The sequence below is a fragment of the Xiphophorus couchianus genome, chromosome 19 (genome assembly GCF_001444195.1).
Source record: "Xiphophorus couchianus chromosome 19, X_couchianus-1.0, whole genome shotgun sequence".
Lineage (NCBI taxonomy): Eukaryota > Metazoa > Chordata > Actinopteri > Cyprinodontiformes > Poeciliidae > Xiphophorus > Xiphophorus couchianus.
In genome coordinates this window covers 21127319-21255461 of record NC_040246.1, presented here as the reverse complement: position 1 = coordinate 21255461, position 128143 = coordinate 21127319, and the positions used below count along the sequence as shown (strand labels likewise).

The 128143-nt window shown below is 38.5% G+C and overlaps 9 protein-coding genes and 1 non-coding gene across 17 annotated transcripts; 7 read left to right on the top strand and 3 right to left on the bottom strand.

Moving 5' to 3' along the window:
- Positions 1–7317: 7317 nt before the first annotated feature.
- mtfr1l (mitochondrial fission regulator 1-like) lies at positions 7318–17255 on the bottom strand. 5 transcript variants are annotated; one of them, XM_028001455.1, is made up of 8 exons: positions 17117–17255; positions 16418–16541; positions 16218–16325; positions 15632–15741; positions 14339–14550; positions 12870–13263; positions 11923–12062; positions 7318–7665 (listed from the first exon to the last, which is right to left on the bottom strand). In XM_028001455.1, the coding sequence occupies exons 2-7, from the start codon at positions 16430–16432 to the stop codon at positions 11942–11944; spliced, it is 960 nt and encodes a 319-aa protein (XP_027857256.1). In that variant the 5' UTR covers positions 16433–16541; positions 17117–17255; the 3' UTR covers positions 7318–7665; positions 11923–11941. The 5 variants fall into 5 exon arrangements, with proteins under 5 accessions (XP_027857256.1, XP_027857257.1, XP_027857255.1 ...); XM_028001456.1 differs by lacking the exon at positions 7318–7665 and adding an exon at positions 10357–11854; XM_028001454.1 differs by lacking the exon at positions 7318–7665 and having other exon boundaries at positions 10357–12062.
- A 7008-nt stretch (positions 17256–24263) lies between these two features.
- Positions 24264–25283, top strand: LOC114134702 (actin cytoskeleton-regulatory complex protein sla1-like). The gene is made up of 2 exons (XM_028001462.1): positions 24264–24655; positions 25063–25283. Exons 1-2 carry the CDS (start codon positions 24313–24315, stop codon positions 25179–25181), a joined length of 462 nt encoding a protein of 153 aa, XP_027857263.1. The 5' UTR covers positions 24264–24312; the 3' UTR covers positions 25182–25283.
- Positions 25284–27085: 1802 nt separating this feature from the next.
- Positions 27086–47423, top strand: LOC114134688 (nuclear receptor coactivator 7). Of its 3 annotated transcripts, none has more exons than XM_028001434.1 (16): positions 27086–27176; positions 29531–29720; positions 32414–32613; positions 33355–33425; positions 34835–34951; positions 36296–36463; positions 39421–39552; positions 39628–39812; positions 40909–41240; positions 41460–41595; positions 42451–42619; positions 42695–42811; positions 43458–43610; positions 43694–43789; positions 44878–44951; positions 45760–47423. In XM_028001434.1, exons 2-16 carry the CDS (start codon positions 29620–29622, stop codon positions 45893–45895), a joined length of 2187 nt encoding a protein of 728 aa, XP_027857235.1. In that variant the 5' UTR covers positions 27086–27176; positions 29531–29619; the 3' UTR covers positions 45896–47423. The 3 variants fall into 3 exon arrangements, with proteins under 3 accessions (XP_027857235.1, XP_027857233.1, XP_027857236.1); XM_028001432.1 differs by having other exon boundaries at positions 36293–36463; XM_028001435.1 differs by lacking the exons at positions 27086–27176; positions 29531–29720; positions 32414–32613; positions 33355–33425 and adding an exon at positions 33593–33707 and having other exon boundaries at positions 36293–36463.
- Positions 47424–48538: 1115 nt separating this feature from the next.
- On the bottom strand, positions 48539–56981 carry selenon (selenoprotein N). Its single transcript, XM_028001437.1, has 12 exons — positions 56557–56981; positions 55064–55181; positions 54346–54476; positions 54064–54276; positions 53862–53986; positions 52459–52596; positions 51793–51874; positions 50609–50797; positions 50427–50532; positions 49600–49712; positions 49414–49515; positions 48539–48982 (listed from the first exon to the last, which is right to left on the bottom strand). The coding sequence occupies exons 1-12, from the start codon at positions 56740–56742 to the stop codon at positions 48815–48817; spliced, it is 1671 nt and encodes a 556-aa protein (XP_027857238.1). The 5' UTR covers positions 56743–56981; the 3' UTR covers positions 48539–48814.
- Positions 56982–58697: 1716 nt separating this feature from the next.
- znf593 (zinc finger protein 593) lies at positions 58698–60451 on the bottom strand. The gene is made up of 4 exons (XM_028001464.1): positions 60397–60451; positions 59950–60165; positions 59661–59723; positions 58698–59584 (listed from the first exon to the last, which is right to left on the bottom strand). Exons 2-4 carry the CDS (start codon positions 60147–60149, stop codon positions 59458–59460), a joined length of 390 nt encoding a protein of 129 aa, XP_027857265.1. The 5' UTR covers positions 60150–60165; positions 60397–60451; the 3' UTR covers positions 58698–59457.
- Positions 60452–62303: 1852 nt separating this feature from the next.
- Positions 62304–97749, top strand: rlf (RLF zinc finger). The gene is made up of 8 exons (XM_028001408.1): positions 62304–62521; positions 65990–66144; positions 68128–68209; positions 88202–88337; positions 89331–89533; positions 90828–90964; positions 91405–91546; positions 92737–97749. The coding sequence occupies exons 1-8, from the start codon at positions 62342–62344 to the stop codon at positions 97261–97263; spliced, it is 5562 nt and encodes a 1853-aa protein (XP_027857209.1). The 5' UTR covers positions 62304–62341; the 3' UTR covers positions 97264–97749.
- A 2109-nt stretch (positions 97750–99858) lies between these two features.
- Positions 99859–108054, top strand: zmpste24 (zinc metallopeptidase, STE24 homolog). 2 transcript variants are annotated; one of them, XM_028001406.1, is made up of 9 exons: positions 99859–99973; positions 101805–101951; positions 103484–103687; positions 103795–103947; positions 104767–104908; positions 104994–105184; positions 105271–105372; positions 106033–106176; positions 106895–108054. In XM_028001406.1, exons 1-9 carry the CDS (start codon positions 99896–99898, stop codon positions 107117–107119), a joined length of 1386 nt encoding a protein of 461 aa, XP_027857207.1. In that variant the 5' UTR covers positions 99859–99895; the 3' UTR covers positions 107120–108054. The 2 variants fall into 2 exon arrangements, with proteins under 2 accessions (XP_027857207.1, XP_027857206.1); XM_028001405.1 differs by lacking the exon at positions 99859–99973 and adding an exon at positions 100352–100760.
- A 996-nt stretch (positions 108055–109050) lies between these two features.
- atp5if1b (ATP synthase inhibitory factor subunit 1b) lies at positions 109051–112701 on the top strand. Its single transcript, XM_028001482.1, has 3 exons — positions 109051–109218; positions 111041–111153; positions 112243–112701. The coding sequence occupies exons 1-3, from the start codon at positions 109150–109152 to the stop codon at positions 112382–112384; spliced, it is 324 nt and encodes a 107-aa protein (XP_027857283.1). The 5' UTR covers positions 109051–109149; the 3' UTR covers positions 112385–112701.
- Positions 112702–113437: 736 nt separating this feature from the next.
- Positions 113438–116506, top strand: rpl13a (ribosomal protein L13a). Its single transcript, XM_028001404.1, has 7 exons — positions 113438–113561; positions 114588–114660; positions 114737–114802; positions 114993–115094; positions 115534–115619; positions 115804–115863; positions 116254–116506. The coding sequence occupies exons 1-7, from the start codon at positions 113541–113543 to the stop codon at positions 116461–116463; spliced, it is 618 nt and encodes a 205-aa protein (XP_027857205.1). The 5' UTR covers positions 113438–113540; the 3' UTR covers positions 116464–116506.
- Positions 114843–114924, top strand: LOC114134851 (small nucleolar RNA Z195/SNORD33/SNORD32 family). The gene has a single exon (XR_003593483.1). It is a non-coding gene; the product is annotated as a small nucleolar RNA Z195/SNORD33/SNORD32 family (small nucleolar RNA).
- Positions 116507–128143: the final 11637 nt, after the last annotated feature.

The following is a 128143-nucleotide window of genomic DNA, read 5'->3' as shown; positions in this document are numbered from 1 at the left end:
TTATGTTAGCATTTTTCCGAAGAAGGAAGTTGCGCTCAATGGCTTCTTCATTTCCTTTGGTGTTTTTTAATTCAGCGCCCCCACAGGTGAGGAGTGGAACAGGTTTTTCAGATAGTCTGGTTGGTTTGACTCAGTGCAGTATGAAAACGAACCGCAGCAGCTGAAAATGTAACAAATGTAGCTGTTTTGGTCCCAAACTGAGTCAAATCTACTGGACTATCAGGTGTGAAAACACCCTGAAAGTGAACGTCAGTGTAGTTTCTATATCCAGAGCTCAAAGCTGAAAGTGTTAGCAATAACCACAGCCACACACACACACACACACACACACCCCACACACACAAGTCTGTCCCAGTATGACTCACATTAATGGATGAATGGATTCCCCAAGAACCAGGGCTAATTAGCTAACTTATTATGAGCCTCCCCTGGAACGTCTATGCAGGATGCAACAAAGTAATGAGGAAGGAAGAAATATATAGAATATAAATACATATATGTACGTGGGGGTGTGTGTATCTAGGCTCATCTGAGCTGATGTGTCAGAGAAACGCTTCACTCTTGAGGAATTAACCTTATTAAATGACTTTCAAAGACAATACACTATAGTTAAACTGATTAACTATCACCCTGTGAAGCATTTTACTGGTGAAACATTTAGCTAATAATCAGAAATCCCTGATGTTCGCCCAAAACAAACCATCACCCTGTAAGAGGTGAACTAAAAATACTGAGTGGTATCCTGGCGAGTCGATGCCAGGAACATGAGCGGTGAATGTTCTTGTTTCTTGTGTTATTATGATTTTAGTGTCTTAATTTTTTTTACATTTTTCTTGTACAACTTTATTCTTGTATTTTGTTTCCTTAATGTGGCTCTATAGTACTTTGTAATGTTCTTTTAAATATTTTTGTTTAAAATAAAGTTGTGAAATTGTCCTTTAACTAGGTTCCAAATTGTACCTTATTCTGTAATATTACATAAATCATAATAGGCACCCAAACTCTCACACAACTTGCTCTTCTGAGTGGTTGAGCCTAAAAACCTAAAGTAACAATACTAACTAACTAAAATCACACATTTTAGTTTGTTTTGTTTTTAGGATTATTTTTCATTTTAATTTGTTTTAAGCGTATCTGGTGAAATAAATCTAGTCTTTTCTTGGATTGCGGCCGCAGATGATCTTTCCAAGAGCCTCTGATGGCCCCCGGGCCGCACTTTGGACACCGCAGGTTTAAACTAAACTGACAGTAGAAGCAGGAGGTCATAAATATTCATACCTCCTTGTCCTGTGAAAGGCAGAGATTTTAACGGCAGGTTGTTGAACTCTGCCTCGTCTTTCAGAGCTGATTCATGAATCCTCTGCACCTCTCACAGTTCTGAGGTGTTAATTTCATCCGACTGGGATGTTGAACATTCTGTCAGCTTCTCTCGTTTGATGCTAACGTGTTGGTGCTAATTTTGTATATTTGCTGTTAGGTGCTGGGTTTAATTTATTAACTCTTTGCTGGCGTCCAGATGCTCATTTTTAAAGATTAATGGAGTTTCAGTCAGGGTTAAAGGACAACAAAAGCTAAGAAATTATCAATTTTGACTTCTAATAAAACCTACTTGTGATTTTTTTGTGTTAAACCAAAATTACAAACCATTTTCTCTAGATCAAGAATCCCTCTCAACTTAAAGCCCATCTGTTCCCTCATTAATCATTCATTGATGACACACTAATAACAAAAAAGGCTCTGTTTAAGAGCATAATGTTACACTTAGTAATAAAAATTTAAATAAAATGCATTTCTAAAAGGTCACAGCACTGTTTTGGTTGGGTTGGAGAATCTTTTTTTAAAAATATTCAGAAGTATATTTTACAAAACAACACTAGCCTGAGGAAGAAACGATGATTTTAGATTGTCTTGCTGGAAATGTGTAAAAGTTTTCATGTTTTCTCATTTCACAGAAACAAACTTTAATGTATTTTATTGAGTTTTTGAGGGTAAGAGCTACAGCCATTCGTTCATGTTTTGTCATAAAAAAAAAAGTATTTCAATGTATTTTACAGACGTTAATTTTATCTGGCTGGGATGTTGAGCATTCTGTTAGCTTACCTGGTTTGATGCTAACGTGTTGCTGCTAATTTTTAATATTTATTAGGTGTTGAGTTTCTGTTATCAACTCTGCTGGCATCCAGCTGTTTATACAGTTAATCCTAAAGAATCAGTCAGTATTAAACAGTGGTGTGCACACTTAGTCAGTAGTGCTTTAGCATGTTTGCTAACTTTGAAAACATTTACCCCACTTAGCTTTGCCTAATTGGGGCGAATTAGGTGCTTTAACTTTTGTTAAATATCAAATTAGTGTAGCATTTCAGCATTAGTGGAGTTAATGTTTATGATACTTTAGGGTTAGCGCTGCTAGCTCTTTAGCTAGTGGTGCTCACCACTGGTATCAAGGGACAACCAAAGCTGAGAGTAACCAATCATTGAGTGAAATTCCAGAAAAACAATATTTACATTGACCGTTCCCAGAATAAAACTTTTCTGTTGTAATGAACTTAACAGTAAAATTTGGAAGTATTATAGGAGCTGTGCTAAATTACAAACTGTTTTCTGTAGAGCATCCACTGCTTTGTGTTCTTCATATGCATGCTTGAGTTAGGCCAAAACAATAAGTGTTAAAAATAAACGAGTCACGTTACAATATTACCTCAATAAATATAAAATGATGTGGATTGCTCAATAAAAAGAGAAGCAAATGATTGCAATCTTTATGAAACATGCAATATGTACATTCACAGAATTCCCCTGGAGTGAAATATTTTACTAATGTTTCGGGAAAACATTACCCACACGATCTCATTTATTAAAGATGGATTCCTTCAGCTGCCCGTCTGGAGTTTATTACTGTAGCTTCTTCTGAGAGTAAAGAAAGTCATACAGTGTCTTTAAATGTGGTCAACCTTTGAGTCACACATTTATTACTGTTTATTTATTCTGGCTGTGTGTTGGATGTTTATAGATTAACCTTATAAAGAGGAGATGTCTTTAAAATGAACTGTTCAAACAATGTGGATCCTCCATTGTTTTATTCTAATAATATATTCGTAATATGTTTTTTTTAGTGGTGGGATTCTTTTTCTGCAAATAAATTATACATTGAGAGTAATCTCAAAATTTTTCTATAAAATACTTGGAAATTTCTGTGCTTGAAAAATAAAAAATATTCGACATTTGAAACTCAGAAAATTCCAAAAAGTATTTATTTTAATTTTGAAACTCCCAAGTTACATCTTTTTTTCTAGAAATTCTTCTAGATTAATCTCAATATTTTTGAGTTTTGTGGCAGAAATTTACTCCATTTTATTCTACATGGTCCTAATATCCATGGTTAGCATTGAGATGCTATTTTGGGCTTTAAGAGCTTCGCTGATATGCTAACTCCTGGTAGCACTACTTCAACACGCGCAATAGTGTTTTTCAGATCGTGTTTTGAAACAAAAATTAACTCCAGCGGCCCAAGAGAAGCGACTTTTACGTCTATCGCTACGATGCGGATTGTGCGTCAGATTTACGGGCGTACCAGAAACAGGAGTATAAAGGTTCCATGTTGTGACTTTTGTAGATTTAAAAAAGCGATTCAGCGGTAAAATTTTAACACGTTCTATGTAATTAATAAAAATTAATGCGTTCAAGTTCCGACCGTAAGTTTTAGTCATTAGCTCAGATTATGTGCTGCATAACAGTGTAGTTGGTATTATATGGAGCTAAATTACGACCATAAAGTTTGTTCAAAAGAAAAAAAAAAAAGTAAACTCATAAAAAGTTTAAAACTGAAAAAACAATTCTACAATCCAAAAATAAAACGTTGAAACCTAATAGTAATTTCTTGGGGGTTTTTTCAGTTTCAAAACATATTTTTTAAATTTTAGATCTTAATCTTCAGTTCAAATATTTGTTTTCAGTTCTTTTTCTGTTTCAAATCTTTTCAGTTTCTTTTTCAGTTCCTTTGTTTTTCTTTTGAACAGAATTTATGGTCTAATCTAATCTTTTTTGATTAACAGGTTTTTCTTATATTGATTTTATATATTTATTTTCAGTCTTTTTCTGTTTAAAATCTTTTCTTAAATGTAACTTTTTTTTTTTCTTTTGAGCAAACTTTATGGCCCCAATTTAGCTCCATAATATTATGGCTTCTCCCCACTCTCCATTCAATGAGTTTTCAAAACTAAAATTGAAGCTAAACAAAATATCTGTGTCTCTGCTAAAATGTTTGGCCATGATTACATTTTTATGTATCGATCAGACAGAAACATCAGCATGGCGCCACTGCTTGTTCTAAAATTATATTTGGGTAAATTGGTTAAAATGGTCGACGTTTATTTCAGGAAAGCTCCTGGAGCTTTTTATTGAATTTAGTTTATTTTCATTCGACCTTTTCAGGACACTCCTGTTTACCCGCATCTTAAGAAATTACAAAAATCTAATTTATTGGGTTTTCTTAAGTGGACATTTATTAGATGTCCAGCTCACATGGCATCCAGCGCCCAAATAACAGTTTGAGAAATTGCAACATGTTGTTCAATGCATCTGAATAGAGTTTAGCTTCAAAAACACATTATATTACTTTCAATTAGGTTTGAAAAGAGCAGAAACCAACTGCAACAAGGTTCAATTAGGATGTATAAAGGGAATAATAAAAAAAAACATGTAATCAACAACCAATTGGTGTAATGATAACAAATGCAGGTTTTTAGGACTTTTTCAGATTATTTTGATAGAATAATTGCACCAAACATCCTCAAAAAATGACTCTAGAACAACCAGTAATATTTTTAGGTTGTTTTTGTCATTATGTTGGAAATTATGTGTTTTTTCAAAATCAGAATCAACTTTATAGGCCAAGATTGTGCACCCAAACAAGAAGTTTGACTTGAATTACAGGCATTAGGTAGCCTTCTATAAAAATCATCATAAATGTTGAATCTTCTCGGTTTAAAACCTAAAAAATAGAAATAAAATTATGTTTTTTAAACACGAAAACGTATTTTCTACAGTAGATATTTGTCAAAAACTATACGGTCTTTTTATTTAGATAGACCGGGATTGAAAATGTCTGTTTTAGTCAAACTAAATCCAATTGTGGGCAGCAAGACTTAAAACTTGATTTTACAGGCGTTCAAAATACAACCTGACTGAGGTTGAGTTCGATCTTACGAAGTGCCAAGTTGGGTCAAACAAACTTGATATAGAATCAAATCAATACAGATGTATGACACATTTTAAAATTTTTAATTTGCAAAAAAAAAAAAAATCTAAATTACACAGCTTTTTTCCCCCACTGAATGTGTAACTAATTGCACTGTGAAAGGATAGCCACGCCCCCTAAAAATGTTGAAAAATTCCACCAAAAATGGGCGGAGCCAATAGACTCTGAGGGGCGTGGCCTATGAGGTTGTGGATTTTGTCGCTATATTTAATGGCTTTTTTTCTTATCTTTATTTTCATCTTCTTGTGACAAATTTAGTGACTTTTTCTGTTATTGTACATTTTTGGTGCAAAAATAAGTTAAGCAAGTTTTGCATTAAAGCAAAGATATAATGTATGAAACTCATAAGATAATTAAAAGATGAATTTAAACAAGATAAATAAGAAGAGGAAATACAAGAATACCAAAGAAATTAATCAAGGTGGAATAAATGACTAAAAAAATCAGAGGATTGGGAAATTATTTTTGTAATTAGAAAGAATGTTGCTCTTTTTTTATTACTAATCACTTTCAGGGACTCAGAAATGTTAGTTCTGAAAAAATTGAGTAATATTAGGTATGGATTTTGTAAACTTTAGTTTGTCAAAGACAAATTCTGCATTTATGATAATACAAATTTAACGTAAAATTACATTTTGCGGTTACTTTGATAGCATATAATGTCTTGAGTCCTTTTTTAGTCACATGAAAAAAGTGGGATTCAAGATCAGTGCAAAAATGTTTGGATATGTCACAACTAAAAAATAAATGTGAATTGCTTCTTTTTTTAAATTTAAAAAGTACAAGAGTATGTTTTTCTTTTTCTTCCTACTACGTATATGAGGCACTATAAAAATGTAAAAATTTGCTATTTTAAATCAGAGATCTTTAGCAATTAAAACACAGATGTCACATCTTTTGAATTTCACAATCAACTCTAAATACAAGTTGTCATCCATTAAAAGCACATCTCTGATGTTAATTAGCGCTGCTAATTAACATCAGAGAATATTTACACTTCCACTCATGGACACGATTTACTCAGCACTCATCTTTAAATGGTAACTTAATGAGACGCAGATGACCAAAAATAGAAACAGCGGAGTGATTTGGATTGATCTGATGCAGTCCTTGTGGAGCTGCCGCCATTGTGAGTCAGAGGAGTTTTGTGTCTTGATGACGTGGGGGTGGGTCGCGGGCCGCGTGGGTAACACTCGGGGAAGAGTGGGCGGCCGAGAGGCTCTTGTTTTTCCCCCCAGACCTTTTTCATCCACCGTGTTTTCAACTTGTTGTTGCTACGATACGCTGAAGAAGATGGCCCTCAGGCTGAACAAAGAAGCTGTTTGAGCAGGTAACACAATGATGCTAGCGCTAGCAAAAAATACACTAATGTAACCATGGTTACTTTGGTGGAGTAAAGGGTCTTTAATGGACTATTAGGGACATTGTAGATATAAAAAGAGAGTAAATGTCCACCCATAGAAACTTACAAATTTTGAGATTAATCTCAGAAATCTTCTATTAAAAGAAGCGTGGATATTTTATATATATATATAAAATATCCTATATATATATATATATATATATATATATATATATACATATACTGTATATACATCTATTTTCTAACAGCCTTGTCCCTAGTGGTGTCGGGAGGTGCTGGTTCCTATCTCAACCATGCACACATTCATACCTAGGGAGAATTTGGAGAGACCACCAAACAGTCATGTTTTTGGACTGTGGGAGGAAGCCGGAGTGCCCAGAGAGAACCCACGCATGCACAGGGAGAACATGCAAACTCCGTGCAGAATCGGAAAGTGGAGTCAGCGACACAGTATTAAAGATGGCGGAACCATACCAGAAGGGAAAAGAGAAACAGTCGACCGGAGTCCGATGTGGGATGAAAAATTCACATTTTGCGATTATGTTTAGAAATATAAACTCTCGACAAACTCCTTAAGTTTCACATTAGTAGCGCTTCATTCAGCCGAGCTGCGTATGAACATCTCGGTCTCACACATTTCATTCTTTTCGTCTTTTTTGCAACATAAGTAGCAACCATACACTGCTTTGCATCAACATTTTTCTTCCTAAACTTTATTTTGAGTAAAGTCAAAGAACGTTTGTTACAGTTCGCTTTAATAATGTTTTAATCTGTTTTCTTAAGTTCTCCACTGAGTGTTGCTCAGCCGGTAATTATCCGTTCACCAGGGCCTCATTTTGACACAACGTCCCATTAACGGAGCCCTCCAAAGATATCTGCCTGCATCTAAAATTGGCAGAAGGATCCATTCTTCCTCACCTCCACGGCGGAGGTGACGAGGGACAAAGTAGGCCAAGGACTCAGAAAGTAGGCTGAGAACCACAGAGGAGCTGGATCATCCGGGGAAAGAACAGGAAATGGGAAAGAATGTGGGCCAGCGCTGATCCTGGAAATTTAGACAGAGAGAAATCAAATTACACAGGAAAACTATGGAGTGAAAATAGTGTCAAAAAGATTTGTGTGTGCGTAAAATGATTTGTGCGTGTGTAAAAAGATTTGTGCGTGTGTAAAAAGATTTGTGCGTGCGTAACAGGATTTGTGCGTGCGTAAAAAGATTTGTGCGTGCGTAACAGGATTTGTAAACCTTAAAAATAAAATACATGTTGAAAAAGTACACACAAATCACCTGGTACGCACACACAAAACTGCAGTTACACACAAATCCGGTTACGAGTGCACAACTATTTTTGAGACTCATTTCACGCCTCGGTGGAAGCTCCAAGATTTGTGTGTAGATGGTGCGTTTACATGCTAGTAAAAGCTGGGACATCTGAGTTTTCTTCGGAACTGTTTCTTTTTTCCACAGTTCAATACATATTTCTCTCTTTACTTGTCTCGTGGCTTAGACATATTTTTGTGAGAGAAAAATACATATGTCATTACACCCACGTCTACTTTTTAATACTATAAGATTGTTTATATATGAATCCGCATTTGGGACCTATTCAACTGTAATTACTTGGGTAAAAAATTCAACCACTAGGTGGCGGAAGTTTATTCCGCTCTGACTGGGTGATAAACGTAGACATGGCTGTAATGGGCCAGGAAGATACTGTTTTAAACTGGACCGATGCTAATCGAGGACTAATAGTAGCTTAGCTAACGTAGACATGAGCTATTGCTATAGAAGGGCGAGAACTTTGGGTCGAACTACTTGAAACGTAAAACGTAATCTGAAATAATCTAACAAATACGCATTACAACGGTCAGGAAAACGTGCAAATTTTAACATCCACTAACTTCGGACGGTAAACCACGAACATGATCACTCGGCTGACCCGCCATTCTCTTGTTTCTTCTCTCAGTTTGAATGAAGGCTTTTCCCAGTCAGAGCGGAATAAACTTCCGCCACCTAGTGGTTGAATTTTTTACCCAAGTAATTACAGTTGAATAGGTCCCAAATGCGGATTCATATATAAACAATCTTATAGTATTAAAAAGTAGACGTGGGTGTAATGACATATGTATTTTTCTCTCACAAAAATATGTCTAAGCCACGAGACAAGTAAAGAGAGAAATATGTATTGAACTGTGGAAAAAAGAAACAGTTCCGAAGAAAACTCAGATGTCCCAGCTTTTACTAGCATGTAAACGCACCATCTACACACAAATCTTGGAGCTTCCACCGAGGCGTGAAATGAGTCTCAAAAATAGTTGTGCACTCGTAACCGGATTTGTGTGTAACTGCAGTTTTGTGTGTGCGTACCAGGTGATTTGTGTGTACTTTTTCAACATGTATTTTATTTTTAAGGTTTACAAATCCTGTTACGCACGCACAAATCTTTTTACGCACGCACAAATCTTTTTACGCACGCACAAATCCTGTTACGCACGCACAAATCTTTTTACGCACGCACAAATCCTGTTACGCACGCACAAATCTTTTTACGCACGCACAAATCCTGTTACGCACGCACAAATCTTTTTACGCACGCACAAATCCTGTTACGCACGCACAAATCTTTTTACACACGCACAAATCGTTTTACACACGCACAAATCCTGTTACGCACGCACAAATCATTTTACGCACACACAAATCTTTTTGACACTATTTTCACTCCATAGAAAACCAGCAGGGAGAGACATCTTTAAGCTTTTTACCAATAATATGTTTATTTTCTTCCATTTAATGTTAGAGTTGGGCATTTTTACTACGCAGTACTTTTTACTTTTACTTGAGTAATTTTATTATGAAGTATTTCTTCTTTTGCTTGAGTAAAATTTATGGATTTTCTACCCACTGAATGAAAAACAAACATGTTTTAACCAAAACTTCACCAGACACAGACACACCTGCAGTTTATGTTAAAGTTTACTACGTTTTTTTTATTGAAAGAAACTGGTTTGGACAATTTTTCTTTTGCCTGATTGTCATTTTTTGTTTTGTATAAATTGTCATTTTGGTCCTTAAAATATCAAAATATCCACATAATATAACTCGATGATGTAATTTTAAATATTTTGATATTTCAGTACTTGAATTAACTTTTTACCAAATAATCTTTTTACTCTTATTTGATTAGTAGTGCTACTTTTACTTGAGTACATTTTCTGGGTACTCTACACACCTCTGATGTTAATTCAATTCAGCTCAGGTCAGTTTATATAAAACTGTCGGTATTATATACAAATTTAATTTAATCAACATCATTTTCATCATTTATTAAGCAACACATTTAAAAAAAAATTAATTTCAGGAATGTTTTGTACTCCAGAATATGTAAAAATGTGCAACTATTTGAGTTTTGGTACCCAATTTCTTTTTTATCTCAAGTAAGAATAGCACAACTTCAAGATATATTTTACTCAAGAAAAATTTTAAAGCAATCGCAATAAAAAATACTCAAAGAATAAAAAAGCTTTTTGGTAAAAAGGCGACTCAGGTACTCATCAAAACAGTCAATATTTAAAAAAATGTTTTTACAGTATTATTCTCAAATTTTGTCTATTTTCAAACCCATCATGAAAAAGAAAAATAAACACTTTAATTTTGAATATTTAAAATTATTTGTTTTGGTTGCACTGCCCCCATGTGGTTACACTCTGTTACTACACAATAATCAGAAAGACGCAATCATTTTGAAAACAGTCGCACAACCTTTATTTACAGTTACTTGCATGAAAAAACAAAACCATTAAAATCAACAAAAACAGAATAAACACATTTTGATGAGGTACAAGAGTTACACACTCATTCTATGGCAGGAAAACTCCAAACAAAACCAGGAGGTTCCCTTTAACCAAGAATGCTGTGGGATGTTTATGACACATTTCACCTCAGTTAGGATAAAAAACAAAAAATGAGCGCTGTAGTGCCAAGAAGAGAAAAAAACAAACAGATTTCCATTCTTTAAAACATCCAAATGACCAATAAAGACAGAGAATCTTTATTTGGGGAAACAAAAAAATCCTGGACAGATTCAGGAGAATCTCAACCAACATGGGAATAGTCTGTTTGTTTTGTTTTGTTTTTTTTTTTTACAAAAACTGAACTCATTTTGTTCAAATAGGGCTCAGAATGATGTAAACACACATTTTATTAGGTAGATCAGCTTGTTTACTGTTGAATTAAAGCATTAACTACTAACTTTACTGCTAACAAAAAACACCCAGGTCAGGTTTCGCTTGGTTTTCTAACAGTCAAAACAACAAATTCAACTCCATAAATTAGAATACAATCGCACATTTATCAGTTTTAAAAAGTGGAACGGTTTAGTTTTAATTATTTCTTATATTTTATTTTAATAATTGTGTTGTACTTTCCTTTATTTTATATTTACTGTTCAGAAAATGTGTGCAGTTTGGTCATTTTAATGTTATTTTGTGTAACTATTGTTTGTTTTTAGCAGAACAGATGAAAAAATAGCCCTTTGGCCAATTCTAGTGCATTTACAGACATGTTAATGTGTACTGCCCCTGCCACATAAATAAAAAAATATATATATGATTCATCCTTCAAGATTTATTCCTGCTTGTTTATTACATCAGAGCAATAAAAGAAGATTTTAATCTTTTAGTCTGTTATCAGAAATCCATCAAACAAGCTACTAAAGCTAACTGCTAAAGAAAACAATTGCTGTATTAACACATCAGTGGAAAGTTGAGTGGAAGGAAAAAATCCAACTTATACGTATTCGTGAGGGGATGAAGTATTGGAGTTTTTTTTTTTATGAATTACTGCGTAAAAACAACAATAAATAGATTTGATGTAATATTTCAAGCTATAGTCACCAAACAATCTATACAAGTTCCACTTTTTAGAGCTGAAATAAATCAACGTTTCAATCATATTCTAATTTAAAGAGATGAAAATGTTTCTGGAATCAAAAAGAATTATTTTCTTCACTTTGACACAAGAGACATTTTATCCAACGATGCAAAAGGGAATGAAAATAAAAAAATTGCATCTTTTCTGGTGAAAATCAACAGCCAAGTTGCCTCATTTAGATCCAATAAACAATAAAAAAAGTTTGGAAAACAAGTTTAGAAAAAGCCAGAAAAGAATCTTGATTCTAATCTCTTCTCCGTCTTTTGTTCTGGGATCAGATCTGCTGCTGATCCGTGGGAATAAACTGAAAAGCCTAAAATTAAAAATAAAAATTGAAAAGTCTAAACAAAATTCAGCTCTCCACTGACTTACGTGGCGCAGCAGGAAGTGGCTACTTCCGTTTCACAGCAGCAGCAGAATCCTCTTCCTTCAGGACAAACTTTTTCCTCAGAGCTTCAGAAATCAGCGTGGCGGAGTCTTCCTCTCTGAGCGACGTGCAACCGCGGCTGTACCTGGGAGACAACGCATCGGAGACAACGCATCGTCAGCGCTGGCGGCGGCGGCGGCGGCGGCGCGGGAAAACCCCCCAGATTTTATTCATCCAAGACTCATTTTGATCCACTTGTGTACCAGATCTTATTGTAATTTTTTTTCATACCACGTCCAATTTTTATCTTTTTTTTCATACTAGATACAATTGCAATCAATTTCTTTTGATCCCAGATTTAAATCGGATTTTGTACAAAAAAAATTGATAGAATAAAATTTTTTGTACCAGATTTGATTTAATCATTTTCATCCCAATTACGGTTTTAATCAATTTTTTTTGATACCTAATCAGATTTTAGATCCGTTTCTCATAAAAATCCGATTGATTTTTTTCGTACCAGATTAGATTTTAATCGATTTTTTTCCATCTAGGTTTGATTTTAATTAATTTTTTTCTGTTTTCTTTTTAAGAAATAAATTAGAAATGACAGAAAATATTTTCTAAAACTTTTTTTAGTCTCTCCTTCTGTTTGCCGTATGACGGAGTATCAGAGCCCTGCAATGAGAATTTTGGTTTAATTATGAGAAACAGTCATAATATCAGAATAAAGACAATTTTACCAGAATAACATCTTAAAATTATAAGGGAAAATGTGTTTTAATGAGAAGAAAAGGTTTGATAATGAATTCAGTAAATTTTCATGTTGGACTTCCTGCTCATTATTTTCTAATATTAAAGTTTTATTCTTGCGTTATCTCGCCTGTATCGGATCTGGTTTTATTCTGGAGAACAAACAGGAAGCTGCAGGTGAGCTCTGCGCGTTCCTCACCTGTCTTTGCTCATCTTCATCTTGTTCATGTCCTTCAGGATGTCCATGACGTCGGCGAAACTCGTCGACTTGGACAGCGACACCGTGTCTTCCTCCGCCTCCCTGAACTCCATGCTGGGCCGGTCCAGGTCGAAGGTCGCCGACGCCGTCATGGAAACAGGAGGCAGCGGGTCGGGCAGCAGCTCTGACACGACGGAGACCACGTCCTTCTCATCTTCCTCCACTGGCTCTTCGTCGTCCTCCTCCTCTTCCTCCTCAGTGACGTCGCTGATGACGAAGGAAGCGGGAGCGGCGGCGGCGGCCGGCTGGAAGGAGGCGGCCTCGAACGGCGCCATGGAGAACGCCATGCTGGTGTCGTCGGGGGAGAGAAGTTCAGGGGTCAGCGGGTTGGAGTCTGGAGGGAGAATCACAATTTTCAATTAAGTTAATTGCAGGGTCTGTAATTAAGCAATCAAAGACTTTGCTGAAAAGTTGCTTTTTAATTTAGTTTCGTCTTATTTCAAGTAAACTAATATTTGTACTAGAAATTAGACAAAAATACTTGGCAAGATTTTGTGTTTTTGCAGTGTACTTAAAACTGCATTTAATTATATTTTTAATCACATTTTTGAATTTATTGACATTTATTGGTGCTCTCATGGAACAAACTGAAGACTTCAGATCCGATTTCAAACTTTTTTTTGATCCGATCCAATTTGAATCTATCTTTTTGTACTAGATCCATAAATAAAAATAACATTTTAGATATCAGCTTATTTTTTATTTAAAGTCATTAATTGAAATTTATTGAGTAAACAAAATCTAAATTCTTATCCTGATATGACGTTTTTGATGATAAATGATAAAAGCCCAGCAATAATTGTCATTTAGTGCAATTAGAGGAATTTTAATGAGTACAGGCTTTAAGAAATAATAGACAGAAACTGGAAGAAAGCAGGTAAACAAGCCGACAAATGAATGGAGACACGAATCTTTTTAGGACAAAACTGGAAATATGATACGGAAGTACAAACATTTTTCCTAAAACTTTTTTGTCTGGAACTGAAAACTAAGTCAAATTCTTCCAGGAACCTTTTATACAAATCAACCAGAAAACTTTGAAGAGAAAATGTTTTAAATTATCTGTCATGTGATGTGCAGCTACCGCAGAAAGGCGAGGATAATCTTCCATCGCAGACCTACAAACTGTTATGAGCCTCTAAAAACCGGCGCCGAGTCACCAAACCACCAAACGGCTTACAGGGAATCAGGGCGGCTGACTGGGCAGCAGCACAGAGAGTCACACGAAGGCTCAGCTACAGGCAAGAAAAACTAACAAGAAGAAATGAGTTGTGAGCCTCTAAAAACTGAGTTATCAGTCTCTGAACACTGAGATTATTTCATTTAACAAAAATGTTTTCTCAGATTCAGTTTTTGTTATTTTTGCTAGTATTATTTAACTATAATAACTCTGTTCTGGAGTTACTGACCCGAGTCGCTGGCAACGATCTTGGCGATCTGCGCTCTGAGGCGGCTCAGCTCCTCCTGCAGCGCCGTGGTTCGGTTCAGCGCCGTCACGCCCGGCTTCCTCAGACCCTCCATCCGCTTCCCCTCCCGCCGGAAGTTCGGCACGGACGAGTTCCTGTGCAGAACGAGGAGCGGCGTGGGCCGCCACTCGTGTTTCAGGGGCCGCGAGTCGCTTCTGCACAGAGAACGGAGGTCACTTTTAAAAAGCAGCCGAAGACATGTTTGTTTTAATTTGTTTTACGTTCCACATACGCTGTTTTATCTTTCCTTCTGTTTTATTTGATGTTTTATTTTTTGTAAAGCACTTCATGGTTTAGCACCAATCAAATCAAAAAGGAAGCAAAGTTTATCACATAAAACCTCCGATTTAACGTATTTCAGTTGAACAAAGAAGTTCCAAAAAATGAACATTTGGTTGGCAAAAAGTTTGAGAGGTAGAGTTTAATTAAATATAACTTTACTGTCACAATATCAAGGTTTATAAACTTTCTCCACAGTAAAATTAAAATACTTTTCAACCATTTTCAAGATAAGTCTTCAAACTTTTCCATCACTGCACTTTGGAGATAAGAACAATACAAAATAATCTAAAAAAGATAAAACAGCTTAACTTCACTGTTATATATAATTTATTGCTGCTGTTAATGATGCTCATGATGGTATTCTACAGCAGGAATGAGGTAAACTAAAGTTTTACATTTTAAAATGTAAAACACTCACACTCTGCACACCTGACTGGTCTGAGAACAAAAACACAAATTTTACAACTTTAACATATAAAAAATAATCCAACTTGTATTTCAATTGCACAAATCAATAACTCATTTATCCATTAGGATTATTAAATATTCAAAATTAAATTTAAAAAAAAGTTCTTGTTAAGTTTTCTCTCATCTAGCAAATATGAATAATTTTGGTACCTGAAGAAACATTTAGTCTGATTTCAGTTCAAAAATGGAGAAGAAAAATGTGTATGTCTTTTTCTTAAGTGTGTAAAAATATCTGGCTTCAACTGTAACATTATTAATTTGGGCTTTTAATCAAACATTAGATTGTACTATATTGCAAAACTGTGCAGTTTGAATATTAATATATACTCTAAACTCTGAGTATAGAGTTTCAAGGACTCTATACAGAAATCAATCACTTTCTAAATCTTGAAAACTTCTAATTTTCAAGGATTTTGTACTTTTATGTACAAATCCTTGTACATAAACCAGGATTTGTTTAATCAGAAACAGATTTGGATTTCGGACCTGACTCTGGCGTACGTCTCCTCCTCGTCTGCGACGATCCAGGCGATGTCAGCCAAGGTCGGAACCGACGGGCCGTCGAGCGGACGGAGCGAGGGCAGACCGGGCAGTTCCTGGTGGAGCAAGACGCGCCATTTTTACTCATCCAGAAGTGGTTTTATTGGTTAAAAACAGCAAAACACAGATTCAATAAGCATCCCAATAATAAAGGACAATATTTTAGTTCTATTATAATAAAAAAAGAACCCAACTAAAAGAGGTTTTTAATTAATAAAAGAGGCTCTCACCTGATATTAAGCAGAATATTTGGCATATATAACAGATGTGGGAATTGGAGTTAAATATCCTGATAGAGGATCCAGTATGGGGAAGAATTTGACTGGAAATTGAAAGTTAGGTATTTTTACACCCCCTCTTATCATTTCTAATTTGTAAAGGAACCGTCGACTGCATGTAACTGGACAAAATGTGTAGAGATCAAAGACAATACGCACATATTCTGGAAATGCCCAGTTATCAAAACATATTGGAGAAATATTAAGGTGGAGTAGATAAAAACACACAGTGCAACTCAGGATGTGAAGCGTACCTGAAAACATGCCCTCTGTGGAGGCTTTAGAGGAAGAGTGGAGCCTATCCTTCTGACGACGCTGCGGGCGGCTCCGTGGGGCTTATTCTGCCAGATGGGAATCATTTCCTGTAGAATTAAAAATAAATAAAAACACTCCTGATCTCTCCTCATCGTGTATACCTGCTTTTTGCACAACTTTCCCACAGGCATAATCTTACTGTCTCCGTTTCCATGGTGACGGTGTGTCGGCCTCATTCGTCGCAAACCAAATCTTGGTGCAAGTACTGTCTGAAGAAGGAGCAGCTCAGTAAACTGATGTCATGTTGCTGCGAATGCTAATTCCTGGGATTAAACACAAAACTCGCTGAGGTCAAATTCAAACAAATAATTAAAAAAAAAAACTGTTACAAGTTTTTTTCAGTTAAAATGATCTTTCCAATGTTTCATTAATCCATTGAAACTTTTCCCAAATGAGGCAATTTTAAGTAATTACAGTATTTTTACAAAACAAAAAAAACTGCTTAAATGTGAAGTTTTATTTCAATAACGTAGGCATTAAAAAAATTAATAAAAACTATGCAAAATCTTTGTAGCTAAACTAAAAATATTTATATATAGACGGTTAATGTTTTAATGACCTGCAGACTGAACATAGTAAAGATATATTCTAACGTGAGTCGCTTTCGGTGATGCCAGAAAAAGATATTCACCAGAGAAAAGTGTTCGTTGCGATAAATATTTCAACCGTTGGTAGAAAGTACCAACAGCCCCGGCCGGGTGGCTAGGCTAGCATTAGGAACCCACAGTTAGCATTCACCGCACCGACACCGAGAACCCGGTTGACCTAAAGGGTTTCTTTACTCGGTAAACTAAACACTTCTGTCTAAAATTCATTCTAAATCAAGAGAACAACTTACGGGATATAAAAGCTGAATCGTGAGAGGCTAACGCACAACTGCCTCTGAGAGTAACCGCTTCTCCTCTGTTGACGTTTGTTAGGCCGGAAACCTGCGTCTCCCTGTCCTGTAATCTGATTGGCTGCACCAGAGAGGTCTGTGAGAGTCTGTCCCCCTTGTGTCGGGAGCGCGCATTGCAGCCAGAGAGGCGGATCTGGCCATTTTCACGGCTCTTCTGATCGATTTATCGGTAAAACAACTCAGTTAATCATGTCAAGGTTGCAACATTCGGTTTAATCGGCAGCTGTTGTTTTAAAAAGAAGCAATAATAAAACTGTAAAATACATAAATAAACGAGGTCTTTTTACCCTGTTTTGTGTTGTTATTTTAAAGAGAATCGGTCTTTTTCCAACTTTTGTCACTTAAGTCTGACAAATAAAAGTAAGTCACCAAAACACAGTTTTCCAACAAGTAGTGTGTATTTATAATTTTTCATTGCTGCTGATAGCAGGGCACAAAAATTAAGACTTCCTGAAAAGATGAGAGTGTACACTTTCTGGTAAATACCTTTCTAATGTAAAATATGACAGATTACTGGAGTAAAGAAATTTATAGTATACTACGTGCTATCACACATAGCATTTTTTGAGAATTTGGAAACAGTTGCTCTTTATTTCCCAAAGTTATGGGGAAAGGAGAGGAGAGAATGGATATTTCAGCTGCCTGAAATAATCCTTTCCCTCTCCATAACATGGGAACAAATTAATTTTCCAGAAAATCTTTAACTGTGCTTATTCCTCTCTTCATCAACAATGAATCCTGTGGATTTGATACCATTTGCTTCTTAATTGCCAAAGTTATGAGGGGAGAACCATATATTATAGCTGTCTGAAATAATTCGTTCCCCCTCCATAACATGGGAACAAATTAAGTTACCAAAAGTCTTTAACTGTGTCTGTTCCTCTCATCATCATCAACAGATTCTGTGGATTTGGTGACATTTAATCATTATTTGCCAAAGTTATGAGGGGGGAACCACATATTTTAGCCATCTGAAATAATCCGTTCCTTCTCCATAACATGGGAACAAATTAATTCACCTGCAAGTATTTAGCTCTGTTTATTCCTCTATTCATCAACAATAAAACATGTAGGTTTGAAAACATTTGCTCATTATTTGCCAAAGTTATGAGGGGGAACCACACATTTTAGCTGCCTGAAATACCATGTTCCCCATACATAACATGGGAAATAATTATTTTTCTCACAATCTCTTTAACTGTTCTTAGTTTCCTCTTCATCAGCAACAAATCCTGTGGATTTGGTGACATTTGATTATTATTTGCCAAAGTTAAAGGGAGGGAACCAAATATTTGAGCCACCTGATATAATCCGTTCCCACTCTATAACATGGGAACAAATGAATTTACCAGCAAGTCTTTAACTGTGCTTTGGAAACATTTGCTCTTCATTTCACAAAGGCAAGGGGCCTTGGGATTTAAACTATTTTCCATAGCTACCTTATATTAAAGTCCTGTAAGGATAAATATCAAACATATTTTTCAAAATGTAATTTATTAACCATTATACAACATACATAAAACAACACACCACAGCAAACTCAGAAGCCTAAGGCAAACACGCAAAGCACTGATAAGTTCTTTCAATTGGTTTTATTTTTTGCCTAATAGATGATATTGTTGTTATTTTTGCCCCTGTTTTATTTATTTATTGCAGGCTGAGGTTGATGCTGCTGTCCAGCTGCTACTGCAGCTGAAAATGGACTACAAACAGATGACTGGTCAGGACTACAAAGCAGGATGTCCACCATCAGTGAACGATGCTGCGCCGAACAACGGCCCGGCAGCAGATGGAGCCGGTGAGGACGATACAGTGGATCCATGGACCGTTTCAACCACCAACGCCACGGGAGTCGATTATGACAAATTAATAGGTGAGAGTCCAGTTAGCTCTAAGTCTGAGGGGAGGGATAATCCATTATGGCGGATTGATAAACATTCTTTCTCTTATTTTATTTTTTTTTAGTGAGGTTTGGCAGCAGTAAAATCGACCAGGAGCTGGTGGACAGAATAGAGAAGGTTTGTGGACAGAAGCCCCATCGCTTCCTACGAAGAGGAATTTTCTTCTCACACAGGTGTTTGTTCTTCCAACTAATAACTGACATATTAATCATATTAAACTTTTCACATTGTAATTATGAACTTCAGTATGCTCTATTTTATTGCATAATTTAGCATAATTTTTCAAATCTTTTGGAAATAAAAATGATTTCCTATTGTTTCCAGCTCCCTCACTGCAAAAACACAAAATCTCACCAAGTAGTTTTGGTTTAGTTTATTGTGCAAACATCTTAGTGCACTTAAGATAAGACACAACTAACTTATGAGTAACTTTTCAGAAAGATAAAGGAGCTTGTTTTAAATCAGTGATTCCTTAATATTGATGAAAAAATATTAGTTCCACTGGCAGATTATTTCACTTATGACTGGGGAAAATGTTTTGTTTTAAATATCATATTCTGTCAATGGAACTAATAATTCTTCAGCAATTTTAAGGAATATCTTTCTTAAAAGTTGCTCATTAGTCAGTTTTGTCTTATTTTAAGTGTACTAAGATATTTTCACTAGAAACTGGCCAAAGAAAATACTTGGTAAAATTTTGCCGTCAAAATTCAACTTTACTGAGCCCAAAGGGAAATGAAATGTTGTTGTAACTCATGTATATTTGGTTAATGATAACATTACCCAAACCACAAATTTCAGTAATTACATTCAAACTAATCAAACTCAATTTCTCAGAAAATAATCCTAAATAATAACTAATTAAAATTAATTTTAAATACTGAAATAGTCTAATTATGGTAAGGCTGAACAATATTACAATATCATGAAATTAGTGTCTTACATCTGTATCAATAATTTTTTGTTAGTTTTTCTGTTTTAAATATTTGGAATACTTTCTTGTTTTATCCATAGTTTTCACACCACAATGTCTTTTAACTTCTTTTTTTATTTCTAAGCAATTATGAGGAATGCAGGCAAAACCAGAAACTGCTGCTGCGCAAGTGACTCAACAGGCTGTTGCTAGGTAACCAAAGAATGAGTGAGTTGCTAAGTAACCAAAGAGTGAGAACATTATTTGATTCCACCAACCTTTCTTAGCTAGAGAGAGGTTGAGCCATAGACACAATAAAAGAATAGGCGCCTCATGGACCGCTCTTGCCTACTGTCGCCGACGTGACGTAGGGCCGCCATCTTGGAGTGGTCGCCCGCTCCACTCAGCGTTGTACGTTTGAGGTACAATTAAGTGTTAGCGCATTTAATTAATTATAACTAGCTAAATCCTAAACAGATTTTCATGCTTTTTTCTAGAAACCTTATTCAAACAACTACCATAGCTACATTTACGAGGAAAATATATTTTTTAAAGTATTAAAAGTAAGTGCCGATTTCAGCCTTGGTGATATATTACAAGCTGAATTTTCTCCAATAGCCGTCAGCTAAGCCGAGCTGCATTCAGCCGCAAAGTTTGTTTTTATTCAAACTTCAGCAGTTTTCTAGCTGTTCTGCTGAGGTAGTGACATCAATTTGTGACATCACGTAAATTGATGTCACAAAGACACTCCACTTTGTGGAGCTAGAATGCATCACAAAGCTGCATTCTTGAATTCTGGTCATAACCATTGAGGAAGACAGCGAGAGAGCAACTAGAAGGATTTTTTCCCAATAAGAGATTGAAATCAAAAGCTTTTCAAGATAAAAAGACAAATCCTAACAAACAAATAAAAGAAAACATTGAGCAGTTTTTGGATTTGTTCATACAAAAGGGATAAACAATGAGTCAGAGCAGTAAGGCATCAACTTCTGTTTCTGAGAATGAAAATATTCAACAAACCTTAGCTAGAGAGACACAGAAGCTCCACGGTGTCTTGAAAGAAATTTGCATGATGTCTATTGAGAGACAGACTCTAATTAAAGGAAATGAGGAGCTGAAAATTCAAGTTATAAGCTTAGAAAAAGCTGCCCTTGAAAAAGACAAGCTGCTCCAGGACAAAGACGAGGAATTACAAAAACTATTCGACGTAACCAGAACTATAAAGGAGGATAACACTACCCTGGAGCAGATAAACACCGCCCTCAAGCAGGAAAACACCAACTTGGGTCAGAAAAACACTTCATTGGAACAGGAAAAAAGCGCCTTGGAGCAAAAAAATAGCACCTTGGAAAAGGAAAAAAATACTGTGAAGCAGGAAAATACTGCCTTGAAGCAAATAAACACCCCTTTGGAGAATAAAAGCACCACCCAGGAGCAAGTAAACACTGCCCTGAAGAAGGAAAAAGCTATCCTGGAGAAGGAAAAGACTGCTCTGGTGGAGAATAGCACCACCCTGGAGCAAATAAACACTGCCCTGAAGAAGGAAAAGACTGCTCTGGTGGAGAAAAGCACCACCCTGGAGCAAGTAAACACTGCCCTGAAGAAGGAAAAAGCTATCCTGGAGAAGGAAAATACTGCTCTGGTGGAGAAAAGCACCACCCTGGAGCAAGTAAACACTGCCCTGAAGAAGGAAAAAGCTATCCTGGAGAAGGAAAATACTGCTCTGGTGGAGAAAAGCACCACCCAGGAGCAAGTAAACACTGCCCTGAAGAAGGAAAAAGCTATCCTGGAGAAGGAAAATACTGCTCTGGTGGAGAAAAGCACCACCCTGGAGCAAGTAAACACTGCCCTGAAGAAAGAAAAAGCTATCCTGGAGAAGGAAAATACTGCTCTGGTGGAGAATAGCACCACCCTGGAGCAAATAAACACCACCCTGGAGAAGGAAAAAGCTATCCTGGAGAAGGAAAATACTGCTCTGGTGGAGAATAGCACCACCCTGGAGCAAGTAAACACTGCCCTGAAGAAGGAAAAGACTGCTCTGGTGGAGAAAAGCACCACCCTGGAGCAAGTAAACACTGCCCTGAAGAAGGAAAAAGCTATCCTGGAGAAGGAAAATACTGCTCTGGTGGAGAAAAGCACCACCCTGGAGCAAGTAAACACTGCCCTGAAGAAGGAAAAAGCTATCCTGGAGAAGGAAAATACTGCTCTGGTGGAGAAAAGCACCACCCTGGAGCAAGTAAACACTGCCCTGAAGAAGGAAAAGACTGCTCTGGTGGAGAATAGCATCACCCTGGAGCAAGTAAACACTGCCCTGAAGAAAGAAAAAGCTATCCTGGAGAAGGAAAAGATTGCTCTGGTGGAGAAAAGCACCACCCTGGAGCAAGTAAACACCTCCCTGGAGAAGGAAAAAGCAATCCTGGAGAAGGAAAAGACTGCTCTGGTGGAGAAAAGCACCACCCTGGAGCAAGTAAACACCGCTCTGAAGAGGGAAAAAGCTATCCTGGAGAGGGAAAAGACTGCTCTGGTGGAGAAAAGCACCATCCTGGAGCAAGTAAACACCTCCCTGGAAAAGGAAAAAGCTATCCTGGAGAAGGAAAAGACTGCTCTAGTGGAGAATAGCATCACCCTGGAGCAAGTAAACACTGCCCTGAAGAAGGAAAAGACTGCTCTGGTGGAGAAAAGCACCACCCTGGAGCAAGTAAACACTGCCCTGAAGAAAGAAAAAGCTATCCTGGAGAAGGAAAAGATTGCTCTGGTGGAGAAAAGCACCACCCTGGAGCAAGTAAACACCTCCCTGGAGAAGGAAAAAGCAATCCTGGAGAAGGAAAAGACTGCTCTGGTGGAGAAAAGCACCACCCTGGAGCAAGTAAACACCGCTCTGAAGAGGGAAAAAGCTATCCTGGAGAGGGAAAAGACTGCTCTGGTGGAGAAAAGCACCATCCTGGAGCAAGTAAACACCTCCCTGGAAAAGGAAAAAGCTATGCTGGAGAAGGAAAATACTGCTCTGGTGGAGAAAAGCACCACCCTGGAGCAAGTAAACACCGCCCTGGAGAAGGAAAAAGCTATCCTGGAGAAGGAAGAGTCTGCTCTGGTGGAGAAAAGCACCATCCTGGAGCAAGTAAACACCGCCCTGGAGAAGAAAAATATCGCCCTGAAGCAGGAAAAAAATACCCTGGAGCAAATAAACACTGCCCTGGAGCAGGAAAGCACCGCCCTGGGTCAGACAAACATAGCCCAGGAGAAGGAACAAAATATCCTGGAGCAGAAAAACCCTGCTCTGGAGCAAAAAAGTACCACCTTCGAGCAGAAAATCACCACCCTGCAGTGCATGAACACCAACTTTGAGCAGGAAAACACCGACCTGGAGCTTGAAGTGGACCAGCAGAACCAGCAGCCATTTGAAGAAGAAACCCACGAAGCCAGCCAGTGGGTTTCAGACCAGCCACGGAATCAGTCGCCTGTATGCAGTCGTGGGACCAGAGGCTTCTCCAATACACTTCTGAAAATGTACCAGACAGACACTCTTAGGTACTGGGTTGAAAGATGGTACTTCTAAATTAAGAAGTACCATGAGGGCTCCAAGCTTCATGCTTGATCATCAGTAGCAGAAAAGATTGAGGACAACAGGACTGCGGAGCTTGACACCTGGGGCCTGATGGCGGAAGAGCTTAACCCTTGAAAGTTGTTGGCAGGAGAGGGAGAGCTTGAGGCCCGCAGGACTGCGGTGCCATGGGAACTTGAGACCATCGTACTCAGGTCTCCTTCATCACCAGACGATTCCTTTGTCGCCAGGTCATCAGACACTTATTTATATTATGAACTCTAGTTTTGTTTTTATTTTAGTTAGGCTTCGGATGAGGAGCTTGGGGCCAGCAGTGCCTCCCTACAAAGCCTCTAGGGCTTTGTAGCGAGTCCTGTTGGTCTCCCAGCTGACCTCTAGGGCTTCATAGCGAGTCCCGTTGGTCTCCGGGCTGACCTCTAGGGCTTCATAGTGAGTCCCGTTGGTCTCCGGGCTGACCTCCAAGGCTTGGTGGCGAGTCCTTTGGTCTCTGGGCTGACCTCTAGGGCTTCATAGCGAGTCCCGTTGGTCTCCGGGCTGACCTCTAGGGCTTCATAGCGAGTCCCGTTGGTCTCCGGGCTGACCTCTAGGGCTTCATAGTGAGTCCCGTTGGTCTCCGGGCTGACCTCCAAGGCTTGGTGGCGAGTCCTTTGGTCTTTGGGCTGACCTCCAGGGCTTCATAGTGAGTCTTGTTGGTCTCCTGCTCAACCTCCAGGGCTTCATAGCAAGTCTTGTTGGTCTCCGGACTGACCTCCAGGGCTTCATGGCGAGTCCCACTGGTCTCCTGCCCGACCTCCAGGGCTTCATAGCGAGTCCCATTGGTCTCCTGCCCGACCTCCAGGGCTTCATAGTGAGTCCCGTTGGTCTCCAGACTGACCTCCAAGGCTTCATAGCGAGTCTTGTTGGTCTCCGGGCTGACCTCCAGGGCTTGGTGGCGAGTCCCGTTGGTTTCCTGCCCGACTTCCAGGGCTTCATAGTGAGTCCCGTTGGTCTCCAGACTGACCTCCAAGGCTTCATAGCGAGTCTTGTTGGTCTCCGGGCTGACCTCCAGGGCTTGGTGGCGAGTCCCGTTGGTCTCCCGGCCTGCCTCCAGGGCTTCATAGCGAGTCCCATTGGTTTCCTGCCCGACTTCCAGGGCTTCATAGCGAGTCTTGTTGGTCTCCAGACTGACCTCCAAGGCTTCATAGCGAGTCTTGTTGGTCTCCAGACTGACCTCCAAGGCTTCATAGCGAGTCTTGTTGGTCTCCAGACTGACCTCCAAGGCTTCATAGCGAGTCTTGTTGGTCTCCAGACTGACCTCCAAGGCTTCATAGCGAGTCTTGTTGGTCTCCGGACTGACCTCCAAGGCTTCATTGAGGGTCCCATCATCCACCGGAGCTTCGTCGTGGGTCCCATTGGCCTCCAGGTTCCTCCTCTTCTGACGGCAGGTACTTGCTCCGCTGCCAGTGTTGCCGGTCCCATCGACCTCCCAGCCAGGTCAGGAGGTCGGCTGGGAGGTCAACAGGACCTGCAACAAGGCTCAGGAGGTCAGCCAGGATGGGACACATCCCCAAGGTTCCCGCTCTGCCGCCAGCGTCCCCCAAGGTTTCTACTCTGCTGCCGGCGTTCTCCTCAGATTCCTCTGTTCCTTAGTTGTTTCCATTTAACTCTGCGTTGTTTTCCACATCTGTTCTTCATTGGTGATTCAAATTATGTTTATTTCTTGTTTCTAGTTATTTTCATGTGTTTTAATTAGGTTTCTTTAGTCTACTTACTCCTTTGTGTTTGTATTTTGGTTATTTCCCCTTGTGATCCTCCAGCAGTTGGAAAATAAGGGAATCTAAAATGATTGATTGTATATTGTAATTGTAAAGACATATTTTTCTAAAAAGAAAGCCTTATATTTTTGGTTTCTTTCCTAGATCCAGTGTGACATGTGCCTGAGGTGGTTCCATCAGGCATGTGTGGGAAGCCCACCAATTGAAAAAACTTATCAGTGTCAGGAACAGACACAGTTAAAGACTTGCTGATAAATTAATTTATTCCCATGTTATAGAGTGGGAACGGATTATATCAGGCGGCTAAAATATTTGGTTCCCTTTTTTAACTTTGGCAAATAATTTCAGGCATTATATGGATATTCAGCTGAAATATCCATTCTCTCCTCTCCTCCCCCCATAACTTTGGGAAATAAAGAGCAACTGTTTCCAAATTCTCAAAAAATGTTATGTGTGATAGCATGTAGTATACTATAAATTTCCTTAATCCAGTAATCTGTCATATTTTACATTAGAACAGGATTTACCAAAAAGTCTACACTCTCATCTTTTCAGGAAGTCTTAATTTTTGTGTCCTGCTATCACCAGCTTCCATCCTCTTATATCAGCAATGAAAAATTATAAATACACACAACGTGTTGGAAAACTGTGTTTGGTGACTTACTTTTATTTGTCAGACTTAAGTGACAAAAGTTGGAAAAAGACCGATTCTCTTAGCGTTTAAAATAACAACACAAAACAGCGTAAAAAGACCTCGTTTATTTATTTATTTTACAGTTTTATTATTGCTTCTTTTTAAAACAACATCTGCCGATTAAACTGAATGTTACAACCTTGACATGATTATATTAGTTGTTTTAATGAAAAATCGATCATATCTTATGATTCTTTAATTTTCTAATGTATTTTTTCCATTTGCTTTTTATGTTGTGTGTTCTTTATACATGTTACCAAACATAAAAAAAACATCTTTAGATGTACATTTGTGCGGCTTAGTTCAACTTATTTAGTTATATAACACAAAATTACAATAACAACAACAAAAAACCTGACCTTGTTTTAAGGCCATATTTTATTAACTAATTTTATGGAGCCAAATATTTTAATTACTTGTATTATAATTGATTGTAATTTCTGTTTGTTTTTAGCAAAATAATCAAACAAAACAAACAAGATCTCTAGTAAATGAGATCTTGAATCTTAAAATTCAAAAAACAAAATCCTACAGAATAGACAAAAACGAATGTAAACATATGGGTTTCATTCAGGTAATTAGAAAAATAAATCCAAAATTGTGTCTGAAAGTATTTTTTGTAAACAAGGGAAATGTGAGCGAGTGAATAAAATTAATTTGTCTTATCATATAGCATATGTAAATATTAGGGGTTTTTTTGCTGTATAAATAGGAAACAGAATGGACTGAAACACTGAGCCTTGCAGTATTCCATACATATCTGGTAAGACGAACAAACGGGACAAAAATAAACTTATTTTCAACAATAATTTGTGAAATAATTTCAGTCACTGCTAAATTGTGATTTATCTCGACTATTTATTTCAGTCGTATAATATTCCACATGATTAGAAATTAGTGCTGAAACATTTAGTCTAAAAATAACCATAATATTAATTGTTTTCTTTCTTACTTTTTCTTTCAAAGGTATTTGAATCTACAAGATGCATCACTCCCATCTGCTTTAGTGCGCATGTCTAGAAGGGGAGGGGAACTATCTTGACAAATGGCGGAGTCGGCGCTCCTGACAGGGAGGAGCCTGAACTTGTTTCTGTTGTCTGCAGTGACATCATAACCCTGCAACATGAAGGTGAGCTCATGTGACAGCCGCTCATCCCGTCCTCAGGCTGGACTCAGGTCAGTAGATCACGTTCCCTCTCTGTTCCCGTTTGTTTTGCTCGCTGCTGGGTGTCGCTTGTTTCTGCAGCAGCTGCTCTCTAGATCATTCTGCGTGATGTCGTCTGAATTGCTCACTTCCTCCACAGCGGTCATGTTAACACCAGCTTTTACAGGAAACAAGTTCTTGCGTGATCTCAACAGTATGACTGAAGAATGGAGGGAAATTACTAAGCGTGTTTTGGTTCCTCTCTGTTGCCAATAAACCACCTCACAGAGGGATGTGACCCCGGAATACCAAATGAGGGCTGCAGTCTAATGTTTATTATATTGTTATTATTGGCTCTTATTTAACTGAACCATATTATTCGAAACAAATTCGACGATTAGGCTTATGGTCGAGTAATGCTGTTGTGCAAAACAACAATGACTCTTCCATTAGCTCCACTTGACCCCTGAGGGTGTGCTGATGTTTAGGTTATGAGGTAGGGCCTCCCTTCACCGGACTGGTTTAGGCAGCAAATCCCTCACATTCTCGACTGGATTTATATCTGAGGAATTTCAGGGCCATGTTAACAGTTAAGCTAGTTGTTGTGCTAAAATTGACAGTGTCTTTGCGCAGGAGTTCAGCTACGTACTTTCTGAAGTGTGCTCTAGTAGCGCCCGCTCTAGTAGCGCCCCTAAGCGTCATATAGGGTATATATATTTTTTGCGCCACTGTCTCTGCAGGATGACTTTTCTTACATGTTCCGCAATGAAGTGACTTGGTCATATAACAATTAATCAAATTAATCGTGACGAAAATAATCCTCAGCTAATTACTAGTCAATTAATCGTTAACTGGAGTATAGAGACTCAAAAAATGGAATTTTTATGAAAGAACAACACAAATATAAACATTTTGCATTTAAGATGAAAACCCAGAACTCCTTACCTGGCAGTTTTGGCTTCACTTGGTTCAGATTATGTAAAAAATAATCTCCTATCAGGCACCTTTTGCTATCCAATTGTCAATGCATCAGCTCAACAGTAGTGATGCTAAGTCAAGAAGAAAGGGCTGTCTGTGCTACAAATGATCAAGCATTAGCTCAAAGAATGCTACGCTATTGCATTTTAGGCAAGAAAATTTTTATTTTCTAATTTAAAAAGGAATTGAATGCCTTTATTATTTGCATTTTAATGTATTTCTAATGTTATATAAAATAATCTAAAGTGGTTAGCAAAAAAATGATTAATCGTCAGAATAAAATAATTGTTTTCTGTAACCCCATAGACATGCATGATATCTTTGTCAAAATATGATGGATACATTTAGGTACCAAACTAAAATAGTTCTGTAATTTTGCAGAATTGTTTTAATTCAGCCACTTTCTAGCATTTAAGGTCCTGTCACATGATTTCAATCAGATTAATTATAAGCCTCCAGGCTCTTACAAAACCTTCATTTTAGTGTTTAAGCCGTTCAGACGTGGATTTTCTGGTGCTTTGGATCATTTTCCTGCTGAAAAACTCCCAACTTGATGGTCAGACGTTTTCTCTCTTGATTTTCTGATAGAGATTGTAACAAATCATCCAGATTCTGGGTTCAGAAGAAGAAGAAAGTGAGAATAAGTGTTCAGTTTGACCTCCAGTAGCCTCAGCTTATGGCAGCGTAATTACAGATATAGATCAGAATAACTGAACTGTCAACTTTATCAAAAAGGAAAGAATCAAAGAGGAAGTATTATGTAAAATTATTTTTTTGAGCTTTACATCGTGTTATACTGTTTCTGCCTCATTTAAAACAGTGTTGCTTTGATTTTTTCATGCATGTTTGAGGAATCCTTTAATCTCCATGGCAACCATTCAACTGTGCAAAACGCCTGGGTGGACCTAGCCCCGCCTTCAAGGATGAAACTCCTCCCCCACACAGCTCCTTCAGACTAGCCAGCAGTAATTAGGAAACGCCTGGTGGAGCAACTGAGCTCATTATAGGAGCTACTTCTCAGTGAAATGCTGATAAAAACATTGATGAAGGGTTAATAAAGGAGCAGTGTTGTTATTTAGATCAGGACATCATTGTGTTGCTTTTTTGCCTGCTTCATGTTGTCACACAGGTTCTATTGAACTCGTTTCTTTATTCTTGCAGCAGTCAGACCCATAAAATAGTTGAATCATGGTTCAAAGAAGGGAGCAGGTTGGTTTTTGCAGTGGCCTTGGGCTACAAGATCATATTGATTGCCAGGCTTACGAACTAATGACATGGGATGATTGGCAGTTTTGCTGAATTGAACGGCTGCATCGGTTATTCTGACGAGCGTCTGGCTCACGTCCTCCTGCCTGGTGAATGCAGGTAAAGATCAGCTCACATTGTCTGACTCTCCCATCTCCTGCAGGTGCAGTAACAGGGGCTAAACAGTTAGCATGGGGAACAAAAGGAGGAAGGACGCCAGCTGAGCTCCTGCACCAAACCAGAAAAACAAAAATGGCTCAATCAGTGAGACGGCCGGAGACGTTAGGAGCCGTCAAACTCAAACCTCAGGCGGATAAAACCAGGAGCGGCTACTTCTGCAACGTGAAGAGCAGGTATCTAAGACAACTGACTGGCTGGTTGAAACCCTAATAAATGTTTCCAGAGGTCATTAAAGGTCAACTAAGCCTGCCCACGTTCCCAAAATCTAACAAAATTGATGCCAATCAACTCAATTATGTTTGTGCAGGAAACATTTTCGTTTGTGCTGCTTTTTCTTTGAAGATATTAATGAAAGTTTAAAGGTCAAAAGGTCAGCCAGCCCCACCCACATAAACCAAATCTAACAAAATTGGTGTCAAGTGTTTGGACTGTAAAAACGGTTTTGTTTGTGCTGCTTTTGCTTTGAAGATATTTGATCATATCTTATGGAAACCTTTTTATTAATATTTTTTAAATAACAGCAGCACAAATAAAAAAATTCCTGCACAAACATTTGACACCAGTTTTGTTAGATTTGAGGAGGGCGGGGGGCCGACTGCTCTGGGCCTCCATGGCAGCATCATGTGGGTGAGAGGAGCCCCATCTTGGCAGGAAGTGTTCGGCGGCTCCCACTCCACTATAAATAACTCACTGCAGACTGCGGATGCTACACTGCTCACACTTTGGTTCTCCAAGTCCGAAATCCTTGAAACTGCGCCTCAAAATAAAATCTGTGAAAGAAAAGAGTCTAAAAAATGAAAAGATACATGAAATCAAGCAAATATTGTCCAATCTTTGTTCTTTTTTCATGCTATTTATTGTAGATCCAAAACTTAGAAATGATTTTCCACCGTTGCTGCATAAAAAATCGGCGTCTCGTTTTCAAATTCTTTTGGCTTCAAATTTATTTTCAGTCATAAGAACAGGATTTGGGTTTTCCTGGGACAATATGTTGTCCAGGAAAATTTGTTATCTTGACATTTATCAAAATCCTTTCCTTTTTTTGCGTTCTCCACCTTTCCATGCTTAAGTGTACAAAATAAATTGTCCAGTTTTTCATAAATTCCCTTAATAATTTCCTTCATGAAACAGAAAACTCCATTTTCATCCTAATCAGCTCAGAAAATTAAGTTTGAAACTTGGACTACACCCTAAAAGTAGTCCAATGTGGATCAGAGGAAAGTATTCGTAGTGTAAATTTCCACAATGGAGATTTATGAATGCAAACTAATTGTGTGGCACATTGCCCAGGTCTTGAACTGTTACACTGGTAACAGATCAATTTATATTGGTAATAAATCAGTTTATATTGGTAATAAATCAGTTCATATTGGTAATAGATCAGTTTTTATTTATTATAGACCAGTTTATATTGATAATAGATCAGTTTATATTGGTAATAGATCAGTTTATATTGGTAATAGATCAGTTTATATTGGTAATAGACCAGTTTATATTGATAATAGATCAGTTCATATTGGTAATAGATCAGTTTTTATTTATTATAGACCAGTTTATATTGGTAATAGATCAGTTTATATTGGTAATAGACCAGTTTATATTGATAATAGATCAGTTTATATTGGTAATAAATCAGTTTATATTGGTAATAGATCAGTTTATATTGGTAATAGATCAGTTTATATTGATAATAGATCAGTTTATATTGGTAATAAATCAGTTTATGTTGGTAATAAATCAGTTTATATTGATAATAGATCAGTTTATATTGGTAATAAATCAGTTTATGTTGGTAATAAATCAGTTTATATTGATAATAGATCAGTTTATATTGGTAATAGATCAGTTTATATTGATAATAAATCAGTTCATATTGGTAATAGATCAGTTTTTATTTATTATAGACCAGTTTATATTGATAATAGATCAGTTTATATTGGTAATAGATCAGTTTATATTGATAATAAATCAGTTCATATTGGTAATAGACCAGTTTATATTGATAATAGATCAGTTCATATTGGTAATAGATCAGTTTTTATTTATTATAGACCAGTTTATATTGGTAATAGATCAGTTTATATTGGTAATAGACCAGTTTATATTGATAATAGATCAGTTTATATTGGTAATAAATCAGTTTATATTGGTAATAGATCAGTTTATATTGGTAATAGATCAGTTTATATTGATAATAGATCAGTTTATATTGGTAATAAATCAGTTTATGTTGGTAATAAATCAGTTTATATTGATAATAGATCAGTTTATATTGGTAATAAATCAGTTTATATTGGTAATAGATCAGTTTATATTGGTAATAGATCAGTTTATATTGATAATAGATCAGTTTATATTGGTAATAAATCAGTTTATATTGGTAATAAATCAGTTTATGTTGGTAATAAATCAGTTCATATTGGTAATAGATCAGTTTTTATTTATTATAGACCAGTTTATATTGGTAATAGATCAGTTTATATTGGTAATAGACCAGTTTATATTGATAATAGATCAGTTTATATTGGTAATAAATCAGTTTATATTGGTAATAGATCAGTTTATATTGGTAATAGATCAGTTTATATTGATAATAGATCAGTTTATATTGGTAATAAATCAGTTTATGTTGGTAATAAATCAGTTTATATTGATAATAGATCAGTTTATATTGGTAATAAATCAGTTTATGTTGGTAATAAATCAGTTTATATTGATAATAGACAAGTTTTTATTTATTATAGACCAGTTTATATTGATAATAAATCAGTTTATATTGATAATAAATCAGTTTATATTGGTAATAGATCAGTTTATATTGGTAATAGATCAGTTTATATTGGTAATAGATCAGTTTGTGTCTCAGGTTAGGATCCAAGCTGCCTGCCGGTGTTTCTCAGCCTCCACGGTTCGCTAAGCCTCCCTGGGAGAATCAACCTCAATCCCACATCATGCAGAACGCCGCGGCCGGCGCTGCGCATAGCAATGACCCCGTCACCATGGGCCGACCTCTCGACCACGTCCCCCACATCAGGAACCCAAAGCTGAGGCAGTACTACCTGCAAGGTGCTGCTGGGCCGCATGATTTCAAATTTACTTCAATTTTTTTAAAACTACTTTGAATAATTAACTGTATGGGTGGATAACTGAGATTAGTTGGAATGTGTGTTGGACTGAACTGAGATTATTATTATTATTTTCCTGAAAGCGCTTTGAGACGATATTAAACAAACTGAATTCAAATGAAATGAAATTTTAATATTATTTAAATCCTGGTTTCAGCTTCGCGGAGACGAAAAAAGCCATTGAAAAAAAGAAATTTGGACTTTTTACTCATGATTCTGATTTTAGATTAGATTTTAATTTGTCACTGTACACAGCAATAATCTCAGAATGTTTTTTCTTTTGTTTTATTTTAGAATTTTGATTTTATTTTCAGACTTTTGACCCTTTTTTTGGAATGTAGATTTTTTTTTCAGAAATATGACTTTTTATCATATTTTAGACTTTTTTCAGAATTTTGACTTTTTTATGGAATTTAGATATTTTTTCTGAAAAAAGTCAGAATTTTGACATTTTTCTGAGAATTTTTTCTTTCAGAATTTTGACTTTGTCAGTATAGTGATTTTCTTTTCTCAAATTCTGATTTTAATCTCAGTTATCTGACTTTTTTCTTTCTCCAGAATAATGTTAGAATTTATTTTTTTAGTGGACCTTATCCTCTTCCATACAGCTTTGTGGCCTAAGCACAGTTTTTACCCAGAGTATCTTTAAAAATTGAAACAAGCTTAATGTTTTCCCTCACAGGAACTGCGTGGGAGCTGAGCAGCACCGTAGCGACTGCGGAGCGCGTTGGTTTACCAGCAGATGGCAGCACAGTGAGTCACCATCCTCATCACATCCAGTGGTTGTTACAGCAGCTCCTGATGAGCGAACTGATAACTGGGACATTTATGTAACATCTCTGCATAAATGGACTTTTGGTTTTGAAATGCATCTTGAGTTTTATGGGCCAGTAAGTGTTACATAGGACGTGTCCAAGGTTCAGAGTTACGATTCAGGTTCAGCAGTTCTGCGACACCATGGGGAGAACAAGTCTGTTTAAGAACTTCTACAGTAAATACAGTCGAAGGAACGCACTTTCAGGCTTTTACTCCAAGGTACCTATCAGTTTAACTTTTATAATTTACTTATATTGTATTTATGAGTTAAAATGGGAAGCTTGGATTGATTTTTTATGTCTGGTGTGATAAATCTCATATTCTCACACATTTAGAAATTGAATTAATAGTTATTAGAGCTGTAAAACATTATATTTTGCTTCTTTGAATCTCTACTGACCTAGCAGTAAAATCTGATAACATCTGAAAATCTGAGCTATATCTTGCTCTTATAAAGCAAGATATAGGAGTTTGCTTTAATTAAATAACTAATTAAAATTGCTGAAAAAGTTATAAATGAAATCTGCCAATAGAACAGGACATTTTTCCCATCTAATAGAAATACAAATTACTTTGACATACGCTAAAAAAGGCAATAAAATTAATATATTTAAAAACTACAAAACGGCTTAAATCACACTGAGTTTAAAAGTCTGTTATTATAAGTAAAATTTTCCACTGGCAGATTATTTCACTTATAACTAGAACTTTTTCATCAGTATTAAGGAAAACAAGGTTTTAAGGTAACAATAGTTGAAAAGTTGTTCAAAAGTTACTTCTAAGTTAGTTTAGTCTTATTTCAAAAGAACTAAAATATTTGCACTAGAAACTAGACCAAAAATACTTGTTAAGTTTTTGTGTTTTTGCAGTGCGTTGTATCGTTTATAGTTGAATGCTTTTGGAGAATAATTTGCAGGCACTTTGCGGCGCTCATGAATGTTCTTATTATTAATTATTTACCACTGCAGTGTATGTTGAACGGAGATATGTCATAAGAGTGTTGCAGGGCGGTAACTTTCCGTTTTAACTTGTCAGGGAATAGAAAACTGATTCACTGCATCAGTTAGTCACTGAGCGACACTCACTGACCGCCGTATTTAAACCACCTGCAGATGTTTTACATTTTCTTTTTATTTGCCTCCCAGCACCAATGAATTGCATAACACTTCAGATAATGAATTGTGATGATTGACGACATTCACAATAAAAGATAATACATGACTTTTATTGTCTTTCAGCTGAAAACAAACTGTTATTTATTGCATTAGCAAAGAGGAACATGCGAAGTGTTTAAACATTAGGTGATAAAAACCGACCGGAAACCATTTTGCTGCTGCTCATTGCAGGGTCTCCCCGGGGACACAGTGTTCAGCGTTTCGTCTACGTTCAGCAGCGATGGATCCTCAGGAGACAAGAGCAAAGATTCAACGCAACTCAGCTCTGATACCAACATAATAAAAGAGGTATGAGCCAGCTGTTAGCATCTGATGTCCACAGAAATGTGGCTTGTGTCGATTTGTAATGCAAACTAGCACTTCCCCCGCTCTTATGACTAAAATATTCAGCAGGAAGTTACTCCCTTAGTTTCCAGGCCTCACTCAGAACATTCAACTTATAAATAAAAGCTAGTACTATTTTAAAGGGAACATGTAATGCAAAATTCACATTTTGCACATTTTTGTGGTTCCATTCGGGATTCTACTGCTTCTAAAAACAAACCAAGCGATTAAAAAGCCCACCCAGCTGTTTTTTGGCAATAAATTGTTGCTTTTTGGTGATTTGAAAACAAACCGTTTTAAAAACTTCTCAAATGTAACATCACAAATCAGCAGGCAGTGAGCTATAACCTGGTAACCCCAGGGAAGCCCAGCCCGTTGCCTGGCAACCCCAGCAGAGTTCTGCCCGTTACCTAGCAAACCCAGCAGAGTTCTGCCCGTTACCTAGCAACCCTAGGAGAATTCAAGGACATTTGGTCAGCAGGTTTTACAAAAAGACAAGGTCTTTGTTGTTGACTTTCCATCCAGAAACTATTTGCTGCATTCTTGTTGGTTGTGTAAGAGTATGGAACTAAATTGGGGCCATAAAGAAAAGAAAAAAAAAATTAAACTCATAAAAGAAAAATTTTACTGAAAATTATATTGAAACTGAAAAAACATCTAAAATAAAAAAAAAAACACTTTTGAATCTAAAAAGTAGATTTTAACTTTTTTTATTTTCTGTTTCAAAACGGTTTTCAGTTTCAGTTTCAATTTCATTTATTTATTTATTTTTTTTACAAATTTATCGCTCCAATTTCGCTCCATACTGGAGGCTCCACCTCTGCTTTTCAAAGCAGAGATAGACGTTTGTGTAATTGCACATCTGTTTGCAGCCATTTCCAGGTGGGAGAGTAAAGTTGAGTAGGGGGCGTGGCCAACAGAAGCTTATTTGGAATTAAAGTGACAAGACGCCCTAAAACTTTAGGCAGAATTGTGCAAACTAAAATTTCATTATCCAAGAATAATTTTGTAAAAAATAATGTAATAAATATTTTATTTAATTTCAGCTTAGGATAGGTTTTTATTGATCTATCCCTAACCTGTTCAAGACAGCAATAGTTCACCTTTAATGTGATATTTTGGAGCATCGCAGATAAAACAGCCGCTTCATTTACAGCCTCATCTCCCTCCTGTAGCTCAGATGTGACTAGAAACACGGAAAGGAGGGGAAATGCAGAAAGAGGAAGTGATCCCTCCTGTCTTCGTGGTGCACCGTGTGTCCATGTCAAAGTCAGAGTTAATCTTATCATGGCTTCCTTTCTGAAGCAGCTGGTCTCGAAGAGAAAGGACGCCTCTGTCAGTGGAAAATCCTCTCAGCGAGAACTGGACTGCGGGTCGAAGGAGAAACCGGAGGCAGATGCAGATCAGGACTGTTTGGATTCACTCCTGGCTCAGACTCCGTCTCCCTCACCGGAGGCTGAATATGACAGACTTCTTGTAAGTGAAAGAATTGCTGCATATTCTGCATTTTGCTGATAAGTGTCTACAAGTTGTAACCTTTTAGAAAGAGGTAGTTTGCACCCAGAGATTGTTTATTAGCAACCAATGCACCTGTTTTCTTACTTCAGAGATTTATTATTTACTTCTGATTAGGGTCTGAAACGATTAGTTGGGATAATCGTGATACACTAAAGAAACCTGCAGGCGTTTATGTTTCATATCTAAAATGATTTACAGAAAACAAACTTATTTACTTCATTAAAATATTGTGTTTTATAGAGCTGGAATGATTAATCGGATTAATTGTAATTAATCGATTATTTAAATAACCATCAACTAATTTAGTAATCGATTAATCATGAACATTTGTTGATTAAACGACACAGCAGTACTAAAGCCTAGACTACAAAAATATACACATTTTGCATTTAAAATAAAAAAGAACTTTTTTGTCTGTAAATATGTTCTACCCAGAAGGTTTAACTTCATCTGGTTTCACATTCTGTTAAATAATTATCCTATTAAGCACCTTTTGCTCTCGAATTATTAATTGGTTAATCCAAAAATCAATCACCAGATCAAACTTACTCTGTAATGGATTTAAATCAAGCAGAAACGACTGAGCTTGCCACATTTTTAGTTGTAGATGCATCTTTTGTATCTGCAACTAAGGATGAAAAGGGTCATTTTAGGTTAAAGGAGAAAAAAAGAAAAAAGTATTTCTATTTTAATAAAGTAATTGAATTGTTTAATTTCATCTTTTAATGTATTTTTAATCTGCAGAATATGCCAATTTTTATCTGATTAATTGATTAATAGTCAGAATAATTGATTACTAATATGTTAATAATTAATGTTACTTATATTACTAATAATCAATAACTAATATAATATTATATTATATTAAAAGTCTTAAATGGAATATCTTCAAAAGGTGCCAATTTTTATTCGATTAATCAGTTAATTGTCAGAATAATCAACAGAATAATTGATTAGTAATATTATTAATACTATTATTATTACTAATAATCAATTACTAGTAGAATATTGTATAAAGAGGCTGGAGTACCAGGGTTTCGACCTCTCCCCTGAAGTCCCAAAAGAGTCCCGAAAGACCCTGAGTCCAAACTGACGACTCTGATGGCTCAAATTAGGATCCCTTCTTCAATTGTAAATGTGGCCGTTGACCGTCAGGCCAGAAGGTAGGAGTGTGAATAGTCCATGTTGGGGGTGGGTATCTATGATACCTGCAGGAGATCAGATCTCCTGTAGGTAATGCTCTTCAGTTTAGTTTTGAAGCATACATGAAGTGTTTTTGGAGAGATGTGACCTTTTGCAGCTGATCCATGATGTTGTGCTGCATTATCCAGGTCATTTTGCCAAATGTACATAGAGTTTGCAAAACATACAATCTGTTTCAAAAAATATGCAAAGGTTTTTCTAAAAGAAATTAGTAATGTTTCTCTTTGAAATAAAGCTAAGAGGGTATAACATGACAGTTTAGAAATAAACTAACCAAATTAATTGTGTTGATCCACCTCAAAAAAATCATGCAATAAGTGTAAGCAAAAGAAATCTGGGAGACTTTGCACATGCAAATTTGCATGCAGCCTTTTGTGCTGTGGAGGATAAATAGGTGACTGCTTCACCTATTTAGTTCACAAGAACTAATGGCATTTATTTCAGTCATAATCTTGCGGGGGGTGACCAAGGTTCCATCACTATGTGACAGCTGGTCAGCAAACCTGGCAAACATGATTGACATGGCAGCACTGAATGCACATGTGCTTTATCGGGCATGCATTGGGGTGCAGGAGAGACGGGTGGACTTCCTGGTTGAGCTTGCAAAAGAGTTCGGTAACTCTCATGTGAGTGAGAAGAAGGCACACAAGGAGAAACTGCTTCGGCAACAACCTTCCACACCCAGCTCAGGCAAAAGGGCGAAGTGTCAGGTCAACCATCGATGCAGGATGCGTGTCCTGAGGCCGAAACATCATCAGTGACCCCTCACACCCCCACCATGGACTGTTCTCCCTGCTGCCCTCTGGAAAGAGGTTCTGCAGCATCCGGTGCAGGTCCACCTGGTTCCGAAACAGCTTTTTCCCACTTGCCATCAGACTGCTGAACTCTTAACTGGACTGCACTCAAAAACTGGTCTCCACTTTATACCTTGCACATGTACAGAGCTAAATAACTTATATTTTACTGTCAGTCCTGCACTTTATATTTTATATTTAGATTTATATTCATATTTTATACTGTATTTTATTTTACTCACAACGTTGGAACCTCAAAACATTGTCCTGAGCCGTATGCAACGAAATTTCGTTCTGTATACACCCTGTGCATTGAAAATGACAACAAAGTCAGTCTAAGTCTAAGGAACAATTGGGCAACTGTGAGATGCGTTGAGGCCATTACCAGGGTACTTCTAAGGTAATGGCCTTATTTACAGAACAAAAGCGCCTGCTAGATAAAATCCTTCAGGTCAGTCGGCCCGTCTCTGGGCTCCAAAGGTAGAAATACAAAATGGCCTTTCTCTGGTACTCCCAGTGAAAAATCTGCAGAATTAGTTTTTTTAATTGAATTGGTAAATTGCCAGAATAATTAACTACTAAAATAACAGTTAGTTGCAGCCCCACTTGTGACGGTGCATCATGTCTGCCTTGTTATTTGAAAACTAACATAATTAATCCCAATGATATGATACGCTAATATGATACACTAATGATATGATATGTTACCACAAAGAGTAGGCTTAGGTATGTTGGTATGTGGGGCCCCAAACGAAAACCCGCTTAGGCCCCCAAAAAGGCTTGGTTCGGCCCTACACATAAGCTGTAAATCAATTAAAAAAAAACAGATTCTTGTATCTTAAGATTTAAAAAATCATCTTGTTTTTGTTTAATCCATGCTTTAAAATAAACCTGTTCATGTGACTGTGCTGCTGGCAGGATGTGGAGGCGGTGCCGCTGCCAGATGGGCACCTCTGCCTTCTGGCTCTCCCTCCGGAGTGCTGCCAGGGCGAGCGCCCGGCCGCCATGTTGTATCTCAAACTGTTCTGCCGTTACATCACCGACGGAAAGGTGAGGAACGACTAAACATAAACTCTGATTTCAGCTCCGTGGACGTCTGAAATCCCATCTCCTTGTCTCTGCCAGGGTGTGGTTTCTGGTATCCTGGTGGTGACGCCCACTAAAATCTTCTTCGACCCGTCCAAAACCCATCCGCTGGTGACGGAGCACGGCTGCGAGGATTACCTTCTGTCTTGTGCTGTTGACAGTTTGGCGTCCGTCTCTTTCTTCTCTGATGTTTCACACGTTCACTTCAGCACCTCCCAGCAGAGGTCGGTGCTGTTTCACTGCTGCGCACAAATGAGACAAATGGGACTTACTATTTCATGTACAGTTGTGAAATTGAGCAAAGTCATGAAACAAAGTGCACCGCACCAAAAAGGATCAGTACCTGTTGAGTTCTCTTCTGATCAGCTATGCAATTCTTTCTCCATTTGTACTTAAGAATTGTTTAACTGTTGCAAACCCACAATATAAGCTTGTTTTACCGCTTGAAAATGATCTTTTCCTGTGTAAAAAAAAACATCCAAGAGAATATTTTGTTGTTGTTGTTTCAAAATGCCAAGCTACAGTACAAAAACGCTTCTGATTTTTAAAGAATAATAATAGAAACGTACATTTTATTGTAAACGACTTTAACATCTGGTATACAGATGGAAAAGATGAGTAATTTATTGTTGTTTCAAACAATTAATGGTTTATTAGTTTAAAATTAGTTCCAGTCGACTAACTAGTAACGTTTTTAGACGTACTTTAAGAGCTGTAGTTTGGCCGCAATCCAGCAGAGGGCGTAGCTGGTCACCCTTTTTAATTATGAAGACACAAAGATGGCGGCTATATAGCAGAAGAGAAGCAGTCCAGAGTCCGGTTTTGTATATAAAATGCACTTTATGCGGTTCTGTTTTGAACCGACAAGCTCCTTAAGTAACATTATGGAAAATGCAAATAAGCAAGGTTGATTTTGAGAGCTGTCGTGAGTTAATGCATCTCATTTAGCGAAGTTTTAACCGCAGGCTACATCTGTATGAGCATCTCTGTTCATGAGGAATTAAGTGTTTCTCACATTTTCTTTTCCTCTTTTATTATTCAACAACCTAACCTGTTTTATTGTGAGAAAACAACAACTTTCTGTTTATTTGGTCAGTATTTGTATGACAACGAGGTATTAGGGCTATTAGGGAGCAAATTTCAGTAAAATGTTTAAAAAGATTTTTTATTTATGTTATGAAAAGATGGTTGATCTTGTTACAAGAGAAAACTGGTGGATCGATGAGCTCAGCCAACTTTACATTCAGTTATTAATTGATAACTTGCCTCCTTAGTTCAAACAAAATTCTAAAATAGCTGATTTTGTTGTTTTCATTGCAGAAGGAGAGAAAAAGCAAAGAACATATTCCAGAAGCTCAAATCCACTAAGAGTCATGGAGGCAAAAAGCCGGAGGATTCCCCCCCGGCGCTGGTTTCTGCGGCTCCATCGGCGCTGCCCAGTCCCACCCTGAGCCTAACCAACCAGGTTTCCCAGCAGGATGAGGCGGACAGCAGAGACACGGACGATGTGGACGGGGGGCTGGACGGCGGCTCGCTCAGGGTGCTGACCGACGATCCTGTGGGCGGCCTGGCCGTCCTGAGCAGCGCCGCCACTTTCTGCTGCGGCGGACCAGAGGGCACGGAGAAATCCTCTGAGAAGAGTCAGACTGAAGGTAAGGCTGGATGACATGGCGTTTTAAAACTGAAACCATGAAGCTCAGCAATCAAAATTAAAGTAAACCTAGTTATTTTTAATTTGTCAGAATTTTGTCCTTGTTAAAAATAAAAACTTCCCATCTGGGCCTAACTGCTGGTGGGAATACGATCTGCTCTTTTACGTCTGCTGGTTTCATGTTGGCTTCTTCTTCTCTGGACGTCTGTTTGCTTTCCAGCTCCTCGAAGACCGTCGGCGGGAAGCCTCGGGAGTTTGATGTTCGTGCGACTGCGGGTTCAGTCGCCTGCAGGGAAGAAGAGGTCAGCTAAAACTTTACCCAGGAGGGACACCTGGCTCACTCTGACACAAGAAAGGTACAGAAAGGAAAAACAATATCTGCAGCAAAACCCACAGACAATACTAGAAAATATGTGAAGAAATATAGACTTTTAGAATGGTTTTTCCTCAGTTTTATTCAATATTTCTCACTTTTGGTTTATTATCTAGTTGTCATATTGTTGCAAAGCACTGTGTCCCTTTTCTTTTATATATCATGCATACATTTAAGAATTAACTCGTAATATTGATAACTTAACAGCTAAAACCAATGCTAGTCATCGTCAGCAAGCAGTTTTTTGCCCTCCAGCAGGAAATGGGACGGGATCCATGCGACGTCACGCTGCAACTGGTCTATAAACTGTATATATATATATATATATATATATATATATATATATATATATATATATATATATATATATATATATGTATGTATATATATATATATATATGTATGTATATATATATATATATATATATATATATATATATATGTATGTATATATATATATATATATATATATATATATATACTATATAACTGATGGTTAATGTTGAAAGAAGCAAGAAAAACTGAAACTATTTGGCTTTTGATTTTGTCAGATTTATAGTGACTTTGTTCTGCTTTTGGGGGTTTTTTGCAGGGTATTCCTGCTGTTTTTACTAAAGTAAATGAATGATTCCAACTCATTTAAAGTCACCACTTGTTAACAGGTGACTTTTTAACATGCAGATTTGCTATTTTTTCCTCGTTCGAATAGGAGAGGAGCTCAGGAAAAGCAGAGCTGATATTAATTCCTGTCTTCTCTGCATCAGCGTCTCCTTTCTGCTGCAGCTGTCGCTGTTGTTTGTCATCCCAGTAATCCTGACTCATCCTGCTCCCTCTGCAGCTCCGACGAGCTGCGCTCCTTCCTGAAGCTTCACCGGCCAGACCTGCATCTCCTGGACGAGGAAGAGGAGCCAGACCACGATGAAGAAGAGTTCGTTCTCATAGAGGACAAAGGCGAGGAGGATGCAGAGATGTTTCAGACGCTGCGCGGCTCCGCAGACGACTGGGAGGTGAGCGGGACCCTTTCCTACCTGTGGATTAAAAACAAGAGGAGCTAATGTGGCTCCTGTGTTTCTTCTTTGGAGATGGTGTTGATGGAGGAGAATAAAGACAAGCTGTGCGCAGTGATCGACAGGGAACCCGAAGGGGTCGGTAACATTGTGGAGAACAGCCACGTTCTGCAGGTTTCACATGTCAGAGAGGTGAGCGACACTCCGCCATGTGATCCCACTGTTGACACAAAGCACACATGCACTTTGAAAAGGCTCGACTTAGTTGAGCTCAAAGGTTTAATTACTGCTTTGTTGCTTTTCATTCACTTTAAAACTTAGTAAAGTTCAGATTACAAAGGGCTGCGACTAGTGATTAATCGATTAATCTATTTGTTATTCTGTACAATATTGGAAATACATTAATGAAATGCAAATAAACAAATGATTTAATTCCTCTATGATTAATCAATTACTAAATTAGTTGCTGATTATTTCAGTAATCGATTAATCATCCCTCCTTTATTGATTAATTATCTGCAGATCAACTCGTTTTAGGAACTCAACCAGATAAATATTTCGCACCTTTTGACTTTAAATGCCAACATTGTAAAGTTTATGTGGGCGATACAGTCAAGGTTTATAATAATTAAACTTTTTCAGTATATTCTGGCTTGTGTAAACAAATGTTGAGAATAATAATCCTATAAAACATTTACATTCTGCTTCTGGAAATAAAAAAAAACATTTATAAGTTAAAATGTTTCACAGGCTGCTGATCTGTTGCATAAAATCCCAGTAAAACCCATTGAGGTTTTTGGTTTGAGTGGTAAAAAGTGAAATGTTTGTTTTTTTCCAGCTGTGTAAGGAGCTTCCCGCCAGGACGGTGGGCCGCGCCTGGCAGCTGGTGTACAGCACGTCCCGGCATGGCGCCAGCCTCAAGTGTCTCTACAGGAAGCTCAGCAGCACCGACTCTCCTGTGCTGATTGTCATAAAAGATTCTCTGGATGAGGTAAAAACTGTAACAGAAACTATAAATGTGGTGCTGCCTGGTTTTATCGGCTATTCTTGATCGATTGTGAACTAATCCATCAGCTTTTTGGGGCCTTCCTGTCTGATCCTCTGAAACCCAGTGAGATGTTTTACGGTACTGGAGAAACCTTCCTGTTCATGTTGCATCCTCGTTTTAAGGTAAGCTAATAAAAGAGAGGCTAAATGGAACAAACTCCAGCTTTTAATGTTATCATTAAGGGAAAAACGTTTCCAAAATGACATCATTTGTGAGATTTCTTTATAACTTATAGTAGATTAGTATGGAGGTTACCAAAGAGCATTAAGCAACAGACAAAGCTACAAAAATATGTGAAGAAACATCAACTTTTAGAATGTTTTTACTCACTATTAAATAATTACTACATTAATTTTGCAAAATACTAACCTCATGAGTCCTGTGGCAGAAAACTTTATTATCATTTAACATATTATAACAATAATATGTTAAATGATATATAAAATTGTATTTTAACACAATTTTTTGTATTATAATTGTTTTTAGAATACAGTTTTTATTATTAAAAAATATATAATATTTCATATTAATCACATCCATCTTTTTTGTTAGAAACATTTTAGTTACATTTAAATAAGTTATTTTATTTAAATGTATTTTATTCTATTTTTTTTCTCCGTCTCTCCTCTCCACAGCGCCCCCTGGCGGCCCCACTTCCAAAACCACTGTATTAAGATACCCTGCAAAGCAAAAATATCCGTGCCTTTTATTTTTTTAATCTTATAACATCAAACCGTTTTTATAGTTTTTTAAAACTTGTTTTTAAATGTTTCAACAGTCATGTGTTGTTACTGTTGCAGGGAAAATGTACCAAATGTCCATTTAACTCCTAACATTCTTCCTTTTTCTACTTTTTTCAAATTTTGCTTGTCTTATTCTCATTTTATTTTCTCTAGTCCATCAAAGCAGCTGAAAATGAGCAAAGCTGCTACAACACCAAAAACAATGCATCTGCTGTCCAATTATGCGGATGCAATAAGCATTACATTAATTAATCGCATGATAAATTAAAACTAGCTCTATAATTCCCATTTGCATGATTTTTTTTCTCGTTCTGCCAAAAAGCTGGATGATAAAAATCTACAGTCTTTCTTTGGTCTCTGTTTTTAAGGACAATTTTGTTTACAGAGACTTAATAGTTTGTACTATTTGTTTCTTTTGTTTATTTATTTTGGATATTTAAGATGTCTTCTCTTTAAAATGTTTTCAGAGCTTCAGGTGGACAGGAGAAAACTCCTTCTTCATTAAAGGAGACCTGGACTGCTTCGCTGTTGGTGGTGGAAGGTAAAAATGTTTTTTAGGATGAGATAATCCTTTATTAGTCCCACATGTGGGACATTTAGGCCGCTTGGCAGAAAAGTTGGGACATTCTGCAGGTTTTTCATTTACCACTTATGACATTTTTTAAAATACAATATAAGAAATACATAAAAAATATGCAAATAAACCAATAATTCAGTTACTGTTTAAAATAAGAAAAACAACATTTTAGAATAATGTAAGAATAATATTTGGTAACTTGTATTGAAAATTGAAATCTACAATAAAGTATGCCTTATAATAAAAGAAATATATAGAAAATACGTTTGTTTACTTGAATGCTCAGTTTGCTGTTCTGTTGACCTTTAATTGAGTCTGAATCCAGATGTTAGCAATTAATCAATAACTATATTAGTCGACAATTATATCAAATCAATTAGTTTTGAATAATCAATTACTAAGTTAGTTGACAGTTATTTTGATATTCGATTAATCATGATTAATTGTGATTGTGAGTAATGACTTATTAAATGAGTTGATTACTTCAATAGATTAATCATAATTAATTGATTACTGAATTATTTTACAATTTCAATAATCATGTTGATAATTATTTTAATTGATTGATTGATCATGATTAATGGATTACTAATGATTAATGGATTACAAGACAAAATCAATTAATCAGATTTAATCATTACTAAATTAGTTAACAATTGTTTCAATGATCAATAAATTATGATTAATCAAATTATTTTTTTCATTAATCGTGATTAATTGGTTTGATCCTGCTGCTCACCCAGCCTCTGTGCGTCTCTCTCTCGCCCCCTAGCGGTCACTTCGGGCTGTGGGTCGATGAGAACCTGTATCTGGGCCGCAGCAGTCCGTGCTACACCTTCAACAACTGCTGCCTCTCTGAAACCGACGATTTCCGCATCATGGAGCTGGAGGTGTGGACATTCAGCTGAGGACACGGCTAATTGCTCGTCTATATCGATCACATCTATATAGATGTATATTACTAGACTGTCCTCGGCCAAACTGAGTGCTCTTAATGTAAATTAGCATCCTCCTATTGTTTTTTAATTGAACATTAACACGTGTAAATACAATCCTGCCTTCTTAATGCATGACTAATGTTAAAATACGTACGAGATCTGAGGAGTTCATCTGCTCTTCATCATCATATCTGCTCTTCATCATCATATCTGCGGTTTTTCGTCCAGCTGGAACGGAGACGATCCGTTTTTCCGTTCTACGATAAAACTCTGTAGAAACTGGAGGACGAGCGTCATCACTGCTGCTCAAGACTCTGACCGATCTACCTGACTTACATCATTCAGTGGATTAATTCATGGAAATCTGCACAATGTGAATTTGAATGGTTGTTCAATGGATCTACACGGCTGGTAAAACGTTTGCTTTGACTCGTCATCACCTGCATAGACGCCATTTTGTTCAAATTTCCTTTTTTAAGTTGGAGTGATTATATACGATGAAGTATTACGGCCATACTAATAAAATAAAAACTAAAAAATGTAATTTATGAGAATAAATTCATAGTACTATGGCTTTATTATCAATACTATGAATAAAGTATTAGTTTATTATTTCAATCGATTAATGATTCAGCTATTCATAATACTATGAATAAAGTCGTAATATGAGAATAAAGTCATATTTTGAAAATAGTCTTAGTATTACAAAAATGAACTGAAACATTCAAGACCAATCATGACTTTATTCTCATGACTGTTTTGTATTGCAACTTTATTCTTGTATTATTTTGACTTTATTTTCAGTTTACTTTTAATATTAAGAGGCCGTTGGAAACAAATGACGAGACTCGACCCTCATATTTTTATTTTCTTAGCGTGGCCCTAATGCTCCGTCGCAGTTATATAAAACAATTGGGTTTTTAAAGGCAAAATTTAATTCAATTTAATTTGAATTTATTGATAATTTTCTCTAATCTAAACTGCCTCCTATTATTTGGTTAAACATTTCTCATCCAGCTCCAGAGAAACCACACTTTTGCTGCCATCCATAAATCTGGATGGTTATTTGACTTCCCCTTTTTTAATGCTTATGACCAGAACTGTTTATTAGATTGTTAAGGAGAAAAAAAGACTAATTTGTACAGAAAACATTTTTATTTATTATGGAAAAATGGCACCAATAGTTCAGGGAATAACTTGTTTCTCCAAAACTTTGTACAGGAAACTGAAATGACCTGGTTAAAGTTCTGGAAAGTTTGTAGTAACCAACTTGGTTCTATACTCAAATGTAAATTAATGACGTAACTGAGGCATAAGATGAAAACAAAAAAGTTTCTTGTCTAATACAGTAAAACAGGCTCTATACCCAAAACATCTTTACAGTTAAAACATCAGTTTTGTCTCCTGTAAATATGAAGCAAGTGGAATAAAGGTGAAACAATGCTCTTTGGTCTGATCACATTAATATCTGCACACTACACATTTTTAATAAAATAAATTAAAAAAAAAAAATCTACATTTTATGTGCCAGAGTTTGAATGCTTTGCTCCTCCAGCCGCATCGGCAACAACATCAGGCGTCCCCCGGCTCGGAGAGCTTTCAGGCGACGGCGTCACAAAATGCACAAAACACGGCTGGAGCAGCTCTGGGCGCGTCGAGACACTTCAGTACCACTTCAGTACCACGCAGGCAAAGCCATGAAAAACACCCCACTGTCTGCAGAAAGTTACTTTAACTAGGGCTGAAACGACTGATCGTGATTAATCAATCTATGAAATAATCAAATAATTTGGTAACTGATTAATTGCCAACTAGAATACAGTGATTAATCGATCTGATTGATTAATCAATTGGATTGATTAATTGAATTAAATTAAGTGCGATTAATTTCTGACATAATCGTGAATTAAGTAATTAATCATTAACTGGTGTATACAGAATTACAAAAGAACGTGTGCACATCAGTAATTAAGCAAAAATTGTAAATAGAATATATAAATTTACATTCATTTCAATTTAGACAATAAAATGTTTAATTTCTAATTATTAATATTTTCATTTGATTAATGATCAAAAAATGATTGAAATTAAGATAAAAATGTTTATTTTCTTATTTTTTAAAAATACTGCATTTTTTATTTTATCTTTTAATGCACTTATAATGTTGTATAAAGGAAGTTTAAGCAGTTAAAACATCATAATAATAGGGCTTTATGCTTCATTTGATATTGATAATTGTTCATTAGTTTTTTTGTTTTAAATATCTGAAATACTACCAAACTTTTGGCACTTTTCTTGTTCTATCTATGTCTAAAAGGTTTTTATTTTTAAACAGTTATGAGTCACTGTGGCAGAACTTTAAACTGCTGCTGTGCAAGTTACTCAACACGCTGTTGCTAGGTAACCATAAGTTACTCAACACGCTGTTGCTAGGTAACCATAAGTTACTCAACACGCTGTTGCTAGGTAACCATAAGTTACTCAACACGCTGTTGCTAGGTAACCATAAGTTACTCAACACGCTGTTGCTAGGTAACCATAAGTTACTCAACACGCTGTTGCTAAGTAACCAATGAACGAGCAAGTTAGAAGATTCCACCAACTTTGCTTAGCTAGCCATGAGAGTTTGAGTGCAATTATTGAACATTTTATCAAATGTAATATCAGTTTATATTGATCTATCAAGAAATGTGTTGTTATTGATTATTGTCCAGCCCTATGTCAGAATAACTGATTACTGAATTTGCAGCCCTAATTTTACCACAAAAAGTGTTTAAGTAAATAAAAACGAAGCGGAAAAAGGAGAAAAAAATACTTCTTTTGCTGCAGACAGATGAGAAATCTTCTCTAAATGCTCGCTGGCATCAGTTGCTGTGAAATATACAGTTATTACTGGGTTATGTAGTCCTTTGCTTTCTCCAGTCCCTCCTTCAGGAAGCTGATGTACGTGGATGTGGAGGGGTCCTCAAACCCCCCAGAAAAGCTGAAAGTTGCCCCTTCGTCCTCTGGTTTCATTGCCGTTTGGTCGAGGAAGTAGTTAGCGTTGATGTGGTGGACCTGAGGAATACACAAGAAAGCCATTTCCGTTCTTATCTCATCAGGAAAGGAGGCTGCATATCTCTGAACAACAAACTGATACCAAGAGTCCAAAGCAAAAATAGTTCAGGGCTGTCTGGTTGCAGAACAATGAACAATTATCATTCTGAAAGTTATTTATAACACTGAACGCATGCAACCTGCTGCAGATTCTCCCCACATGTATTTACTCAATTTTGACATGAGTCGTATATAGAATACAATATACTGTATTGATCCCCAAAGGGAAATAGCTTATTAGTTCACAAACTACTCCATCCACAGTATTAAATATCAGTGAAAGTAAGTAAAAGCCATTGCAAGTCATTGCAATGAAAAATTACATTTACAATAAAATCTACTTTCTAATAAAATAAATGCATAGAAACCAAATCAGTTGACTCAATATTTACAATGGTTCCATTGGGCAACGCCACCAACATCTCCACTGGGAAGCTGTACTTCTCCAGATGTAACTGGGCCTTTTCGCTCAGCGCAGGGTTCTGCTTGTCAGCCTGAAACAGAAACAAACTGAGCAGTTGTGTGGCTGCACAGCGGGTAAGTGTTTTCACTGGTTCTCCACTGCACTGGGCGCTCACCTGCATGTTCTCCAGCTCTTTGACCAGAGACCAGCTGCTGATGAAGCTCTGGTTGAGCAGAGCGAGGACGGGCGAACTTTCCAGGACCGTCTCCCGGAGAGTTCGCCCCGAACCTGCAGACATTTAAAGACAAACTAAAGGTGAAAATAGTAGGAAAACCTGTAGAATCAAGAAATAACATCAACTTGTCTGACCAGTGTTGGGTATAATTTTGCTAAAGTGCTAATAGCGGAGCTAATTTTTGAGCTTACTGCTTTAGCTTTGTATGTTTTCTGACCAAAGTACTCAGGTAGGTAAAAATTAACAATAGTGCTCAACAGCTATAAAACTGAAACCACGAGCAAAAGATGCTAAGATTAGCATGGTTAAAAATACTGCTTAAGAATTAGCTTCAGCTAAGTAACGTATTGATGTAGCGCTTCACTGTTAGCAGAACTAGTGTTCATGATTAGAACTTTAAGGTTGTGTGCTAACTCTAACATGGTAAAAGTTAGCACTTTAGCATTAGCTTCCACCTAATACCATGTTGGTGTAACGCTTTAGCATTAGTAGAACAAATGTTTATGATTAGAGCCACTGGGTTGTATGCTAACATGTGAGCCAACGTTAACATGGTTAGCATGGTTAAAGTTAGCACTTGAACGTCAGCAGAGCAAATGTTTGTGATTAGAGCCTTCAGGTTGGGCGCTAACATGTGCGCTAACTTAGTGTTTTAGCATTAGCTGTCCTTACTGGAAAGTGTGGGTGAAAATTCCTCACTCATTGACAGTTATCATTAAAGCTGGATGGCTAATCCTGTAAAATTAGCTCCTCATTAGCGACATTACCTCAGCAGGACTGATCATCTAAAGCTCCCCAGAGCAGAATCGAATGGACCAGCTTCTTCTCCGACTCGGCTCGCTCAAAAGCCTCTGAAAAAGGCAAGTAGGGAACCTGCAAACACATGGGAGTCAACAACAACCCACTGCTGCCACTTTCTGACAGTTCAGCCTCTCTAATGGACGTTTACCTTCTTAAACGGGTAGAAAGTGACCTCCAGGCGGTGGGAAGCTTCCTCCTCATTGATCGCTGAGGTCCAGCGAATTTCCTCAAAGACGAACCGGATCGGTTCGCCGCGTCCGTCCCGGCTGTCGATGACGTTTCCATCCTCGTCCACAATGACAGAGGGAGTGGAGGGGCCTGCAGACCGCAATTCCAACTGCCAACAAGAAGGTTTTCTACTGACACACTGAACTACAGTGGATCTAAATAGGGCTGTTAAAATACCCTGACTTCAACCACTTTTCATATCTATACTCAGATCTGCAGGGGGGAAAGTGCAAGAATCAAACAGTTACAATAAGGTGGTTACTTTAGTACAGAACAAAATTAGGGCCACCGAAAAATTCAGACTTTAATCTCAGAATCCAACTTTTTTCCCCAAAATTTGACGTTAAACTCAGATTTCCAAATTTATTCTCAGAATTCTGACATTTTTCTCAAAATTTTGACGTTAAACTAAAAATTTTATGTCAGATTTTTAACATTTTCTCAGACTTCTGCCCTCTCCGAAACTCAACTTTTTCTCAAAATTTCAAATTTAATCTCAGAATTCTGACGTTTTTCTCAGAAATCCAACTTTTTCTCAAAATGTGGAGTGTGAAAAGTGCAGGTTTACAAATCCTTAGAAGAAACAATGTGAGGTCTAAAAACATCATACCCAAGAATATTTGGTCTCTTTTTTTATTTCGACACACTTGACAGAATTATAATTCTTAGTTTAAGGTCAAAATGCTGAGAAAAAAGTACATTCTCAGTGAATGAATTTCATAACAGAATCAATATTAAACAAATGTGTGTCAAATATATTTTTAAAAAATGCTTCATAAGAATACAAAAAGTTAATTTCTATCAATTTTGTTTGATTTTGTTAGAGGGCTGATCTTTGGTGACTGATGGAAACTTGATATACTTACTATAAATAGCTTAAATAGAATTTAAACTAAAGACAAAATGGCGATAAAACGTTGCTTGTTTGTGGTCTGAATTAAATAAGAAAAAGAAGTAGTCAGGTTAACTTAAACAATGAAAACTTTTATCTTCTCTGCTCAGCGGGAAAAACCAGTAGATAACTCTAAGAAATCAGACAGTAATTTCTATTGTTACAGAGCAGGAAGTGATGTAATGATTCCGGGAGTAAACGTTCATGCACACCTGTGGCAGGTAACCGATGTCCACCTCCATGTTGCTGCTCTCGCTGGCGCCATACAGCCACTCCATGTCCACGTTCAGAGACCTGCGCACAGCGGGACACCTCACACTAGCTGCTCACAAATGAGCGCAAAACTTGTGCTGATATTCCGCTAATGTCGAAAAAACATAATTGCGGCGTTTCCATTAACGTAAAAACGCAATTAAAATCACGCGTGAATAGGTTTGTTTGCGCCGCGCCATCTTCCTCCTACCGCTTCAGGTCGTCTTCTTCGTGGTTTGCGCCAGTGGCTACAGCCGGTTGTTGGTCACGTGACTCGTATGACGTGAAAACGTGTTTTGCGAAATACATTTATTTCAATGCGGCCAAAAACCATCGCGTCCTAGCGTCAAAAACTACAATTTATTTCGAAATTCACGTGTTTTATTTAAGCGAATTTATTTTCGAAATATTATTTTATCGATGGAAACGCAGCTACAGTAGCCGACACCGACGTCTCCTGGCATGGCTGACAGATGACGGTAATTGTTAATATAATGTCATGTAACTGTTTCTAATTACTTATCGCATGAACAAGCCAATTCAAATGTGACTTTAATTACATTTCTTATTTAATGAAACACCGCTAGCGTGGCCGAGCAGAGGGAAAACACTGCAGAAGCTTTTACCTGTTACTGGGGACATAAAGGCGGAAGTGACGGACGTGGGAGGCATCCTTAGAGATGACGATGTTTCCGGTGAACTGACCCGGGGTGAACCAGAAGGGAAAGTTTGGAACATCATTGAGCTGAAACTCTGCGTGAATCCTGCAGGTGTGAACACAATGAGAGTCTGAGCTTTTCATTACACTCAATTCAATGCAAGAGCCACGTATTAATATAGATTTGTGACGTCCAGAGTTTGACTGTAAACTTCAACAAGTCTAATTTCTTCCCTTTTATTAGTTTACAATTACGTGTTAAGGTTTCAGGTTCCTGAATTCTAAACAAAACCAAAAAATAATTTCTCTAAACTAAGAGATTAACACCTAGTCCACACAGCTGGATATCTGGCAAAATGAATACAATTTTATGCATTTTAGCCCTTCCTCCACACAAAAACTCAGCTTAACATCACTAAAAATAATTATTCATAAAAACCCTGAACAAAGTGGAGATGTGAGAAAACTGAATTTGTGTTTGCATGTTTAGATGGAAACATAGATGTACAACAATGTATTGTGGCCAGAGAGAGACAGAGAAAAAAAGAGTAAATTTCCACCAAAAAAAAAATTGAGATTACTCAGAAATTTGCTAGAAGAAAAAAAGAACATTTTGTGCTTGAAAAGTCAAGTTTTGCTTGAAAAAACTCAAATTTTATTGAAATAAAATGGGAAATTTCAGTCTTAGAGAAGTCAAAATGTGAAAAACTCAATTTTTCTAAAAAAAAAAAGAAAATGTGGAAATTTGTGAATTTTGAAACTCGAAACTGTTCTAAAGTAAAAACTTTGACTTTTTTCCAGAATTCTGACTTCAATCCAAATTCTGAAAATATAAAGTTGGATTTTTAAGATTAAAGTCAGAAGGTGGAAACTGTAGCTAACAAACTAATTAATTAGATTCCTACCATATATGCCTATGGTAGGAAACTAATTAATTACCTCATTAACTACCACTGCAGCTGTTAATTGGCTAATTTAAAAACCTGCTCTACTGATGATCTGTCAGAGTTGGTGTGCATGTCACCTTTTTATGTTAACTGAACCAAAACACACCACATCTACATGTTAAGATCGTCATAGTCAAGCTAGCATAACTGACATACTTCCCTTTCACTCACTACTTTTTAGTACTTAAAACTTTTTTTAATTACAAAAAGTAATTTTGTAATTAAACTAAATTAATCAGATAACAAGCTGCGACAGCTTGTTATCTAGCTGTCGCTGTGTGGACAATTACTAGCAAAGCACTGCATCCCTTTATCTTTTATATATCAGACATACATTTAAGATTCAGCACATTATGTTGACAACATGACGCCGTTATGCTCCTAACAGGAAGCATTGGAAAACAGACGCTGCTAGCTTCCTCACCTGAAGACGATATCATAGTAAAAGTCGCTGCTGGCTCGGATGCAGGCGACGGTTCCCTGCGGTGCAAACCTCGACTTGATGAAAGGCCGCGGGTGGAACATGCTCAGCAGGGAGTGGATCAGAACCTGCAGCAGAACCAGAATGTTGGATCAGAACAAACCCCAAACTAACTCAAACAGACCGAGCTGGAGCGCTGGATCACCTCTTTGCCCTTTGGGGTGGGAGGGTGGTACCGGTTGTTGGGCAGGTAGCCAGTGAAGATGTTGAGTTCGCTGGGAATGACCCACCATGCGTCTCCCGGCTCCGTTTTGCCCTTTGGGGGCAGAAACACTCGGAAGTGTCCGGCAGGGAACGAGGAGGAGGGAACGGCGGGGTGCGTCCAGGAGCGGAGGCCACTCAGCGAGCTGTGAGAAAGCTGCACAAAAACGATACCGGATCGTACATTTCAACACCTTTTGGATGTTTTTTATTTAATGGTTTTTACCCCGAGAAAGCGGTCGCGGCTTTTTGTCATGGAGTCCAGCAGCAGAGGCTTCATGCTGGCCTCCAGAACCAGAGTCTCCCCGTTTGGGTCGTCGATCACATCCTCTTCCAGATCCACTGGCGCTGTGATCCCTGCAAGGAATCATATTTTCATTTGGGTCTCTATTGCTTCTGAAAACAGCCAAAGCATTAAAAAAACAAAAAAACAGCCATTTTTGACAATAAGTTAATGTTTTATGTCGACATGATCAGTATTTCTTGAAATAAATTAAATTAACATCTTTTCACATTGATGTAATTTGGCAGTGTACAAATAAAAAACTGCTTTGATTTGACCATTATAAAAATAATATCTAAAGGGGACCTATTATGCAAAACTTATGTTTTTATACTTTCATCTGGGTTTCTACAGCTGATAAAAATCCAACCATCAATTTCTTGGCAATAATTTAATGGTTTTGGTGTTTAGAAAACAAGCCGTTTCAAAAACCTCCTGATTGTTAAGTCACATTCCACTGCGCCGTTGCCTAGCAGCGCCAGCCAAGTCCAGCCCTGTTACCTAGCAACCCAAGCGGAACTCCAGAAAGTCTTTGGTCAATTGGTTTTACATGAAAGCATAATAGGTCACCTTTAAGGTCACAAATCACAGGGAAAGGGTTGAATATTGTAGATAAACTGAATGACTGGTTAAGAAATGAAAACAGGTGAAAAGATTTGACCTGTGAGCTTCTCTGCGATGGGTCTGAACTCCTCAGGACTCAGGCAGAGGTCATGGTCCGTGTCCAGAGAGGAGAAGAGGAACAGGCCTTCGACACCCAGAGTCTGAACCGCCTCTTCCTGATGAGCAACACGGATATTTATTTACATAAAAACAATTTAAAGATCACTAATGCTGAACCAAAAACTGGGACATGATGAGTCGTGACATCAGCTGAACTGAAATACTCCAGGGCACAAATAGTCACATGCTTAGATCATGGGTGTAGGCACACAAAAAAATTTATTTACAAAAAATCATCAGTATTCTACTAAGAAAGAATAGAGCCACTGAAAAAAAAGAGAATTGTGATTTTTATGCAGATGGGCATCTGGGAGCAATCAGCTAATGGAGGACAGCAAACTTTCAGGAGGAATGTGTCAAATTTAAGGGATTTTCTCACATGTCTGAGAATGATAGAAAGCAGAGATTAACCTGATAATTCTGAGACAAATGTCAGATTTCAGAGAATGCAAGTCAGAAATCCAAGATCAAAGTCTGAATTTGGAGAAAATGTCACAATTCATAGATTGAAGTCAGAATTCTAATGTTAGTCTTAATCCTGATTTCCCCCCCCAAATTTCTAAAATTAAGATCAGAATTATGAGAAAGAGCCAGAATTCCAAGGTTTAAACTTTGAATTCAGATTATTTGTTTACCCTCAGAACTCTCAGATTACAATCAAAACTCAGAATTCCAAGATGAAAGTCAGAATTTGGAGAAAAAAAAGTCAGAAATCCAAGAAAAGTAAAGAAATGTATTTATTCCCCCCCCCGGAATTCTGAGAAAATCTGAACTCGGATATTTTTTCAGAAAATTCCAAGATTGACATCAAAATTCTGAGAAAAAAAAAGTCAGAAATCTGAAGAAAAAAGTCTGGATACTGAGAAAAAAGTTTCAGTTTGGGGAAAAGCTTTAGAATTTGGAGAAAATAGTCAGAATTCCAAAGTTAATTCTGATCTTTATTTTTTCCACTGAATTCTGAGATCCTTTTATTTTCTTCACAGAATTCCAATATTAACATCAGAAACTTTGGGGAAAAGTGATAATTCTCAGTTTAAAGTCAGAAATCTGCAGCGTTCATTGTGCCGGATGGAGCCTGAGGATCATGACCAGCCTCCTGGAGAAGATGCGTGTCTGCCAGCAGCTCTACAATGGAGGAAGGCTTGGGACGGGCTGCAACAACAACCTGGAGCCAAACTGCTGTGGACTTCAGGCTTAGTGATGTTTTAGCAGCTGGCAGACAGACAGACAGACCTACCCACCCAATAAAACCACAGCGGGGCCACATAACTTGTCGGGGCGACTGGTGTAAGAAAAACAGCGAGTAATTGGAGTAAAAATAACAAAAATCCCGTTTTTATGATTAATCCCAGGTCATTAAACGTAACTATGATTAATCAAATCATGTCTTTAAACGCAACTGAGATGTAAATCCCCGAAAGTGGATCTTACATGACGCCTGAGTAGCTGGGAGTTCTGGTAGTATTTTATCCCAAAACCAGCCAGAGGAACCGCGCAGACCGCCAGCAGGGTCCACATCCATCCGCGGAACCAGGCTCCACATCCCGGACTCCTCTGCCCACTGCCCCCGGTGCTGCGCTCTCTCTCCGGGGTGCTTTTATCCACGTCTGCGGCCATGCTCGACCCCTCTTCAGGAGCTCATTGCAGCCTGATTAGCTGCTAAACCTGCTGCAGGCAGGGCTTCAAATAATACAAAATAAAACAACCGAAGAAGAAGAAGAAGAAGAAGAAGAAGAAGAGTTCGCCGGGAGAAGCGACCCTTTTCCAGCTGTTATTTCTCCTCCTGCCTGCACAGATTCCTGTTTCCACATCCAGACTGGACCCATATGGATGCGGTTACACGAATAAAGTTAATATCGCTGATCAACACGATAAAAACCGGATATTGTGCAAACGGGGCTACAAAATAAAAGCACCGATGGTCGAAAGACCATTATGGGCACACTGAAAGAAAGAGAATGGAGCTCCAACTTCATTTGCTTTATGTAATCGAATTAATTTGTCAATCTTACTTTATTTATGTTTAACAAGACAATTTACTAAACTTTAAATATTTACATAGATAACTGTAATTTATTGACAACTTAATTTACAAGTTAATTGAGTTAACTTGTAGCAAATTATCAAAATTGCTACAAGTTAGATAATTTTGTAAGTTAGATTACATGTTTTCTTTTTCCAGTATAGAAAAAAATAATTGAGATTAATTTAAGAGATTTGTTAGGAAAAAACTTGGAAATTCTCTGAGCTACAAAACTGGTAAATTTGTCAGGAAAAAAATTAAAATTTTGACACTAATTTCAGAAATATTCATAGAAAGAACAAAATTTACTAAGCAAAAGTAGAAAATATTCAACTTCAGATTTTTTTAAACATTTTTTCTAGAAAATATGTAAAATTTATGACAGAATTTCTTTCTTTTTTTAATTATTTTTGCAGTCATTTGACTTTTGTAGCTCAGAAATTTTCAATCGTTTTGTAGAAGATTTCTGAGATTAATCTATATTTGGCAGGAAAGTACTCCTTTTTCTACCTACAAAAGCCCTAATGTGCCACCAGCGGGGACTTCTCAGGGTTTCTGACAGTTTAAATTATTTCATAACATCGCTTTTACATGAGCCATAAAATAAATAAATACAGTGAAATAATTAAACAAATTTTCAAATAAATGTTTTCTTTAAATACTTTTATTAAATTTGTTATCTAAATATTTATTTTTAATTATTTCATGGGACATTTAATTTTTTGGTGTATTTATTTATTAACTTATTTAATTTAATATGTTTAATTATGTATTGGTAAATTTAATAATGTCTTTGACAATTTTATACATTTAATTTGTTAATGGTGCATTTATTTATATAATTTTGCCAACTCTAGCACTCCATACATCTTAATCAACTATGACTCAATATGCCTTCTTGCTGCATTTTGTTCATTGCAAATAAGTGTCTTGCCATTATTTGCACATTCTTATTGTTTGCAAAGTTTTTTTTTACTTTCCATATTTAAATCCATGTATGTCTGATCCATATATTTTTCTCTAAATTAACCTAAATTAATATCAACTTTATAATTGCATTTAATTCTAGTATATTTTTGAAAAGGCAGCTGGGTATTAATTTTCTTATTTTGTACATTTGTCATTACTGTTTAGTTTCTTATTCTTTTTATTGCTTATTGAACACGAATTGTCCCACTGTGTTAAAATAGAAACGTTGAGTAAAATACAAAAGGCAAGCTGACCGCGTATTTATTTTGAAAATAAACCGGAAGCTTTCGCCGTATGACTCATAAATACATGCACCTTGACGTGCTGGCTCGGGACTCCCATTTAAAGGGGCAGGGTCCCCTTGACCATCCAAAGAATGTCTCCCTAACAAGAGTCAATTACACGTTTTTGTGCCAGAAAGAAAACTGCTGTTATTTTTCAATCCAAACCAACCGAGCTGGACATTTGCTTTTCCATCAGAACTGGAGAAATAAACTCTCCTGAAAATAACAAAACCAGAGTAAATAACTACATTTTGCTTACATGAAATCAAAGTAAAACACATTGAAGTTTACAGGTGTAATGTGAAAAATATCAAGATTATAAATTTATTAGGTACTGCAGTTCCACATTTGAACTTAATTTTTAAAATTAATTTTTAATATAAGTTAAATAAGGAATGAACTTGATTGTTTAAAATCCTGTAACTTTACCAATTAAGTTAGCATAGCCACCAATGACATTGGATAAACAGATATGGTTAGTCAAGAACAAAACACTTGCCTTTTCCAGCAGCCATTGTAAAGCGCATACAGCGGTAAAACCACCTGACCAAATGCTGGAACTCAGAGGTTGCCTAGTAACCTAGAGGTTACTAGGCAACCTCTAGCAATGTAACAAATCAGAGGCTATGCCTGCTGATTTGTTACATTGCATTTCTAGACACTAGAAAACATGAAATTATTGCCAGAAATCAGCCTGGTGTTTTTTAAGCACTTGGGATGTTTCGAGAAGCAGTAGAGAAAAATGGAAGAAATGTGCAAAATGTGAATTTCGCATTTTAAAAAAATCCCCTTTAAATATAATTTTATCAGTCTTACCAAATCAGTTTTTTATTTGTATACTGCAAAATTACATCAATTCAAAATTATAATAATTAATTACCTTTAGGAATTATTCTGTGATTTCAGAGACAGCTAGAATTTTAACATTTTAATATGTAGTTTTTTAGATGGATATAGATGGCAGACAGTTACAAGCTGTCATAAAAATAGCAGCTTTGTAATCATAATAAATAACAGAAGGATTCTGTTAATGAGAGTCCGTCCATTAAGCAGCGTTCAGTCCATGTTTTCCTCCACTGGTTGCGTTTTCACTTCTACGGTTTTCGGGGCGATGTAGGATCCCATCCCCGCGGCGCGCTCTGCCTCCGCCTGCGAGTACGGCTCCTCCCTCAGCTGCTTCAACCTGCAGACACACACAGGTGAGCCGCCACACTCCTGCAGGTACAAACGCCTCTCCCCAGGATGATGCTGCCACCTACCGCTTCTTATGCACTTTGGTTTTGAAATGCTCCTTCAAGGATCGCATGTCGACAAAGTATCGCCTGCAGGAGAAGAAGTCAGACACATAGCAGAAGAGCTAATTATCGGTGCCTTTATTTTGACTTTGCTTTGTGATGTTAATGAATAAATGTGTCAATAAAGGCAACAAAAGTTTCAGCAAATATTTCTAAAATCAAACTTGTTAGCCAACATTTACTAACTCCATACTGATTTTAAAATCTAAACAAACTTCTGACTCCTTTCTACCTGTCCAGAGGAAACACTCACGCGCAGTGTAAGCAGTAGTGTTGTGCGCATCCCGTTACGTCATAGTCCACGTCCTGACGCAGCAGCTTGGCCGCGGTTTCCGGCTTCATGTCCGAGTGGATCTGGTCCAAATCTTTAGTCCGGCGCTTCGTCTTCCACTTCTTAGCGATGTTCTTCTTCTTGTCGCCCTTATGGTTTCCGGTCTGTTTGGACTTCCCCATGTTGGACCGAGCAGGACTGGAAAACACGACATCATTACAACAGCTGGATCAAAGAGCATCTGACGTCACATTCAAACACAAATGCGTTTAAAGGACTACAAATGAGCTTAATGTCAGATTTAACCATTCAGAACTATCCGCTTCGCTCCAAGCATCAAAACAAACTAGAAGATAATCAATAAGTACAAATAGAACCCAATTATGTCTAAAAACCCCCGAAACAGACCGACTTTCAGAGTTTGCTTACCTTCTGCACGTGCAACCAAGGAAGATAGAATGTACTTCCGGGTTATCGCGGCAGTTAATTTACTCACCTAGAGGGGGCGCCAAACATCTATAATTAAAGCGATGAGAGAATAAAGTAGCCAAATTGGGGCCATAAAGTTTGAAAGAAAAAAAAAACGTTATAAAAAGAGGTTTGAAACGTTTTACTGTTACTTAAGTAATTTCTTGGACGGTTACTTCTATCTTTACTTGAGTAAAAATATGTTAAAGTTGTAATACCTTTTACTTTTATGTAATTTTTAGGTCCTCTGCCTATATCTGCTCATTAAATATATATCTATTGTCGAACTTCAAGTTTTAATTTCATGCAAATTTCAGACACAGAAATTAAGGCTTTAATTATCTGCAAGCCTTAATAATCAAGTAAGAAAGTAAGGCTTGAAACAGTTCACTCTCTGTGTAATTATATGAAGTTCCATCATGGCCAAAAATATATTTATGTCAGAGTAACTGGTCCTCCAACTACTTCCTGTTGTCTTCTTCTTCATGGTTTGTGCCAGTGGCAACATCTGGTTGTTGATCATGTGACTGGTGTGATGCATAAAAACATGTTTCCATTGCAGTTTTGCAAAAATAAACCAAAAAAACCCACCTCATTCGGTGGTAAAATTTTTATTGACAAATGAGAGGGTTTTTTTTCTCCAAATTGGCATGTTTCCATTAAACAAAGTTGTTTTTAAAATGTCAAATTGCACAAACATATGGTCAATGGAAATGCAGCTTATGTAAGGTAAGTATGTATGCTTACGTAATGTAAGACATCTAAGTGCATGTAAGCAGGCATGTAAGAATATTTTTGGCACTAATGGAATCCCAGATTTGGAATCTATATAAAACATTGTCACCGCCATAAAATTACAGCCACAACTATTTTATGCCAAAAGTTGATTTAAGTTAAAAAATTTTGTTTTACCAAAACTGATTTTGACATCATTTTAGGAAGGTGACAATATGTTTTTCACGTTCTGAAATGAGGGAATCTATGTCCAGTATGTGTAGAATGATTTTATTTTATTACAGTACATCTTTTGTTATACATGAAATGGCAGAAGGTTGTGCTCAAGGACAAATTTTCTGTGTCTTTGGGTGGTTTTCCTACAGGTGAAGTTCCTCTGATGTGTTTAAAAATTGAAACGAGATATTTTCTTTGCTTTTTGTCTTAATTGGCACGCTTCCTTTAAGCAAAGTTATTTTCAAAATGTCAATTCATACAAATACTGTATATGGTCAACAGAAAACACAGCTTATGTAAAGTATGCATGTAAACTTCTCGTCTTCATTGAAAATCTACACAACGCAGAGTCGAGGGGTTACTGGGGCCGGCCTGGTACAGTGTAGTGAAGCAGAACCCGGTTACATATGTATATGTAATGCAAGGCGTCTAAGTGCATTTGTAACTCAGACATGTAAACATATATTTGGCACTAATGGGATCTCATATTTGGATAGTATATTGTCACCTTCCTAAAGTAATGGCTTAAGTAAAGTGATTTTGGCAAAACATAAACAAACAAAAAAAAAACACAAAAAGAAAGAAAAAAGAAAATGAAAGACAAAAAAGACACAACCTCTTTTATGGCAAAAGATAATTTAGGTTTTACTAAAATTATTTTGGACAAAAAAAAAAAAAAAAAGATTTAAGCCATTGTTTTAGGAAGGGGAAGGTATGAGTTTCACTTTCTGAAATTAGGAAATTTCCGTCCAACCTATGTAATTTAATTACAGTACTTTTTTTAAAATTATAAATGAAACGGTGTTTGTACAGAAAGTTCTGCTCACATTTAAATTTCTAGTGTTTTTGGTTGGTTTTCCCATAGGTAAAATTCCTCTGACATGTTTAAAATTTCGGACGGCCCCTGAAGGCAGCACCAGGCTACACTGCATACGCGCCGTGGCGGAGAGCGAAGATGGCGGAGAATAATGTCGAAGCGGAGCACGATTGGAGCGACTGGGCCCTGGATGCGGCCGAGGACACTGTCATCGCGATGGAAACCCTGCTGGCCACGCTCAGAGCTTTCGAAGACGTTCTCAGACAGCAAGAAATCTCCGTGGCATCTTCCACGGAGTACTGCGACAACTTCTGTCAGGTAATGTGTATATCGTAGCTATCATTAGCTTCACGTTAGCTCCGCTAGGACTGTGTGGGTCTTTTTTCATAGAAAACACGAAGAGCTGCTGCTGCTCTTCTCCCCGTTATTTAGAAAACAGCGGTGTATTTGCTAATATTCCTTAATGCGTTCAGTTGAATATATCGCATCCCTACTGGAGGGGAAATTCACATTATTTGCAATATGTTTTATGTTTTGTTTGCTGGTTCCGCTTATTATGTTAAATTAGTTTTAGCTGTACCGTTACCTCAGTTGGCTTGTTTTTGTTTCGAAAATAAATATGAACATGCAGAATTAGCTCATGACATCGCTCCAGTTTGCACTTGATGCCTTGCTGCATGCATGTGGGGCGGGGCAGCATCGCGGTGTGTTTACCCCAAAATGTCAAAGGTTCTGCACCTTACTGATAACTTAATGTGTTTATGATTTCCAAACCGATCACCACCCAGTTTGAGTGGTGACCGGACTCTCTGCCATGTTGTTTCTGAATGATAATGACCTTAAATCACCATGCAAACACTGGGGTGCACAGTGTGAAAGTGTAACCGGGACCTTTTGTTTTATTTCTGAAAGGTTTTGAAAAGCGCTGCACCAATTGCAGTTTTCAGGCCGATCACCGATCTTTGAAAATCCTTCAAAAGTCGCTAAATGTAGCAACAAAGTTACTACGTTGGCAGCAGTGGGATGACCATTAACTGCAAATATACATTTCTCACAGGAGAGCAAAAGAGGACAGTAGCTATTTTTAAATAACAGATATAAGATCTACTTCCCAAAATTTAACCAAAATCTTCTTTTAACCATTTAAAAATATAAAATGAAAAGCAAAAGTCATGCTGAGAGAGTTTCCTTATATTCATAAGGAATATTCTTAATTCTTAGGCATGTGGGTCGTCTTCTGAAATCAACTCAAATGCCAAAAATTAGGGATGTTCAAAATATTGACATTAACATCTGTATCTGCTAATAATTTTTAACATATCGGGCTGAATATCGGCTATTGCAGCAATATTTATATTGAATATTGGTGCATTCCTACCAAAAATGACATCATGGCATCTTAAAAATATTGTAAAAATATTAATTTCAAGATGTGAAATACATTCTTGATATTCTTCCAGGATTTTTATGTTTAAGATAAATTAACAGTTAAAGTAAATAAAGTAATATATTTTTAATCAATTTTTCCTAAACAAAAAAAACTTATTAGAGGGCATTAATGAGAGTGTTTTATACCAAAGCATAGTTCTGCTTTAGTTGTTTAAAAGAATACAAATTAGAGGTACATTAAGTAAATAATTAATTTATTTTTTAAATACATCTTATAAATTTGTATCAGTGACGATCTTTGTTGAGAGATTATTTGAATTAATAATTTGTAAAAGTTTGGCTCAGATGAACCTCTTTCTGTCTTCAACCAACTTATGCATTTATTTAAAATAAAAATGACAAAAAAGTTCTAATTAGACAATCAAGCAATACTTTCAAATTAATCAAATATCCTTTGAGGAGGCAAAATATTATAATTTATATAAATTATTATTTTTTGTTTCAATAATATTTCCTAGGTGATATTTTGTTTACAAAGGTGAAGAATTATTGACTCTACAATCTTCCAGCTGTGCAGCTTGATTGTTTTTAATATTTTATAATAATTAATTGGCTTACAAAGACAAAATATGGCAAAAATAAAAAGTTTCTGTTGAAAATGAAGCTGCAAATTTTTCTTGGCTGCAGCTAAAAATCCCAGGTGAGTTTTTCTGTGTTCTGGGAATAAAACAGGTAAACAACGTTTTCAGAGTTCACGTTTTAACTTCTGGTGTGTGTCATCAATACAGTGTAGAGCTGATCTGTTCATTATTTGGATTAATTGACTAATAATTTGATAGCAAAATATGATGAATGTTTTTACAGAATTTTAACCAGGTGAAGCGAAATGAACATATTTACAAACAAATATCTTTTATCTTAAATTCAAAATTTATTTTTCTTTTTTACAATTTTGTCTTTATTTCTGCTCTTAGGATGTTTTTCTTTCTTTAGCAAATTGACTTTTTTGACTCTGTTTACTCCAATTCACAATTAATCGATTACTAAATTAGTTGACGATTATTTGATTAATCACGATTAATCGTTTCAGCCTTACAGTTGATTAAAACTTGTCTCCATTCATTTTTAATTACTATAACAATATGCCATTTAATCATTTTCTTTTTTACATTTTGTTTAAACTGTTGAAACTTTCCATTTTCTAGTTGGTAGAGAGACAAACAATTAGGTGTGTCATTGAGTTTAAGTCGGAAGTAGTTCAGAGTTAATTAGTCTGTTGATGCAGGTCTCTGGAGTTGGGACTTTATTCCTGGCTGCTGTATATTTAGACAGGGGGGAATTAATTCAGCAAAAAGTTTCTCCTGTCTGATAATTGAGACTCCTGAGATGTTCGTTGTGTCTGCACGCAGGTGAAAACAGGTGAAAATGTTGGATCCTTCCCTCTGTTTTGTTGTTTCTGAAGAAAACGCTGCTAAGGATGGAAAATATTAGATTACTTTTCAGTTTGGTGTCATGTATTTTTTCCTGTTTTTTAATTTTTACAAGCAGTTTTTTGCTGTTATTCCTGATTTTGTGGTGCAGATTTAGATGTGCCAATTCCCCGCAGGCCCAATCAAAAAGAAACCTTCAGTCTGTCAACTGGGATCAAACAGGTGCAGACTGGTTTTTCCCCATGGAGGAAAACCCCCAGTATTCCAGACAGAAGGTGTTAGGTCCAACTCAGATGGGGGGAAAAGAGAAGTACATTTATTAAAAAAATTCTGTAATTTAGAGATCAATCTGAGATCTTTATGAGAAAAAACATGAAAATTTCTGAGCTTTCATTTTACCTAAATTTGCTTGGATAAACTCAGAAATTTTTGAAGACGTTTTATAGAAAAAAACATTAAAATTTCTGACTTTGAAAGTTGAAAAATTGCGTGGGGAAAAAAAATCCTCAAATTTTGAGATTTGTCTAAAGTTTTCTAGAAGAAAAATGTGGAAATTTTAGAGTTTGAAAAGACAAAAAATTTGCTAGAAAAACTCACATTTTGAGGTGAATCTCAGAAGTCTAGAAAAAACAAGGACATTTCTGAATTTGAAAATTTGCCAGAAGAAAACAAGAACATTTAGAAATTAGTCTCAGAAATTTCCTAGAATGAACAAGAATATTTCTGAGTCTTAAAAGTTGAAAATTTGCTTAAAAAATCTCAGAAATCTTTAGAAAAAAAAAATCTAGAAAAAAGTGAAATTTTCTGAATAGGAAAAGATTAAATTGAGAGAAAAAAAACTCATGAAGTTTTTGTTAGAAATTTTTTTCTTTCTATGTAGAATGGCCTAATGCGCTGTGGCACCAGGCAGATTTAACCGAAACGTTTCCTGACTGTTTTGTTGTCTTCTTCTGCTGTCTGTCTGCAGGCGCTGATGCACTATGCCGGGAGCAGGAACTCCATAGAGCACGGTCTGCCTCTGCTGGAGGTTTACTGCCTGTCCATTAACTGCTTCGCTGCGGCCAGATCCCACCTGACCGCAGACTCCGACAGAGTGGGGCTCGTTTTGAAGAGGCTCGCTCTGTACGTAATGAAAATAATCCTCAAACATGAAACTTTTAGACCAGAATCAGTCACGCTTTTTCTTTAGCAGAGATCACACTAAATAAACACAGTATTTTTATCTAGTTTTCTACTGCAACCCTAACCCTATCTCAGTTTCATAGTAAGTTACAAGTAGCTTTTAAATAAGATATATGAGTTTGTTTTAAGTCAATAATTCCTTAATTTTTACTTTTAAAATCCACTTGCAGATTTTTTTTTCAGTGATAAGACATTTTTTCAGTGTTAAGAGTAAAAGGACCTTTTTAAAAATCTAATTTACAGAATTAACTTAAAACAAGCTTCTACATCTTGCTTAAAAGCAAGTTGCTGAAAATAGTTGCATGTTAGTTTTGTCTTAATTCATGTGTATTAAGACATTTCCATAAAAACTAGACAAAAAATACTTGGTGGGATTTTGTTTTTGCAGTCCAGACAATTCTTTAATTAATCGTCCTGATGAAAAATTTGCACGACTGTTTTCTTTGTTCTGCAATCTTTGAATATTTGTTTCAATAATTGTTTTAATTTACCACTTATCTGTAGTTTAATGGCGACCAGTATCTGCAACCTTTCTTAAGCATTCAGTTGAAATATAAAGCAAGTGTTAGGCATAAATGTTTTAGTTATGCCATCAGAAATAGAAATATGTTCTCGACATGCAGAATTTTCATGTTTTGCACTTTAAGTCTTGTATCTCTGAAGATATTTTGTCCCAGCAGGCCCTTGTGGTTGCGATGGATTGATAGTAAGATGACGATAGTACTTAAAAAACCCTGCAGATCTGGTTTTTGCTGAAGCAAGTTTTCGGTTTGTCCCCTCCAGGCTTTGGTTACATGAGAAAATTTGATTAAAATGTATTTGCAAATCTTATTTTCACGTAATTCTGCAAAATCTTCCCCTAAATATTCCCCAGTTCACATTTAATTTAAGACGGTGCAACAAAAAAAAGTGTGTTCTTTAAATAAATCTAACAGCTGTGAAGAGGAAAATAGTGCCTGAAAATGAGGTAAAAATAGATAGTTAGCATCTGGTTGGATACATTTTTTATCTTTGTTTCTTTTCTTTGTCTCTGTCACAAAGAGGAAAATACAGGAACTCTGACTAGATGTTCTAGATCAGATCTGCGTCTCCATTTAGTGTCAGAAATAAAGAAAAGAGAATTTTTTTAATTGAAACACTGCAAAACCATAAAATCTTACAGAATATTTTTGATCTAGTTTCTAGTGCAAATATCTTAGTACACTTGAAATGAGAAAACTAAATTACAAGTAACTTTTCAGCAAAACATAGGAGCTTGTTTTAAGTAAATAGTTTCTTGATATTGACAGAAACATACTTGTTCCATTGGCAGATTATTTTACTTATAGCATGTGAAAAATGTCTTTATTTTAAGTGAAATGATCTGACAATGAAACTGAAAACGAACTAAACTAAAAATAGTTAAGATTTTGTGTTTTTGCAGTGAATGTTATATTTTTTGTAACATTGATGAATTCAACTGGGTTTGTATCCAATTTAATGGGAGATGAAAGGCTTCAATGCTTCCCTATATGTGGAGTTGATTATTTTAACTTAAAAATAACCAATAAGGGCATGCCGTGGTGGCGTAGGGGTTAGCGCCACCCGTATTTGGAGGCCTTGAGTCCTCGACGCGGCCGTCGCGGGTTCGACTCCCGGGCCCGACAATATTTGCTGCATGTCTTCCACCCTCTCCTTCCCCGTTTCCTGTCAGCCTACTGTCATATAAGGGACACTAGAGCCCACAAAGACCCCCTGGAGGGGTAAAAAAAACAAAAAAAAAACAATAAAATGATTTTTAAAATGATGATTAGAGATTGCCTTAGAAATATTTTATACCTCCATTGTATTTCAAAGTATTCTTACTGTAAAAACAAGCCGTATAAGTGAAATCCAGGCGGTTTTGGAGATGATTGACGGCCATCTTGTTCTTATTTCATGCAGGAGCTGCTTTGAACTGTTGCTGTCGGTGCCTGACAATGAAATCCCATATGAAGCCTGGCTTCAGTTCCACCACTCTGTCCAGGTAGGAACCTTCAAAGCTCTGCCTGTTGATGGATTACAGATGGAAATCATATGGTGGAGGTTTCCACCCAACCAGTTCCAGTGTTGAACTGGTGTTGGTGCTTTATGCTTTCTAAATAGCTGGAGATTGGTTCATGGAGACCAGCAACCAATCAAAATGTTCAGGCTGCCATGATTTGTTTTGTTTTTGATTGGAATCTGAAATTCAGGCTGGAGGTTTTTTTGCATGGAGTTTGCATGTTGTACCTGCGTGAACTCCACGGTCAGGCTACAAACAGTCATATTGGATTTAGGGCTGAAACGATTAATTGTGATTAATTGATTGTTTAAATAATTGTTACCTAATTTACTAATTGATTAATCGTTTAACTGGAGCAAACAGACTCAAAAAGGCCATTTTCTAAAAGTACAACCCAGTCAGAGCAGCACATAGTTTGGAATGCACATATTGGGTTTAAGTCTGAAACGATTAATCATGATTAATCTATTATTGAAATAATGTTTGAAATTATTGGAAATTAATTAAGTAATTGATTATTTGTTAACTCATTTGCTGGAACAGCACAGTCAGACTAGCAGATATTTTCAAATACATATTTGGGTTTAGGGATGAAAAGATTAATCATGATTAATCAATTGTTAAAATACTCATTAGCTAATTTAGTAATAGATCAATTGTTAACTGGAGTAAACAGACTCAAAAAGACAATTTGCTAAAAGAACAACACAATCAAAGCAGCAGATTACAAATACACATTTTGGGTTTAGGGCTGAAACGATTAATCATGGTCGATTATTGACATAGTAGTCAAATAATTTACTAATTGATTAATCATTAACTAGAGTAAACAGACTTTAAGGAATTTGGATTTGGATAACTAAGGTGTGAATTTTTCTCTGTACATCTGAAAAAACTGCTTTGGTGTAAAAACTGTAAATGAAAGTGACACTTTCTGACCCAGTCGTGAAGTTGTGGATCAAATTCCAGATTATATCCACAAACACTGAAAACGTTGCTTAGAATAATTTTAGGGATCTTTGTGAAAGAAAAACAGACAAAAATTATAATTTAAGGCACATATGTCAGAGTCAAGGCCCGCGGGCCACATCCGGCCCGCGAGAAGGTTTTTTACGGCCCCTGGAATGATCTTGATTTATTATTAGAACCGGCCCGCAGACCGCAGTAAGCCGGCACCCCGTCTGAAAAAAAAATACCTTCCTTATTTGAACTGTAAGTAGTTCTTTAAATGTTCTGTGAGATGATGTACTTACCTATGTATCCATAACAACCGGAACTTTCAATATCCACCAAGTTATTGCCGAAATATACCATCTATTAAAGGAGTGCCCCCCGGATTAATTACACTCTCTGCAGCTGCGAAGTTACAGTATTAATCCGATACTTGCTGGAAAGTGCAACGTCTCCCCTTTCAGAAACCGTTGGAACTTTTCCACTTAGCGCTACGTGTGGCGGAATTACGGTACTGCAAATTTAGATGTGTCGCCGGCGACACGTGTAGCTGCGCATCCAGGCTGCTCAAACGTTGTCTATGTTTGGCAGCACATACCTGTGTGAACAACTGTTTTCTTTGATGAACCTGAACAAAACATCACACAGAAGTCGACTTACTGCTGAACACCTTCACTCAATTCTGAGGATTTCCTCAGCTCAGAGCCTTACCCCGAACATTGATGAACTTGTGGAAAAGATGGGACACCACCAAGTATCACCCTCAACCTCAAACAAGTGAACATTACTGTGCAATCACATATTTAGAGTTTTTACTCAGTTCAAGTTTAAAAGTTAAAGTTTAATATTTGTTTTCACTGCATGTTACTTCTCCTTGATGAAAGTGCTGTTTTTGATTAATAGAGTTTTGCACTTGTCAAGAAAACTGGTAGGGGGTTTGAGATCTATCCAGGTACACGCAGAAACAGGTGCAGGAAAGCCTGAAGGAAATAAAGCAATCTTGTGTTTTGATTTATAATGATTGAGTGTTTTGATAATGATTAAGTTGAATATGGATGAATACAATAGGTAAAATGACTGTATGTAAGTAATCACTGAATGATTTACTGAATGATTCTGAAGTGTACGAATCATGATCTGTAATAACATGACGACAATGAAATGATTAAGGTTTGATGATATATAATAAGTGAAAGAGGTGATTAATGCTTATGATTAATGCTTAATGGAAATATGCTTAATGGAAATCAGCACATAAGTTTTTAATAATTGACTGTGTTTAAAAGTTAATCAGAGAAAAGCACATAGTTTTTAATGTTAAAAGGAGAAGGAAAACTTGTGAGTTCCTGCTGTCGCAAGCAGTTCTGAACAGATGGCCAGACGCACAGGATGGGTGGGGTAGTATGGTTGGCTAAGAACAACACGCTGAGGAAAGGACGGTACTTTCCATCCCAGCCAGCAGACAGGAGGGGCCGAGACCACGTAAACTAACACTCCCCATACACATATATGGCAGAGAACTGTATATAAGCAGACGGAAAAGGAGAAGTTCTTGTTCTTTGTCTGCGGCACCGAAGTAGAGCTAACAGAAGAAGCAGATCGAGCAGACCACACCTTGGAGCCACGGGGAAAGCTGAAGCTTCTTGCCGCTAAAGGGAGACAAGTTCCAATCGTCCAACCCGGGTTCCTGATTCGATCGTCGGTCTCACCTCAACCCAAACATTGCAACAGACTTGGAGAAAGGACAAAGGTCCCGGAGGGATAAAAGAGTTGGGTTTTCAAAAGCAATTGAACCCTCTCTACTTTGTTTCCATTCTAAAGAGGATTTTTTCACACAAAGGATAAAGACTCAGACCAAGGTTTTCGGACGTTCCTGTTGCCAAAGATCCATCACCAACTGGGTATGAGTAGAATTCGCTTCCTAAAAAGCTATCTCAGAATCTGCGACATAGGTTAGGGAAAGAGACAGGAGGGTATGATTATACATGTTGATCTTATTACACTGCTCTTGACTTGTATACAATTGATTATTGATTTGTATGTCACATACCCCTGCTTAAGCTTGCTTAATAAATTCTTACTCTAAAATTCTAATGAAGTTGGTGGACATTGGAATTAATTGAGTCATTTAATCATTTTTTCAGTTCTTTTAATAAAGGTAAAACTAAGGTACATGGTTCTAGTGAAAAGGAGGCTTCATAATTTCCTTTGGTGAGAGTAAAATAATGACCCAGGGACTTACATCCAAGTCACTAAATTTTATCTAGCCGGTTCCAAGAGCAAGTTATATTTTAGAAAGCGAGCTACCGTTAACAGGAGTGGTTATTGGAATTACGCAGCTGTGAGGGCTACTCAGCTGACTGTTTCTTAACTGAAAAGGGTCGTAACTTCTGGATTGGAGGTAGTTAGAGCTAGACGAATCGCTTTCGACACCAGTTTAAATAGATTATCTCTTATAGATCTCTTTTAGGGTAATACCCAGGTCTTAGAGATTTTCCGGACCTGTTAGACAGAGAACTGGTCAGTAGTCAGCCCCGGAGGGTTGTGATGAAGTGGGCGGGGCTAGCTATTGCAGGATAACGGACATGGCGCCCAACGTGGGGCGGAGCCAAGTAGGCGGGCCCTAATAAACCAAGTCAGTAAAAACAGAAGTGTGATTCTGAATAGCTCACTTGGATGGTTAACTCTGAGGGAACAGAGTTAACGGTGACTGATAAGGCCGTCAGTCACAACCCTTGCAGTAACTGTATAGCATGCAGGTGAGGGAAAGCTTCTACTGAGGATAAGTGATAGTATCCAGACAGTGAAGCCAGTAGCCAACACAGCCTGGACCCATCCCTACTCAAGACCGCAAAGAGAGGCTTTGGGGGATAGGCAACTCGAAGACAAAGACAACTATGAATGAAGAAGAAAGGGGGGAACTGGATCCCCTGCAAGAGCCAGCAAAGGGACAAGAGGCAAGCAACATCAGCCGGGATGGAGAGAGTCATCAATCCCATCTTTCCCAATCCACATTATCACAATTGCCTGTATCGTTGATATTACTCGGTGATGGATTGGATTCCTGGATTGAGGTAATTGGGAGGGTTTTCTTTGAATCTCACTACACCATCAAAGAGGACATGGCACGGAACTTAATGAAGTACCTGGTGCAGACTCGGATATACTTTTGCACACTGCTTAAACATGGTCACCGACTGGGAGTCGTTAAATGCCCGGTGAAGGTAACCAAGAAATCGGAGATCAGAGAATGGCTGGAATGGTTCGCTGAACTCCTTGAAGGATGGACGATTGGTGAGCTGCGGATGGTCTACAGCCCCTCCGAGAAATATGACAGCCTAGTGAAGACAGCTACATTGGCAGCAGGCATCGAAGGGATCCTGGTGAACCCTCTAGCCAGTGGGGTGCGCAAATACAAAGAATATACCGAGGTTCTGCAGAGACTTTCGGCCTTCAAAGAGACCCGAGGAAAAGAGCAGGCCCCAGACAAAGCGGAATCGGAGGTGGCTGAGGCCCCCTCTCGACTGCCCAGCAGAGCCACAACACCGACTAACCAGCCGAAGCAAGATCAGCAGGACCTGATAGACCTGACGGAAGGCGATGACGATATCCCAGCTCGACCGGGAGCATCGAGGAACGACGAGATCCCCTCTGAGCAGTCAGAAGAGGAAAATCACGAGGGATCGCTCATTGACGGTTTCGCTGAGGAACAGTTGGAGCAAGCGGCCAGGGATTGGTCCCCTCGACGGGGTCAGGAGTTCGGGTTTCATCCCCGAGTCCACAGTACGAGAAGGAGGCAGCTACTGCCACCTACGAAGACTCCAGCGGGCAGCAGCTCCGACGAGGACGGGGAGGAATCGGATGAGGAGCTATGGGACCCCGGCCGCCCTAAAAAGAAGACCCAGAAGTCGGATGTTTGGAGGAGCACCCGAGAGTTGGCCAAAATACCATCAGAGACCATCAGCTTAAGGCTGCAATCCGGGCTCATGATTTACCAGTTTATTGGAGGAATATGGGACCTTGAAGGTGACGGGCTGATTGTGTTCACCAATGATAAATACAAGATCCACAATCGAAAGTTTCGACGCAGCCTTAAAAACCAAGCTGGGAAATACTATCAAAAAGACTCAAAGGTGTTGGAGGCTTCTTGTAGTGAAGAGACTAGAGGAGACGTAGTGATGATGAAGGGCTACAGTCTCCCTTATGGTGCCGTAATCCTGGTCCCAATTGATGTTTACAAGAAAGGAGAGAGTCTGGAGGAGTATCGGAAGAAGATGTGGCATGGACTCGAAAGGGGCCTGGTGACCGCCAGCAACGAAAACATGAGAAGGGTGATGGTGAGCGTGCAGGGACTAAGATCGGCAGATTTGCCAGGGGACACCGCCAGGGCGGTCACAGAGAACGGAGTGGTGAACATAGCCAAGACCAACAGTCATTTCTTTGTGTTCAAAGAGGTGGTGGTGGTGGTTGACCCCCGTATGCATCGACTCCGTACGGCGCAAGGTGTACGAATGGCAACTGAAATGGAGGAACAATGCCGCATCAGCCACCCAGCAAAGGAGATCAAGAAATATCCCTTAAAAATACCCCAGAGTGGAGTTTCAAACACCACCCAGACCGGCAAGGCCAAGGTTATGGAACCACTCAGGATAAAGTTAAGGGAAGCACCAGTCGGGCCAGAGTCCCAGGCCGCAAGATACGTCAAAGAATTCTCATTCGAGGGAAGCAGCAGTGAACTAAGGCAACCCAACACGGACAGAGTCAAGAATGAGCAGCCGACGGTCCAGAGAGAAATAGGACCAATGAAACCAGCCAAGATTCAACCGCTAAACTCCCCCAGGAGGGAACCTCTTAGACAACAACAGTATGAGGACATCAGCGACTCGGAGGAAGGAGAAGAGCAACAGGAGATCGAACATTCTGAAGAAGAAGAAGAAGAGAGTGAACACGACAGCATCTTCTCCGACCCAAAGCAACCACCGACAGGGCATAAGACACTCCGAACAGGACAGCACCGAGGAAAGAAGAAAGAAATAGAAACCTTTGACATCGAGGGTTCTTCTCAGAGACTGGCGAGAGACGTGACCTGGGGCCCTGTACAGGCTAAAGACGGACGGCGTACGTATGTACCAGAGGTCGGTCAGACAGAGTACCAGATTCCAGCAGGATGGGCCAGCAGGCTGGGAGACAAGGTGCGGCTCGAGGTAGAAGCGACAGTCGGAGAGTGGGCTAACATCCTGATGACACCATCCTGCTCTACCCTGACAGCACACTATTCCCTGACCACCAACTTCAGGAACGCATACATGGGAATTATGTATGATGTGATGCTGCGACGACTGAAGAAAGCGGCCTACAAGTACTCCAGGGAGACTCGACAGAAGCTGGACGAGGTGTCGGCTGATGAAGAGGAGCCGCAGGCGACGTCTTCAGAGCCAGGACCACAGATCCCGCAGAGACCACAAGGGGTGTCAGACCAGCCACCGGCCACTACTACCGGACAAGATGCATACGCAGAACTAAAGAATCTAAGGCTGGTGATTCGGAGTAAAAACGCAGACGAAAATAATGAGGAGTATTTGAAAGATGTCTGGCCAACTGTGCTATCTACCACCAACCACGAGGGGGCCAAAAAGTTGTGGCTGACCAGCGTGACTGCGGACCCGATGGTTGGAACAGAGTCAGCACAGAGCAACTATGAGAGATTGGTGTTGGAGGACATGGACGACGAAGAGTCCCAGGTGAAGAGAGCTAGAGGACGGCTGGACAAAGGAAGCCGGTTGGAGCCGCTCTGGCATACCCTAAAGCAAACCGTTTCTCCCGCGAGGTATGTGAAGGTACTGCGTGAGGTGACAAAGGGACGAAGAGGAGAGATTGCGTTTGTGAAACTACCAGTGAGAAGCACAACCGTAGCCCAGATGGATGTGGCAGTGCAGGGATTCGACCTGGAGCAGCAGTACTACGAGGACAAAAGGAAGAAGGAGGCTAGCCAACCAGCCAAGCCACCTGGAAGGGTCAACATCAGACAGCCATCCAACTTCCAGAACAGGCCGTTCCCGCAGGGCACACAGCCATCCAACTTCCAGGGCCGGCCGTTTCAACAGGGAGCACCACCATCCAATTTCCAAAACCGGCCGTTCCAGCAGAAACCACCAGGACCAAAAGGAAGACCGACCAACCCGCCGGCTTCACAAAATCAGCCAGAGAAAGGTCAGTTCCTGACGGATGAGGAATATAGGAAATTGAGCCCAGAACAAAGGACGGCCCTCCGTGAGTCCCGTAAAGCCGGGGCCGGAGGGTCACCAAAGTAATGGCGTCCAGGTCGCGGGTCATTTTGGAAAATGCCTACTGGGAAGGGGACGAAATCTACGCTAAAGTGGAGGGAGTACCCTACCTGGTGGACACCGGAGCAGAGGTGTCTATGACCCGCAAAGACCTAGAAACAGCAGGACACCTGAAGGTTCAGTTTGCTAATGGAAAAATAGAAGAAATGCCATACGGGATATGGAGAGGAGTAGTGTGGGTGAAAGGTCCTTACAATCTACTCACAGTAAAAGACTTAGATGAACTCAGTAAAAAGAAGGGCACACATCGCCGACTAGAGCGAAGGCTGACGAGCTTGAAAGCAAGGTTGGTGAAAGTCGGCCCGACCCAAACCGGATCCGAGCAGCAGGACTGGTACAAACCGATTGACATACCAACGGTGACAGAACAGAAGATCGCAGAGAGTGACTTCTCCCCGGCTGGGAAAGAGAAGCTGCGTGAGATCATCGTTACAGCGCAAGTGGCACGGTTCAAGAACGATTGTGGGGATTTGGGTCCAAAGTTTGTTCATCACATCGAAGGTGGGGTTCATCCACCTGTTCGGCAGTACCCGCTGAATCCGGGGGCAGTCGAGGAGATGGACAAGATAGTGAAGGAGCTGAGCGCCATGGAAATCATCAGAGAGGAGCTCAACCCGATCACCAACAGCCCCATCCAGGCGGTGAAGAAACCTGAATCGGCTGGAGGGGGTTGGAGACCAGTTATCAACTTCAAGGCCCTGAATCGGAGAACAATAGCAAACCGAGCCAGTCTAATCAATCCCCAAGGAGCGCTGAAAACTCTTCGAGTCAAGAAGTTCAAGTCATGCATCGACCTAGCCAATGGATTTTTCTCTCTACGCCTCGCCAGACAATCGCAAGGTAAAACTGCATTCACCCACAAAGGCAAGAGCTATGTGTGGCAAAGGTTACCCCAGGGATACAAGAATTCCCCAAACGTGTTCCAGTCGGCAGTGATGGAAGTACTGGGGGACGTAGGTGCAACGGTGTACATTGATGATGTCTTTATTGCTGATGACACAGAAGAAGAACACCTACGAAGACTACAAAAAGTGGTAGAAAACCTCACCAAGGCAGGCTTGAAGCTAAACCTCAAGAAATGTCAATTTGGACAGTTCCAAGTGAATTATCTGGGTTTCCAAGTCACGTCGGACCTGGGACTCTCAGATGGGTACAGAGAAAAGCTGATGAACATTCAACCACCTCAGTCAGAGAATGACTTACAGAAAATATTAGGACTATGCAACTACGTCCGGGACCACGTACCCAACTATCAGAAGTATGCCAAGCCTTTGTACAAATGCCTGAGAAAGAGTGAGGAGGACGAAAAGGACGGAAAAAGACCCTGGGTTTGGACAGCAGCGAATCAACAGAACCTAGAAGAATTGAGAAAAGCCATTCAAGCAGCTGTGAGACTGGAGCCAAGAAGTTTGTCGGAAAGACTGGTGGCAGAAATCAGCTGTGAGAATGACGATGCCATGATCAAAGTGAGTAATGAAAATGGAGGCTTGGTTACCCTGTGGAGTTACACCCTGACTTCTGTCGAGAGGAAATATCCGCAGGAGGAGAAAGAGCTAGCGGTGTTAGCTCGTTACTGGGGTGTGCTGAAGGATCTAGCACAAGGACAACCAGTTAAAGTCATCACACAGAGCCAAGTTCATAAGTATCTAAGAAAAGGTACCGTGGAAAGTACTAAAGCAACTAACACACGGTGGGGAAGATGGGAAGACATCCTGCTGGACCCGGAGCTTGAGATTGGGCCAGCACAACCCACCAGTAAGAAGAAACCGCCAGAGACATCTGAGAAGCCAAAACAACCAGAATGGACAATCTACACCGATGGATCCAGAAAGGGGTCCGACCAGTCGGCATACTGGGGATTTATTCTGAAGCAAGACGGCAAGGAAAAATGCCGACAGAAAGGAAAAGCTCCCGGTAGTGCTCAAGCCGGAGAAGTAACGGCCGTACTGGAAGGATTGCTGGAACTGGTGAAAAGGAAAATCAAGAGTGCCAGGTTAGTAACCGACAGTTACTACTGCGCTCAAGCCCTTAGAGAAGACTTGGCCATTTGGGAAGAAAATGGTTTCGAGACAGCGAAAGGCAAGCCAGTGGCACACAGAGACTTGTGGAAAAAGATTGCTGAGCTAAAACTACAATTGGAAATAGATGTTGAGCATCAAAAAGCACACACGCATGAGGGAGCTCATTGGCGTGGGAATGATGAAGTGGACTGTTATGTCCAGCAAAGAAAGATCGTCTTTGTCGGAACCGAGAAGTGGGACAGCACTCCCAGAGGACGGGAGGTCCCAGAAGAGTACGTGGTCGAGGTCGTGCGGAGCGTGCATGAGGCCCTTGGACATGCAGGCGTACGACCTACCCGTAAGGAACTGGAGGAGCAGGATCTTTGGATCCCAGTGAAACAAGTCCAACGCGTGCTAAGGGACTGTGAGGTATGTGGACAATACAACGCAGGTCGCCGAGGGCAGCGGATGGAGGGGTTATCCATCAAAAGCACGGTCCCCTGGGGTTCAGTCTGCATGGATGTTGCAGGCCCCATGGGGATAACAGGAAGAAGAGGTGAGAAGTACCTCTTAGTGCTGGTGGATTCTATGTCGGGGTTTGTAACTACAAAAGCAGCCAGGAAAGCAAACGGCAATAGTGTTGTCGGCATGCTGGAACAAGTATGCAGTGCCCTGGGAATCCCGAAAGAGCTGCGCACGGATAATGGGACTCATTTCCGTAATTCACAGGTTGACCAATGGTGCCAGAAGTTTGGAGTAATGCGAGTTTACTCTCCACCCTATACCCCACAAGCTAACGGAGTGGTGGAACGAGCCATAGGGTTAGTGAAAAGCTGGATAGCTAAAAATGCTAATACCAACAGTTGGAGCACACAGGCGGTGGAAATAGGGCAGGCCCTGAACGACAGAAGCAGAGCCGAGAGGCCCGCCCCTGCAATGGAGCTCAACCAACGGCCGTTCACCACGAAGGAAGTGGGGCGGAGCTCCAGCGACAAAAAGGAGAAGCTGACGCCCAGAGTGCCATTCCGAGAGGGACAGCGCGTGTGGGTCAAAGCAAGGGAGCAACCTGTAAATGCAGCAGTAAAACCCAAGTTTGAGACCACTGACATCGTCAAGCAAGTACTGGATAGGAACACAGTATTGCTGAAAAGAAAAGGGATTCAAGGAGTTGAGCAGCTCAAGCCAGTTCCTGACTAAAGTGAAACAGAAGCCGGTGAAATGGCCAGTGAATCATGTACCATTCCACCCTATATCGGACTGGCCACCGTGAAAGGGGTGGTTATAATTAGAAGAACACCTTCAGGGATTTGGGCAGGACGAGCCCTGAAGAAATTGGATTGGGCTAAAAAGGGAGTCCTGTCGGAGGAGCGAGAGATGCTGATATGGGCAAGAGCTAAAAGTCGCTGTCCGGTTTGTTTAGTAAACAACCCACTCCCCATCACCTGGGAGGGACCGGGCCGTGAGAAACCCAGGAAACAAGAAGCCACCGCAGAGATACTACAACATCTCCGCGTCTCTCCGGTTACGGTTTTGAACAACACCATCTGTGGGAACTGCCGGGTAGGTTACCTGCCCCGACTTCAGTTGGAGACCCAATGGAGCTGGCAGAATGAAGAACCAAAAAGCTGTTATTGCGTCTGGGATGGGGACGATCTCCATCACTGTTCTACTTGCGAAGACCAGCTGGGGAGAGGAGAACTGACTTTGACAGGTCAAGCTGAGGGATGGCAGGTGACGAGGTTTTACAGCTCGCTGCGATATTACAGAACATATGGACAAGTACAACCGAATCACGGGAGCCCCATACCAATAATATTACCGGGACCTTCAGCTCCCCCAAACACCCCAGAAGAAGCGGATCCATGGGTGTGGAGGAGGGAAGAAGGGCCCCATGATGTCCTGTGGGATTCTGTTCATGCTGCCTGGCCGTATGAAGCTGCCGGAACATCCCTGTCATTTCCACCATTGAACACCAGCCACTCCCCTGTGATCTTCCGAGTCCATCGGCCTCACGCGTACCAACCATCAGCTGAGGGGCTAAGTGCACTCCCAGATGACACCAGAGACCAAGCCGTTAATGGGGGTTGGACAGGCCCCTGGGAGCTGACCACATGGGCACATCTGATTTTGGAGGTCATCAATGACTGCACAATTCCTGTGGTGGATTTACCGGACGTGCCAAGGGAAGATGGGGTACGCTGCTCAGATATGTATTACTACACCACTGAGGTGGACGGGTGGGGCAGCAATGCGGTAAGACCTAAAGAAAAGTCTTGCCTGTACTGGATAACAGCGGAGTCCCAGTTTCGGGATGGGGTATTGCAACACCCGGGAGGCGTGGCCCACAGAGCGGGTACGCCCTCCGATCCTAGCACCTCCTGCCAGATTCAGCTGTCAGTGCGCATGATCACCGTCCCCTTTAAAGGAATCTACTCCGTCGGAGCAGCCATCAAAGTGGTGCCAGACGAGCAGAATTACGCCACCGTGTCCTACACCGAACCGGAGCCTCCTAAGAAGAAACCCAAGACCCACGCCTGGCAGAAGCTCGCTTCAGCATTTCCATGGAGGAAGAAGAACCAAGACTAACGGATAAACCGGAAGGGGGAAAACGAGTCGCCAAGTCCCAACGTCAGTCAAAACCCACAAGACGGAAAGGTACAAAGGTTTTTGTAACTAAAATGTTCAAAGTAGGAGCTGGAGTCTCGTCGGGACTATCAGATAAAGGTCCGTTTCTAAGACTCCCTACTACTTCTATACTACTTGATATGCCGAGAGAGGACTTCACTCCTTCCAATCCGCTCACCGAAGCATATTTTCTCAAGTACCTCATATATCTTCGACCCACTGATTTCCAGCATACAAAAAAGGTGGGGGAAAGTGAAGAGTACACGTCACCCCCTCCAACGAAGCCACATTTATTCATCCCTACCGCACCGCCTGCTTGGCAAGGACGAGGATCCAGTAACACGGTCCATTATGTATCAATTTCACCTATGAGCCCAAGATCTCTGCCATGGACTTTTAATACAGTGTATCACAGGGTACAGGGGATCGAACTACGGATGCGGTGGGGTCCCCATTACCTTGAACCACTGCAAGGACTGTATTGTGAAATTTCACTTAATGACATGATTATTTGGACCACATCACCAAGTATGGCAAAAACCATAGTAAAGAGAGAAATGAATCCAGAATGTTATATATTTAATAACACCAGGCTCCCATTGAAATTGGAAATAGATAGGATCTACCCTAATCCACCACACCAGAGGATTTTTACCCCGTCAACCTGGGGGTATCGCACCAGACTAACTTTGCATGGGCAACCTTTGTACACCTACATCTCCGTTCCCGCCCCAATAGGGTACCATCATGAATCTTGGTATGACCAAGCGCTGAAAAACGGCACCGCCCAAGGCCCGTTTCCTCGGCCGGACTATTGGAGGGTGTTCCACTGGAAGTGGGTGTGGAGGGGGTTGGAGCCCGACTTACCCTACCCCTCTCCTATATTTACAGCCTTGCAACAGAGAAGAGCCACCAGACGGGTTGCGAAGAACCCTGCTCACCAAGGCTGTATCAAGGCTTTAAGAAAAATTTGTACAACGCCTGATGCACCGGATCCCAGAGAATCACTAATCTGGCCAGGATGGATGCCATCGGCATGAGGCGCAAGCCTACAGACCAGGGTTGGCTGGACTCAACATCAGATTCGGACAGCTCTACTGACACTGACGACGACTCGGACGCCTCTAACGAACCTTTGCTACGGAAAACGACTACGATAACAGGAAAATCCCTTTGCCTGAAAGGGCTGCTGACGCTTCTTGCTTTGCTATTTGCTGCTGCTGTTCTCGCTACAATCTTCTACTTCATCGGAGTTGGACCGTGGTACCTTACGCATACAAAGGTCACTTATGGACATTCCAAGTATGCCACCTTCAACTGCTGGAATACAAGCACCACGGCTATTTTTGTGCCATGGGACAACGAAACTTCTGCCCAGAATCGAACCGGATTATTCGCCAAAGAAAACGGCAAAAAGTATGTGGAAAGCCGAGCCTACAAATTGAACGACTCCTCTCTAGACGACCTCCTGAATCGGACCTGGGAGATCTACGCCTATGACTTCCTCAACACCGGAGCGCTCTGCTGGATACGGGTTCTACAGCGCAAGGAACGACGGACCGTCAGGTGTAACTGGATCCATCCGGATCGAGGATTTCCAGAATGGCATTGCAACATGGCTTGTCGATCACTACTAATGTTGCCGAACCAGGGGTACTGGGATACCGAAGTAGTATACCCGGCCCCGCACAGGTCCTCAGGCTGTCAAACCTGGCTCCCACGAGGGGAGTTTTGGGGTGACTATCACCTAAATTGCAGAGAGGATGCCAACTTTACAGAACGACCGCAGGTTAACAGCACCTCCCGAAACGACTTTCTCGATTGGGCAACGAGGCCGCCCCCCAACGACAGTTTGACTAACATTACGGCCTTCCTGATTCGACAAGGTCCAACACGGTTTATGTACCAATCTGACCAGCAATATTGTTATAGGAACCACTTTAGGTGGTTAAGTGCCTGCCTCTGGAACAAGTTCGTCAAATGCAAGGGCCAAAACTACATTGTTACAGCTGTAGAAGAATACCGGTCGGATTTCTGGCACTCTGTACGATCAATACGGACAGAAATTGAAACCTGGCTAAATAACACATTCCCATGGACGTACATAGCCAAAGACCAAACGTTCTTCGAGGGAGACTTCCCCGAAGGAGCGGTTCGCTCTCTTGCTGGGTTAGAGGACTTTCACATTGCCAATTTACGTACACAACCCCTTCCAACTCCTGATGACCTTCTGAGCGCTCCTAAAGGCGACTTTGCAAAGATTGACAAATGTGTTGCGCGCAGTATCTTTGACAGCCTTAATAACACTTGCTGGGTGAAAACCCACTCGTCACCACGATGTGACCTCGTACAAACTAGCAAGACCTTCTATTCCACCTGGAGGTATCACTGCCCTGATCCTAACGTCCTTCCGACCGCTAAATGGGCTTTACGGGCCTGGTATGAGGATTATACTCGGAATTGGGACTGGGAATGGTGGGGACTTCAGCAAAAAGAACTTCAAGCCTGGGTTATACCCTGTCTCCGTCAGTCTACCAATTATTGGATCAAATACCAGTACCTCGCCACAGTTTATTCTAAGGACCGCATGATTTGGCCTGGGGTTCTTTGGAGACCTGAAAACTACGTCAACCCCAGACCCTGGCGCATGACTTGTAAAAATAACACGCGACAAGTCCTTGAGTGTGTCATAAGTTTAGCTAGAAGACCCTGCCACGACGTTCGAGGTTGGGAGAGCTACTGCAAACAACATTATGCCGATGAGTATGACACTCACTCTTCAGAAGTTACTTGGCGCAAAATCAATGGTACATGGCGGAGGGCTATTGTGAGCGGAAAGACCTGTACCGACGCAATCCTAGGTTACCACCTCCAGAAGCGCAAGAGTATTCTGGGTCTGCCAGTTCCCTTCATCCCAAACCCCCTTATAGCCATCGCCGAAGGACATGCTTTCCGAAAGAGTATATGTGATGGGAAAGTAGACCCCGGGTTTGACTGGATTGGACCTAATCTTTTGTATTCCAACCTCACCTGCACAATCTCTAAGGAGATTTGGCAGAAATGTGGCGAGGGAGCGGACCAACACGACTGTTTCTGGTATGAAACTATGGGAGCAACCATCGTGACCGCAATCACCGAGGTTGTCGAAGAGGCTGCTAGTGTGGTGGAAGAAGGCCTCCACATTGTTGAACAATGGCTGCTAAGTGCGCTGAGTATGCTGTGGCCATACATCCTTGGTCTACTGGGAGTGGCCGTGGCTTTAATCGTCGGCAAAGTCGTCCTGGAGGTGTGGCTGAAAGCACTTTGTCGTTGCAAGAAGAGGGAGTACCAGCCCCTCCCCCCGAAGGAGGAGCCTGCTCCTGCATAAAAGACAGCTGCCGTGTGCCTGCGAGCCATTCAATCCTCGCTGCAGCTGCCGACAACATCGGAACCAAAAGAACCACCATCGGACATCATGGCATCTAACTCTTCAACCAACACATCGAACCCCAACTCACTTTTTGCTCCAATTCAAGTGAGTACCCTTGAGCACTTAGGGGTTACCCTGGCCTGGATACTCTACTGCCACACTGGTTCCTGGCCCAGGGGACATCCTATGAGGATCTTCGTTGCGCTACAAGGATATGTCAAGCTTATCCTACGACCCATCATCCTCCAGAAGTGGGGGTTAGCTTCATCCCTCTTCGCTTGTTACCTGATGGGCCGTACCCGCATCAACTGGCGCAGGGGCGTTGTGGTCTGTCTATGGCTCGTCACCGATACCACAGCCCTCATAATGGAGTTGGTCCTTGGGGGTCGTCAAGCAACTCGAACCGCCCCACTTAAGATCCTCACAGCTATTCTAGAAGGGCTCTTTGCAGTATCTATCCTCGTCTACTTAGCGCGCCAAGCCTTGTCCATCAAAGGTCGGGGCAGGCGCATATGGCTACAAAAGTGGATAGTTCTGGCTCTTTGGGCAACGGTTTGGGGGATCTTGGTGGTCCTCTACTGGCTTCAGGAAACCTCTGACCTAGCCATCGTGGTATGGATGATGACCTACGCTGCAATATTCCATGATTCCGCTCATGTCTATGATTGGGGCGAACCGGCTCCAGATCACGACATTCCGGTTCCTGTGATTAATTCTCCCTGGCTGGCAGCCCAAGCAGGCACACGAGCTTAAACCAGCTACACTCTCCGCTTTCGCTTTTGCATATTCGTTGTGTTATTGTTAATCCGAAACCCCTAATCGTGAAGTTACCTAGGTTGCTGTTTCTTCCTCAGGCGCCAACCTGCTGTGTGGGATGTGGGATCGCCGCAGAATCCTATGGATTCATATGGGTTGCATCGTCCTCCCGCTGGTGTCACCGTTGTGTGAGCAGCCGTATCACCGATGTAACGGCAATTCTCTGCGCCACAGGGCCAGGAGATTTGCCTTACATAGCGGCCTCCACATCTCGATCCCTGGAACGGGTGCACAAAATAGTGTGGACCTCTGCCTTTGGCCAAGAAGACGACGCCCTTACAACATCTCCAATACGCACGGGACTCCTGCTGCCCGTGATTCAGAAGTTATGGGAACACCAGCTTACTCGACAATGCCTGCCAACTCTACACCTTCTCGATGGACGAGTTGTGGCAGTAGGCGAGTACCTTCCACCAGCGTGTCCCGTGTCGCCGGATATGTTTATCGATGTCGGATGCCAAACCAGCAGTGCGACTAACAGAAAAGGTACCCAAACTGAGATTCTCAGTTCATCTCACCAAGCGTGCCAGACAGAAGACACCCTCTTCGTGTCATCCCCTTCACCAGATCCGCCTTCCACCGATATGGATTTTCAGGATCTACTGACTGAGTTGGAGGGATACTGTAACAACCCACCAACACTGCCAGACTCTGAGATGGATCTGTCTTCGCTTCTGCAGTCTTCCCTGGAGGACATTAGCCCTCCCGGATCAGCAGGATCTCCACTTCCTCCACAGTTGGACGCCGAATGCTGGATTTCTCCGCCGTCCAATCTGACAGAGTATGAGGTTGTGGATACCTGGACACCATCATCATCTCCGGTTGCCTGCTACGAACAGGACATCTTGACTGCGGATTGCGGTGATGGACTTGACCTCTTTTGACTTCGGACTTTGTGTTTTCTGCGATGCACCGTCCGATCTCAAGGAGGGGGTGTCAAGAAAACTGGTAGGGGGTTTGAGATCTATCCAGGTACACGCAGAAACAGGTGCAGGAAAGCCTGAAGGAAATAAAGCAATCTTGTGTTTTGATTTATAATGATTGAGTGTTTTGATAATGATTAAGTTGAATATGGATGAATACAATAGGTAAAATGACTGTATGTAAGTAATCACTGAATGATTTACTGAATGATTCTGAAGTGTACGAATCATGATCTGTAATAACATGACGACAATGAAATGATTAAGGTTTGATGATATATAATAAGTGAAAGAGGTGATTAATGCTTATGATTAATGCTTAATGGAAATATGCTTAATGGAAATCAGCACATAAGTTTTTAATAATTGACTGTGTTTAAAAGTTAATCAGAGAAAAGCACATAGTTTTTAATGTTAAAAGGAGAAGGAAAACTTGTGAGTTCCTGCTGTCGCAAGCAGTTCTGAACAGATGGCCAGACGCACAGGATGGGTGGGGTAGTATGGTTGGCTAAGAACAACACGCTGAGGAAAGGACGGTACTTTCCATCCCAGCCAGCAGACAGGAGGGGCCGAGACCACGTAAACTAACACTCCCCATACACATATATGGCAGAGAACTGTATATAAGCAGACGGAAAAGGAGAAGTTCTTGTTCTTTGTCTGCGGCACCGAAGTAGAGCTAACAGAAGAAGCAGATCGAGCAGACCACACCTTGGAGCCACGGGGAAAGCTGAAGCTTCTTGCCGCTAAAGGGAGACAAGTTCCAATCGTCCAACCCGGGTTCCTGATTCGATCGTCGGTCTCACCTCAACCCAAACATTGCAACAGACTTGGAGAAAGGACAAAGGTCCCGGAGGGATAAAAGAGTTGGGTTTTCAAAAGCAATTGAACCCTCTCTACTTTGTTTCCATTCTAAAGAGGATTTTTTCACACAAAGGATAAAGACTCAGACCAAGGTTTTCGGACGTTCCTGTTGCCAAAGATCCATCACCAACTGGGTATGAGTAGAATTCGCTTCCTAAAAAGCTATCTCAGAATCTGCGACATAGGTTAGGGAAAGAGACAGGAGGGTATGATTATACATGTTGATCTTATTACACTGCTCTTGACTTGTATACAATTGATTATTGATTTGTATGTCACATACCCCTGCTTAAGCTTGCTTAATAAATTCTTACTCTAAAATTCTAATGAAGTTGGTGGACATTGGAATTAATTGAGTCATTTAATCATTTTTTCAGTTCTTTTAATAAAGGTAAAACTAAGGTACATGGTTCTAGTGAAAAGGAGGCTTCATAATTTCCTTTGGTGAGAGTAAAATAATGACCCAGGGACTTACATCCAAGTCACTAAATTTTATCTAGCCGGTTCCAAGAGCAAGTTATATTTTAGAAAGCGAGCTACCGTTAACAGGAGTGGTTATTGGAATTACGCAGCTGTGAGGGCTACTCAGCTGACTGTTTCTTAACTGAAAAGGGTCGTAACTTCTGGATTGGAGGTAGTTAGAGCTAGACGAATCGCTTTCGACACCAGTTTAAATAGATTATCTCTTATAGATCTCTTTTAGGGTAATACCCAGGTCTTAGAGATTTTCCGGACCTGTTAGACAGAGAACTGGTCAGTAGTCAGCCCCGGAGGGTTGTGATGAAGTGGGCGGGGCTAGCTATTGCAGGATAACGGACACACTTTATTTTATTGTATTTCAATCCAATTATATTTTAAAAATATTTCAGTTGTGTCTGTTGAAAATTAAAGATTACTGACAGAGCCATAAGAAAATGTTGCTTTATTTATCTGATCATATTGGAATATATTTGTTAGGTTTTCAGTAGGTTCAATTAGGTTCACTAGACTATATGCGTCATTTAAAAAAATTTCAATGAACATTCGATCAGTCCGGCCCTCGGCTTGTAGCTAAATTTTTTATTTGGCCCTCCGTCCATTTGACTTTGACACCCCTGATGTAAGGGAAACAAACAAGCTACAAATATTCAGAAGAACTTTTAGGAGACACATTTACCTTGTCATACATAATAAATGCTTCAGCTGGTTACAGTTATCAAGCAGAACAGAGGTTTTAATCTTAAAACACTTTGGCTCCTTTGGTTGCTGGATATACTAGCAACCAAATATTTTTTTTTTACAGTATTGGTGATAATTATTGTTTTTATTTTGTTGTTTTAAATAAATGAGATTATTTCATGTTATCAAGTTTTGGTTAAAATTTTGATTTAAGTTAGATGATAATGTAAAAACGGTTCTTTTGAGCATTCTGAACCAATAAAATGGACCGGTCCAATATTTTATCCAATCCAGAATTTAGCAGTTTAAAATCTTATTATCTGACAACAATTTTGTGACAAAAAAAAAGAAATGAACGTGTTTGGTATCACCCATAGACCAATCAAGGAAGTGTAATAAGTCACTATTAATAAGCACAAAGGGACATTATTACATATATTTTTAAGTCAATTTATTTCTTAAAAATTCAATTTTATTAGTTAATGTCATCATTTAAAATGTATAGTTACTTATTTAATGTTTATTAATTTGATAGTTTAATTACCTTATAATATAGTTATTCATTTAGTTTTTTTCCTATTTTGTCCTTCCATGCACCATCATGATTAATCAAAAAAATAATCTACTGACGCCACTTTTTACATAATTTTTTTAGATAAAAAAAAAAGATGGTGCTTTTTTTAAACAATTTTTATTATTCTCTTTTTTTGATGGATGAAGCTTGTTTTTGCAGTGTAGTGTATTGTTTTTATATTGATTGCATCCTGATGGCCTACAGATGAAAACTAGCCTGTATGGTAATGCTAGCTAGTGATGTGATGTACATTATAAACGAACAGCAACTTTAATTAATGGACCTGAATTTGTTTCTGTGTTTGCTGCAGATTGCCCATGACACACTCATCCAGTATGGCAGCACAGACCTCCAAGCACTTCTGCAGATAACGGGAGAAGGTGGAGCCTGGAGCAACCCGATCCTGAACGCTCTGCTCACCGGCCAGACCACCAGCCCAGAGGACGGTTAGGCTCTGCCCCCTTTCTGTTGGCCGCCTTTACTTACTGCTAGAGCTGGGAGATTAATTAATTAATTTAATCGAATAATTAAATTTTAGTTTTTTTGAGTTTATTTTTGGAAAATCAGGATTTTTCCACCAATGTTCTCCATTGGTTTTCATAGTTCAGTGATGTCAGCATAATGAGGGCGGCCATCTTGTTTGACAAACGCATTTCTATTTATTCAGACTTTGAATTCAAGTCGGAATATTAAGACCAGGGTTATAAAACAATCATTTTAGGACAATAAAGTAGTAATTTTATCAGAACGTCCAACAAAAAATTTAAATAACAAATGTTGAGCATCTTTGGTATAAGTTTTACAGATAATACTTGATCTTTTAACACTGGGAGTACCAGAGAAAGGCCATTTTGTATTTCTACCTTTGGAGTCCAGAGATAGTCCAACTGACCTGAAGGATTTTATCTAGCAGGCGCTTTTGTTCTGTAAATAAGGCCATTACCTTATAAGTACCCTGGTAATGGCCTCAACGCATCTCACAGTTGCACAATTGTTCCTTAGACTTAGACTGACTTTGTTGTCATGTTGCATGCACAGGGTGTATACAGAACGAAATTTCGTTGGATACGGCTCAGGACAATGTTTTGAGGTTCCAATGTTGTGAGGTTACTCCAGAATAAAATAAAATAGAAGTTATTTAGCTCTCTCATAATTGCCAACAGCCATCACCATCTACAATAATTCTGATGAATTTGAACTAATGTGAGTTACTTTGATATTTAATTTCCCGTTGGATCAATAAAATATTTTTAAATTAAAATTTTGAATTGAATTTGAAATAATTAAACAAATTGGCCCTAATATTCTGTCGTCCACTTTTTGAAAGTATTTTCTGCCATTTGCAATTTGTTTTATTTAGAAACGAAAGCAAGAAAAACAGCTACCCAGGTCCAGTTACTTTATCCTCTAGTCATGAATATTAATTCCTGTGTTTGTAGTTAATGCGTACATTAGCCTGGAGGGCGAGGGCTTCATGGAGATGCGGGTGAAGCACCTGGAGAAGATGGGCGAGGTCGCCAAGGCCGGCGTGTTGGCCAAAGCCTGCGCCGAATGCAGCCTTATTTCCAACCAGGGAATGTTCCGGCAGATTTACGTCTCCCAGCTGTGCCTGCTGCTGCCCAACGAAGAGGCCATTATGGAGGCAAGGCACCTCTTCATTTAATTTTATTCAACTTTTATTCTTTGCTTTCAATTCACTGTTAACCTGTCAGAAGTTTCCAAAGCTCTGACATCATCATCATAGTTTAAAGATGGTACATTTCTGAATTTGAAGACGTTACTAAATAAATCTCTGACATTATTGTTTTGTTTAGCAAATAGAAATAATTTTGATAATTTCAACTCATCTAAAAAAGGAGAAGTTTGGTCTGATTTGACTTCAGACAGAGGCAGAAAAATGTATATATGTCATTTTATTCAGTGTGTAAACTTCTGGTTTCAGCTGTATGTTTCCTTAAATTTACACATTTCAACTTTTTTTTTTTTAGATTTTACAAGGGCTTTTGAAATTATTTTCCTGTCCATTTTCTTGATTTTTCCCAATATTTAAAGATGCAACCATTTTATTACTTTTTTTTCCCAAAATCAAAAGCTGAGAAACAAATGTAAAATCAACCTTTTTGAGCTTAACATCATGTTATGATGTTATTCCCTCATCAAAAATAAACCTGGAGTGTTGATTTGATTCTTTCGTGCCTGTTTGAAAAATCCTTTAATCTCCATGGCAACCAGTTAGCTGCAGAAAACGGCAGGGTGGACCTAGCTCCGCCTTCGAGGCACAGCTCCTCCTCAGAGCTGAAGTTTTAAGCTTCAGAGCAGCTCCTTCAGACTAGCCAGCAGCAATTAGCAAACATCTACTGAGCTCATTATAGGAGCTGCTTCTCAGTGAAACGCTGCTATAAATGTTGTTGGAGGGTTAATAAAAGAGCCATGTTGTGACGACGTCCTGAAGGCGGAGTTATAGAAAGAGCAGTTTGTTTTTGTTGTTTTTTTTAAAGAGATAGAGACCAGATTTTAAGGTGTTAAATTATGAAGTAGAATTTCTTTCAAGTCATATTTGACATATGGAGAATTTTTGTTACTATTTTTGTAACTATGTGCCTGGAAAATACATGATACTGGCCCTTTAAGAGAAACGTTTTCAGCAGGGGTTTTTTTCACGTTTTCAAGGAGAGACTGTTTCAAAACACACCTAGATAAGATGTCTTGCTCTGCAAAAAGAAGTCTATTGTTTTTCCAAGAAATGGAGGAGAATTAAATGATTTCTACAGCGAACTGAGCTCCAAACCAGCAGAAAAAGAAAAATGCTTTACGTGAACTCCTGTTCTGATAGTCTGAAAAATAAAGTAACTGTACATGTAGCCTTTGTTTTACCGTTTTCTGGCCCGCCTGCAACAATAGTTACTTTTTGTCTTTGGTTCTGTTTGCTTCTTCAGATTTCCAGGCTGGACTGTAAGGACGTGCTGGACATCACATCCAGTTTGGAGTCGGAGGGAGAGGAGAACACGGCCTTCATTCTCTGCACAACTTTCCTAACGCAGCAGCTGCAGCAGCAGAGTCTTTACTGCTCTTGGTGAGCCCAGACGCCCCATCGCTAATGCAACTAAAGTTTCCAATCAGACTTTCCTTTCTGGTATATCTTCATTTCATGGAGCCAGACATTATTTTTTTAATCAGGAACATTGTTAGACATAAACAGAGGTTTATCTAGTTCAGGGATCTGCAATGCTTATAACCCAAAGAGACATTTTTTCCTCTTGGTTTAGATAAATTAACTGGCTTAGAGTCGCAAATATCACATAATCTGTGGAAAAAAGACAACTTTTAATCTAACCAGTTTCAGTCTGCATCTTAACACTAACAAATTAAAAACCTTTTCATAAATTTGCACCAATTAGAGATTTTATGTCCAGTTTTTATCACCGATTTTGTGAATGTGCGAGGCTTTTAGCCGGCTTTAGAACTCGCTTTGCTTTCCTATTTGAAAATGTTCTTATGTTTCTTGATTGAAAGGGATTTGATATCGTTGTGGAGTAAGCTTCAGAGAAGACTTGACCCCTCGCTGACCTCTCTGCGAGAACGATGCCTTCAGCTTGGTGCCATTGCCAAAACGGTCCAACATCTGCTGTACCTGGTCCGTGTGATTCAGGCAGAGGTTCGTTCACCACTTTTCACATGTGCACTACAGGCCAGAAGAATCAAACAGGGTCAAAGGTCACAAATATGTAGGTTTACTTACATCAGACTAAATACGGTTACTACTGTATTAAAGGAGATGCTTATTGAAATACATTTTTACTATGTATTTCTTTTTTGCATTCTACTTTCTTTAAAGTTTCACAGCAGCATGGCTTATACTGCGATTTATTGTTTTTACTTTTTAAAATGTAGCATCCAGAATGACTCTTGTGCTTTTAGACGCTAGTTAAAGTTGCAGTTTCACGTTTTTCAGTGTTTCTACTTCTATTTTATGAACATCTGCTTTTAGTGTTTTGCTAAAATTAGCAGAAATAAATCCAACTTGTGTTGGTAATGGTTGGTAATGGCACCACTAATGCAACAAGAACATAAATTAGGAGGGCCAGAGCACCGATATTTTTTATTATTATTTTTTGGCTTGGGCTGGAATGATTAATCAGGATTATTCGATTATTTAGTTATCGATAAATCATTAATTGAAATATACAAGACCGTTTGCTGAAAAAAACAACATATTTAGCGCCACGGTTAAACCAAAACTGTACAAAATGTATATAAATTTGCATTTAAGATTTGTCTGTAAATATATTTTACCCAAAAATATAAGTAGCAAAGTTTTATCTTCACCTGGTTGAAATTCACTAAAGGAATGCTATGTTATTTCATTTTAGACGATAAAAGGACTATTTTCTTATTTTAAAAAATTTATTGAATCCTTTGTTTGCATTTTTGATGTATTTCTAATAATGTATAAAAAAGGTTTAAATAGTTAAATAAAAAATCTGTTGAATGTGAAACTGCAACTCAAATTGACTGAACCAGAGCATCGACTCTTTGCTTGGGCTGAAACGATTAATCGGATAAAAAAATGTTTTTTAATTTATAAATTTTTTTTTTAAAGTCAACTAATTTACTTAGCGGTTAATGGCTAATTGGAGTATACAAACTAAAATTTCTAATATTATATAAAAAGGTCTAAGTTGTTGAAGGAAAAATCTGTAGAATGAGCCAGTTTGTTTATCTGATTAATCGTCAGAATAATCGATTACTAAAATAATCATTAGTTGCAGCCCTACTCTGCATTTTAAAAAACAAACAAATTATCTACAAATTTGTTAATTTTAACGTTTTTCTCTTTTTTTTCAGGCAGAGGAAATTGGAATACTTTCCTCAGTGGGTCTTTGTGTCAAAGCCCTTCAGCTTCCGAAGCAGGATGACTCAGAAACGAGGACATCCATATGCAAGATGGTGTCCTCCCTCCTTCCAAGCGACCTGGAAGTTTTGCGTGCCTGCCAGCTGACGGAGTTCCTCCTTGGCACCAGCCAGGAAGCCTTCAATTGCCTGAAGGAGCTCTACATGCGGCCAGACCAAAAGTACGACCAGGAGGGGGAGGTCATCCCCAACTCTCTCCGCTGCGAGTTGCTGCTGGCGCTGAAAGCCGACTGGCCTTTTGATCCCGAGTTCTGGGACTGGAAAACTCTTAAAAACCACTGCATATCGCTTCTAGGGATTAGGCCGGAGTCAGAGGAGGAGGAAGAGGACGAGGAAGAGAAGGCGAAGCAGCAGGAGCCACAAGGACTTCAAATAAAGGTAGAACTGGAACCCCACAACAGGATAAATGGGGGTCTTGATGTGGATAAAAATCTGATCAATAACCACATGGGCATTAAGGGAGGGTGTGAGATGAAAAGGTCAAAGCTGCGGTGTCAGATTTGTAAGAGATCCATCACAGACATACAGATAATTCATCACTCCAAAAGACACTCAGAGAAGAGCAATCACCCCTGCCCGGTGTGCTTGGAGGACTTCCAGAGCAGAAAAGACCTGATTCCCCACCTGAGGAGACACATCCCGAACCACGAGCCTCCAACCCAGCACACCATAAAGACCGAAGACACACAGAAGCAACTGGATGAAGACGATGACGTCGAACCGGGCGAGATCACCGTCGACCCCTCGTTGATGCTGTACTACGAATCTACGCACGACCCGGACGTGTTGCATCATATCGTCGAACAGGCCAAGAACAAGGAGAAGCAGGAGGACGGCGACGAGCACATCACCTTCGACTACATCGACAAACACTTCAAGCTGCAGAACCGCGAGGTGTATCCCTGCCCGGCAACCAAATGCACTCGTATCTTTAAACACTCCAAGTATCTATATGTCCACCTAAAATCGGAGCACAAGGGAGACGAAAATGTGAAATATTTCCATCAGATGCGAGACAAAAGGGAAAAATGCGTCTTCTGTAGGCGCCACTTTGTCTCAGCTTACCATCACCGCAAACACAGGAAGGTTCACTACGGCGACCGGCCTTACATGTGCGTGGTCCACGGCTGTGGCACTCGTTTTGGGACGTCCAATGAACTAGTGATGCACAAGCACACTCACGGCTTTCAGCTGAACTACCAATGCGAGCTCAAGGGCTGCTGCATCACATACTCCGACCTGGGGCAAATCTACCACCACGAAGCGCAGCACTTCAGAGACGCCGCCTTTACCTGCAGTAGTGGTGAATGTAAAAAATATTTCTTATCCAAAAAGGACTTCCTAAAGCATCTATCCACACACAACATAACGTTCACCGAAAACGACTTTGAGGCGCAGAAAAGGGCTAAGCGGAAATTCTTCAAGGCTGTCCGTGAGGTGATGGTCCGCCCTGTGAAGCCTGCAGATGTGAAGGATGCTATAAACGACGATATTCTGAACTCTCAGGCGATCAGTTCTAGCTCCTCTTTGCAAGAACACGAGTTCAGTGAGCCCAAGGCAATGATAACGCTGGTGGCTGTGTGCTTCGATGGAAGCAAGTTCACATGCGGCTTTGAGAAGTGTGGAATGACCTTTACCAGAGCCAGAGACGTCCAGAGGCATCTAAAGTGTGCTCACCCGGAACATCTCAAGCTGGAAAACAGAGATCAAAAAAACGACAAGGAGGAGAACCCGCCGATGCTCAAAGACATCAAGACGGAAATGGAGCAAGAGATCGATGAGCGTGGAGAACAAGAGCACTCTCCGTTGTTGCCCGTTGAGTCAGGCAAAGAAAACAATGTGTCCTTTGATACCACACCAAATGAAACAACTTCCTTAAGCCTTAACGCAAAAACTGACGCTCTGAACGAAATCCTTATCGGGCTGAGCAATCTAACCCTTGACCCCTCGTCGTCTCACACTTCGCAAAACTCTGACTTTATATTGTCTCAGTCGTCTCTTCACCAGGCGATCATAGCGAAGCCTCCAGTTGTGTTGCTCAGGAAGAGACGCCATTTACTGGAGCAGAGGGTAAAATCCGAAGCAGAGCAGTCACCGGTAACAGCGGAGGAGGATGACTCGTTAGCTTCAGCCAAGCCATATCTTTGCGAAATCAAACGTTGTGGCTTTCGGACTGCAAGGAGCTACAGCTTGCTGCGGCACTATGTCTCCATACACAACCACACGTTTGATGATGCCAAGCTGATGACTTCCTCATTCAAGCCTTACAAATGCCAACTTTGCACCAAGAGTCACAGAGAGAAGAGAGTCCTGAAGGCCCACTATCTTCAAACGCACAACATGACTGAGGACTATTTTGAGAAACTGAGCTTTGGGCCTGTGCCGTTTGAAGGAAACAAAGGCTCTCCAACACCAAAGCACGGTGAGAAAGTTACAAAGGATGCTGAGGGCATGCTGCAGCTGGAGGCAAAGGAAGAGACTGCGACCAGTGAGAATGGAGAAAATGGCAGCAATCATTCCTCAATGGAAGAAGGAGAGGATGAATCAGAGAACAAAGATGAGCAGAAAGAGGAAAACGAGGAGGATAAAACACAGCAGATCCGAACAAGGCGTGTCGTGGCCAAAAGCAACCTGTGTTACATGCTGGATAAACTCAGTAAACCGTTCCACTGTGTGGCCAAAAACTGCTATGCCTCCTTTTCCACTCAGGGAGGCCTCGTCCGCCACCTGCAGTTGGTGCATCACTACAACCGTTCCCAACTTCTTTTGGAGAAAGACGGTGATGCACATAGCAGTCCTGAAGCCAAAAGGGAACCTGCAAAGAAAAGACCTCTCACAAACTCAGATGAACCTCAGCCCCAGTTCCAGTGTCACTTTGCCAAATGCTCTGCCTCATACCACCTTAAAAGCAGTCTGGTGAGGCACACAAGAGATGTTCACTCCCGGCCTCCAGAGCTCATACGATGCAAATTTGACGGTTGCTCAAAGGTCTTCAGCCACAACGAGGACCTTAAGAAACACACTCTTTACAGCCACTTTGAGTACTATGACTCACTGGTGGTACGGCTGCAGAGCACGCACAAAGAGTCGGTTTCCGGCTGTCAAAAGAAGGTGATAGTTGCACAAAGGAGTTCTCGGAAGGATGGAACTTCTGAACCCACCATTGAGAATTCAGAGTCCGAAGGGACGACAGAGTCGGAAAAAAAGGACGACAGCGACGCTGATGGGAAAAAGGCGTCGAGTAAAAACGAGAAGCCAAGGAGAAACACTTTTAGTGACTTTGTGTTGAGATCTCACGAGGAAGCGCTACAGATGTGTCAGGACCGCTGTCTGCGCGTGGCGTACCCGTGCATGGTCCAAGACTGCGACTCGGTCGTCACCTACCTGCACAGCTTGCACCGTCACTACAGGGGGGTGCACCGCATGGAACAGGAAGAACTCTGCAAACATGAAGACAAGCTTGTTTTCAACGCAGAGCAGCTGGAGGTTTTGATCCAAAGGAAGTCCGCCAGGCCCCCCATTATGGGAGAATCGTCACCTGCAGTGGTTCAGACAATGGAGGTCAAAGCTGAAGTGGAAAACACAGAGGAGCCGTCTCCGCCTCAAAGTCCTCCTGCAGTTGAAGCCAAAACGCAGGAGGAGGAAAGTCCTGAGGCTCTGGAAATATTAGAGAAAAAAAACAAGGAGGTTCCACCTGAGGTTGCAAATGAGGCGCCTAAAGAGGAAGAGATCAAAAAAGAGCCTCGTGAGGAGCTGCTTGAAGTTACAAGACCAGACAGCGCTACAAAACAGGATGAAAGATCGATACTAGACAAATTCAAACCACTGCTTCGTCCCGTCACTGTGGCTCTCTCACCCCCATGCTCGCTTCATGTTGCTTCTGAGGCAGATGATAAAGTAACAAGCACTGCACCACCACAAACACCTCCGCCGCCGGCGTCTCCATCACCATCACCGCCGCCCACTGCCCCCATCCGCCAGCCCCTGAAACGGAAAAACGACCTCTCTGAACAGCCTCTCGGCATCCAAGAAACCAAGCCTAAAAGCCCCTCTCCAACCTCTTTTGACATCGGCACCTACAAGCCAATGGGCTTCGAGGAATCCTTCTTGAAGTTCATTCAAGACTCAACTCCGGCAGAGGAAGACGAACTGGCGAAACGCAAAGACACTTTCAAACGGGGCTGCTCCTTGAAGGAGAACAACCAGTTGGGGATCTCTCACACCCGCAACCGGCGCGCCCACTCCCCACTGGTGAAGCCCCACGCCATGACTGGAGACTTCACCTCAGTACAAAACTTGAAGTCCATCTTGGACAAAGCCCTGGCCGGGTGTGGGGACCTGGCTATCAAGCAGCTACAGTACCTCAGACCGGTGGTGGTGCTGGGAAGGCCTGTATCCAGCACCACTACGCCTGACCTCTTCCCATCAAAGACTAACAGCAAATTGCTTCTTGGAAGTTAGTTTCACTGAGCACCTTTTTTTTAATTTTTGTTAAGTGATATTGAAAATAACTTTTTTCCCCACACAAAAAATGTCAGTATTTTAATTTCATCCAAAACATTTTTTCTAAGTTAACTGACCTTTTGTAGAAATTAGAATAGTAATGAAAAAAACGAGCCTCAGAGGTACACATCAGAACAATCTTACAGTATTTTACATTTATCAGTCAGATAACATCCAGTGTATGAATTCAGTCACTAATGTATATTTACTCCAGCCCTCTCGGATACATGTATAGCTTTTCAGATTGTTAGAGATGATCAGTAGCAAAATGCCAAGCCTTTTCACTCTGGTGAAAATGTGACTGAAATGTTTCCCTACTACTTCAGTCCAGAGAAGTATGTTTGGCTATTTTTCACCTCCATTTATATAAAACCAGTATTGGCAGCAGTTCTTGGACAACATGTATGTAATGATTTCTAATAAAAAAAATTACATGTGGAAATACGTTTAGGGCATTTTGTAATCAATGAAAGTTTTAGTTTGAAGTTTGGTGGATTCATTAAGTGCCAATAATAATAATAACTGCATTTTGGTCTGTTTCTGATTTGGAAAGAAGAAAAAAAATAACTTTGTACATTGATATCTGTAAAATATAGTGTCATGTTTTCAGTTGCATAATAATATTTACATAGTCAGAAGACTAGTAAAAGTAAATCATGTATTAAAGTCACAGAAAATCCAAAGAAGAAATTATCCAGAATTATTTGCTACATCACTGTTCACAAGCTTATCAAGATTATATAAAATTATAGACAATATTTGATTATTTTTCCAGATGCCAAACATTTTGGGTGTGGTACTCTTTCAGTTGGAAAAATGACGCCCCCTACAGGGTTACATTTTACAGTATCTCTATGCACAATTAGAGGTGGTATGATGGTTCAAATTGTATGTTGAACGTTGCCGCCATATTGTGAGTGGCATTTTTTTTTAAACGTAGTGTTTGGTTTTAAGTGTGTGAGTGAGAATCCACTCCGGTTTATTTTTAGAGCACATTTAATCAGGATTGCAATTCAAAGTGCTTTAACAAGCAAAACAGAGAGGTAATGAAAAGTTATAATCTAGAACAATGAACCTATTTTTCATGCGTCATTAGCCTTGATTTAAAGGTTGTTTCAGTGTTTCAGCTCTTTTGCAATTTTCTGGACGTTTGTTCCAGATTAGTGGCGCATAAAAACTGAACTCTGCTTTTCCATGTTTGGTTATTTAATGTATTAAGAATACATTAAATCAGGGCGTGCCGTTCTGGCGTAGCGGTTAGTGCGACCCGTATTTGGAGGCCTTGAGTCCTCGACGCGGCTGTCGCGGGTTCGACTCCCGGACCCGACGACATTTGTTGCATGTCTTCCCTGCTCTCCTTCCCCGTTTCCTGTCAGCCTACTGTCATATAAAGGACACTAGAGCCCACAAAAAGACCCCCTGGAGGGGTAAAAAAGAATAGATTAAATCAAAACTAACGTAGTTTGAAGTCTATTCTGATCTACAGGGAGCCGGCAGAACAACGTTACAACTCTTAATCAGGACGACATAACCTTGAATGTAACCATGTGGTTCCTCCAGGAGTCCTTAAACCCTCCACAGCTGAGTGAAAATACAATGAGCCTCTCTTAAATGTGGCTGCTGCTACAAGAAGCAAACTGAATATTAATCCTGGAAATGTTCTTTAGGTGATAAAATCCTGACTTTGTAATTATCTTTATGTGGCTCTGAATGTTCAGGTCAGAGATCATCTTTATACCCAGATTTCAGGCCTGATTTCTAGTCTGTAATAACTGAAGCATTTTATCATTCCTCTTTAGGTTAATGCTACTTTTCAACATTTTAAATGCATACATATATACTTTTATTATTGTTCTTTCTGTGATTAACCACCAAAATAAGACTTTCTCCAAATACATTGAGATTACTTAATGTAACATTCATAATGTGACGTTCTCATATAACAGATCATTTCTGTCAAATTGAACTCAAATATTTACATTTACTGTAAAAACAAAACATCAAACTTTTTTCTCTCACCACCTGATATTGAATCAGATTAAATTTGAGCATTTTTTAATCTTAGTTAGGATTACCAACATTTGTATTTAAAAATATAATGTAGTATTAATGTTAAGATAATTCTAGCCCATTCCATTAAATAATTCATGTCCACCACATTTGTTTGAGAAAAATAAATATCTGAACTAAATGTTTAATGATGCCGTTTGAACAATGTTATTAAAATATACATATGTTTTCATTATAAGAATGTGAGGACGCATTGTTAAAACATCAAATAATTGTTAGAAAAAGAGAGACTTTCAAACGCCCAACCAAAAAGGGACTTATTAAGGTCTTATAACTTAACTGTCCAAACATAGGAAAAAATACTGCTATAAAATAAACTGTTGCAACAAGATTTTTTTTCATTTGGTCTAAGTCCCAAATTTTCTCAGGTAAATTAAGTTTTATGTAGAATAAAAGACACATAATTAGCTTTATTCACCATGTTTTGTGGTTTTACTTTGGGTCATTTTTGCTCCCAAGATAGACTTTTAAAATAATAAAAAGGAAGGGAAGTTCAGCCCTGGTGAACTGTTTCAGTTTGATGCTGTTCTGTTTTCGAGGATGTTTCCAATCGCAGCGATGGACGAACAATGACCCAGTAGAAGATGAGCAGCAGGTTGTACGTACTTTATCTCTTCTTTTTACATGTTGATTTACAAATATTTTTGTCTTTATAATCAGTGTTGGTCTCTTAAACTGACACACCAAGTTACATGACATGTAACGGTTGAAATCAGGTGAGATTGCCACTCGCAATATGGCGGATGAACTAGCATTGTTACTACATTGTGGGTTTATTTAATTGAGTAATGCAATTTGTTTACAACTTATTGACTCATTTCGAACGAGTTTAGCCCCGGTTTTAAAAACAAGCCGTTAGTTTTCTTGCCAACCGCCAAAAGAAGAACAAAAGAAGCGGTCAGCTCGAAGAAACGACTTGGCTTTAATGAAGCGACAGCGCCTCCTGGTGTCAGAAATATCACCATCTCGGAATTCGGTGCGCGGCGGAACTAACGTTAAAGCCGTTTGATTGGGGACAGAAAACGTTGAAACACTTCACCCGACGGGCGCTTTGGGAATCTTACATTCCTTAAAATGGAAAAAAGGCGATTGTCGCAGTTTTGGGAATGAAAGCCGGATGTGTAGCTTTCGTTTTTTAGTCGGTGTCTGTCGGATCGTCGCAGGGTCGTCTTGTTCTCCGCTGCGGGAAGTTTGAAGCGCGTGAAGCGGAAGCGCAGTAGCCATTAGCCCGAAGCTGTCAAGTCAGTTAGTCAGAGGAGAAAAAACCCAGAGACAAGATGTTAAAAACTCTTTTTCTGCTGCCCGTTGAGACGCAGATATTTTATTCAGTCCTGGTATTCTCATGGACGGTTTATCTCTGGGAGGCATACCTGTCCTGCAGACAGGTGAGTAAATGTGTTTTTATCTTTCTGTACAGAAGAAAAAACCTCAAATAAAGATTAAACATAGCTCTACTTGTTGTAATATGAAATAAACACATATAAAATGTTGAATTATGTTATTATTTTGTCTGAAAAATGTGTGTTTTAAGGCATGTTTCATTTATTTGTGATGTTATAGAAACAACATATGATTTTTAGTATTGTGTGATTAGATAAACACAAAATTATGTATCATTATGAAGTGGGGAACAAATGTACAAAACGTTTTACAAATACATTTTAAATAAAACACCCAATAAGTTCTGCTCATTTATTAATATATAGCAGTTTTTTTTGTGCTAAATATCTCAAAGAATATTACAGTAAATGAGTCACACTTCTGATTTTTTTTGAGTGTGAATAATGATAAAAACTTTATTCAATACCAAAAAATCCCCCCAAAATATAACTTTCCAATGAGACGTTTGAGGTTTTTAATGTTCGAAAATGTGGAGGAGTTGTTATTAATATTTATTTATTTTTTCAAGAAATGTTTGAGGTTGGGATTACTAGATTTAATAAAGATATGCTCTAAAAATAATCAAATCAACACTTATTTTAATCCTGAGTTAGAAAATACAGTTTTTACAAGTTGTAATGGACTTCATAACTCATCGCTGTTCTGGCTTGCACAACTATTTTTGTGGTAAATGTCGGCAAAGTCACAGTGAAACGGCATTTTAGGACGTAGATAAAGACGCGAGTCTAGTTCTCCTAAAACAAGAAAGTGAGATTAAAGTTAACATCTGTTACAATTTTACAAACCGAGAACGTTCCAACATTTATTTTTAGCTTTTTATGTCTTCAGTTTATAGAGCAGAGTATCAGATTAAACTACAAGAAATTATGGATTACTGTTAAAAACAGAACAAAAACAACTTGTCATCTCTATTTAAAGAATAATCACCTATCTGAGCATTAGATAAAAACATTTAAAACTTTAATAGTGTGAATAAATTTAATTTTATGGTTTCTAACTCTATTTTTTGACCCTTTTCTGCCTTGCAGAGGAAAATATACCGGACAACCATTCACGTCCCAGAGGAGCTTGGAAAGATCATGGATCCTGAAACCTTTGAGAAGTCGCGTCTGTATCAGCTGGATAAAAGCAACTTCAGCTTTTGGTCGGGGCTGTATTCAGAGATCGAAGGAACAGTAAGAAGAAAACCAGAGCGCTCAGTTTACAAATATATTTACAGTTTGCTGCTCTAAAGCTGCAGTATGTAACTATTATTTTAAACTTTGTTTTTACATATTTGTTTAAATTGTCAAGTCGTGTCTGTTTGATATGAAGTAAATAATCTGTGAAAAACTGAAATCCCCTACCCGTCTCTCCATGTGGCGCAGCCACAAACGACAGCGGGTTAATGCTTTTCCTATAACTGTAAGTTGTTTCTCCACCATCTGCACATTTAACAGCACTTGATTGACAGCACTAGGCCCCGCCTCCTGGCTCTGATTGGCTGTTTTTGGTTCAGCTCAGGAAGGAGGTGGAAGAAGTTGATTTTTTTTCCAGATGTCTCATAATAAACTGTCACGACATGTTTAGGGTTTTAAAAAATATGTAAAAAAAAAAAAAAAAAAACTTTTTTCCCCCTAAAAGTTAGATACTGCAATTTTAACGTAGTGATGCACCAACACACTTTTTTCTCTTCTGATACCGATATCTGAGGTTTAGATGCAGAAAAAACTGATGAATTGATGTAAAACACTGCAAAAACATATAATCTTACCAAGTATTTTTGGTTTAGTTTCTATTACAAATATCTAAATATAAACTTGAAATAAGACAAAACTAACTTTAAAGTAACTATTCAGAAAATATGAACTTATTTTAAATCAATAATTCCTTAATATTAAAGATAGGGCGTGCCGTGGTGGCGCAGTGGGTTAGTTTGGAGGCCGTAGTCCTCGACGCGGACGTCGCAGGTTCGACTCCCGGTCCCGTCGACCTTTGCTGCATGTCTTCCCCCCTCTCCTTCCCTGTTTCCTGTCTGCCTACTGTGGAAAAAATACGAGCCACTAGCGCCGCAAAAACTCTTCGGAGAGAAAAAAATGGGAAAAAAAATAAATAAATATTGATGATGAAGTACTGGTTAAACTGGTGGATTATTTCACTTGTAAAATACTAAAAATATCTTGTTATAAGTAAATTAATCCCCCAGTGGATCTAGTGCTTCCTGATCAATATTAAGGAATTAGTTGCTTAAAACAAGCTGCTATCTTGCTGAAAAGTTACTTTAGTTAGTTTTGTCTTATTTCTAGTGAACTAAGATGTTTTACTTGAAACTAGACTAAAAATATTTGGTGAGATTTTGTGTTTTTGCTGTGAATATTTTTTTAACACAAACATAAATGTAGTTAATTAAAGAAAAGCACAATTAAATACACCAACAGCTTTACAACTTGGTCTAAACATGTAGAAACAAAACAGATTTTATGTCTTTACTTTATAACAGCTAATGTGAAATAAACAGGTAAAAATAAATGGCAACAAACCTTTCAAATGGTTCAGAAAGTGAAATTAGGAAGATAAATACTGTAATGTAAAATAAACAATAAAGCATAGAATTGGACTGAACAGATCTGCATAGATCTAGGATGTTTTTAACTATCAGGACCGATACAGATATTGATATGTGATCGATGTATAAGTAAACTTAACGTTTTGTTTGTGGCCCTTTCAGCTGATCCTGCTGCTGGGCGGAATCCCGTTTCTGTGGCACTTGGCCGGTTCTGTGACGGCTCGGTTCGGGTTCGGCCCGGACTACGAGATCACCCAGTCGTTGGTGTTCCTGACTCTGGCCACGCTGTTCGGCGCCGTGACCGGACTTCCCTGGAGTTTGTACAGCACCTTTGTGATTGAGGAGAAACACGGCTTCAACCAGCAGGTTTCCCACCTGGAAAAACACTTTTTCCTCTAATTTCTAAAGACTAAAAGCTTTTTCTGGCAGATTTAACGTCTAATTTCTCTCCTTCCTTCCTTCCTTCCGCCCAGACGTTGGGTTTTTTCCTGAAGGACGCGGTGAAGAAGTTTGCAGTGACCCAGTGCATCCTGCTGCCGGTGAGCTCGCTGCTCCTGTACATCATAAAGATCGGAGGAGATTATTTCTTCATCTACGCTTGGCTCTTCACGCTGCTCGTCTCTCTGGTTAGTGAGGAGATCTTCCTCCATTTTCCTCTGTCGGTTTCTCTCGTTTTGATTTTAGGTGACAGACAAACAAAAAGTTTTTTAAAGTGGAAAAAAATTATGTTTTTAAAATGTTATCGTAGGTGCTATTTTTTTCTAGTTGAAATTATGAGAACAAAATAATTTTATCACAATGAAGTTTAATGAGAGCAAAGCTTTGATATTAAGTTACTGAAATCAGTTTGTTTCTTTCATCGTTTCAAATTCCTGCTGGTAATAATTTGATGCTGGTGTATTAAGAGACAAAGTATTTCCCTATTTTATAACTTTATAATATTAATTTGTTCCACATTTTAATTTGTAGGTGTTATCATTAAATTACTATTTGATTCTACTAATATTACAACTTTATTTTTTAATATTTTTACGACATTTTTCTCATAATGTTGACTCTTTGTAGTACGATTTTATTTGTTAGTTCATCTTTTTGGTATTATTACAACTTTATTCTCCTGACGTTTTGTTGTGTAACTTTGTTCTTGTGTAATTACAATTTTTTTGTATTGTTACTTCATTGTCATTATATTGACTTTTTATCAAACAGATTTATTCTTGTTGTTACAAATGTTCTTGCATTATTTCGAATTTATTATCATAGTTTTTTTACCTACTGTCATATTATTTTACTCTCATAATATTACAACTTTATTTTCATTTTTTTCTGGACTTTATAAATTACTTTTTGTCATACGGCTTTATTTTCATACTGTTACAACTTTTCTTGTATTATAATGATTTTATTCTCATAATATGATCGGCTCTTTGCTCTGGTATTTGAAGGTTCTTGTGACCATTTATGCCGACTACATCGCTCCGCTGTTCGATAAATTCACCCCGCTGCCGGAGGGCGAGCTAAAGACGGCGATAGAGGACATGGCCAAGAGCATCAGCTTCCCTCTCACTAAACTCTACGTGGTTGAAGGTAGAAATGTTATGTTTAGATTGTGAGAAGTCTTGAAGTCTGGGAGGAAATGCGTTTCGGATAACTTTGTTTTCCATCCGTCCAGGTTCGAAGCGTTCTTCGCACAGCAACGCGTATTTCTACGGCTTCTTCAAGAACAAGCGCATCGTGCTGTTTGACACGCTGCTGGAGGATTATTCCCCTCTGAACAGCGCCGGAGAGCCGCAGTCAGACGCACAAACAGAGACGGAGTCGGACCCGGAAGAATCGTCCAGCGAGACAAAGCAAAAATCCAAGGTGGCAAAAATCAACATTCAAATCCTCCTCACACAGGAAGTTATGAAAGTGGAAACATGACGGGGTAATTTTAATTTTCTTCACAGAAGAAGCAAGGCTGCAACAACGCGGAGATCCTGGCGGTTCTGGGTCACGAGCTGGGCCACTGGAAGCTCGGTCACACCGTCAAGAACATCGTCATCAGTCAGGTGATCAAAACTAAATCAGAAATGGATCGGTTTTTAATTCGCCATCACTATAATCAACATGATTAACTTTCAATTAGCTGTTTTCAATGTTTCATTTCTGTGAAAAGTTTTTCAAAATGCAGTTTTGTAACAAAGCGCATTTAAATACTTAAATTTAGAAAATTGACATACACCAAATAAAAAGATATATACGGTATGTTTTTTTTAATCATTGAAGTTAAAGCTGAGTAAACGTCTATTTTTAGGTCAGTTCGAATTAACAAAATTATTTCTTTTTCCTAAATTCAAGAAAACTTAGCAAGAACATTTTTATTTAGAGATTTTTCACATTTTCTTTGTATATTTACTTTGAGCAGGAAAGTAATTTGTTTTATTTATTATTCCTAACTGCTCAGTGACTTATTTTCCTGTTTGATTAATTGAAGTGTTGGCTTATATTTTATACTTTAAGCGATGTTATTAAAGTTGGATGATTTTTTGTGTTAAATTAAGTGTTTTGTAACATTTCAAAACATACAATTTTTGCTTAAATTGTCCCTGCTACTGTGCTGGAAAAGTTTGAGAAGTTATTTTACATTTTCCTGTGGGAAAAGTGAACCCTGAATCAAACAGGGCTTACTAGAGCAGATCTCATTTATTTAAATCTTTTTGTGTCTGCAGATGAACTCCTTCCTCTGCTTCTCCCTGTTTGCGGTTCTGATCGGGCGCATAGAGCTGTTTGTGGCATTTGGATTCACTCAAAGTCAGCCTACATTAATTGGCTTGATGATTATCTTCCAGTTCATCTTCTCTCCTTACAACGAGGTAATTTGGGTCACCAAACTGTTTATTTTCCGTTGTTTTAAAGCTGAAAGTTATCTATTAATGAGTTAATTTAAAATTAGCTGCTTGAAGTGATCACTTCCGTAGCAAACCGGTCATTTTTAAAGGAAAAGTGGACGCCTCTCCGTCATGCAGCTCGGTTGAATAAATGGTATTATTTTAATGTTTTTGAGGAGCTTTGTCGAGAACAGAACCGCATAACGTGCAGGGCTCCATTTGGACCGTTGTTATTTCTGGGCGCCATCTTTGTTACGGTATCACTGGCGCCCTCTGCTGGCTGTCTGCCAAACTACAACACTGAAAGGAAGTCTAAATGGACTTCATAACTTGTTCGTTAATCGATGAGAAGTTGACTGCTTGAGTTCGGCTGAATGACTGCTGTTAAAGTAAAACTTAAGGAGCTTGTCGAGTGTTTATATTTCAAAACAAAACCGCATGAAGTGCATTTTGAATCCCAAATCGGACTCTGTTTGGACCATTTCTTTCCCATTGTGTTATGGCTCCCACATCCTTTTATGTAGTTTAAGGATTAAGGATGACCTGCGGCGCCCTCTGCTGGGTGGAGGCCAACCTACAACACAAAGAATTTCTACTTGCACATTTTGAGTTAATCAATTTGAACTAATTTTAATCTTCTAAACTGTTAATCAGCAGTTAAGTGTAAGTTGATTAATCCACCTTCTCCTGCTCTGTTCTGCAGCTGCTGTCTTTCTGTCTGACGGTTCTGAGCCGCCGGTTTGAGTTCCAGGCGGACGCCTTCGCTCGTGACATGGGCAAAGCTTCAGAGCTGTACTCTGCCCTCATCAAGCTCAACATGGACAACCTGGGCTTCCCTGTGGCGGACTGGCTCTTCTCCATGTGGCACTACTCCCACCCGCCCCTGCTGGAGCGCCTCAGGGCGCTGGGGAACGTCAAGCAGGACTGACGCGGCCGGACGGGGCAGCGGCGGGCGCCGCCTCCTCCCGCGGGCCTCCGCAGACCCCTCCTCGCCCTGTGACGCTGCCTGGTCTTTTTTTCTTCCCACCTGTCCTCCAAACATTGAGTTTTACCTTATTTTAGCATTTCACTGTCCAAACATTCAGCAAAACCAAAACATATCAGCGAAAAGCGTTTTCTCAGTGCAGCTTGCTGTGAGGAATCATCTGGACAATGTTTGTTTAGAAAAAGATAGCCAGACTACAGTTTACGGATTGATTTGGCAGTTTATTTTGTTTTCAACTTATTTATTAATTACATTCTGTACATATTTTAAAAGGATAAAAGGATTATTTTCCAGTATTAGGATGTCAAACTAGTGAGGAATTTCTTAGAATAGTTTATGAATTAGCTATTCCAGTTGTTTATTGCTTAAGTAGAAGAACATCTGTAATTATGGCGATGCTTTTTACTGATAAACAGGCCAGATTCTGATTCGTCCTGCAGCTGCTAGCCCTTCAACTGTCAATATCAAAACTATTTCTTTTGTTGTTTTTAATGAACAATTTGATTCATTTTAATTTTCTTTAGGGGAGTAATCATCACAAACGTGAGTGCCTCTGAATGTCTTTCTGTTCTGATAGTGATGTGAAAGTTTTAGTTTAATTTTTTTTCTACATGAACTGATGAATTGTTTTTGTTTTTATTCTTATTTGCCTGCAGTCGAGGGTCCAACCAGCCCTGTACATAATGTCGTTGGTAGTGAATGTGGTTGGAAATTTTACGTTTAGTTTCTTCCTGTGTTACCTGACAAGCAAAATGTAAAATATTTTTGGGGACGTTGGGAGGCAAAAACTTTCCTTCAGCACACAAGGCAGAGTTTGGTTTGCTAAAAAAAGGGGATTGGAGCTTTCTTTGCTGTGTTGAATAAAATTCTGCAACGTATTTCATTTTCCCATCTGGTTCTGATCATAAAGTTATTATAACTGTGTTAATTTAAGACATATTTGAAAGAATAACTGCTCAGATATTCGAAAACAATTTTAACCAAACCTAAAAATAAGGCAGAAATAAGTTAAATGTATTTTTTAAATACTTTTATTGAATTTAATTCTTAATTACGTTTTTTAAATCACAAACCTTTTCCTTTCTTCTTATGAGATTTTGTCTCATAATTATGACAAATTATTCCATAAATAACAGATTAATTTTCAACTGAAATTTTTATTGCTATAAATATTTATTTTCTCTAATTTGTAAATAAATACCCAATTTTATGAGACATTTTCCCTCAAATTCTGTAAGAATTAACTCTGTCATTCATTTATTTCAGTAACCTAATTAACCAAGTGAAACAACATTATCTAGCTTAATTCTACACAAGGCGATGTTTTTAATCACAGAAAACCACAGTTAAATAAAAAATAAATAAAAGCACAAATAAAAATAAAATCTTGTTTATACATAATTAAATTCTGATGTAATTGAGAAAAGTTTGATTACAGGACCTGTTTCATATATTTTTTAAGATTTACAAAAAAACATTTTTTAATGCTTTTTGTAACACGGCATTTATAAATGTAAAATTTTCTACGTAAGCAGAATGTTATTTCTAAAATGTTTAACTTTTTTGTTCCTTATTGAGATTCCATATTTGATCCATTTCCAGGAAAAACAGTAAATTTGAGGATGAAATGTTACCTTGAAAGCGAAAATGACCCGTATCAACGTGGGGTCAACAGATACGTAAATTACGTAAGATGTTACGCTGGGGGACGTTCCATTACGTAAGTTGAGCTATTTCATACTAAATACCGTTTATTTCTTCAAACTAAAGTTTTACAAAGTTACTTCTCGAACGTATTAAAGAGTTTTTCGCCGTTCGATATAAAAAATATTATTTTCTACAGAGTTTAGACCAAAAGAGCATGCGGACTCGCCCCTCCGTTTCGCTGCTAATGGTACGGTCCGCTGGCTGGTTTCTGTGGACAAGGGCAAACAGTCAGTGTCAGCGTTTCTTTTTGTAGCTGACGGTCAAACATGGCGAGGCTGTTGAGGTTAAACGTCAGGAGTTTTGTCACATCCCAGCTGAGAATGTCCTCCGATCAGGTAATAAACGTCTTTTTCCTCCTGGCTGCTTTAAAAACCAGACCGCAACCCTATCATTCAACAACATGTTGTTTTTAGCTAACTAAAACCAAACATGATTGGAATAACATCGATTTTAAATAGCTAGTAATGGTATCTAGAGTATATTAGTGATTTGGGTAAAACGTGACTGGTTAAATCTGACCTATAAAAGGTATTAATTACCAGCTGCGTCATAACAGAGGATCTGTGAATTGTTTTTACCTATTGTGATTGTTTTTGCTCAGGTTACACAATAAAACACATCAGTATGTTGTGTTATGTTACTGTATAATATTTTTTAAGATACGTTTTCTTATTATCATTAATATTTAGATGCAGTCCTTCTACTTCTATCAGAAGTTTTTCACATCAGACCAGAAGTAAAAAATTAAAACCCACAGGAAAGCCTCATTTCCTGCATTTTCAAGTTTGAAAGCAGCAAACTTGAAACATATCCTCTTTGTTTGACTTTTCATAGTTAAGATTATTTGAAACTAACTGAAGTTTGTGTTAGGACAGTTATATTTTTTTTATTTTTACTGCAGTTTCAGTTTTATTTTGTGTTTAATTTAAATTTTATTTACTGTACTTAATTTGCTTACTGCTGTGATGGCGGAAATCACAGACATCCCTGAGCAACAGAGTGTCTTCATTCAGAAGCTTCTTCAGAACTGCTGTAACAGAGACTGCTACAGAAGCATCTACAACTCTTTGAAGGAAATTAAGAATTACAAATATTTTAATTTCTATCAGGGATTATTAAACTATTTTTATAGCATTTTGAAAAATTCAATTTAGATAAATTAGTTAGTTAGTTTTTATGTATTCAATGCATTTTATTATTTGTGAATTTAGTTTTAAATCCTTATAAGTATTTTAGTGTGTATTCATTATGTAACTGGTATTTCCTTAATATTTCAAACCAATGTTACTTCTGTTAACTGTGCATTTCTGTTTCATGTCATTGTTTATAACTCTTTTTTTGTCCCATATATTTAAAAAAACAGGCTTGTTTTGTTTTTAACACTTAAATATTTTCAGATCAGTCAAAAATTACCTGACTAAATGCAAGATGAAGTTTTCAAATGATGATTTAAATTATTCATGGTGGAAAAAAAGGAAGAAGACATTCAAGCTGACCTGGCCCTATGTGATTAAATACTCACCTCTCAGTCTTAGTGGTCGCTCTTTGCTCTGGGATTTCAATCCAGGCTTTGACTAGGCCACTCAAAAGAAGTCAAGCCTGCAGTGTTCCAGACGGTTAAATAGTTTTTGGTTCTTCTGGGAAGGTTATCCATGTTTTTTGTAGATAATGGCTCTTTTGTAGTTCATTTTTTAATTTCTTTAAATGGTAGTACGTCATAATGTATTGTGTTTATTATATATATTTTACTTTAGATTATTTTCTTTCATGCTGTCAAACATGCTGTTTTATATAGTTTAGACATTAGTCAAACCTGGGTGTGTTAATTTCACAGTAACGTGATAAAAACTTTTAACTTAATCAAAAGTTGCTAGGAAGTAGAACGTGTATCTGCTGACCTTTAAATGGGAACATTTATCATTTAAATCTCTAAAAATGATCATAAAACAGAATTTCAAAATACACCAACAAAGCAAATGCCTATTTAGGTCATATTTAAATTACTTACAATATTACATTTTGTATATAATATGTTGCTTATGATTATATTTGCATTACTTGCTAATATTTAACACTTTGGATGAAGTAATAAGCGATTTCCCCTCGGGACTCAGCTCAGTCTTTTTCTTCTTTGAATCTCTGTCTCACCCGTTGCAGCTGGGTGAGCTGGGAAAAGGTGCAGGAAAAGGCGGCGGCGGCGGCGGCTCCATCAGGGAGGCGGGCGGCGCCATGGGGAAGAAGCAAGCCGCTGAGGAGGAAATGTATTTCAAGTACGTTTTTTTTTATTTGTATATATTTAAACCAACAGTAGCTGTGTTTTTGTTACAAAATATTTGTAACAAAAACTAACCCTGCTAATGTCCAGAAAACACAACTTTGCTGTTGTGGGGATTCAGTTTAATAAGAAATTAAATTAAAATCACACGTGACTACGCTTGTTCACGCAATAATCCTAAAGATCATGGGAGTGACGGACGTAAATAGTTACATAAGACAATATTCTAGCGCTAATCATCCATCCTAGGTCGAAGTCTTGTTACAGTCGGCCATTTTATAGAAGAGCCTTGGATGTCCTGCCCCAAGTGGAGGAGTTCAAGTATCTCAGGATCTTGTTCACGAATGAGGGAAGAAGGGAGCGGGAGATCGACAGGCGGATTGGCGCAGCGTCTGCTGTCAAGCGGGCGCTGTACCGGTCCGTCGTGGTGAAGAGAGAGCTGAGCCAAAAAGCGAAGCTCTCGATTTACCGGTCGATCTACGTTCCCACCCTCATCTATTGTCATGAGCTTTGGGTCATGACCGAAAAAACGAGATCGCGGATACAAGCGGCCGAAATGGGTTTTCTCCGTAGGGTGGCTGGGCTCTCCCTTAGAGATAGGGTGAGAAGCTCAGTCATCCGGGAGGGACTCAGAGTAGAGCCGCTGCTCCTTCACATCGAGAGGAGCCAGTTGAGGCTCGGGCATCTGGTCAGGATGCCTCCTGGACGCCTCCCTGGTGAGGTGTTCCGGGCACGTCCCACCGGGAGGAGGCCCCGGGGAAGACCCAGGACACGCTGGAGGGACTATGTCTCTCGGCTGGCCTGGGAACGCCTTGGGATTCCCCTGGAAGAAGTGGCCGGGGAGAGGGAAGTCTGGGCCTCCCTTCTGAAGCTGCTGCCCCCGCGACCCGACCTCGGATAAGAGGAAGAAAATGGATGGATGGATGTTTTCATGAAGCAAATTTATTTACGTAATTTCAATTTGCACAATTTGATGGCTAATGTGGAAACAACTAATGTGGTGGATTCATTATTAAAAATTTAACATTTGGTTTTCTCCCTTCCTTTTTATTTTTTTGTGTTTGTCTGTGGAACGGCACAAAAGACGGAAAGAGCAGGAGCAGCTGGCGGCCCTGAAGCAGCATCACCTGGAAGAAATCGATCACCACAAGAAGGAGATCGAACGCCTGCAGCGTGAGATTGATCGCCACAAGGGAAAGATCAGGAAGCTGAAGCATGATGACTAAGTGGAACAGTCCAAAAAATAAAATTTACTTTTCTTTGCCTTTATTCTTAACACCTGTTGCTGGATGCATTTACCAGCCAGGACATGAATGTGTGGAAGTTGCTTTTGAAAGATATTAAATCTCCTCATCTACTGGTGTTTTGGTTGTTTGCTGCAGTAACAATCAGCAATTTCAGACTGAAGTTCATCATTGCATTTTATGTTTCAGGTCACAAACTGTCATGAAGTACAGTGAAAACTGTGTTTGTTAACATGAGCTTTTTGCACCGTTTAAATAGATAAAATTGTGCATTAAACTGCAAGTTTGAAACACGAAAAGCTGGTTTTCTTTGTTTTATTTCAACTTGTTGGGACTCTGGGACTGCTCTGATATACCAAGGTGGTTACAAATTAAAATCGTCCAAACATTTAGATTATTTTCTATAAAGACAAAAAAGCTGTAAAAATGCTTTCAATAGTTAATTTTAAGCAAAGTAAAGTTCCTTAAACCAATGTTACCTTCATAGCGCTATTGGTAGACGATTCAATAACCGCTGCAGTAACATTATGCTTTTAAGAAACAATGGACCTAAAATGTTTCCACTTAATTAAATACAGGATATTAAAGCATAAAGTCTGACTTTAAAACATCACAAAATACCTTCTAAGCTGATACTTTCTGCAGTTTGCATGTAGAAAGGGTCACTGGTCTGTTAATTAGCAAAAATACATGTTTGCTAATTATGTGAGGATCTAAAAATATTTCTGTACAATGGCGATCAAAACTAAAAGAGAAAAGGAATGGCTGTCATTTTCAAATTCTTAATATCACTGGCAGTTCTACATTAAAATGAATTGTTTATTTTTGTCAACGTGTTCCCTGACTGGAGGTGATATTAATGTTTTACTGTCAAATTTCCAACCAGAAACAAATGTAAAGGTGGAATAACAATTATTTAATTTTCCATATTGTTATTATTAACAACAACAATTATTATTATTATTAATACAAATGCGAAAAAACGTAGAAAATTACATTAAAAAAAACCCTTTGACTCTTTCATACATAGATGGCGCTATAGGAAAACGCACATAACGGAGAAATCTAAGTTTCGTCACTTCCGGCTGCCCCTGCCTTTTACCGCGAGCAGCCCCGTTCCTCTTTCTTTTCGCACATCATGGCGGACCGGTTCAATAAGGTGAGCAGTCAGTGCGGACCTATTTACTTTGCTAATTTAACTTTTGAGTCGTCTTTTGTCAGCCCGTCATAGCAAATATGCTGAAAATAATCATATTCTATCGATATTATGCCTCTTTGATTCTCAGTTTTCTGTGAGACGATGCATTTTTAGGCCAATGACAGGCGGTTGGCCGTAGCTGTGTGAGCATGTCTTCCATTATGGCAGCTTCCCTTACAACACGTTCAGCTTCACTATCCGAACTGTTTCTGTTGTATTGGGAAGCGGTCCTTTAAGCTTAATGTAGTTAAATAGTTTATAGACTTGCACAGTTATAGCAGGTTTCAACGCTTCTCTGAAGCGACTCCATCGTGTTGTGTGGTTAATGCTAACGTTAGCTTAGCCGCTCGCAACGCTCATTTACCGACTCCGTAGCAAGTATGACTAAGTTTTACAAACGGTTAAACATTAAAACAATTTAATGTAGTAATAAAAAGCATAGTTGCATGTTTAAAATAAAACCTGCTGCGTTTTAAACTAATCTCAATTTTCCTAGCTTTGACGCAAAGTCACAACGTATTTTAGGGTGTGTAAGTTATATATTTAAAATTAAAAACGGGACTGAAGGTTCAGCTTTTCAAACAAAGGAGTATGTTATGGTTGTGATGGTTGTTGCATCATTAGTTTTGTTTCACAAATACTTTTCTTTTAGGATTTAGGGATGTTACTCGATTTATTTTTTCTTCCCTACGTTATATGTTAAAGATTTTGTTATTACAGCCCAGGCTTTGTTTTTATTAAGAATTTAAACTTTTAAATTGTGGATGATTCAGCATGATTTCTTTTTTCTTAGGTCCTAAGTGGGTAGCAAAGTGTGATACCAAAAGTTATGAATAACTGGATAAATACCTGCATTTTTCGATGTATTCTTTCTCCAACTGTTGGATCTAATGTGTGAAAAATGACTGAGGATTTCATCTGTTTTTTTAATGAAGCAAAATGCATCTAAATAAGGAAAAATCTTTATTTTTGTGTTTTCGCTGACAGGTTCTGCTACTAGATGGCAGAGGCCATCTACTGGGCCGACTTGCTGCCATTGTGGCTAAACAGGTCCTCCTAGGTACGATTTAATTAGATTTTTTTCCCACTAATCAAATCAAATTTGACTTGATCTTTAACTTGTGTTGCTTTGTCAGGGCACAAAGTGGTGGTGGTGAGATGTGAAGGCATCAACATCTCTGGCAACTTCTACCGTAACAAACGTGAGTTCAGTCTGAATTTTCAGTGTTTTTATTGGAATTTCTTGTCAGTGATGTTTTACCCAATGTTGTTCGAGTTTCATTGACCATGAGAATACTTTACATGCACTACCATCTGAGACATGAGCGCAGCAGCAGCTCTAGTTGTTGTTTGGTTGGTTTGATGTGTAACCGGATGTTTATTGTCCAACAGTGAAGTATTTGGCTTTCCTGCGTAAGAGGATGAACACCAATCCGTCTCGTGGTCCTTATCACTTCAGAGCTCCTAGCAGGATCTTCTGGAGGACTGTTAGAGGTAAAAAGGAGACTTTAATGAAAAATGATGATAAATTTGGCGTTGCTCAACAGTGATGAGGCTTTTTATCCCGAATCTGATCCTCGGTTGATGAGCCAAACATCAGATCTGACTGCTGAGTTGAGCATCACCAGCTGCGTTTCCATTCATTGTATAATTTATCAGTTTGACACTTTGAATATAAATTTGCTTTATGGAAACACTGCAATTTGAAAAAATGTTTTTGATCACATGATCAACAGGATGTTACTACTGGCGGAAACGCCAAAGAAGACAAGAAGTAGTTAATTTAATGGAAACGCCGCAATTGCAAAGTTGTATTTTGGATTAATGACAAAGTTTTGCAGACATTTTTAATGGACATTTTTAAGCTAATGTTACATGTGTGCTTTGATACTAAAAAGATTTTCTTTTTAAAGAATAATGTTGTTGTGTTTAGGAATGCTGCCTCATAAAACCAAGCGAGGCCAGGCGGCTCTGGAGAGGCTGAAGGTGTTTGACGGCATCCCGCCGCCCTACGACAAGGTTTGGAAAATGTTTCAATCTGGCTTTTATTTGAGGTTTTTTGTCTGTGATGACGTTTATTCTTAACTCCCTTAGCTGAGTTTCAGATGAGAGAGAGAAAAAAAATCCCTGAGACATTTAAATCTAGAAATAAATGGATGGAAAATTAGTTTTTCTTTTGTTAATTTTGGGTTTTGTTTTGCAGAGGAAGCGCATGGTCGTCCCTGCGGCTCTTAAAATCGTGCGTCTGAAGCCGACTCGTAAGGTGAATACATTTGCTTTAAGTTTTTTTAAGATGAAATGTTAAATTTATTGAAGGTTTTTTTTATTGAAGATGTATAGTTTAATTAGATTTTTTCATGTTTTTAAGTCTAAAGTGTTAAATTTAATAGTTTTCTGTGTCTTTAATCTAATGTTTAAGCTAGAATGTTAAATTTCATCAAGTTTTTTTTAAGCTAAATGTTAATTTAATTATGTTTTCTCTGTTTTTAATTTAATATATTAAATTAATTTGATGTTTTCCATGTTTTTTAAGCAAAAATATTAAATTTAATAACCTTTTCTGCTTTTTTTTAAGCTTGTATGTTAAATTTAATAAGCTTTTTCATGTATTTTAGCTAAATTTTAGTGCTGATTTCCGTCTTTCCCTCCTCAGTTTGCCCTCCTGGGCCGCCTGGCCCACGAGGTCGGCTGGAAGTACCAGGCCATCACGGCCACCCTGGAGGAGAAGAGGAAAGAGAAGGGGAAGCTCCGCTACCAAAAGAAAAAGACGCAGATCAAGCTGACCAAGCAGGCGGAGAAAAACGTCGAGAGCAAGATCGCAAAGTACACAGACGTTCTGAAACAATACGGCGTTCTCGTCTAAACTGGCTTTCAGTGGCTAATAAAAATTTAAGTAAATGTTTACAGAACGCTTCTTTGGCTTTTTTTGGTCATATTTTTCACTTTGAGTGTCTTTTTTTGTACCACAGTGTACTGGTAAAATTATAAAGTCTATCGGATGTTTATTTTTATCTCTGAAAAAGATAAAATATTTTATTTTCCAGAGTCACTCATCCAATCATTTTATCTGCTTCCCTCTGGTCTGGTTTTTACAGGTTTCATATCAAATCTATTTATAAATTCGGCCATTGGAGAAGGGGGCTAATTTATGCAAAAAAAAAAAAACTTAGAAATTTACTATGTACTGGGAATGTACTGGTAGTTTCTGGGATCAAGAGGAAAATTTTCAACTTTTGCAACTCAGAAAATTTCAGTATTTTCTTGCAAATTTAACTTTAGGAACTGAGAAACGTGCAGGGGTTTTTTTTTCTAGAAAATTTCTGAGTAGCAAAATTTAAGCTTTTAGAACTCTTGAAATTTCCATGTTTTCTAGAAATTTTTAATTTAAAAACTTTTAGAAGGTTTTATGGCTCTAGAAGCGTCTAGTTTTTATTTTTAGTTTAGAAGCGTTCCTAAAATCCGTCTCAACGTGCAACTCATTTTGTACCAGCAGAGGGCAGCATCAGTTTACCAGAACAAACCAGGAAATTTGAGCTTCAAGTCTTTTTTTTTCTTCTAGAAAGTCAGAAATTTTCTAGAAAAAAACCAAAAGCTTTTGGCTCGAAAAAAGTATATATGTATTTTTTTATTTTAGAAAAATTTCCAAAAAAATCTTCAATTTTCTGAGCTCAGAAATTTTGAGTTTTTCCTAGAAAGATATTGACCTGAAAATGTCAGTTTTCTGGTGAAAATCGTCTCATTTTTCTGTCTAACGGCAACAATACTTATATTTCTAGAGAGAAATGTCTGACCGCCATGTTCTTTAAATCCGTCTCTGTGTAATTTCTCCTTTCCACCAGCAGAGGGCAGCATCGTGCTTCACGTGTACAGCGCCGCTCTCAGCTACTTCAGTACTGATTTTTCTAAAATCCTATAAAATACAACCAATCCTTGGTTCAGTGGGTCGACTACAATATCTAAAATTATTCAAATAAATCAAAATCCTTTCTGCAATTAACCTTTTTACAGTAAGTATTTAAATAGCTAGCAGCTCTCCATTGAATATCAATTTGTGTTGGAAGTATTTGGACTCTGCAGACTGAGGTTATTACATATCTCTTCAGGACAGCTCTGTGCTAATTTGAATTTCTTCTGCTTGTGAATCTCTTGGGACGGACTGGATGGCTTCCAGCTAAAATTAGGACAGACTCTCAGGCTATTACCGACCAATTACATCCCATTAATCACACCTTTAAAAAACTGAAATTAAAGATTAAGAGAACTAAACGGCTTTGTTGAAGCTCGGATAGCGTTAATACTTTCTGCTCTGTCGGAATCAAGGTTGGTCTAAAAGCAAGAAGGTGTTAATAGTGGGGGCCGGGGGCCATTTGCAGACCCCAAATTGATTTTGTGTGGCCCAAGAATAAATTTTGACAAAATTGCAAATTTTAAATGAAAATCTACTTGGATGTAACCAAAGATGGGCAAAGTAGTCAAAAATTACACTTGAGAAGTAAGAGGAAACATAGTCTGTCTTAAATAAAGGTAAAAGCCGACCAAGAAGTTTGTCAAGAGTGAAAAAAGTATTTGGTAAAAAGTACTGAAGTGCTGAGTAACTGATCAAATCATTTAGTATTTAAAAATAAAAAAACTAATTTCACATCATTCCCCAGCAGGTCCGTCCAGGAACAGATGCAAGAAAATGCTAATTTAAGTGGAAATTTAGGTATTTTAAGAATGAAAATAACAATAATTCATAGAAGTAATGAAAAATAACAAAATAAAATGTTTCCAGATCAGTTTGTTTTAATGAAAAACTTATGAAACTTTAAAATCTGCAGGTGTGTGTCTGGTGGATCTTTGGTTGAAACATGTTTGTTTTTCATTCAGTGGGTAGAAAATCCAGAAATTTTACTCAAGAGTAGAAATACTTTATAAAATTACTCAAAAGTAAAAGAAAAAAATGTTTTGTTATAAGTGAAATAATCTCAAAGTGGATCTAGTACTTTTAAAAAAATCTATATTCAATAATGATTCACTTAAAACAAACTCCTATATCTTGCAGACTTGTTAGTTTTGTCTTATTTTAAGTGTACTAAGAGATTTGTACTAGAAAGAAAAAAAAATACTTGGTAAGATTTTGTGCCTTTGGTTTCTAGCTCAGTTTATTTGAAATAAGTCGATGCCAGTGGCCATTTTCCAGCTTCAAGGCTTGAAATCCGTATTTAATCCTGTTTTGTGAGAATTTATTTCCTCTCTGGGACTTTTAGACCTGAATTGGCAGCAGTTAAGTTAAAACAAAGCAGAACAAACTCACCTTACAGTATTCCCCAGCAGGTGCAGCAGATTGATTTGGGGATTTCCCGGGCGTCTAAACGGAGCAGCGCCTTCGCTGCCTGGTTTGTGGCAGCTAATGATGACGTCTAAACGAAGCAATTTGTCAGGAGTAGAGAGGAAAATCGATCCTTTAACGCCCAATTAACAGAGAAATCAAAAGCAGACAAAATAGTAAGTTTTTATTTTGATTTGTGTTTGTTTTCAGCTACTATTTTGAGAAAGTATCATTAAGGTTCAGCTTTTTACTGGAAGCGACTCCTTTAACAATCCAGTTCTTCTGTAGTCGATTTAAAGGGGCAAGATCATGTAAAATGTATTTATGTTTTGCTTTGCATCATGTTGTAACGTTATTCCCTCATCAAAAACTTACATATAGTGTTACCTCGATTCTTTCATGCATGTGTGAGAAATCCTTTAGTCTCCATGGCAACCATATGGCTTTGCAAAACAGCTGGGTGGACCTAGCTCCGCCTTCAAATCGTAGCTCCTCCCCAAATATGGCTCTTTATGTCATATTTGATATAAATAGCACATTTTTTAACAACTGAAGTTAACAGTTATTAGATTATGCTGTAAAGTGGCACTATGTGCCTGGAAAACACATAATGCTGCTCCTTTAAATACCTTGGGATTAGGCTGGGCATTTATCGTGTCGTTTATCATTTATTGTGAACAATTTGATTTATTGTCATCTTGATAACAATAAATCAGTGGCAAAAATTTACGTTTTTGCCACATTCAAAAATATGATAAAATTTTGTTTAATCCATGGCAGCCGATCAGCTGTTGGTGGGCCTAGCTCCGCCTTCGAGCCGTAGCTCCTCCCCAAATATGACTTTTATGTCATATTTGATATAAATAGCACATTTTTTAACAACTGAAGTTAACAGTTATTTGTTTATGCTGCAAAGTGGCACTAAACACATGATACTGCCCCTTTAAAGTGATTAGTTGCATATGGATAGGTGTTATGTTTCAGCCATACGGCTTTTTTATTTCGACTGACTCCAAATGAGGCGAAGTATTGCTCATCTTTCCAGACAGAAACAGATGACCCCCTGAGGATTTCTTGCATCATAATAAAAGCTTTGGATAAAACCTCCTTCCTCCCCGTTACCCACCATAAACTGTCTCGTAAAACGCCGTCGTCCGGAGAGTCGGAGCCGGTCTGATGCCTGCGTTAGCTGTCATGGCTCCTCTGAGCAGATGGAGACGTCAACGCGTCGGCGGCGGCGGGATGTTCGGCTGATTGGGCCGGCGCTCTGATCACAGCAGCTGAAACAGATGGAGGCGGCCATGACGGTCTGAAGCAGCGCCTGCAGGCCCAGCCTGTTAGAAATACAGACACCTGAACGGTTCCCTGCTGAGCAGAGCTGGACAAACATCTGCAGTTTAACCCCGAGAGATTAAACTCAACAAATAATGTACAGATTAATGAGTTAATCTGAAGCTGACTGAGATCATATCGTAATTCATAAATTGTCGTTTTCTTAAAAATCAGAGTTTTCTCTTGGATCAAAAGGTCCGACTGTCTTTCAAAAAACAAATATCATTATTTTTTTAACATCTTTTTTTATCAGCTGCTGAGTTTGGTAGAAACTAGTTAATTACTTTTACTTTAGTAGTTTTTTTTTAATAACTTGAGTATTTTTACTACACTGTATTTTTAACTTTTACTTTAGTAATTTAATTATGAAGTATTTCTACTCTTACTTGAGTAAAATGTCTGGATTTTCTATCCACTTAATGAAAAACAAACATGTTTTAACAAGAAATTCACCAGACATGGACCCGCAAAGTTTAAAGTTTTTTATTGAAAAAAACTGATTCTGAAAAATTTTATTGTTGTTTTTTGTTACTTATATGAATTATTGTCATGTTTGTTGACAAATATGACGACAAAATGCTAAATATAGCACACATTATGTTATATTTAACATTAAAACATTTCCATAAACTTTAGTCTGAAATGTCCTCTATCAGGTCTCGTGTTTTGTCAAAGAATTTCAGATACTGTTCATTTTTTCTTATTTTTTCTTATTTTGCCCTTTGTTATCCAGTTTGCTCAAATTTATTAGGGACTCGCTGAACACTGGGTTGAGATATGTCACAGTTTGAGTAATGGCTCTTTGGAAAACCACCTTGTAGGGACAAAAATACAATTTTATGCCCAATAATCTGTTATCTTGAAGAATTGGGAACAAATGATCGTAGCTGCAGACAAAGTGCTGGGACACAACAATGGTTCGTTCTTTAAATCAGAAAGGCTCATTTAGTTCCTGAACTGTTTTTCAAAAATAATTTAATGTAGGTCATGCTGAATAAACCAAAGAAAACTGAAATTCAGAACATATTTTTGTTAACTGAAATAAATAAAAACGGCAGTTAATGGAAAAAAATGATAAGAACTGGAAATATATTATCCATTTAATAAACCATCTAAATCATATTTAAATTATAAGTGTAATAGTCTTAATTTTTGTGTTTATTAATCTATTTTTAGCCTTTAGAACCGATGTGAAATAGCATTTATTTATTAGCTGTTTACATCAAATTTCAGCAAATTACGGCGCTTTAGCTCACAAAATGGCGACTGGAAAAGTTTGGAGAAAACAACCGAGTCAGTCGTTGTTCAACATTAATAGAATAAACTTTTAGAAAATGTTATCTTCTGTCGAATATTTATTACCCAATCGATGTAAACATAATCGCAACTCAATACTGTTTAAATTCTGCACCTAAAACTAAAACTGATGAAAAGAAAACAATATTTAACTATTAAAATTAACTGAATTAGACAAACAAAATAAAACTAAATCATAATGGAAAACTCCAAAACCACTCCAAAATATTTAACTAGTAATAACTAATAAAAACTGGCAGATTAGCGGATTAGACAAAAAGTCCCAACAAAATAAAACTATCATCATCCTGTGAATAAATAGACTGCAGGCTGGAATAGCAACCAAACGCTGAGCCTATTTTAGGTCAAATTTATTACATTTGCCTGAATTTTGTTGTTGTTTTTGCAGCAGCACAGCTGAGAGATTAAACCTGTAACCTGATGTTTCATTACTGGGAGTTTAACACACTTTCTGCGTGACAAATACGAACGATAAAAAGGTTTCCCTCCGTGCCGGCATGAGCTGATTGGTTTCTTAAGCTTCTATCAGATGTCTGCCTCAGAATTATTCTGTAGAGTCATTATTGAACCAGAAATGGCTCCAGAATCAGATTAGCAGAGAGGGGAACGTCGAGGAGTAGCATTTTAATATCTAATTCAGTCCTGATGAAAGCTGGTGGGACGAAACGCTGCAGAGATTCGGCCTCTTCCTGCGTCGTTCCAGTGTCTGCTAATTTCACCCTGGAATGACGACAAATTATTCTCACGCTGCTTAAAGAAGTGAGAAATAAGAACCAAACAAAAAGGCAAATTGGAAAAACATAAACTGGACAGAGTGTGCGTTCGTCCATAAATCAACCATTTAGACCAGATTAATGTTCTTTATGATCCTATTGACTTAACAGGATTTTTTTATGTTCAGTTTTAGCCTCATTTTTTTATGCTTTGCAAAGGGAATGTGATGTTTTGGCAGAATGGTTTCCACACTGCAAAAACACAAAATCTCTCCAAGTATTTTTGGTCAGGTTTCTACTGCAAATATCTCCGTACACTTGAAATAAGACAAAACTAACTCATAGGTAACAAGTTATAGGAGCTTGTTTTAAGGCAATAATTCATAAATATTGACAAATAAATACTAGTACTAGCAGATTATTTCACGTTTGACATGTTGAGTCACATTCCATGAGCTCTGTGTGGTTACCTAGCAACCCCAGCCAAGCCCAGCCCGTTACCTAGCAACCCAGGTGGAGCTCAAGCACATCTGGTCAGCTGGTTTTTCCGCAGTATTTGCTGGAAGAAACTTATTTTGTTGTTGACTTACTACTCAGAAGCCAGACTCCAAAAATATACAATTTTATGAAGTATTTTTGGTTTAGTTTCTAGTGCAAATATCTAGCTTGAAATCAGACAAAAATAATTTACAAGTAACTTTTCTTGTTTTAAGTAAATAATTCCTTAATATGGATGAAAAATTATTGATTGGTTATTTAATTTACCACTGAATATTTTTCCATGAGGAAATTTTAGCTATTTTTATTTTAAAATGTTTTTAAAAATTATTTTAAAATGTATTTAATTTAATTTCCCTTTGGGATTAATAAAGTATTTTTTTAAATTAGACTTTGTAAGTGAAATAATCTGCCAAAGGAACCAGTACGTTTTTGTCAATATTAAGGAATTATTTACTTAAAACAAGCTCGTATAACTTGTATAAAGCTACTTATACATTAGTTTTGTCTTATTACAAGTGTACTAATATATTTGTACTAGAAACTAGGTCAAAATACTTGGTAAGATTTGGTGTATTTGTACTTCTGGGTTTTTCATCATAATTTAGTTATATTTCGTAGTGACATTTTGTTTGTCTAACTCAGTTAGTTCCTTATACTATATTTTATTAGTTATTATTGGTAAAATATTTAGTTCTCATTAGTTATAGTTTTAGTATTTTCATAAAATGGTTAAGTTTTAGGTGCAGAATTCAAAACGTATTTTATTGTGATTATGTAAACATCGATTGGGTCAAGAATACTCAACAGAAAATACCGTTTTCAAGAAAATATTCAGTTATTGTTGAACAACAAACTGACTGGTGTTTTATCTAAACTTTTGCCGTCACCATGTTGTGGATTAGTGTAAGTGGAGCGCCGTGATTTGACGACATCGGACGTAAACTCAGTTATACTTTTTAGTGAATTACAATCAGATTGAGGTCACCATAGAATGCTTTTAAATCTCTGTGTAGGGTGCCGGTCTGCTATGTCTCCAACATGTCACTCTTAACTTTTAGCCTATATACAGTTTTACACAAATAAATGTTTTTATAGAAGAGCTTTCAGTTGGCAGGGTAATGTATGTAAATCCAAACGCAGCTCGCTAATCTGGTTGTAGAATAAACAAACCCACACAGAGCCGCTGCAGTCGCAGGTCATTCGAACAAATCACATTCTGCATGATAAACGTCAGCTGTGAAGCAAGCAGTAATGCATTCTTGCGAACATGAGGTGCAGCAGGGCATGTCTGCGCCGTGTTTTCATTCGCTGACCCCGGGTGTAATTGAAATGATGATTTAGAGCGAGAGCGGCGCGGCTCGATTCGCTCAGTCATTCTGAACTCATTACATCCATTCGAACACAAAAGGCAGTCGTAACAGAAATCAGCCGGCGGAGACTGCTGTTGGGCTCGCAGGGCAACAAATTGAATTTGGGATCTGAAAATGACCTGTCAGAAACCTTTATCAACTCCTCTTTAACGAATCACAAGCAAAATATGCACATTAAGTTGAAAAGCAACGAAGGGCCAAATTCGATTGACCTTGAGCAACAAAAACCAAACAGCAGCTGCAGACGACCAGCTCACTATGAGTCTCATTGTCCACCGCAAGAAAAATAAATATCATCATTATTATCATTAACGATTAATCGATTAATCAAATAATAAAAAAACTGGCACACTGTTCAGATTTTTCATTTAACCAGTAAACTGTTTTATACAATAATAGAAATACAATGTTACTTTCTTTAAAGTAAGAATATGAACATTTTATTGAATAAAATGCACAAACAGCTTTCCTTTAATGAATGCTTGAATAAAGATGCATCGACAGCAAAGAAAATCTTTCAATAATGTGAAAAACTCATTTTAAAGCGGTTTTTCTGCTTGACCTCGTTTAAACGCAGTGTGAAAATGATCTGTTTAGGATTAACTGATTAATAATTAGATAGCAAAATGTTATTAACTGGAGATTTTATACAGAATTTAATTATATGAAGCTAGAAATATAACTTGAGGAGTTCTGGGTTGAACATATTTACAGATAAAGCTCTTTTTTATCTTAAAAGCAAAATGTAATTTTTAATCTTTTAACTTTTTTTTCTATACAATTTTGCCTCGTTACTGAGGCTGTTTACTAAAGTTAACGATTAATCGATGAAGTAGTTGACTATCTTTTCAACAATCGATTAATCATGATTAATTGTTTCAGCTGTATATTTCTATCTGGTTGCGTAACACATTTCTAACAGCCGTCTTGTATTTCTGATCGATAAAACGTGTTTCCTGCTGCTTGTGTGCAATGTGCCGACATTATTTAAGCATGCTAGTGACGCCGTCGTGTCTCACATGGAAAAACCGTTCGGTTCACCGGTTCTTCTAAAAATGATCTCAGGAGCAAATACAGAAATAAAGTTAGAGAATAAATTAGAGTGGAGAGGAGCAGCGGTGATAATTACACCTGAAGGTGAAGGTTTAGCTTGACACCAGTTAGCATCTCCTAAATATTAGATTAAAACTGCAGCTGTTCAACTATTTATTTATAAAGCCTCCAGAATTAGTGAAATTATGCATGTAGTAAAAAAAACCTGCTGACATGTGAAACAAGTCAAATTAGAATAACTAAATTATGAATAAGTTTAGAAAAAAAATTAATTTAAAAGAGGAAGTTATTATTTATTATCTACTAGCAATAAGACAGAAACTGAGACAAATTGTTTGAAAACAAAAAAGTCATTAATTTAAGGTTTAATCTTTCAGATTTTATATAAACAATCTAAAAATAAAAACATATTTAGTCTTAGACTAATCTTATCCTGGTCAGAACTGTAATCTTCTAATCTGGTTTGATTTATCATTTTGTGTGATTTTTAGGGGATTTATTTGTATATTTGATTTTTCCCAGATGCTTCAAGGTCACAGTTATATTTCTACTGAAACATTACTCACACCATGTGTCTCGTAATTTGCCTTTCACCTAAAATGCTCGTGAAGCCGTGCAGACGAGCCCCTTGCTGAGCCGCCTCCAGCCGTTCATAAATTACAAATGTGAGCTTATAGAAACCAAAAGATCCAGATGTTTCTGGGACAACTTCTCCCACTTCAAAGATCCCTGATGAAAGTCACAAAATGCTCGTAATAAAGATGTTTTATCAACATTTAAAGTCTTTACCTCAACATATATACAAATCAAACCAACATTAGGGAACGATGTGGTGAAACTAAGCAACTTTTATACAGTAAAGTGGATAATTCCTACTATAAACAGTAAAAATATTTATAGTTTTTGACAAATTTTTAGTTTGGCTCCAATCTTTGGCATAACTTGCAAGAAATACGAAATGATATAGAGTATTTTTTGGTCTAAGTTTTAGAGAAAAGATCTTATTATTTGAAATAAGACAAAACTAATTTACAAGTAACTTTTTAGTAACATACAGGAGCTTGCTTTAAGTCATTAATTCCTTAATATTTCAGATTATTTCACTAATAAAATGGGAAAAATGTCATGTAAAAATTGAAATAACCTGCCAATTGGACCAATATTTATCAATCTTAAGGAATTATTTAATCAGAATAATGTCCTGTTTCTTGCTGAAAAGTTACTTGTAAGTTATTTTTGTCTTATTTTAAGTGTAATATTTGTAGTAGAAAATGGACCAAAAATACTTGGTAAGATGCTATACTTTTGCAGAGAAACATTTATTTTCTGTTTGTGTTAAATGTTTCAGATAATCAAAGAAAACCAGACTAAATACAAAACTCTGTTTTAAAACTATGAATTAATTTATTAAGGGGGAAAACATCCAAACCAACACAGTTCAATTTGAAAACTCCTAAATGTAAGAACTGGATGTTAGCAGCAGGTGTCTGCTCATTCTTCAAATGTGTTAATTTGTGTGTCTAAAAAAAGCCCTAAAATGTCTTAAATGTACTTTAACTACAGGACTTACATTTCTTAGTCTTTTTCCTCAGATGATTTCCTGTCAGGCAAATGTTTGAGTCACCCGAACATCTTCGTTTTGTTCTGTGACTCCAGGCGGTTGCAGCTACCACTAGTTAGCCCGCTAGTTAGCCCGCTAGCTAGCCCGCTAGTTAGCCCGCTAGCTAGCCCGCTAGTTAGCCCGCTAGCTAGTGTTGAGGAAAAATGATTATTTTTAGTGCTTAATACAGTTAATCTTACGGCATGTGTAAAAGGTATATTGAACATTCTTATTTTGAAGAAATTTCTTAATTTTGAACAGGTTTGTGTTAAGGATTTAAAACTAAACTATTGATGGGCAAGTATTCAAACTACAGAAACCAAATGCAGATCAAAAGAGATCTCTCAATGGGGCTCCTGCTGTGTTGTCAGAGCACAGGAGGCCGTAAAATTAGCATCTCCTGCAGGGCATTATCACTTGAGCCTGGAGGAGAGAAGCCTGTTTGGTTCACAGAAGATCAAAAGTCTTCCAGAACCAACATCTGGGATGGTGTAAAACTGAATACAACAGAGAATGTTGAAACCACTAACATTTAATTTCTAAGATATTTTTCTAAGTATTAATAGCATGTTTTTATTGAAAATTGTATTATCTGTGACTATATCAGAATCAAATGGAAATTGTTTGAATGAAAATGTTTTGTTTAGCATTAGAAAATTGCTCAGGATTTATGCTAAACTGGGTTTTGTGAAGATAACCTTTCCTTGAACCAAAATTACTGGATTTAAGTTTCTCCTGAGAATTTATGTAAGGAGAGATAACGGGAGAGACTCCGGATTCCACAGGTATCTGTGAAATTTTATCTCATGTTTTTCTTTACCCAAATGACCGTAGAACCCAGGAGGCCAGGATGCAGCTGTTGGCTCTTTTGTTGAACCAGAGAGCAAATGGCCTTTGATCTTTGGCGTAAATTAGGGGGAGTTCTAAGTTTCTCTGAGTTTCCAAGGTAGCTTCCAGTTGGTCAGCCGGAGGTACGCCTTAATTGAATATATTAAAAAGAAAAGACACACCTTCAGTATAAGACTTCGTGCACAGGACTAAAAATTCAGAGAGCTGCCACTATTTTGCTTTTTTGCATCAGCTCTCTCCAAAGACGCGTCTTTGTTTTTTTGTTTGTCTTTGTCTTGTCTGTCTTTGTCTGTATAAGGTAATGAATGTATATCTCTGTTCCTCTGCAGTTTTGTTGTTAATTCATACGTTGCTTTGTATGGGATTAAACTCTGTAACTCTGTGATGTCAACACGCATTGTTGTTTCCTTGTGGCTGCACGTCGCCCGCTGAGAGGACCTGGGATCAGAAGGAGAGAGAGCCAAACTTTGTTCCAAAGTTAATTTATAAATTATTCT

What these genes read in the sequence shown, in the direction of transcription:
- atp5if1b (XM_028001482.1), top strand. Translation starts at nt 109,150, where the DNA reads ATGGCGAGGCTGTTGAGGTTAAACGTCAGGAGTTTTGTCACATCCCAG. An exon ending in TGAGAATGTCCTCCGATCAG is followed by an intron (nt 109,219 to 111,040) that starts GTAATAAACGTC and finishes CACCCGTTGCAG; the next exon opens with CTGGGTGAGCTGGGAAAAGG. An exon ending in GAGGAGGAAATGTATTTCAA is followed by an intron (nt 111,154 to 112,242) that starts GTACGTTTTTTT and finishes ACGGCACAAAAG; the next exon opens with ACGGAAAGAGCAGGAGCAGC.
- zmpste24 (XM_028001405.1), top strand. Translation starts at nt 100,653, where the DNA reads ATGTTAAAAACTCTTTTTCTGCTGCCCGTTGAGACGCAGATATTTTAT. An exon ending in TCACGCTGCTCGTCTCTCTG is followed by an intron (nt 103,948 to 104,766) that starts GTTAGTGAGGAG and finishes TGGTATTTGAAG; the next exon opens with GTTCTTGTGACCATTTATGC. An exon ending in TAAACTCTACGTGGTTGAAG is followed by an intron (nt 104,909 to 104,993) that starts GTAGAAATGTTA and finishes CCATCCGTCCAG; the next exon opens with GTTCGAAGCGTTCTTCGCAC.
- znf593 (XM_028001464.1), bottom strand. Translation starts at nt 60,149, where the DNA reads ATGGGGAAGTCCAAACAGACCGGAAACCATAAGGGCGACAAGAAGAAG. An exon ending in CACTACTGCTTACACTGCGC is followed by an intron (nt 59,724 to 59,949) that starts GTGAGTGTTTCC and finishes CTTCTCCTGCAG; the next exon opens with GCGATACTTTGTCGACATGC. An exon ending in ACCAAAGTGCATAAGAAGCG is followed by an intron (nt 59,585 to 59,660) that starts GTAGGTGGCAGC and finishes GTGTGTCTGCAG; the next exon opens with GTTGAAGCAGCTGAGGGAGG.
- LOC114134688 (XM_028001432.1), top strand. Translation starts at nt 29,620, where the DNA reads ATGGCTCAATCAGTGAGACGGCCGGAGACGTTAGGAGCCGTCAAACTC. An exon ending in TTCTGCAACGTGAAGAGCAG is followed by an intron (nt 29,721 to 32,413) that starts GTATCTAAGACA and finishes TTTGTGTCTCAG; the next exon opens with GTTAGGATCCAAGCTGCCTG. An exon ending in ATACCAACATAATAAAAGAG is followed by an intron (nt 34,952 to 36,292) that starts GTATGAGCCAGC and finishes TCCTTTCTGAAG; the next exon opens with CAGCTGGTCTCGAAGAGAAA.
- rlf (XM_028001408.1), top strand. Translation starts at nt 62,342, where the DNA reads ATGGCGGAGAATAATGTCGAAGCGGAGCACGATTGGAGCGACTGGGCC. An exon ending in GACCACCAGCCCAGAGGACG is followed by an intron (nt 88,338 to 89,330) that starts GTTAGGCTCTGC and finishes CTGTGTTTGTAG; the next exon opens with TTAATGCGTACATTAGCCTG. An exon ending in CAGAGTCTTTACTGCTCTTG is followed by an intron (nt 90,965 to 91,404) that starts GTGAGCCCAGAC and finishes CTTGATTGAAAG; the next exon opens with GGATTTGATATCGTTGTGGA.
- mtfr1l (XM_028001455.1), bottom strand. An exon ending in GAGACGTACGCCAGAGTCAG is followed by an intron (nt 14,551 to 15,631) that starts GTCCGAAATCCA and finishes TTCTCTGTGCAG; the next exon opens with AAGCGACTCGCGGCCCCTGA. An exon ending in GATCGTTGCCAGCGACTCGG is followed by an intron (nt 13,264 to 14,338) that starts GTCAGTAACTCC and finishes TTCTCCCTCCAG; the next exon opens with ACTCCAACCCGCTGACCCCT.
- LOC114134702 (XM_028001462.1), top strand. Translation starts at nt 24,313, where the DNA reads ATGGCGAGTCCCACTGGTCTCCTGCCCGACCTCCAGGGCTTCATAGCG. An exon ending in CCTCCAGGGCTTCATAGCGA is followed by an intron (nt 24,656 to 25,062) that starts GTCCCATTGGTT and finishes CAGGACCTGCAA; the next exon opens with CAAGGCTCAGGAGGTCAGCC.
- rpl13a (XM_028001404.1), top strand. Translation starts at nt 113,541, where the DNA reads ATGGCGGACCGGTTCAATAAG. An exon ending in CAACTTCTACCGTAACAAAC is followed by an intron (nt 114,803 to 114,992) that starts GTGAGTTCAGTC and finishes ATTGTCCAACAG; the next exon opens with TGAAGTATTTGGCTTTCCTG. An exon ending in GTCTGAAGCCGACTCGTAAG is followed by an intron (nt 115,864 to 116,253) that starts GTGAATACATTT and finishes TTCCCTCCTCAG; the next exon opens with TTTGCCCTCCTGGGCCGCCT.